At 36.9% G+C, this 137,866-nt stretch overlaps 4 protein-coding genes and 1 long non-coding RNA gene across 10 annotated transcripts; 1 reads left to right on the top strand and 4 right to left on the bottom strand.

The window, feature by feature from the left end:
* Positions 1–1,042: 1,042 nt before the first annotated feature.
* LOC127421118 (CUGBP Elav-like family member 3) lies at positions 1,043–96,820 on the bottom strand. Of its 6 annotated transcripts, XM_051663886.1 has the most exons (16): positions 52,466–52,848; positions 44,079–44,203; positions 37,455–37,732; positions 36,732–36,814; positions 20,667–20,715; positions 19,432–19,467; positions 17,555–17,680; positions 15,016–15,095; positions 14,339–14,482; positions 10,297–10,441; positions 10,057–10,206; positions 7,343–7,402; positions 6,821–6,925; positions 6,408–6,551; positions 4,241–4,377; positions 1,043–1,550 (listed from the first exon to the last, which is right to left on the bottom strand). In XM_051663886.1, the coding sequence occupies exons 3-15, from the start codon at positions 37,597–37,599 to the stop codon at positions 4,250–4,252; spliced, it is 1,395 nt and encodes a 464-aa protein (XP_051519846.1). In that variant the 5' UTR covers positions 37,600–37,732; positions 44,079–44,203; positions 52,466–52,848; the 3' UTR covers positions 1,043–1,550; positions 4,241–4,249. The 6 variants fall into 6 exon arrangements, 5 of the variants coding, with proteins under 5 accessions (XP_051519846.1, XP_051519847.1, XP_051519848.1 ...); XM_051663887.1 differs by lacking the exon at positions 19,432–19,467; XM_051663888.1 differs by lacking the exons at positions 19,432–19,467; positions 44,079–44,203; positions 52,466–52,848 and adding an exon at positions 40,737–40,857.
* A 1,512-nt stretch (positions 96,821–98,332) lies between these two features.
* LOC127421468 (circadian-associated transcriptional repressor-like) lies at positions 98,333–105,640 on the bottom strand. The gene is made up of 6 exons (XM_051664529.1): positions 104,950–105,640; positions 102,133–102,473; positions 101,852–101,927; positions 101,667–101,745; positions 101,388–101,547; positions 98,333–100,673 (listed from the first exon to the last, which is right to left on the bottom strand). Exons 2-6 carry the CDS (start codon positions 102,469–102,471, stop codon positions 100,230–100,232), a joined length of 1,098 nt encoding a protein of 365 aa, XP_051520489.1. The 5' UTR covers positions 102,472–102,473; positions 104,950–105,640; the 3' UTR covers positions 98,333–100,229.
* A 14,378-nt stretch (positions 105,641–120,018) lies between these two features.
* Positions 120,019–121,809, bottom strand: LOC127421252 (uncharacterized). Its single transcript, XR_007893969.1, has 3 exons — positions 121,515–121,809; positions 121,304–121,426; positions 120,019–120,430 (listed from the first exon to the last, which is right to left on the bottom strand). It is a non-coding gene; the product is annotated as an uncharacterized LOC127421252 (long non-coding RNA).
* Positions 121,810–124,003: 2,194 nt separating this feature from the next.
* On the bottom strand, positions 124,004–126,215 carry mrps21 (mitochondrial ribosomal protein S21). The gene is made up of 2 exons (XM_051664051.1): positions 126,084–126,215; positions 124,004–124,455 (listed from the first exon to the last, which is right to left on the bottom strand). The coding sequence occupies exons 1-2, from the start codon at positions 126,164–126,166 to the stop codon at positions 124,275–124,277; spliced, it is 264 nt and encodes an 87-aa protein (XP_051520011.1). The 5' UTR covers positions 126,167–126,215; the 3' UTR covers positions 124,004–124,274.
* Positions 126,216–129,922: 3,707 nt separating this feature from the next.
* On the top strand, positions 129,923–134,669 carry LOC127421209 (cellular retinoic acid-binding protein 2-like). The gene is made up of 4 exons (XM_051664055.1): positions 129,923–130,172; positions 131,059–131,237; positions 131,540–131,656; positions 134,266–134,669. The coding sequence occupies exons 1-4, from the start codon at positions 130,091–130,093 to the stop codon at positions 134,314–134,316; spliced, it is 429 nt and encodes a 142-aa protein (XP_051520015.1). The 5' UTR covers positions 129,923–130,090; the 3' UTR covers positions 134,317–134,669.
* Positions 134,670–137,866: the final 3,197 nt, after the last annotated feature.

Raw genomic sequence — 137,866 nt, forward strand, 5'->3', positions numbered from 1 at the left:
AATGTAAACCACAAAACAATGTTAAACTGAATTAAACCGTGATGTAAAACTGAATGTCATTCAAGCTGAATGTCATAATTAAAATGCACACAGCCGCACACAACTTTGTTGAAGCAAAGTGTATCAATACAAAAGTAACTCAGATTTGAATAAACACAGAGGATGTTATTAAGAATAAAGTTTGGTTTAAAATAACATTACAAAAGGTAATATAACAGTATCTCCATGACAATAGTATTTTTAATCTCAAATCTGAACTTTACTTCACACATATCTGATGACTTCACAAAGATGCACAGACACCTGCATAAATATTGTTTAAAATTTTATTAAATTTTTTTTTGTTTGTTTGTTTTTTGTAATTGACAGGTTGTGAAACAACAGTTAAAGAAAATAAATAGAATAATAATAATGATTGTTCAATAAGGATAATTCTGTAAATAAAATGTCTAAAAATACATGGATTCATCAGTGTTTGTGTGCCAATGATCCTCTATTTTCATAAATAATTTAAAAAATGTCCTCCATCAAGAAATTGATCAAATTAATTAATTGAAAAAAAGATAGAAATCAATTCTCCTAAATAATATCAACAACAACAATCATAGTAATAATAATAATAATAATATCCAAAATGTTTAAATCTTGACCTTCATTTTAAAAGCATGATATATATACAATGAAATACATTTTTAAACATTTTTAGCTTTTGTGAATCTTCTCGAATCATCAACAATAAAAACAAAAAACAAAGAAAAACTAACAAACATAAAAATAAAATAAAAACTCTAACTACAGCCTTTCTGTGGTAAACTATATTCAGTTATTTTAGAGATGTTTGCAATATAGGACCAGCAACCTATACCACAAGTCATTCATTTCCGTAAGTATTAAAATTGAATAACTATATATAACTGGACTCAGATTAGAGATAAAGAGCAATTTCTCCAAAATTCCCAAAGGACATTCTTTCTCTAGCTACCATACCCATGATTCCTTGCTCTGATCACATTGACCCAGTCCCACCCTCCCAACCCTTTCGATATGTCTACACATGGTCCCCTTGAATTTCTATATACACATTGTAGATTGCTGCAAAAAAGACCTCAATAGGCTGTGATTAGCGCACATCATTTTTACCCAGAAATGAAACTTCCCAGTACTGACATATTTGTGTTGGTCCCATTTGTGTGTGCATGGTGCTGATGTGTGGGCCAAGGGCAGAAAGGTTGCGACCCACAAGCACACGGCACAATAGCGTGTAAAGCAGAAGAGCGGGTGGCACTGCATCGCTAACGCGTTAACTGGCTGGCTGTGCCTATTTTCAACGAATGCAGAAAATTATTGGTCCTATATTGCATACTGTTAAGGTAGTATGTTTTTATATTCAGCCGGCACCTTGTGCGATAAGTCTCTAGTAAATGTATATTTTTGTTTAAATAATCTTGGTAGGCTTTTATACTGTAGTTTTGCGAAAGTTGTTGGTCCCACAATTTGCAGCGGCGGAAAAGTGACTCGCACATGACTCCATTAGTTCTCTCATTTCTTGCCTGTGAGAAAGACAGAGAAGGAAAAAGATAGTTTAGAGAAGGTCTTTTAGTTCATCAAAAACATTCCTACTTCCACAATGTTAAACTATTGTGTGTTTGGGGAGGCTAAAGGGATAGTTCACTGAAAAAGGAAAATTCTGTCATCATTTACTCACCCTCATGTTGTTCCAAACCTGTATGACTTTCTGTCTAAATGGCAAATAATACCACGGTTGTCCGCGTTGCTGACTGGAACGTGCGCAAATTTCGTCATCAACACAGTCTGTGTGGACTGTCCATGTGAGGCCCAGATTTTCTCGACACATAGACAGTCCTCATCCATGCGCATTAATGGCGCATGCACATACCGTTGGCTGTACTAAAAAAAAAAATAAAAACAGTCGTGCGCATGCGTCAAACAAATACATATTCGCTTGCGGTCAAAAGAGTATACTTTGAAAGGATGAGCGCTCAGCCATGTGCTAGACGATCTGGAACACGAAAAAAGAAAAATAGCCTTAAAGCCTTAAAGGGATAGTTCACCCAAAAATGAAAATTCTCTCATTGTTTACTCGCCCTCATGCCATCCCAGGTGTGTATGACTTTCTTTCTTCTACAGAACACAAACAAAGATTTTTAAAAGTATATTTCAGCTCCGTAGGTCCTCAAGTAAATGGTAACCAAAATTGTGAAGCTCTAAAATGCATATAAAGGCAGCATAAAGGTAATCTATAAGACTCTAGTGGTTTATTCCATGTTTTCAGAAGCTATATGTGGGTGAGAAACAGATCAATATTTAAGTCCTTTTTTACTATAAATGAATCCTTCCTGCCCAGTAGGTGGCGATATGCATGAAGAATGTGAATCGCCAAAAACAAAAGAAGAACGTGAAAGTGAAAGTGGAGATATAAAGTAAAAAAGGACATAAATATTGGATTAAACCACTGGAGTTGTATGGGTTACTTTTATGCTGTGCTTATGTGCTTTTGGAGCTTCAAAATTTTGGCCACCATTCACTTGCATTGTTAAGACCAACAGAACTGAGATGTTCTTCTAAAAATCTTTGTTTGTGTTCTGCAGAAGAAAGAACGTTATACACATCTGGGATGTAATGAGGCTGAGTAAATGATGAGAATTTTTATTTTTGGGTGAACTATCCCTTTAACATCTCCGTGGAAGAAATAAAGTCATACAGGTTTGGAGCAAGTAAATGATGACAGAACTGTAATTTTTGAGCAAACCATCTCTTTTAAAACTGTCATCTAATTACCATTCTATAGACTTCCATGCAACCTACACTGTGAGTCAGTGAGTGGGTTTTGGTACAAGTATGTGTTTCTACGTTAGTGATTTTTTAAAGTAGGGGAAACATTTCTGGCAGGCAAACAAGTTTCCAACATGCACCATAGGAATTCTGGGCTGTATTGTGAATTGATCATGAAATTACCTCTTGTTAAACATCTGTTTACATTTTTAAATCAATAGCTGAATATAAATAACCTGGAAATGAGAAAGTTTAACTCTAGCTTTTTCCTCAGTAACCCAGAATTCCTACAGAGGAATGCTGTTCTGTGGTCGGCACAATGCGTCACTTTTATCACCATAACAACCACAAACTTTCACCTCAAACCTCAGCGTGAGAGGTTTGAGAGATATAATGAATGAATTTCCCTACCTCTCTTTTTCTCTCACACTTTTTTCCCCCCTCAAACACACAAAATCATTCACGCAGGCACGTACACAAGCTCGCTCATTTGCACAAAACAGCATACCCACTAGCACAAACTCTCTTGGAATCAAATACAACCACAATGAAAACCGTCCCACCCCACATTCACAGTTAACTATAACAGCACCAGACTGCATATGGGAGTATTTTCAGAAGAAATAGAGTCATGACCAAACAAAACACAGAGGAGACTGATCAAAAACAAAATCCACCCAAAATGAGCACATTTAGCTTGTACATTAATGAATTTAGGTTTAGGTTTTAGTAACTCCGTGAGCTACGAGTTACATTAGAGTAAATCACAGATGTAATATCAGTTATTGATCAGTATTTGTAAAAACAAAAAGAGTCACAACGCACCAAACACAGTCCATAGTCACCACGGTAACCCGCCATGCACTCTCAGCATGGAGGATACATGACAAAGGGCCAAAAACAAAAAACTGCTAATGGCAACCAATCACAGGCAGGAATATCGCCACAGCAACCAACACAGGCCAATCAACTTACAAACCAACGCTGTGGGAGGAAGGGGGAGCTTTATTGGTTGCTAGGCCACCGTAGCCATAGCGTCGTGGTCTCCGCACAAGTATGATTGGACAGGGCAGCCTTGGGTGTGGATGAGGCTGTGTTTGTTTGTTTGATTGTTTTTTGTTTTCAGGAGAGTAAACAATGACACAGCACAAAAACAATAAATGAAAGTAAAAATTAATGAGTGTTTTTTACTACATTTTTTGAGTTAAGCGTCTCTTTAAGATACAGTATTTAATTTTAAAATATAAGGTTAAGTATTAGCTGATTACTCAAAACAGGAAATTCTGCACAGTTTAGATCTGGTCACAGATTAGCATTTTATTACTTTGCATACAAAGAGAAAGAGATTTAAAGAGGAACTTGAAATATGTCCTGCTACTGTAAAGACATTGTTCTGTTTTCACTGTTTTCTATTGACACCCCTCTCACACCAGGTTGTTTTACTGACCTGTAAGTTTCAGTATGGGCGGTTGGCATCTTTAGGCCTCTTCAACTGAACTTTAAGCCTCTTCATGCCAATTTGAAAGCCATTCATGGACTGGATGGCAGCCTGAGCACTCGCTGGGTTGTCAAAGCTTACAAAACCTACAAAGTGGAGCATGTGACCCAGAAGCAAGAAATCGAGGGTGAGCATTTACTTAATTTAGTAAATGATTCTTTCAAGATCTCATGGTCATATTTAAGGGACTGTTCACCCCAAAATTTTAATTCTGTAATTTGTATTCATTCTCGTGTTGTTCCAAACCTGTATGACTCTTTTTTTTTTTAGCCTTTATTTTAAAGGAACAGTTCTCCCAAAAATTAAAATTCTCTCATCATTTTTACTCACTGCTCATGTCAATCCCAGATGTTTATGACTTTCTTTCTTCTGCTAACACAAACAAAGATATTTAGAAGAATATCTCAGCTGTGTAGGTCCATACAATACAAGTGAATGGGTACCAAAACTTTGAAGCTCCAAAAAGGACATAAAGGCAACATAAAAGTAATCCATAAGACTCCAGTGGTTTAATCCATGTCTTCAGAAGCGATATGATATTACTATAAATCTAGTTTCAATATGCACGTTCACGAGAGTTCTTCTTTTTCTACTTTTTGTCGATTTGCATTCTTTATGCATATCGCCACTTACAGGGCTGCTGTGCAAATATGATTTATTTATTCTTTTCCTTTGCTTTATCCCTCACTTTTTTCTTTCTCCTCCCTGCCCAGAATGCAAATCACAAAAACACAGAACAACAACAACTCAGTTCTCGTGAATGCGCATAGAAGGGTTGGTGAAAGTGTAGATATACAGTACAGTAAATGATTGATCTGTTTCTCACTCACACCTATCATATCGCTTCTGAAGACATGGATTTAACCACTAGAGTTGTTTGGATTACTTTTATGCTGCCTTTATGTGATTTTTGGAGCTTCAAAGTTCTGGTCACCATTCACTTGCATTGTTTGGACCTACAAAGCTGAGATATTCTTCTAAAAATCTTCATTTGTGTTCTGCAGAAGACAGAAAGGCATACACAACTGGGAATTCATGAGGGTGAGTAAATAATGAGAGCATTTTCATTTTTGGGTGAACTATCCCTTTAAGCAAAGTGTTAGTTTCAGTCAACATTCACTTTCATTGTATGGAAAAGAGATGCAGCGAAAGTGAATGGTGACTGAGACTAACATACTGCCTAAGGGGTAATTCAAAACCAATACGTTTTTGTGTCCATTTGTGCTGTTTTTAAATAATTTGGCTATGTAAATATGCGCTAGTTGGAAGTCTTTGACCATCTAGTGAAGAAGCGCCACATTTTTTGATGCCGTGTCAAGTTAAAAGAACTTCTGAAATATGCATCTAGTGACATCTGCATTCTGTTCCAATTGTTGCGGCACATTTAGCTTTTTTAGCACAAGAACACTGTCTGAACGGCCCTTTCATCTCCTTTTGTGTTCCATGTAAAAAAAAGTCATATGGGTTTGAAACAACGTGAGGGTGAAAATGATGACGATTTCCTTTTTGGGTGAACTATCCCTTTAATAGTTTTTTTTTTTACTGAAAACATTCAGTACTGGGCAAAAGTTTTAGGCACTTGTGAAAAATGTTGCATAGTCAGGATGTCTTCAAAAAATAATGACATAAATAGTTTTCATTTATCACTTTATGTCATACAAAGTCCAGTAAACATAAAAAAAGCTAAATCGATATTTGGTGTGACCACCTTTGCCTTTAAAACAGCACCAATTCTCCTAGGTACACCTGGACACAGTATTTCTAGGCTGTTGGCAGATAGGATGTTCCAAGCTTCTTGGAGAATTTGCCACAGTTCTTCTATCTATTTAGTCTCAGTTGCTTCTGTCTCTTTATGTAATCCCAGACTGACACAATGTTCAGTGGGGGGCTTTGTAGGGGCCATGACATCTGTTGCAGGGCTCCCTGTTCTTCTATTCTAATCTTTTCTATTTGCAAAAGTAATGTTTGGGAGTCTAACATTTATATTTCCTATTAACACACTAAAGCTGGAGATATAAATAACCATCTTAAGACAAATGCGTTTGTGAAACATCTTATGTGCCTAAGACTTTTGCACAGTACTGTATCTCTCCATGTCTCTTTCTCTGTTACTCACCAAAGCATTTGCTCTGGTTGGTGGCACGGTCAACAAACACCTTGGCTGAAATGACGTTGCCGAAGGGCAGGAACATCTGCAGCATCTCCGAGTCAGTGAACTCCTGAGGCAGATGATAAATAAAGATATTGCAGCCTTCAGGACCTGGAGAGAGTCAGAGGAGAGAAGGTACAAGAACAGGAATGAGATATTTTGAGGGAGAGATGACAAAACCCAGGGAGGAAATACAAAACATCAGACCGCATCTTGATTCCTGAAAAAAACAAAAACATTTTGTTTTGGATCTTTGAACAGTGCAGCATGAGATATGGAGAACAATAATCGAGAACTATATCCAATAATAGGCTAGGGAATACAGAAAACAGGATGTGGTTGGTCATAGTAGCCAGTGGGACAGGAAATTACATCATTACCTTCTCGTTGTTGCAGCTGTTGTGGCTGCTGTGGTTGCTGGGCAACCAAAGTGGGCTGATGTGGAAACGGTTGACCGATCAATCCATACGCAGCAGGGTATGTAGCTGTGGGCAGAGTAATGAAGTTAAACATGAGCCCATTGTGAAGTAGCAGTTAAATATTTCTGAAATTACTGTGTTACAGTATTGTCAGACCTGATGAAAAAAAAACAACAGTTTAGACCAGCTAAGCTTGTTCAGAACAATGACCAGTTTAAATGACCAATTAAAACTTTGGGCAGTGTCATGCAGTTTTTTGCTGGTCACCCAGCATGTCTACACTGGTCGGCCTGCAATAATGACATAATATGCAACAATTATGTTCTTAACCAGCTTCTGCCAGTAGCAGATCAGCTTAGTCCATTCCAAACTGGTCTTATTGTTTGTTTGTTTTTTTTGTTTTTTTTTACAATTTGCACAAATGTATGCTTTCAATGCCGTTGACAAATGTCAAATTAAGTTTCAGGTGTTTAAAAGCCTCACCCGTGTAGTGTTGCATGCCTGTGTACGCCTGCTGTAGAGGATCCAATGCAGGACTCTGAGCTAAAGGGGAGACAGATAATAAAACTAAACAAAAAAAGTACAGTAATGAACGAATGCAGAGGGAAAATAGCAAAGCAGACATAAAATAATTTGTAGAATATTAATATTCACAGTATTAATAACTGTAGTTAAAGGAATAGTTCACCCAAAGATGAAAATTCAGCATTTACTTGTCCTCATCCCATCCCAGATGTGTGACATTTTTTCTTCTACAGAACACAAATGAAGATTTTTAAAAGAATATTTCAGCTCTGTAAGTCTATACAATGCAAGTGAATGGTGACCAACATTTTAAAGCTCCAAAAAAACAAAGGTAGCATAAAAGTTATCCGTACAACTCCAGTGGTTTAATCCATGTCTTCTGAAGAGATCTAATCAGTTTTAGGTGAGAACAGACCAAAATGTAACTCAATTTTCACTGTATCTTGTCTCTAGACACAATCATGATTTCAAACCCTATTGTACTTCCTAGTGCTTGACGCATGCACAGAGCGCTAGATGGATGATGTCACGATTTGTAGTGAAAAAGCAATAACATTTTGGTCTGTTCTCACCCATAAATGATTGGATCATTTCAGAACACATTAATTAAACCTCTGGATTGTAGTGAATGGTTTTTATGCTGCCTTTATGTGATTTTTGGAGCTTTAAAGTTCTGGCCACCATTCACCTGCACTGTATAGACCTACAGAGCTGAAATATTTTTCTAAAAATCTTTGTGTTCAGCAGAAGAAAGAAAGTCATACACATCTGGGATGGCATGAGGGTGAGTAAATGAGAGAATTTTCATTTTTGGGTGAACTATTGCTTTAATTCTTATTAATATTAATAAAGCAATCATATTAGTATTATATAATATTAATATCATAAAATAACATGAATAATATTAATAATATTAATTAATATATTATTTCATATTAATTAATTAGTGTTAATAATATTTTTGCAAAATTTTTTAAAATAGTATTTTTTTTCTCCCCAATTGTGAATGCCCAATGCGCTCTAATTCCTTGTGGTGGCGTAGTGACTCGCCTCAATCCGGGTGGTGGAGGACGAATCTCAGTTGCCTCCGCGTTTGAGACGTCAATTCATGCATCTCATCACGTGGCTTGTTGGGCACGTTACCGCGGAGACGTACCGCCTGTGGATGCCCGCGCTATTCTCCACGGCATCCACGCACAACTCACCACGCGCCCCACCGAGAGCGAGAACCACACATTATAGCGACCACGAGGAGGTTACCCCATGTGACTCTAACCTCCCTAACAACCGGGCCAATTTGGTTGCTTAGGAGACCTGGCTGGAGTCACTCAGCACACCCTGGATTTGAACTCATAACTCCAGGTGTGCTAGTCAGCATCAATACTCGCTGAGCTACCCAGGCCCCCTCAAAAATAGTATAATATTTAGTTAATTAGTAAAATATTATAAAAAAGAATAGAAAAATAAAACAGGATTGCTGCAAAGATTAGCAAATACATTTAAAGCTTTTTAAGACCTTTTGAGGACCTGAACAAATAAAATTAAAACCATATGTCTATAGCAGAACAAACCCACACAAAATACATCATGTATCACAGATTTTTTTACTCAGCAGATACTCAACAATATTTCACTAGGTCATATCGCAATTTTGATTTTATTTCGATTAGTTATGCAGTAAATTGTCTCCTGTCTTTCTGTCCCCAAATTTAAAGGGATAGTTCACCAAAAATGAAAATTCTCTCATGATTTACTCGCTCTTCTGGCATCCCAGATGTGTATGACTTGCTTTTTGCATCAGAACACAAATTAAGATTTGTTTAAGAATATTTTAGCTCTGTAGGTCCATACAATGCAAGTGAATGGGTGTCAAAATTTTAAAGCTCCAAAATTCACATAAAGGGAGCATAAAAGTAATCCATACGACGCCTGTGGTTAAATCCATGTGTTCAGAAACAATATGATAGGTGTGGGTGAGAAACAGATCAATATTTAAGTCATTTTTTATCATAAATTCTCCTCCCTGCCCAGTAGGGGGCGACATGCACGGAGAATGTGAATCACAAAAAACAGAAGAAGAAGAATGTGAAAGTGAAAATGGAGATTGACTGAGCAGGCAGGAGAATTCATCATAAAAAGACTTAAATATTGATCTGTTTCTCACTCGCACCTATCATATCACTTCAGAAGATATAGATTTAACCATCAGAGTCTTCTGGAGTACTTTTATTTTGCCCTATGTGGATTTTGGAGCTTCAAAATTTTAGTCACCATTCAGTTGCATTGTGAGGACCCACAGATCTGAGAAATTCTTCTAAAAATCTTCGTTTGTGTTCAGCAGAAGATAGAAACTCATATGGGATGGCATGAGGGTGAGTAAATGATGAGAGAATTTTCATTTTTGGGTGAACTATCCCTTTAAGACCTCTGCAAACAATAAATAAGGCCTTTCATACTATTTAAGTTACCCATTTAAGATACAATTTAAGACTTTTTAAAGCTTTACATTTTGAAATGTGAATTTAAGGCATATTTATACTTTTTAAGGACCTGTGGGAAGCCTGTTAAAACATAGACTGAATATAATATTAGAATGTATTATTATTTACTACATAGTGTTACATAGTCCTATAGGCTAAACTATTTGTTTTCAGGACTGGAGGGGTCCTTACCCTGATATGGGTGGACACCATTGGTGTAGAGGGTTTCAGAGGCAGACTGGCCATTGGGTGGTCCAGGAACTGGGGTGTAACTGTTGACTGCGATTGGTGGTGGCAGAGCAGACACAGGCGTGGCAGCAATGGCTGGAGGAGTGTTCGTACCTAGGGCAGAAACACCATTCATGAATAAACTAATGGAAGAAATGGGAAAGCTACACAAACTTCTCTTTTGTGTGGTAGACTTTTATGTACCTGAGGAGGGAGTGATTGAGGCGATGGGCGTGGCTATGATGCTATTGGGATTAAGAGCAGCCAACTGCTGCATCTGCACCGCAGCAACCGTCGCCACGGGAGACAAATATGCAGACTGAGCTACCAAGGCCTGCTGCTGGACAAGCTGGAAAGGACAAAAAAAAAAAAAGAAAAATCCTAGGCTATAGGCTTTGTACAACAGAACTACTACTACACAAACCTTTGGCATGGTTGGACTAAATACAAGTCCTGTGCTGGGGTTATTAGGTCAATGCTATTTCAAACTTTTGAAAATAGCAGAAAGTAGCACTTCAGCCACACTCTAAAATGTATTCATGTCATTGCATTAGATTACGAACTTTCAAATAGAGTGGCATTTATTTTAAAGACAGCTCAAGCATACTTTTCAAGCAAAACATTTCACAAAAAATAAGTTAGTTAGGTTTTAAATTATACATTTTTGAACTTGAGGGAAAACTGACTTAAAGGGATAGTTCACCCAAAAATTTCAATTCTCTCATCATTTACTCACCCTCATGCCATCCCAGATGTGTGTGACTTTCTTTTTTTCAGCAGAACGCAAGTGAAGATTTTTAGATGAATGTTTCAGCTCTTTTGGTCCATACAGTGCAAGTGAATGGGTATCAATTTTGACACTCCAAAAAGCACATAAAAGTAATCCATACAACTCCAGTGGTTTAATCCATGTCTTCAGAAGTTATATGATAGGATTGGGTGAGAAACAGATCAATATTTTATTGATATTTATTTAGATCAAGTCCTTTTTTGCTAGAAATTCTCCTCCCTGCCCAGCAGGGGGCGATATGCATGAAGAATGTGAATCACCAAAAATACAAGAAGAAGAATGTGAAAGTTGAAGTGGAGATTGACTGCGCAGGGAGGAGAATTTATAGTAAAAAAAAAGTACTTAAATATTTTTGTTTCACACCCATACCTTTCATATTGCTTCTGAAGACATTGATTTAACCACTGGAGTCTTGTGGATTACTTTTATGCTGACTTTATGTGCTTTTTGAAGCTTCAAAATTTTGATACCCATTCACTTGCATTGTACGGACCAAAAGAGCTGAAATATTAATATAAAAATCCTCACTTGAGTTCTGCTGAAGAAAGAAAGTCATACACATCTGGGATGGCATGAGGATGAGTAAATGATGAGAGAATTTTCATTTTTGGGTAAACTAACCCTTTAAGACCTCTGCAAACAATAAATAAGGCCTTTCATACTATATAAGTTACCTATTTAATACATCCATTAAAATGACTTCCGGATTAGAAAATAGTGCTGGTTGAAACAGATTACATGAAATCTGGGTTATGTAATCAGATTGCGAAAAAATCAAGTACTTGTAATTAGATTAGACTGCATTTTCACACGTGAGTTTCTCCTGTAGAGACTGACCACCCAGCATGAGTTCTTTTTTTTTTATTTTCTCCACTTTTTCTCCCCAATTTGGAATGCCCAATTCCTAATGCGCTCTAAGTTCTCGTGGTGGTGTAGTGACTCGCCTCAATCCAGGTGGTGGAGGACGAATCTCAGTTGCCTCCGCATCTGAGACGTCAATCCACGCATCTTGTCACGTGGCTTGTTGGGCACATTACCGCGGAGATGTAGCGCGTGTGGAGGCTTCACGCTATTCTCCACGGCATCCACGCACAACTAACCACGCGCCCCACCGAGAGCGAGAACCACACATTATAGCGACCACGAGGAGGTTAACCCATGTGACTCTACCCACCCTAGCAACCGGGCCAATTTGGTTGCTTAGGAGACCTGGCTGGAGTCACTCAGCAAGCCCTGGATTTGAACTTGCGACTTCAAGGGTGTTAGTCAGCATCTTTACTCGCTGAGCTACCCAGGCCCCACCCAACATGAGTTCTTTAATGCGCACTGTAATTTAAAAAAAAAAATTATCCTACTTCACACTTCACAGCAGATGCCCTGGAGGACAGATTATATGTTATCAAACATTTAATGTGGTTTTTAGATGTTTATAATGATTGATTGTGATAGATAAGACGATCGCGAATGCTATTGCCAGCTGTGCATGCCCCTATATTGTTTACATGCAGTGATGCATGGGAATTTGGGATTGTCATAGAACCACAGAAGGCTCTAAAAATCGAAAAATTCCACTCAGCCCAGGAAGTGGTGAGAATGAGTGACGGAAAGAATTGAAGAAGGCACAAGTGGACTGACTAGTTTATAAATTCTTTGTTTGATGTCAGAAAACAAAACAGTCAGCTCCGACGACAATGGCTTTATACATTTATTTGTTGATTATTTTTATGTTTGTAACATAAAAAAAAATTAAGAAAATGTGATGTTGAAAGGACTATTTGAGCAGCTGTTTCATTATGACAACTGCTTCAGTCCCTCTCTGCTGGTAAACAGCAGCGTGAATCCAGATCACGGCAGTTTGACCGTACGCGTCTAAGCCCAGCCTAGTGTAATCACACCAGTCTGATCGTACATGCGAAAGGGTTAAAATACTCAATCAAATTAGAGTTACTTTTTATGGATTACATGATTACATAATCAGGCAACGGCAGTAAATTGTTCATCATTTTTGGATTCCCCTGATATTTCTTCTTTTTTAATCTTACATTTTTTTTTCTATAAATCAGCCTAATGCTGACATACACCGATCAGCCACAACATTAAAACCACCTGCCTAATATTGTGTAGTTCCCTCTCGTGCCGCCAAAACTGCACCAACCCACATCTCAAAATAGCATTCTGAGATGCTATTCTTCTCACCACAAGTTACCGTAGACTTTGTCAGTTCGAACCAGTCTGGCCATTCTCTGTTGACCTCTCTCATCAACAAGGCATTTCCATCCACAGAACTGCCACTCACTGGATGTTTTTTGTTTTTGGCACCATTCTGAGTAAATTCTAGAAAATTCTGAAAATCTCAGCAGATCAGCAGTTACAGAAATACTCAAACCAGCCCATCTGGCACCAACAATCATCCATGCGTTTATCTAATCAGCCAATCGTGTGGCAGCAGTGCAGTGCATAAAATCATGCAGATACTGGTCAGGAGTTTCAGTTAATGTTCACATCAACCATCAGATTGGGGAAAAATGTGATCTCCGTGATTCGGACCGTGGCATGATTGTTGTGGGGGATGGGGGAGGGAGGTAATCCCCCCCCAATAATCAAAACAAGCAAGTATAACCCCCCCCCCCCAATATTTATACCATGATCAATGGAAACATGTAAATGCTTCATGCTGCAACCCTCCCCAATGTTCAACCCAAATATACACCCTTGTACAGGACTATCCTACCTGAAGCCACGTCAAGTCAAGTTTAGACAAGTCATTTTTATTTGTATAGTGCTATTCACAACACAATCATTTCAAAGCAGCTTTACAGGAAATCATGCATTAACAAAAACAAAATTGAAACTGTAATATCTATAATGTCTTAGTGATCATTGTGTAGTTTGATTAAATATGATTGTAAAATGTGTATAGAAATTAAATAATTAAATAATAATTGTATTTAGAACCCCTGTGAGCAAGCTGTGCAAGATGTGACATCAAATAATCAAGAGTTAGGATAGAAGTAATCCAAAAGTAATAATATTAGATTACCTAAAACATGTAATCCAAGAGATTACGTTACCGATTAAAATTGTAGTCATGGAATTCGTAATCGTACCAGATTACAATTCAGAAGTAATCTAACAACACTGTCAGTAAAAAGTGGAGTTAGTTCTGAGAAAAGCTCTTTGTTTACAGATGCCACTTAGTTTCATATTTTGTTCTCTAATGTAATGACGTTCATACATTTTTAAGTGGCGCTTAAGTGTCCAAATACTTTTTGGGGCTAGTGTACAACAATTCGCACTTCCATGGATATTCAAGGCAGTTAGTATAACAATACAAAATTATAAAGCTTTATTGTAGCTTAAAAAATATATACCGTGTAGAGACTCTAATATTAGAGTAATTTAATTATATTAATGGGCCAGATTTTGCTATGTGTTTAGTGTGGTTTTAGCACTCACTGCCTGTGTGTAGGCATTGTATGCGCCCAGGTGTAGACTCATGGGACTAATGACACCCAGCTGAGAGGCCACCTGCTGCATACGCCTGATCCCTCTCTCCTTCTCTGTGTCGGCAAACTTCACCACCAGACTCGAGGACGCACCCTGCAGGGATTAAAAAATCCTCAAATTCTCAAAGATCATTAAAGGGATTATTCATCCAAAAATGAAAATTCTGTCATCATTTGTTCCAAATCCACTTACTTTCTTCCATGGAACATAAAAGGAGATTTTAGGCAGAATGTTCAGTCTCAGTCACATTCACATTCACTCTCATTGTATGAAAAAAAGATGCATTGAATGGAGACTGAGGCTGTCATTCTGCCTAACGTTTCCTTTTGTGTTCTGCATAAAAGAGAAATTCATGTGGATTTTGAATGACATAAGGTTGGGTAAACGATGGCAGAATTTTTATTTTGAGTGAACTATCCCTTTAAATAAGAGCCTAAGAATTATAATGATAAACTGCATTGTGGGTGTTGTTAAAACAAAGAACAAAGACATTGCATTCTTTCAGTGAGTGAGTAGCAACATAATGCACAATGTTACACTGTGTTGTATTATGTTTGTAGGTGTGACTGTGGGAGGAATCTTACATTCTCTGAGTTTGTAAGTCACCCATATAGAAATATACTAACCGGGAGTGTGCGGCTACTGTGTAGTGCACTGATGGCCGCTTGCGCTTCTGCATTACTCTGATATTTTACAAATGCACAACCTGCAACACAAATCACATTATTAGACAAGGCCAAAGCAGTGCAGCAAATGCATTAGAGAAACATTTTACAATCCAAAACAATGCATCAAGTGAGAGTATTTAAACGTCCAATTAAACTAAATAAAAATGAAAAACAAGCTCCATTTGGTCTAAATGGCCACATCATTTCCCATGGCCTACATATGTACATATGGTAGTGTAAAGAGAAGCACAGTTAATGATTTACTATGGAAGGTGCATCTGTTCCATTAACACTCACACATAATTACCCTCGGCACACACATCCATCACTTCGCAAATCACAGTCTGTGCCGAACGGACTATCATTCATAAGCTGAAATGCACATGCATGAATGAACACTCCTGCATCAAAGGATGCTACAATGTTGTACAGATGTGCTTCATTTTTCTGTAATCTTAGTGACAAAGCTGTGTTGCCTATCGTAACCAGCATTCCAAGTCAGAGACAACTGAGAACAAGCAGAACAACTTATTTGTAACAAACGTGCAGTTAATTTGCTGTAAATGTGCCGCAAATAGTTTGCCACAAAGCTCATTGCATTTGTAGTTGCAATTGGGTAAACTATTCATTTGTAGTTTGCAGAAAACTTGTGGCACTGGCAATGTTCTGCAAACGTTTGCCGCAAGGTTTTACATGAGCACAACTTTTTTTGCAAAGGAAAGGCAGTTCAACAGATATGGTGGAAATGAAAGGAACCTCGATTGTTGCTTTAAAAAAAAAAAGGAAAAAAAAGTGGGTTGAGTTGAATTATTTTTTTGTGGTAATTATCATTATGCCACAAATGCTGTCGATTGAGCTTAAATTGTATTGAACCTGGAATATTCCTTTAACATTCAGATTTTAAGATCCAATTAAATCACATTAATACTTATTCATAAATCATATTAATAAATATTTTTAAATGTATTAATTTAACATTTTTTTCTTATGAGTTGTGATTATGACTGTAAATGAAAATATTTAAAGAAAGAATATAAAACTAGAGAGGTAAAAAGTGTAGGCATAATAAGGTTTGGCTTCAGCCTATTCCTTTTTGGACATTTAAAAAAAAATGTTGGATGCATTGAACTGTCATGAATTGTATAAATGTCTAAATAAATAAATGAAAATGAAATAATACAGTATACTGTATTAAAACCATGGTTTCCGCCAAAAAAAAGTTGTTGCTTATCTTACTTTTCATAGTTAATATTACATTAGTAAAAGCACAGTTTCCGCCAAACAACAAAACATTGTTAGCCTACAACAGTTATGGTTCCTACAATATTACTATAGAAAAATGGTTTCTGCCAAAAAAACTATGATTACAGTCTACAATGTCATAGTTAAACTATGGTTTTTGTATAGTAAAACCATAATAACCACAATATTTAGTTAATTTCTCTGTATTATTACAATAGCTTTACTATGAATATCAAGGTTAAAATATAGTTACTGTAGTAAAACCATGGTAAATGTATCGCGAGGGCACGCAAACCTATCGCGAGGCACGCAAACCTATCGCGAGGGAACGCAATCTATTGCGAGAGAACGAAAAACTATTGCGAGGGCATGCAAAACTATTGCAAGGGAACAGAAAGCTATCGCGAGGGAACGGAAAACTATTGCGAGGGCACGCAAACTATTGCGAGGGAATGCAAAACTATCGCGAGGAAACGCAATCTATTGCGAGGGAACGAAAAACTATTGCGAGGGAACGAAAAGCTATTGCGAGGGCATGCAAAACTATTGCGAGGGAATGGAAAGCTATTCCGAGGGAACGGAAAACTATTGCGAGGGAACGGAAAGCTATTCCGAGGGAACGGAAAACTATTGCGAGGGAACGGAAAACTATTGCGAGGGAATGGAAAGCTATTGCGAGGGAATGGAAAGCTATTCCGAGGGAACGGAAAACTATTGCAAGGGCATGCAAAACTATTGGGAGGGAATGCAAAACTATTGCGAGGGAACGGAAAACTATTGCGAGGGCGCGGAAAACTATTGCGAGGGAACGGAAAACTATTTTATTTTTTGGTAATTAAATACAATTTTTACAAGTCACACAAACCTTAAATATCCATAACACAGTAATGGTTCTTGGTTCATATCAAGTAGTGACAGTAATGACAACTTGCGGTTAGGTCATTCAGTGAATGATTCATTAGATGATTCAAACGATAACGTATTTTTGAGTGATTCATTTAAAAGAACCGGCTTATAAGTTTGATTTGTTTGTGAATCGAACTACACTGGTCGCGCTAAGTTTGTGTTTTGCGTGCAGCCAGTGAAGACAACGGAACAGAAAGATGTCTCAGTAATATTTCTCTATACTCAGTATTTTATCTCATCACATTCAATTTTGAATGGAAGCTCATAAAGTGTTTTTAATACAATTTCTTTCGTCTTGGGGTTGTAGATTCATTGAAAAGCAGTGTGGATTTGAATGCATTTTACACACCTTTGCTGGCTCCGTCAGGTCCTCGGAGCACTGTGCACTCCTCTATACTACCAAAAGGCTCAAACATTTTTCTGACATCAGTGTCTGACAGCTGCTTCCCCAACATCCCTACAAACAACTTCCTGTCTACATACGAAAAGACAAATGGATAGTGATAAGTACACATAAGAGCAATGTGAGATCATATACTTTTCTAAAATGGTAATAATCTTCAATTCAATGTTAGTGTCATTTCCTTGGTTAATTTCTTCTGCAGTAATACAGATGGCCACTAGAGGGCGCTAGAGGACTGTCACTTCCTGACCAACACAATGACACTGACATTTGATACATGTGTATGTGTAAATACAGGATTATGGTGAAAGATCTTTCTTGCAGTATATAGGATAATTTCTTGATTTCTTCATCCAAAAATAGATTATAAATTTAATATTTTCGGTTTCCACTGCATTTTCAATAAGATGTGGACAATCAGATGTTAGTTTATTCATATTTATGATCTTTTAAAGGGTTAACATTTTTGTATTCTGGATACATTTTGCCATGTAGTATGAAAATACTTTGGCTGAACTGAAGGCACCTACAAATGTGCTAAAAATGTTTTTGGATGTATGAAGATGTATCCCAAAATGAACAGCCTGGTCTCATGAACATTAAGTGACCGTGGCATCGTTTTTGCAAAACAAAATTACGTGCCTTATTACACATTTTGCTGCAGTTTCCCAGTGAAATGTCCAGCGGGGGGCGCCAAAAGCCAGTGAAATGGTGTCGTAATCAGACGAGGTTTTAAGGTGAATATTAGATGGAGGTTAATGAGTAAATGATTAATGAGTAAAATGTACCTCCCTAACCTAAAACTTTAACATAAACCTAAACGATAGTGTCCTAAAAGAAAATGAGAGGTAAATAAACAGACATCCTTACCCTTAAACAACGACTAAACCTAACCGATAGTGTACTAAAAGCAAATGTGAAATGAAAAGTACATTTTCTGAAGCAACCACAGCACTTTGTGTTGCTTCTGTGACACTTTGGTCACACGTGTCAGCTTGCACAAAGTCTTTTTAGCAAGTCAGTCACTCGGCAGCCATCTCTGGAATGCTCCCGGGCAGCTATTTTTCTATGTAATCAAGCGGCATACAAGTGCAGCTCCTGTGCACTAAATGGGGAAAGACTGAAATCTCCAAAATGGTTGGTCAAGATTATGATCAAAGAACATATTTCAAATCAGCAGTAAAATCAGACAACACTGGGATCTTAAATTGTGCTTCTTTTCCTTTACACTAAAAAACAAAAACAACATTTTCCTGCCGTGTATGGCTAATGTGCATGCTCGTTCTCGAGTTGATTGACAGGCGATGTCTGTATCTAAAAGGTGATTGGCTCTATTACCTATAATTAGGGACTTCCTTTCTACATCCTTTCCAAATTCTCCCAATCATTTTAATAGAAGTGGCCCATCTATGCTAACTTGTCTCTGGCTTGCATGTTTGGCTGGTCTCGAACTGCGGTCTTCTGAGTCCAGACTCCAACACTCAATCAGGTGAGCTACCACGGAAGCTAATCATGTTGGAATAAGTGTGTTAATGTAGATCTGTAATACACACATTAAAATGTGTCACTTTTCAAATGATGCATTATAGAAAAAGTGTTTTGATATCATGTGTGAGTAATAGTGTGAACAATAAGTGTTTATAAAGTCATAATCAGCTGTTGTACTCATAATTTGCATGTAAGTAAATAAAACAGTTGTTGTAGTGCCTCAAGTGTTCATTTCACCAGGAAACTGCAACGAAAAGTCATTTCATTCGATGAGACTAGGTTGCAGCAGAAATATATAGACAATATCAAAGAGAACTATGGCTCCAGGAACTTACACTCCAGGAACTGATGAGTAACCAGGGCAGAGCAAACTGGAAAAAAATTGTGCAATTCAGAAGTGTCTCAACGGATGAAAGTCCAAGTTAAATGAATGATGATGTATGACTATTATAACATATAGTATGTTAGGTCCTGGAACAATGTATGCAAACTATACTATAATATCACGTTGCTATATGTGATATGTTTACTACTATACTAATGTATACTAGCTATAATATCAGCTATACTTAGGGGACCAACTGTCCATTGAAAATTAGCTAAATCTGTCAAATATTCCTATTGGGGACATCTGGGGACATCCTTAGTTTAAAAAAAAAAAAAAAAAAAAAAAAAGGAAAGATTATTCATAAAATTAAGCAAAACTTTTTTTTTTTTTTTTTTTATATGATTGAATATTTGAGTGTATATCTTTTACAATTTTCACCATTTTATCACCTTTTTGCTTTCACTAGTTCATTTTAAATGTAGTTTCTCAATTAATATGAGGTCACAAACTAGTGATTTAAATGTCAACTATTCATATTTTAAAAGAATATTCCGTGTTCTATACAAGTTAAGCTCAATCGACAGCATTTGTGGCATAATATTGATTACCACAAGAATTAATTTTGACTTGCCCCTCCTTTTCTTTAAAAAAAGGATAAATCTGGGTTTCAGTGAGGGACTTACAATAGAAGAGAATGGGGCCAATTTTTAAGCATTAAAATACTCACTTTTTCAAAAGTGCAGCTACAAGACACAAACAATATGCGTGTAAACATGACTTTAGTGTGCTAAATCGCTTACTAACTTTTTCTGTGTAAAATTATAGTAATTTCACAACTTCGTTGCCATGACGATGTCATGTCAACAAACCCTAAAATGACTGTAAAAATTACAATTTAAACAACTTTACAGCTCAATTAATACATGAGTTTTCATAGAATAATTAATGTAAGTGCTTTTATAAAATGATAAGCTTGAAATTTCGGCCTTTAAACCATCCAGAAATTGGCGCCATTCACTTCCATTGTAATTGCCTCACTGATTTTTGCTCTTTTTTTTTTTTTTTTTTAAAGAAAAGGAGGGACGAGTCGAAATTAATTGTTTTGTGGTAATCAACATTATGCAACAAATACTGTTGATTGAGCTTAACTTGTTTTGAACCCGGAACATTCCTTTAATATGACTATCAAAACTGTCCTAGTGCAGTGAATGCGCATGTGTATGTTTGTGTGTTAGGACATACCTCCTCGGCCCTCACTGTCTGCTGGCTTCACTTGAATGGGGCGGTTCATCTGAAACAGAGCACATCACATGACATGATCAACCACACTTCATAAAGCTCCAGCTCTCTCAGAACACCAGCTAAATATATGTACACTGGCAGCCAGATTTTGGAATAATGTACAGATTTTGCTCCTATGGAAAGAAATTGGTACTTTTATTCACCAAAGTGGCATTCGACTGATCACAATGTATAGTCAGGACATTATTAAATGTGACACATTGCTATTACAATTTGAAAAAATGTTCAGAACTTCTTAAACTACTTCAAAGAGTTCCCATCAAAAGAATCCTCCACATGCATCAATGACAGCTTTGCAGATCCTTGGCATTCTAGCTGTCAGTTTGTCCAGATACTCAGGTGGCATTTCACCCCACACTTCCTGTAGCACTTGCCATAGATGTGTCTTGTCTGTAACTTCTCATGCACCTTACAGTCTAGCTGATCCCACAAAAGCTCAATGGGGTTAAGATCCATAACACTCTTTTCCAATTATCTGTTGTCCAATGTCTGTGTTTCTTTGTCCACTCTAACCTTTTCTTTTTGTTTTTCTGTTTCAAAAGTGCCATTTCTTTGCAATTCTTCCCATAAGGCCTGCACCCCTGAGTCTTCTCTTTACTGTTGTACATGAAACTGGTGTTGAGCGGGTAGAATTCAATGAAGCTGTCAGCTGAGGTCATGTGAGGCGTCTACTTCTCAAACTAGAGACTCTGATGTACTTATCCTCTTGTTGAGTTGTACATCTGGCCTTCCACATCTCTTTCTGTCCTTGTTAGAGCCAGTTGTCCTTTGTCTTTGAAGACTGTAGTGTACAACTTTGTATGAAATCTTCAGTTTTTTGGCAATTTCAAGCATCGTATAGCCTTCATTCCTCAAAACTATTATTGACTGACGAGTTTCTAGAGAAAGCTGTTTCTTTTTTGCCATTTTTGACCTAATATTGACCTTAAGACATGCCAGTCTATTGCATACTGTGGCAACTCAAAAACAAACACAAAGCCAATGTTAAGCTTAATTTAATAAACCAAATAGCTATTTTATAGCTAATAATATTTTTTTCAAAAAGTGATGGTGTTTTTTTACATCAGTAATGTCCTGACTATACATTGTGATCAGTCGAATGCCACTTTGGTGAATTAAAGTACCAATTTCTTTCTGAAACAGCAAAATCTGTACATTATTCCAAACTTTTGGCTGCCAGTGTACATGCAGTAGACCTTCCCATCTGTCTCAATATTCCTGTTTTAAAAGTAAAATCTCCACACTGAAAATGCTCCTGTTCTATTTATCTCCCTTTATCTGTTCTCTCCTCTCCACATAGCTTGGTACTTGTTTGCCTCCATTTCAGGCCTAATCGCCATCTCTGACTCTCTCCCATTTTTATCTCTCATCTCGAATCAGTTTTATGCTCTTTCTCTCTCGATCACACCTAATCCTGCCCCTCTCTCTCTCTCTCTCGCTCTCTCTCTCTCTTTCACTCGGGCACCAGGAAAAGCACACACCCACACGGGATTGGGGAAGTGACGGGATTAAGCACGCTCGCCAGCTAATCTGGATTACAGACGCACAGCAGATTAAAATGTGAGAGATTCTGGGCTTGTGAAACAGAAGAGAGAAAGAGGCACCAGAGGAGAGAGGGATGGATGATGATGATAGGAGAGAAAAAAAGAAACACTAAAATAGAAAAAGAGAATGAAGCTAAAGAGAGAAATGATAAGAAAATATAAATACAGCAAAATGAGTGACAAATATAACCAGTGCAAAGAAGAAAGGGAGTCATTTGATAGTATTTATAGTGTTTAGATTTGGATACACTGCAAAAATCGTATTCATCATTAGTGTCTTTGGCTTGTTTTCCCAGTAAAAAGTCTAAACATCCTTTAAGCGAGATACATTTACCCGAAAAGCTAAATTAAACAAGATATTAAAACTTATTTTCAAGAAAGTATCTTATAAGTGTCTTGTCTTGTATTATTGGCTGATATTTTGACTTGTTTAAGCATCGCGTGCCAATTTAAAGGGATAGTTCGCCCACAATTTAAAATTCTCTAATCGTTTACTCACACTCATGCCATCACAGATGTGTATGACTTACATTCTTCAGCAGAACACAAACAAAGTTTATAGAACAATATCTCAGCTCTGTAGGTCCTCGCAATGCAAGTGAATGGTGATCAGACCTTTGTAGCTCCAAATATCACATAAAGGAAACATATAAAAATAATCCATAAGACTCCAGTGGTTAAATCCATGTCTTCTGAAGCGATTTAACAGGTGTGGGTGAGAAACAGACCAATATTTAAGTCCTTTTTTACTCTAAATCTCCACTTTCACTTTTACAGTTTAATTTCACGTTCACATCTGAAAGTGAAAGTTAACGGATAATAATGGGAAAGATATGCGTGTATAAGGAATATGAAGTAACGCATCCGAACGTTGTTCTTTTACTTTTACTACTGTTTCCAATGATAATTCTCTTTAACATAACACAGTAATTTTTTGGTGTATTGCAGTAAAAAAGACGCTGTTGTACAATATTTTTTTTTATTATAGACAGCGAAAATTTAAGGCAGTATGGAGTCCTATTATGATGTTAAAATACTACACAATTTAAATAATATAATTTTTCACATTGAATAAATGAGAATATCATAATGACCATATTTTTCATAATGAGATTTAGGGGGGTAAAATGTGCAAAATGAAAAAAATCTCAATGGCCTTAATAATAGGCTTTATTTTCTTTATGCAAAAGATAATTTCTTATTTGTTTCTTTTCATTTTGCAGTGAAATAGGACCAGGACTTTTTTCTTTAACGGTTTAGAAAAGAGAGCACATCTCTCCTCAAAAATCCACATGATTTGGGTAACATTCACTTCCATAGCACAAACAGCGTTTGATGATTAACATAAAATGAAAACATGTAATGGTTTTAGATGGTGGTTATAGGACTAAATTCTTTTATTTTACTGCAAATATTTTTTTTTTTTTTTTTTTTACATTTAACAAAAATAAACAGAATATGTCAAATGAACACAGATGGTAGATGTCGCAATATTGTAATTCAAATGACACCACATTGCCATATAGAACTATTAGTGCAACTCTAATTTAAATAAATGCAATTAGTAAAAGGAGGGGATGAAAAGCAGGGAGAGATGCTGTGAGCTAAATTGCCAAAAATCAACATAAAGGCGTTAATTATGCAAAAGGTGACATTTTGGCCCAATCCAGATAGCTTCGTTTTAACCGACCAGCCATGATCACTCATCTGGGGTCCGTATTGATCACACACTCACTTGCAATCACTCACAAACACAAATACACACACACACACACAGAGTGGTATAAAACGTACATAGACTTTCTAAACGACTTTCTCCATTTCGAAGCACGCAAAAACTACATATTACACGACTTGCAGAGGACACAAACAGAAGGGTATTTATTAGGATGACTAATGAAGCAGGTCTTCATAGATTTTTTCAGTAATGTAAAGCACTGTAAAGATCTACTACACCCACTATACGTCTGCTCCAGATCAGTTACTTTACTTCCCTAGTTTAACTCCCGCTGGTGATGACTAATCTGATCTCAGCTAAAAGAGCTTGTTTTGCAGCGCTTAAATCTGATTTTCCCAAATTGCTTTGTTTATCTTCCAAAAACACGCCAGCAATAAGTTCTGAAGATGTTTAATCATTGAACTGAGGGCAGCTGCTCTCAATTTGGTTCATACACTCTTATAAATAAGGGATCTTTAATGGTTTTTTGCAGCATCTTTAGGTTTAATAAAGCACCATCTTCTTATCAAGAAGCATTTTTCACAATATATGGGTCTTGAGTTGCTATATGGTTCTATGCAAACCAAAAAAAAAAGGTTCTTCAAATCAGTGTATTGGTTCTAGATGTTGGTGTTAACAGGAGAAAAGTAAAGCCTAGAAACAATACACCAATCAGAGTATCACGCCCAACGAAGCGTCCCAAAAGAGCTCTGCAGCGACCCTACACCCTTAAATTATTTCTATATTTGCACATATCTGAATGTTTTGCAATATAATATATTGCTTCCATGCTTATATACAAAAACTTAAAGTCAATGGTTTTATATAATTCCATTGTTTTTAACTGATTACGTCATTCGCAATTCTTCAAGGAATTATAGTACATACAGTCTTGTACCTTTGTCTTTTTGTCCAATTTTCGAATGCATTTCTGCATCAAATCAATGTTTGAAATGTTGTGATTCACCGCTGAGCTGGTTGGTTTGGTTCAAAGCTTAGAACTCTTTTATGAAGGATTTTATGAGATTTTAGAGAAAATAAATGGGGAAAATACTTTCGGAAACGTCTAAAAAAAAGTGGACGAGAAGCATTGCGCTCTAACAGCTATGACACGAAACACCTGTTCACATTACTGCACAGCATCCGCAGTGACCAACAATTAACCTCAGTTTACATGTAAGGGAAATTATCCTTGAGCAGAAGAATTGAACTTAATACATTTGTTTATGTTTTGCTTAACGTTTTTAATGAAAACTTGCTTAATTTTATTATGTACTACTAACTGTACCTTTAAATAGAACATACAAAGGTTCTCCTATGGCATCAGGGTGCAAAATTCTTTTTGGAACGTTTATTTTTAATAATGTTTCAAACACATCAGGCTCCTGGCCAACTGTTGACTTCAAGACCTAAATGGATCAGGACAATGATTGTGCCATTTTGGTTTAGTTCCATTTTCAGAAAGGAGCCAAATGACATCAAGGTTGAAACAAAGGAACAGCTCATGTACTCATTTAATATGCACATCTGTATCATCAGGGAGATGTGGCACACCAAACCTAAATGCAACTGGGCAGTACAAGCTACAAATACACCACAAGGCATGCCACAATCCCGGAGTCTGTGAGCAGCATTATTCACGCCTGTGATGAGTCACGTAGCTTCAAAGATTACAGAAAGGAGAAATAGAGATTGCGGCGGAGAACAAAAAGGAAAGGGCAAGGAAAAAGGGTACAAAGCAATGAGAGAAAGACATGAAGAGACTAGAAAGAGTGGGAGAGAGAGAAAGAGACAGACTTGTGGCACTGCCACTTCAGGTCGGCATGGCAACCAACCCCCTGTCACCATGACAACGGTGAGATGAGCTACCCAGCAGGTAAACAAGGTTGCCCTGGACGACGAAGGGAGGGGAAGGTAGTGATGGGAAAAGAGAACAAGAGGGACAGAGACACAGGAGAGAAAAAAGGGCACTGGAGGTGTCAAAAACAATGAAAAGTGAGTGGTTGAGAATATAAATATGTAAAGAAAAGGAAAGAGAGTGAGGGGGAAAGAGAGATGGGCAGATAAAAGTGGATGGTGTAACTGCTCTGGTTGCCAAAGCAACAGGCAGCAAAGATTCGTCCTCTGTCTAGGCAAAGAAACCTGTTGGCTTCTAATGAAAATTGAACGGACAACCTAACCTAGACAGGTCACTGTGGTGGCATTTTCAGTTGAATTATTTAAAAAAAAAATCATACATTATTATTGTTATTAGCACACATATTTTAAAGAAAATATTATTTCATTCAAGGTCAAGAATTTATGGATGGATGGATGGATGGTACATATAAATTCAAAAAGATCGATTTGGCGTTCACTGGCATGCTCTTTTTTCAGTGATGTTACTCCTAATGAAAGGTAATGGGAACCAGTTAAACTAATAAATTTCATGATTGAGTTTATTTTTAAAACAGGAAGGCATTACAAAAACAAAAATGCTAGCTTCAATTTTATATGACTTTTATCAATATTTTAAAAGCAACTTTTGATTAACAGTCTATCATAAATGCCATAACAGGGTAACACCACTGACGATTCAAAATGGCTCTTAAAAATTGTTTTTATTTTTCATGACATTTTTTTGGCCTATCGCCTCTTAATAGACTTGTTTTTAAACAAAGGAAACACGTATTTCCATAAAAGTCCTACTGGTGTTTTTATATTTACAGTAAAAACACTGACATTACAAATAGTGGTATTTGTTATGTAAATAATTAACTTACAGTATACTGTATTAATAAATGTTTTACTTATTTCCATTGTAGAATGACCCATACATTCAGGCCACGTCCACACTAATGCATTGATTTTGCTACATTTACGCCTTTAATCCACACTAGAATGGCGCTTTTTCCATCAAAACAGTTTCGAAAAACGCTTTTCATAACGCATACTTTATAAAACGAATGAAAACTGAAAACGGCTTTTTCAAACTTAAACGGATTAGCGTGGACAAGGCCTCAGAAACACCAAGAAACCAAGACATGCAGTCGTACTAAAATAAAAATGAAAAATGCAAACCATAAAACACATCCCTACACAAATAAGTATAATCCTTCAATCTCTATCTCAGATAGCAAATACAATCTTATGTTTACATAGATATAAAGTACAGCAGAAAGAATACACATATTAATGTAATATCTGTCCACACATGCAATCATATGTACAGGTCATCAAAGCTAACGCTTGGTTTGTTTTATTACACTCCAGCATTTCCACAGACATGATGAGCGCATACAGACTTAATCTCCACCTTGATCTGCAGCCAGGAATTTCAGTGGGATTATGGGATATTAAATCCATAGATTATTCAATCAACTGACATTTACTCTGCCGCTTCCCTCCATGTAGTGCTTTGAACATGTATACACACAAATTGTGATGTTTAACCTTTAAAACATCGACATTCTTCCGGGACACCCAAATATCCGGAACACGAGTCCACATCAGAATGAAGACACGCCCAGTTTGTCTTTCCAGTTCACACATATGCACATTGTACGAGGAATATTCAGAAAGGCATTGACTCACAATTCACATTCACCCATTCACACACTCTATACGCCCACAAGATGTTTGTTCATGCTGCACAAGTTCCTGTGTGCATGGAAAGAATGACTGTATGAGTGTGATTTGCACTCGAGCTAGCTCAAGAGGATTTCTCTTGCGACTTGACGGCGAGTGTGTGTAAGTGTGTGTGGTGGCAGATGTTAAATTAGGTGTGTATCTACACAAAGACTATTCTCAATCTTGCCTCTGCACCCATCATGCAATGCTGGCCAGTGCATTGAGCTGGTTCCCTAGCAACCCAGCATCCCTTGTCCCAGCCGTCTCCTGGCAACAGGACCCGCGACCGTAATCAACCTGCACACCACCCAACCCCCAGTATATTCCACTCTCTTTCTTTCCAATCTCTGTTTTTTCTCGCTGCTTCTTTCAGCTGCTCTATCAACCTCCCATTTTAAAACTAGCAGCACATTCAAAAGTGAATACCACTCTGAAATCTTTAGTTTCATGCACAATAAACATGTAAAATATGACAGAAACATAATAACCTACTTTCAACAGTGCAAATTCACAAAATACATTTTACATAAACACATTCAGTTGGATAGGATAAATTAGGTTTTGTTGACAAATAACCTGGGCATTAAATTTTATTAATTAAAAAAATACAGATTTAAGCTTAAAATGTATATGTACAAGGCAAAGTGTAAATTTTAGGTGCTAATCACTCTTTTGCACATTTTAAAATTAAACATATTCCATGTAGTATATCAATTAAATTAATCTGTGGTTATTATAAAAACAGCATGAATGTTAATTATATAAGGCTTAGAAATTATTTTTTTTGAATACTTTTAAATCAATTTAGTAAGTCAAACTGCTGTCATTGCTTGAAACATCATGTCAACTACCCTTAATCAAGACATCTTGGCTAGGCGATTAAATCTTCAGCTGAATTGAAATCTTCATTCTTATTTTTATTTTTTTATTTCTCCCCAATTTGGAATGCCCAATTCCCAATGCGCTCTAAGTCCTCGTGGTGGCGTAGTGACTCACCTCAATCCGGGTGGTGGAGGACGAATCTCAGTTGCCTCCGCGTCTGAGACCGTCAATCCGCGCATCTTATCACGTGGCTTGTTGAGCGCATTACCGTGGAGACGTAGCATGTGTGGAGGCTTCACACTATTCTCCGCGGCATCCACGCACAACTCACCACGTGCCCCACTGAGAGCGAGAACCACACATTATAGTGACCACAAGAGGTTACCCCATGTGACTCTACCCTCCCTAGCTACCGGGCCAATTTGGTTGCTGAGGACACTTGGCTGGAGTCACTCAGCACACCCTGGATTCGAACTCGCAGCTCCAGGGGTGGTAGTCAGTGTCAATACTTGCTGAGTATGTTCCTTCTGGCTCGAAGGAGCATGCTTTACTCCAGCCACCCAAGCCATGGGCTGCTCTCACTGCTACCATCAGGCAGACGGTATTGCAGCATCAGGACCCGCACCAGCTGACTTCATGACAACTTCTTCCCCCAAGCAATCAGACTTTTGAACTCTTGATCGCTCATGATACATATATCAGCACCGCACTTTATTAGCCTCAGACTGGACCCACATTTTATACTTCACTTAATAACACACTGGCAACTGACTATCAACCGACAGCTGAATGTCAACACAACACTTCATATTTATTTCCACCGATTACATGGGGGGGAGTACAGTGTATTTTTATTGTATACAGTCTTCTTATTTTGTGTATACCGTATATTGTATATTATTAGGTGTATATTGTATATTGTGTTGTGTAACAAGATGTGCAAATTGTGTTATGTGTAAATCAGATGTTTATTGTAATTGTCATACTGCTATGTTGCTTGGAACTGCACCCAAGACTTTCACCCACTGTTGCACTTGTGTATATGGTTGAGTGCCAATAAAGGGATTTGATTTGAAGGGATTTGATTTTGAGCTACCCAGGCCCCTGAAATCTTCATTCTTGAAATAATCAATAGGCTCTAATCAATCTTCCTGTTTCAATAGTGTCAGTCATAGACCTTAAAAACCATTACATTGGTTACACATAGACTTTAAACTGTCATTAGCATCTCCTTATTCAGGAGAATGATCGACATATTGTAAAAAGCATGTGCGAAGCTTAGAAAATAGCAATGTGCATCGTTTGGGCTTGCTCACAATCGATTTGCATATCAAATTTTAAATATAGCACATTCAAACAAACACATCCTTTCAGTTATTTCAGAGACACTATTTTTGACTTGTAGCTAAGTTTGTTAAAAGAAACAACAAAACAATTTTCATTGTATTATTCATAGTTCTGGCATAGGAAATATGGCAGAAATGCGCTGGTCATGGAAGTCTATTGGGCAACCATAAAACGGTTGCCCCATAGACTTCCAATGCAAATGCATTTCTGTTTTTTGTTTGAGTGCTTGTTTGTTTTTACAAATTGAGGTACAAGTTTAAATTATTTTCAGTGGCAATCCACAACATGCTTATATTTAACTTGTATGTACCCTGGAACATTCTGTGTGAAGAGTGAATAAGGAATGTCCTTGGTTAAAACAACTTTGTGGGCGAAAAGTCGGTAGCGAATATTTATGCTTAAAAAAATAATTATGGACAATCTAAATTTGAAATTCGATAAGTCCTTATTCCTCATAAGGAAATCTACAAATGCCATATTCATCATTTAGTGCTTTTATGGGTTTTCCTGAGCAACAATATTGATCTCAGAAACATTCACAAAGAAGACAGATTACTAGCAGCAAACAAGCTCTGATAACTTTGTGATTTGTTCCAGAGAACAAATGGGGCAAACCCAACCAATTAAGAGCGGAAGTAAAAAGGATCCATGAGGGGGGTTTGTTGTTTGTGGCTTTATCATAATCAGTTTCTGTCTTTGTATTCAACACTGAAAGAAAAATATATGCTGTATATTGCCAAAAGAACAACCTCATAATGGAGAAAGACAATCTTTTTACATTGAGTGTTTTCAACCCATTAGAAGCCATTATAAAGACACTGCTTAGTGTAAACTTTTGCACTTTGCGTTAATATTCTGGGCTCATGAGTATGTCAATACACAGTTTTTATTATCAATAAAATGAATACTAATAAGCATTTTCTTTACAATGGATTCCTATTGAAAAAAGCATAACATAAAACTGTACGATTTGCGTTCAGATTATGGGCCCATCAGTTTTAATGTAGACAGCATTCATGATATTAATGCTGCCTTCATGTGCTATCGGAATTATTGTACTTCCCGCTTCTGAAGGGGCAATTATGAGTACGTAGCTTTCAAGTGATTTGTTTTCGGATAGAACATGAAACATGGACGACGCCAGATTCATTCATACATATTTCTTGAGGAACTTTTATTTTGACGCTATTATCAGAATCAGAATGAGCTTTATTGCCAAGTGTGCTCACGTACGCAAGGAGTTTTTTTGGGGGACAGGAGAAACAAGCACGTGCACACAGAACATTACAGTAAGAAACAGAATATAAAACAAGGTAAGAGTATAATTAGACATACAAAAAAAATTAAAAAAAAGACATAGAATGGCGTATGTACATGTGCAAGTGGTAATATATGAGCAAGGTTGGAGTATGTACAGTTATTGAATTAAATATGAGTGAATTTGCATATGTACATGACATTTTTATACATTATTGCATTATGGGTACATACATTGCACTATTATACATATTACTGAGTTAGCTTTCTGACGATAATACAATTTTGGTCAAATACAAGCTATTTTCACAGTGTAAATACAACATGCATCATATACATAAATGAATATGACCGAAACGGTAAGCGCTAACAATATGCTGTATTTGGAAAAAATGAATAATGCCTTTTATTCACCGCAGAAACTGTTCTCTACTCTGCCACGTTGAAAGTTTCCACTCCTCCCAACTCAGAAACTCAGGGTCGTTCATATGCAACTTCCAAGTGGGATACTCATATTTATGATAATTCCGATAGCATGTGAATGTAGCATAAGGTGCTCAGAAATGGCCTTACAAAGCCACTCAGTCTCAGTGCAATGTTAAGCTGTTTCCATATAACAGTTTCTATGAGGAAAAAAGCGTTTAACGTAAAACGTATTGTCATTTGGTAGTTGATAGTGTTTATAACAAGGCATGTGTGAGCAATTTGGTTCTCCCTGCTAGTTGTAGTACATTAAGCCACTATAAGCGCTTTCCATATCAAGCGTTTTAGAAAGTCCCCGGATTTTGCCGCCAATTTTGATATTTTACCATTATTTTTAAAAACAGAAGAATAGCTGTTCTGTTTAAACAATACAAACTCAAATTTATTCAGTTTGATTTCTAAACGGTGTGAAAAAAATCCACTGTGCCTGGTGGATACGTCCATCAGATTAAGTTCTGCTCTCACGGAGTGTGCGTAATCATCAAAGGCCTCAAACACACGTGAGCACACACTCTTGCTAGCAGATGTCTGTCTTTAAACTCATGGACACCCCCCCCCCCCCAACAGTGACCCCTCCTTCTCCACCACCCGTGGCTCATTATGTCAAATTTTCTTTCATTCCCCCCTTCCCCCCATCTCCCCTCCTTTTCACATATCCGTCCAATTTCTTTTTAATTAGACCCACTTTCACTTCTCTCTCTATTTTGTGCTCTCGAACCCTGTAACCCTTCAATTCATTTCAACAATGCACTCATCCTGTCTGTATGTGAGAATAGTCACTGATACTAAATCAAATTTACCTAATCTCATAGTTCTGGAAAGAAAAAATACGAGTGTATCCACGTGTACACACACCTATATCATTTAAAGCGTCTGATCGGGTTAGTCTGATACGATTAGTTTATATCTTTTTGGAGGGTCAAAAGCACAGTAATATGAGTTTTACATTACATTTTTGGACGTGTACGGTGTCTGTCGGATTTCACACATTTAAGTGTAGTGCACCAGAAAATGGTCGATATTTAAAAGCGCCGTATTTGTTAAATACATGTACTGAACACAACATGACACATATTTTAAGTATACACCCATCAAATCTGAAATAACCTATTTATTCAGCTTTCCGGGTGCACTGTCGGATTCACATAGTACTACAGAAATAAAAATGAGTGCATTGTACCAAAACCACAAACAAACATCCAGACATTTGCTCTCACACACACACTCCATCCCCCTCTCTGAGTGATAACACCTGCCCTCCCCTCCCCCACAACAAAGGCACAACAGACGTTCTTTTAGACACATGCGTTCAGACGCACAACAACTCGTCTCAAAGACGTAAATGGAAAAATGTGCGCCCGCACACACACATCATAGACAGCCTAAGCAGACAATTAGCTGAACGTACAGCCATTGCAATATCGATAACCAACAGGAACTCATGTCCACAGAGCTTCAAATGTAAAAACTTCTACTACGATTTGCTTTATTGTCACGATTCCTGCGGCTGAGGCAATAGTACAGCTGTTCCTGAAACAGCAAATAAAACAACTTAAACCACAAAAAAAGCACAGAACTCACTAGGAAACACAACATAGCAGCTGATATTTATCTTAACTGAAGTCAGATAGTAGAGTCAAATTTTGCCATAAATCGCCAACACAACAACTGTTTTCAAAATTCATCCATTTTTCCCCCCGTAGCGCACAACCTGCTGTTTTTTGTAATACTCTAGTGAGGAGGAGGCCATACGGGAATAAGACTTGAGATGAGGCCAATGAGCGAAAAGGAAACTGACGAGAGGCTGAGAGCGTGCATGTGAATATAGCACGACTTAAGTGTCTTGGACGACGTCCGCCGCTTTGTTGTGCTTGTGCAAGTGGGGCCGTGTGATAAACAGAGCTAAGCAAACATGTTGGGATGGCAACGATAGGCAGAGAGTGAGAGATAGGAGAGATGAGGAGAGATAAGAGGCTAAGATAAGGACTCTGGGTCTCCATTCTCCTCCTCTGTCCACAATCACTGTGTGCCTCTCACCTGAAATTAAACATAAGGCCAGGTGCCACTCCAGCCATGCCATCTGTTCAACCCCTCCTCCCTGCCCTGTCTTTTCCTTTACCTCACCCTTCAATTCATTGCTCGCAGTTGATCTTTTATTCAATGTTTCTATATTAGCTAAATAAGATGCACTTCTTCGTTAAGTACAGAATACTAAAGCTTTTTAGTAAACAAGCAACCAACATCAGATTTTTTGGCGTATGAGACTCAAATTTGTTTAGTTGTTTGTAGTCTGAAACAGGGGCATTGCTTAAAAACACAGACCCTCTCACCCCCCAGGTCCAATTAATTTCTAAAATTATGAGGACATGAAGCTATACAAAAGGGTAATCCTCTCCAAAATTAAGAAAATACATGTAATTCCCATACAACTTTTTTTTAACTAAACTCCATAGAGGACCTTGTTAAAGGGACCGGGAAAACGTCGAAAATACATGAAATCCCAATCCAAAAATGCAAACTTGATTCAAACCATTCAAATGTGGTTTAAATTCTGACAAAAAAAGAATAATTTTGGAAATGTTTTTCAGTCTAAATGGTCAGATCGGATTTGATGTGGGGGGTTCATAGTTTGGGATGGATGGATGGACATTTCATAAACAATACGAAGAGGTGTCTATTCACTCCATATTCATTTATTTTCACTTTCTCTTTTCCCATACAGTTAACACTATGTGGTGTATAGTGAATAAGTGAGGGGTTGCAGATACAGCAGATGCATGAATGCTTCAAATACAGTAACACCTCTGATGCTTTTGTTGTTCCGTGCAATTAGTGAGTTCAACAACAAGGTGAGATGCCATAACAGACATGAACAAAGGCTAAAATTCCAGCCCTCTCTCTTTACACAATGACAGCTACTCTTAGTTGTTGCAGCAGAAAATCTTTTACCATCATGTTGACACTTAAGTCGCTACTCTGGACTTTCTTCCCAGTATGGTCAGTAGCATCTTTCATTTTTGATGTGAATGACAACGAGTCTGTGAGGGATAGACTTAAGGCCTGGGTATACTTAATTTTTCGGATCGCAGTTGCCGTTCAAAGTATACACTTTTGACCGCGAGTGAATACAAATACGTTCGACGCATGCGCACTATGACTGCTTTGTAATACTCTTTTAGTACAGTCAACGACAGGCGCATGTGCCGACAATGTGCACAGACGAGGAATGTCCCAGTGTGGAGAATAACTGGGCTGTGCACGGACAACCGAAATATAATTTGGCCTTTACAGTCTGTCTAATGGGTTGTACTGTTGTTGGATCGTTCCAATGGTGAAACATTGAAAAAAAAAAAAAACATCTTTCAAAAAAATTTCAGTTAACAAAAAACTCCAGAAAACATGATTTGATCCAGGAGCTTTATACAAATGTATACAGTGCATGCCATTGAAGAGACAGTATGGAGGGTATGGAGACAGTATGGACAGTAAGTCTACCCTTACAGCCTTGTTTATCTTCACATCAAAAATCAAATATGTCACTACTGTGAATACGATCTATTGCAACCAATGCAGATAAACCAAATATTTACTACACCATCTGAACAAACAAATCTGATTTCACCACTTGCAAAATACAGTCTTAAAGATCAGATTTGAAAATGAGTCCTGTGTAAACAAAGCTAAATAGAAAAGATGGGAAATGATGTTCCAAACCCAATTTCTCTCTTATCTTATCCGTTTCCCCCCCCCATCACGGTTACAATTCCTATCTCACCCATGTATACACTCTAAACACACATCACGAAGCATTGCCAGAGCGATTTGCTATGATTGACAGGCTGGGGGCAGGGTCCACTCTGAATGGCAGGTGCCATGAACTGGTAATAATGACACACAGCTGGGCTGTCTGTGTGTGTGTGTGTGTGTGTGTGTGTGTGTGAGAGAGAGAGAGAGAGAGAGAGAGAGAGAGAGGAAGAGAGATTTCTCTTGGGGGGGGGGCTTTTCGTCTTAACAACGTAGTTCCTGTTGTACCTCAGGGGGTGGTTTGAACACCATTTTACCAGGCTTAGGTAAGAGGGGTAGACTAATAGAAGGATGGAGGGATCGAAAAGGAGGAGAGAGGGGATTTAAAGCTGGGGAAACCCACTGATCTCTGCCTGGGGAGGTCGCAAAGGTCAGACTACTGTCATGCTAATAATGGGATTTGTTGTGGTTACTCTTTAACACACAAGCAAAATGTTAGTCAACATAAGGAAAAACCATCTAAACAGATGCTGCTCACAAACATTGATTTTCACAAATCCATGCCTGCACATTGTCACATTCACACTTCGATTTCATTTTTTTGGTTCCAATTACTGCTCAACCAGAACTGCAATGTTACGTGACATACGGTGCAATAAAGCCATATATCCCTTCATTAGCCTACGTCTGGTGGGACCACACTGGCCTTTCACAGTCTGTTCAGCTGCACCAGAAGGTCCTGTTCCTCTGCTCTGATTGGCCGCTCACTCTACATCATGTCCCTGCTTTTATGACATTTCTCTCATGCCGCTTCCTCTCGTGCAAATTAAACTCGCTTAACTACAATTTGAGGGGAAGCAAGGATTCCCTGCGGGTCTGCTTGATCCGAGTCTAATCAACAGAGAAATATTGCCAGTGGTTATAGGTGCAAGCGTTGAGAGTATCGCCTTATTAATTCCTCATTATAAATGGAGCACCTGTTCGACTATCTGCTGTGCTGCTCATATGATCCGGTTTGGGACAGAATATCAAAAATATGAAAAGATTTGGAGGTTTTTGAATGTACAGGTTGCCTGTCACAGCGCTGGCGTGGCAGATGGCCTAACAGCTAATCAACGACTTCAGAGAGAGAGAGAGAGAGAGAGAGAGAGAGAGAGAGAGAGAGAGAGAGAGAGAGAGAGCGACACTGTCACGGATGCCTTCAAGGATTGCGACCTCCTACATACCTAATTAAAGTCTGTTCAGTCAACACAGATTTCCACGGATCCCATTTCCTAAACCATATAAGATGTTGCTTCCATTTTTAGAATGACTTCATGGTCCTTAGCCATATTCTAATCCTTCATGATAAAAGCTTTATCCTGTACATAGTCAGCTATAGCCTCTCTATATATAGACAATTGGAAATGTTGTTCAGACTTAAAATAATCTATTTTTATACAGCATGTCACTGAGTTGATGTTATTAACAGCAACAACTCACCCCCGGTAAAGTCTTCTGCTCGTGCAATGCATTCTGGGCCTTCAAGGCTGATTCCCTGGCACAGTACGTCAAGAATGCACATCCTGACAAAAGAAGCAACATAAATACAACGTGGGATGTGAAAATAAAACTATAAGAGCAAACAGAAATGCCACATTGAATATAAAGCAATGTTTACAGCAGAACAAAAGGATATTGGACTATTGTGACTTAGAAATGGAAAAACTGATCAATTTATGCAATTACCGATCTCAGAAAGTTAAGCTGAAAACAGTGAATTCAAAATGCAAATGCAAAGGTGTGCATAAGAAACAAATGACATCAATGTAAGCAAAATTATGTATTAATGTTTTCATCATAGATGCCTATTGTATGAATAGATTCCCTTATCTTCATCTCAAAAATGCACTGTAAATGTATGTATAAAGGGGGAAAATTGCATAAAAGCCAAATTAATGAAACATCGGAAAAGATTTAAGATTGTTTTTTTTTTTAAAGACAGTATAATTATTTAATTATTAATAATAATTATTATTAATATTTGTAATATTTAAGTCCCAGTGTCAAGGAGATTAAGAAGACCTTAAATAAGCACTAAATGTCTTAAGAGAGACTCCCTGTTCTCTTAAGATATTAAGAGGAAAACTCATCTAGCACCATTAGTCTCCCATCTCCCCTTGAGACTGTCCGTTCAATAGAGCCGCGTCAATCTCGTTTAATTACCTTTGTGCATTCCTGTGTACTTGTCCTTGATCACCGTAAGCTCATAGATCTTTCCAAACTGCTCAAATATGGGCTTTAGGTCCTTCTCCTCCAGATTCCGTGGGATCTGGCCAATGAAGAGCTTGATGGCGTCGGCCTCCTTCATTAGGACAGCTTCCGAAAGAGAACGGAGCGACAGCTGCGCCCGGGATTTCAGCACTGGAGAGCGGCTCAGCGGAGGGGGAAGAGTCGCGATGTTAAACACGAGTCCCGGTGGGAAGATTTGAAATGTCACAGCTCTGAGTAAAGAAAAAATAAAGTGCTATGTAAAACTGCTTGGTTACCTGAGCACTCAAAATGATCGGTAACATGATATATTCTATATATGCTTATATATCGCTATATTAATTTTCATGAACAAGATTTCCCTTTCCAGAGGGAAATAACAGTGTATGAGGCAGCAAAAGAATAGTTTTAGGGAAGCTGAGGTTTAAGGGGCCGTTCAGACCAAACTAGACACACAAATAGAACAGAACAAAGGTGTCTCGAAGTTTAAGTTCTTTTTAACTTGACTAGAAAACGTGGTGCAACGGTTGAAGACGCCCGTCTAGCGCATGTTTACGTACACTGTAAAAAAAAGTCCGTAATTTTAGCGGAAAAGAAATGTAAAAACGCTACAGTAAAAAAACAAAAACAAATACAAAAAAATTAAATAAAAATAAAAAAATAAAAAAAAATAAACATTGGTTAACGGTTAGTTACCTTTAAATACACAGTAAAATAAATATATTTAAGAAGACAATACTTGTAATTTTACAGTAAAATATTGTAAAAATTTGGTTTAGATGTAAAAAGAATGATTTGACTGTATAATTAAAGGTAAAAATGTATATTATGTTTAATAAGAGAATACATGCATTTTTTTTTACAGTAAACTATTGTTAAAATGACGGTGAAAAACAATAATCGGGCATTCCCAGATGTTCCTGCGTGACCCGTCACATTTAATATTTTATACACTGTAAAATCTGTCTGTAATTTTAACAGTAAAAGACTGTAAAAATGCTACAGAAATAAAACATTATTTGATTAACGAGTATTAACTGTAAAATATACAGTAAAAAATGTCATATATTTTAAAAGACAATACAGTAGTTTTTACAATAAAATGTTGTAAAAAGTATGATTTTCCTGTATAATTAATGGTAAAAATTTACATTGTTTAACAAGAGAGTACATGTACTTTTTACAATAAATTATTGTTAAAATTACAGTTAAAAAAAAATAAAAAATAAAACAGTAATCGGGCGTTCCCACAATTCCCTGCATGACCCATTACATTTCATTATATTTTATGGGTATAGTTATGTTTCTTCTTATTTTTAATATCAGTTACGTACATTGGGGTATTCTGTTTTACATTTAATGTAGTTTAGTTAATGTTTACTGCATTATTTAAATTTCACGCGTTACCCTGATGGTGTTTAGTGTTTGTGCGAGTGACACTGAGTCTCTAAAGGTTTATTGGTCATTGCTCCAGGAAGAGCCACTATTGGTGACCTTCATGTCATCATGTGCTCTTCTGTAATTACTACAGTGAGTAACAATACCTTATAAAGTAAAAAGCAGACTTTTACAGTTTCAAAAGGCTAATATCAAGTTTATGACTTTTTTTTATTGTAAATTTAACAATGTTTTTTTCAGTGTCATCGTGGTCATGTAAATTACAATAGTTTTAAACTGTAAAATTTACAGGTTGTTAAAATGTTTACTATAATTTTTTACATAATTATTCTAGCAACCACAGCTGCCAGTTTGTTTGTTTTTTATTTATTTATTTATTTTTTTAAAACAACAGGATTTTTTTTTTACAGTGTAGGAATGGTTATGTTTCTTCTTATTTTTTTATATCAGTTATGTACATTGGGGTGTTCTGTGTTATATTTATGTATTTTAGATAATATTGCATTATTTTACTGTCAGGTGTTACCCTGCTTGTGTTCTGTTTTTGGGTGAGTGACACTGTGCACTGTTTCTAAATGTGTATTATGTATTGCTCCTGTCCATATTTTACTGTAAATTAAAAGGATTTTGTTTTTTTCTCCAAAGTGTAGATTTTTTTTTTTTTTTTTTTTGAAAAACACAGATGATGTACACAAAAACACATTCTCACCAATCGCTTTTCAGTGTGCAAATAATGCAAGAAAGAAGACCAATCCAATTTCAGTATAGCCTTAATCACGTCTTCACTGTCGATTTGATTCTACCACAGCTGGATATATTTAAACTTTTATCTTAAATTTCATGAGAAGTATACATGTTATAAACATTAACCAGTTCGAGTTGAATTAATTGCAGACAACTGTGAAGAGCAAAGTAATAGTGAGAGGAATTTCAATGGACTAATAACGAATTAACAAACATACAATCCTTAACATATCTGTAGTCTGTGTTCATTCAAACTGGCATGCATCTATAAGAAAATAAATGAATAACATCTTAATAACATCTCTATTTAATTGTACACTGAATAATGGTGTGCTAAGCATTCTATAATGCAATAATATTTATTAGTCTTATTAAAGTTATTATAAGGTGATAACACACAACTTAAGGTCGCTTCAAACAGCATATAGCCTAATATAACGCGAGCGTTCAGTCAATCTCTATATAGGAAATTTCAGATATTAAAATAGTACTGTAGACAAAGAAACTTGTGTTACAAGCTCTGGCGATCCAGCACATTAGAAGTGCATGCAATACAATTAAATGCATATAAATATTGATGTATATCTCCATTGCTTCTTTGTTTAATCCAGTGTGGAGGCTCAGGCGTATGTGGTTCTTTGTCACGACACCAACTGCACATACGCACATACATGATGAAGAACAAAAACATGCCACTATCCATGCAACTTCACGCTTTCAAATCAATAAAGACTGATAAAAGTGTGTTCAAATCTTACGAGCTCTCTGGTGTGTGCAAAGCCGAAATTTGATCTAGTTTCCCCCTCTCTCCCTCTCTCTCTCTCTCGTTAATCCCAATGGGATGTTTGTTTATTTGCTGTCTATCTGCCCGGTTGTAGAATATGGTCTGATAATCGACACACACAAATAAAGAGACCTTTCAGAGAAGGGATAGCTTGAAAGCAGAGCACTGTAGTCTACATTCAACTAAATCCGTGCATCTGTCACCCTTGGTTTTTGTATCTCTGTCTGTGCCCTCTCAAATATCTCCTGTTGACTAGAATACATGCATGAATCAATTGAAATATAAATGCAAATAAAATGTATTCCACTTACGATTTAATACAGAGGCAGTAACGAAGACGCACGGCAACGCAGTAGCCTATATTCACGGTGTTGACACACTGTATAACCCGTAGCTTTTGACGTCTAAAGCCGGTGTCCCCCTCCTGTCCATCTCCTGTCCTCCCTCGGGGTGTGGAAACCGTGATGCTTACTCGACTTAAGGGAGCGTCTATATTTTACTCCCACAAAGCCCAGACGCAAAATTGTTGGGTGCTGTCAATGAATAGCAGCTGTTCATTTCCTTTCCAACGTCAGTAATTTAGTTTGTACATTTTTACACACTTTATTTTATAACATACAGTATATAACGCTGACCAATAGCTAAATAATAATAAAAGCCTAATAATAATAATATTTTATTTATATATAGCGCCTTTAAAGGTAGCTTCTCAATGTGTTTTACTTAGAAACAGAACAGGAATATAACACAAAGCATAAAAACAAATAGAGTCAATAAACATGCATATCAAAACAGAGTTAATAAAAAAAGCCCTAAACACATTTCTTATAGTCTGACGTGCTACATCACGTGTCATACATCACTTAACCATTAAGAACTATGAGCGACATAAAATGTAGCGAAAAAATAACAATTAAAAAATTATGTTTTGCTTTGGGAAAATAAAATAAAATAAAAATAGCGTTACGGTTTGCTGTACTTGTTCATTTGATTGTTCGTTTTTCAGCTGGATTGTAAATTGTGGACGGTCCCTGATATCAAGGACGCTAATCCGCCTTTTGTTCTCGTCTAGCTCTGGCCACGGTGCTGAAACTACATCGAGCCAAATCAAGTTTTCTCGCAAATTATCGCCTACAACAACTACGTGATTTTATCGCTATGTGTTAGAGCAATTTCGCTATCTTAGTACGCAATCAAGCAGGGAATGCATAATATATATTTTTTATTCATTCTAGGTTATTGAAGAAAAAAACAAATCAGCTATAAGAGATAACACTGATCACATAATACACCGTGTGAGCTACTTATATCTCCCAAAAAATATCAAGTGCATCTGTGATTGTGTAGTGATAGGTACATCAGCCTAACAGAGTCTTGCTCAGAGGGTAAACTAAAGTTAAAGACTCGTGAATAGGCTACTACTTCTGTGTTCATTTGCAGGGAATGTCAACCATCTGCTACGAGCCCCTAAATCCTCTGTTGGTTTTCCAGTAACCCAAATCCATACGTCTTAAACACTCACCTTCCTACCAGCCTCATTTTAGGACAGAAAACCCACATATTCTCAACTGTGCCCCAAAGCAATAGCAACCCATTCACGTACACAAGAGTACACACTTTCAAGAACACATGATTTAACTGGTTAGACCAGGCAGTAGTATTTACGACGACACCTACTGGTTATTGAAGAACTGGCTATTTAAGAAAGCATTGAAAACTTGTTAATGGTCTGTCAGCCAATTTGTAAGACTTATGATCAAAGTCTGCATCAATGAACACTTAAAACAAATGTAAGGCCCAGGTGCTTAATTTATAACTAAAAACTTGTATATTTCATATGCTTCTTCAAAAAGAGCATCCCAACCGTGAACTACAAGACCATGCTGAGTAATACAGGTAATAAAACAACTGTTTCTGTCATTTGAGGCCTTCATCAAACTTTATAAGAGGTTAGTAATTATTATAATAAATGGCCAATCAAGCTGGTCAGTGCTTGTATACATTTGATACCACTGAGCCTGAGATAGCAAACTTAATATAGACAGTACAGCTGTATCCACTCGCTTTAAGTAAATTTGCAAAAAGGTCACCTACCTATATACCCTGTCCCTGACCTTTAGTTTGTGCATTCTTTTAAGCAATAACCCGATTTGTCAGTTCTGGGATAGGGACGGCAAGGAGAGCTGTTATAGGTAGTCATTTGCGCTCCACATTATACGTTTACTCAAACTTACTCAATAGTTATTATTACTCAAAACTATTTCAGTCATATGGTCAATAATTAGTCATTATTATTATTATTATTATTATTATTATTATTATTTTAATTTACCAGTTAATGGAAGTCATTGCATTCCATCTTCATGTTTGTTCAAGTTAACCCAAAAATTAAAATTCTCTCATCATTTGCTCATCCTCGTGGCATCCCAGGTGTGTGTGACTTTCTTTTTTCTGCAGAACACAAAACAAAATATTTTTGAAGAATATTTCAGCTCTTTAGTGAGTGGTGAACAAAACTTCAAAAAGCATAAAAAAGGCAACATAAAAGTAACACATATGACTACAGTGGTTGAATCCATGTCTTCAGAAGCTATATAATAGTTGTGGGTGAGAAAAAGATGAATATTTACTATAAATCTCCACTTTCACTTCCACATTCTTCTTCTTTTGTTTTCTGGCGATTCACATTCTTTGCACATATCGCCACCTACTGGTCAGAGGCTAGTAAAAGGTGGGGATTTATTGTAATCTCACCCGCACCTATCATATCACTCCAGAAGACATGGATTTAACCACTGGAGTCTTATGGATTACTTTTGTGCTGCCTTTTGTGCTTTTTGGAGCTTCAAAGTTCTGTCCACCATTCACTTGCATTGAATGGACCAACAAAGAATCTTAAAAATAAAATGATGATTAAAATCTAAAAATCTTCATTTGAGTTCTGCAGAAGAAAGAAAGTCATACACATCTAGGATGGTCTTAGGGTGAGTAAATGACAAGGGAATTTTCATTTTTGGGTGAACTATTCCTTTAACTTGGCTGTCTATTCACCTGACATTTGAACCATCTCATAAACATACTTGAGATTCTACCCACTGCTGAACTGTAATTCATTTTCCTTAAAAGAATAACAGAAAAGAAAACGAGGCCTAAATAAATACCTCCATCCAGAGAGCAAGCTCACCCAGAAGACCTATGATAACTTTGCCTGCAGCATTAAAGCACTCATCCCTTTAAGATCACTCTTTACCAGTAGAGGGGGTTAGAGTTCTAACTTGTTACTGTGTTTGTTGCATTTCTGAAGGCCTGAGTGGAGGCACAGCCATTGCACAATACTTATTTATGTGCTTTGACCATTTCTTTCTTACGATTTGACATGTGCATTGACAACTTATGAGCCCAAATAACTTACATTACAATGCAAGTTTAAAAGACTGTAAAATTATTTCCCCTGTCAAAATCAAACAAACAAAAAAGTCAATGATTTCTACATTTTACCATGGCACTAAAATGCATCAATAGCTGATCAATGATTTCAGATGCTATGCTTTGTTATGGACGTACAGCCCTGAGTCGATTTAGAGTTCTTTCAGATATATATAGAGGTAAATAACATGCACTGAGTGTTCTTTGTGCAACAGTGTCTGGTTTACCTTGATTTGCAAGCAGATGGGATACAAGGGCATTGAATGTGCCCTTAACTACTGTTGCTGGGCAGACAGAGTCCTTCGAATCCTTAGGCATACACTGGGGATAGAAGAATGAGACAAAGGGGTGTCTGGAATAAAAAAAATAAAAAAAGAAAGGGACAGAAATCAGAGGGGTGGGAGAATATAGTAAATGTTAAAAACATATGCGTGTGTGTGTGTGTGTGTGTGTGTGTGTGTGTGTGTGTGATATATATATATATATATATATATATATATATATATATATATATAAACAAGTTAACCATTATATACAATATTAAACATCATTTATACAGTCTAAACACCTACATTTTCTTAGATCAAGGGAGAAAGTCCTTTTAAAATTGTAGCTATTTGTTCTATTTGGCAATGCATGATTATGCAAGAGAGAAAACATAAATGTAGTTTCACAAAATGCATGTTACTTGATTGCACAGTTTGAAATATTTTGCTCAGGCATGTTAATTTTGATTAATTTTGGCTTGCAGACAAGGGCGGTTCATTTCATGGATCGCATCCCACGCAGAACGTGTTGTTCCATGTAAAACGTGCTGCATGACGCGGTCGGTAAATATTCTACTGTTGCTTCATTCGCACTGTTCTTTTAATTTGACTAGTGCACACGAGCTCATAGCGTTTGGGGGCGTGGCCCACAAATCTGGTCTGTGACGTAAACTGATGACCAGCTGTTGAATTTCTGAATTAACAGATCACTCTAAACCTCTGCATCACTGTTATTAAACATACTTTTTCGGACGTTAAAAATGTAATTCACTTGGTGGCAATTGTTATTTCATTCAAAATTACATGAAAACTAGAACTATATTACTTTTATGTCTATGTAAATCAAATAAATAGGCTAAGGACAAAAATACAATTTTGTTGGTACATTATCTCTTTCATAGGTATTAGGCTATAATTAAAAAAATATATATATATTATATATATAAATATATATATATATATATATATATTAAATATATTTTTTGTTACTATCAGGCAAATTATTTTGATTGATTTACTTATTATATAGGCATCCATTATTGCCTATGCAACTATTAGGCCTGAATTTGTTTCCTAGCTCAACAGTAAGTCTACATATGATATATAAAATCAAATAATAGACCTACACTCAAAAAAAATAAAATAAAAAAGAAAATATTAGGATTTATGCATTTCAATTTCATAACAAAATGCTATCATATTGAACTGAGAAATCTTTACAAAAATAAGAGAAAAAAAAAATATTAAGTTTTATTAATATTATTTTCAATTTCAATTCAATTAGATTTTTTAAAATTGAAATGTGTTAATCTTAAAAACAGGCTGAAATATTTTTTAGCCTGATTACAATAAAAATGTAGTAATATACTAATTAATATATACATATATAAATTAGTATATATATACACATACACTTAGGTTGAAGTCATTAAAACTCATTTTTTAACCACTCCACAGATTTTATATTAGCAAACTATAGTTTTGGCAAGTCGTTTAGGACATGTACTTTGTGAATGACACAAGTAATTTTTCCAGCAATTGTTTACAGGCCGACTGTTTCACTTTTTATTGACTATATCACAATTTCAACGGGTCAGAAGTTTACATACACCAAGTTAACTGTGCCTTTAAGCAGCTTGGAAAATTCAAGAAAATTATGTCAAGCCTTTAGGCAATTAGCTTCTGATAGGCTAATTGGAGTACCTGTGGATGTGTTTTAAGGTCTACCTTCAAACTCAGTGCTTCTTTGCTTGACATCATGGGAAAATCAGAGGAAATCAGCCAAGACCTCAGAAAAAAAAAATGTGGACCTCCACAAGTCTGGTTCATCCTTGGGAGCAATTTCCAAATGCCTGATGGTACCACGTTCATCTGTACAAACAACAGTATGCAAGTATAAACACCATGGGGCCACGCAGGCATCATACCGCTCAGGAAGGAGACGCATTCTGTCTCCTAGAGATGAACGTAGTTTGGTGTGAAAAGTGCAAATCAATCACAGAACAACAGCAAAGGACCTTGTGAAGATGCTGGAGGAAACAGGTAGACAAGTATCTATATCCACAGTAAAACGAGTCCTATATCGACATAACCTGAAAGGCTGCTCAGCAAGGAAGAAGCCACTGCTTCAAAACCGCCATAAAAAAGCCAGACTACAGTTTGCAAGTGCACATGGGGATATTTCTTTTTGGAGAAATGTCCTCTGGTCTGATGAAACAAAAATTAAACTGTCTGGCCATAATGACCATCGTTATGTTTGGAGGAAAAAGGGTGAGGCTTGCAAGCTGAAGAACACCATCCCAACCATGAAGCATGGGGGTGGCAGCATCATGTTGTGGGGGTGCTTTGATGCAGGAGAGACTGGTGCACTTCACAAAATAGATGGCATCATGAGGAAGGAAAATTATGTGGAAATATTGAAGCAAATTCTCAAGACATCAGCCAGGAAGTTAAAGCTCGGTCGCAAATGGGTTTTCCAAATGGACAATGACCCCAAGCATACCTCCAAAGTTGTAGCAAAATGCCTTAAGCACAACAAAGTCAAGGTATTGGAGTGGCCATCAAAAAGCCTTGACCTCAATCCGATAGAAAATTTGTGGGCAGAACTGTGTGCGAGCAAGGAGGCTACAAACTTGACTCAGTTGCACCAGTTCTGTCTGGAGGAATGGGCCAAAATTCCTGCAACTTATTGTGAGAAGCTTGTGGAAGGCTACACAAAACTTTTGGCCCAAGTTAAACAATTTAAAGACAATGCTACCAAATACTAACAAAGTGTATGTAAACTTCTGACCCACTGGGAATGTGATGAAAGAAATAAAAGCTGAAATAAATAATTCTCTCCACTATTATTCTGACATTTCACATTCTTCAAATAAATTAGTGATCCTAACTGACCTAAGACAGTGAATGTTTTCTACGATTAAATGTCAGGAATTGTGAAAACTGAGTTTAAATGTATTTGGCTAAAGTGTATGTAAACTTCTGACTTCAACTGTATATAATATAATGATCAAATTATTTTTCATGATTTATTTGTTATGTTGATTTAGGGATCTTTTATATGCCCTATTGTATGGAGAATATATTTTACTGTTCAGCTGGACAAAAATATCCAAGTGCATTTCACTTCGCAAGCAGAGACATTTAATAACTTTAATTTTTCCCTGCTCAACGCCCGCTTTCTGATCCCGAGAATAGCCCTAATCTGTCATAATCCTGTAGAGCATAAATGACCTGGCGCATCTGTGACTGACATTCTCGACTTGACTTTCTAACATGTAACTTTATCCCTAACGAATCACAAACTCTGACGCCTTATTAAGAGTTACTCCACAGCTTTGCATTTGTTCATACAAGAGAACAGCAACAAAAAGAGAGACCATGCTTTTGGTTTTGTTATGCAAATAAAAACTCAGTAACATCCATTGAATGACCTTTACATGTCTTGTGCATCTTTTGTTGCAAACGATTTCGTTTCAGCTAAAAGCCTATATAAACCTCAATATTAACCTAATTTCATCTGATAAAGGGTGCTTTGAAAGGTGTGATATTTAATCCCATCATAAAGAGCTTTAAGCTCTTCCCACCAAATCACAAACGCAAATCTCATATAATGAACTAACAGTTTCTCTGGAATTATCTCTTGATCTCAAAGTTGTTTAGAGATTTAGGTAATGCTTCACTGACAGCAGCTTGTGGAGGCATTTTAAATCTGCTCGTCCATGACAGACAGAGAGAGGGTCAAACGTATGACACTCCTGAAGCAGGTGCCTCTAGGTGTCTTGCTGCAAATTGACCCTCAGATGTAAAAAGAAATGCCCAGAACACAAGATAAATGCTGGTCTTGAAAGCATGGTGTCAAACTTTAAGCTTATTCAATTTGCAAATTTTTCCCTAATGAGGCTGTATTCCAGTTTAAAGGAAATATCCATTTAGGCAATAGATTTGATTAGGATTTTGTTCAAGGTGAAATGTTTATTTATAAATGTTTATTAGCCTATTTATTGTTTTGCAAACTTTATCATTGTTGCCTACAGTTATTTTTGCCCCCTTGTGTTCTACATAATTGTCTTACACGCAAATTGTCAGTCACAGCAGCAAAAATAAAAATAAATTTGCAAATATATAATAAATACACATGTAAATGTCTTATTATTGTGCAACTTAAACCATCATACCTTACTTCTACATCTATTTTGACAGACATGATGGTGCAAGACATTGAGTTTACTGTTTTGCTGTTAACTGGCCAAAAGCTGAAGTGTGTAATTTGTGTGCCACTGAATAGAATGCAAAAAATAAACACTGTTTTCAAACATTTTTCCAAATACACCCACCCGTCTGCTGTTGACAGAACAAACGGATAGTCCTGCCCCCAACTGACACCATTTGTTAAGTCAATGTTGTTGTGTTGGGATGGATGGGTCGCTCATAACAGAGGATTTCTTATAGCGTAAAAGAAACAGTATTTACAGTTTTTATGAAAATTAACCTACAAACCCACATCTCTGCATAATAACAAGGAATATGAGAAAGTACAACCCCAATTCCAAAAAAGCGAACAAAAACAAAAGGTGTGATTTGTAAATTCTATTCATCCTGTGCAATAATGAAAGCACTAAATCAACACATCATTTGCTGTTTTACCTTGTGAATTTCATGACTGCCACACTCCAAATAAGTTGGGACAGTTGTGCGTTTACCACTGTGTAACATCACCATTTCCTCTAGTAACACTTATTAAGTGTCAGGGCACCATATTTTGCCCACATTACAAGTGCACGTCTGTGTAAACAGAGAGTACTGACTTGTCTCCAACTGAGAAAGTGTGGTGCATTATGAAGCACAGAAAAATGACATTGTACCCCCATACAATTGTACAGCTGAAGACCTGTATAATGGATGAGTGGTGGTAAATTCAGCTTGCTGAACTTAAACTTAATAAACCTGTCTCTTCAGGGCCCAAATGCTTAAAGGTGTATTCTGGGTTCGATACATGTTAAGCTCAATCGAGAGCAGTTGTGGTGTAATGTTGATAACCACAAAAATTAATTTTTACTCGTCCCTCCTTTTCTTTTAAAATAAATAAATAAATAAATAAAAGCAAAAATCAAGGTTACAGTGAGGCACTTAGAATGGAAGTCAATGGGACCAATTTTTGGAAGGTTTAAAGGCAGAAATGTGAAGCTTATAATTTTATAAAAGCACTTAAATTAATTGATGTGTTAAAACTTGTGTATTATTTGAGCTGTAAAGTTGTTTAAATTGACATTTTTACAGCCATTTTAGGGTTTGTTGACATTACATCATCATGGCAACAGTTGTAAAATTGGCTATAACTTTACGCAGAAAAGGTTAGTACGTGATTTTATCACACTAAACTCATATTGTGTCTTGTGGCTACACTTTTTGAAAAAGTGAGTATTTTAATGTTCAAAAATTGCCCCCCATTCACTTCCATTGAAAGTGCCTTACTGTCACCCAGAAAAGGACAGGCAGTCAAATTAAATTTTTGTGGTAATCAACATTTTGCCACAAATGCTGTCAATTGAGCTTAAGTTGTACTGAACCCAGAATATTCCTTTAATAAGTGTTATTAGAAGAAATTATGTTACACAGTGGTAAACATTTGACTGTCCCAACTTTTTTGGAGCGTGTTGCAATCCTCTGATTGCAAAAACAATTAAAATCACAAGGTAAAACATAAATAAAATGTATTGTTGTTGCAGTGCTTTCAATATAGCACAGGGTAAATAGAATTTACAAATCACTCCTTTTTTGATTAGCATTTTCCATACTATCACAACTTTTTCGGAATTAGGGTTGTATTTAACACCGAAAAAGTTACAAACTTCAGCTTTAATCCTGGTTTTATTTTTTTATATATAAAATTTAAACGGTTCACTATTATACATGCTCATGATGTCTGAGCAATGATTTCACTAAATGAAAAATAACGGTTGACTTTATTTCCAGATGCATTTGAGAGGACGGCCTGTGTTTCAATATTTGACAATATAAAACAAGAACACTTTTTAAAATGCTTTGACATCTTAACATGAATTTGGTTATTTAGCAAACTTTTCCTATTACTTCAAACATTTTGAATAAATTAGCCATCAACCAATATACGTATCCTTTGCCTACTCATTCCTCTCTGATAGTTTCAGCATTTAACATATGATATTATGTGATTCCTGGGAAATCACTTAAAAAAAATCTGTTAAGTCATGCAATGTTTTATTTTTGTTCTCCACAACGTTATAAAGATTTTTGAAAAAGAATAGTTACATTAATAATCTCTAGCTTCGGATTCAGCTAAATTTGAATTAAACTGGCTCTGATCAATATTTAAATCTTGGCTCCCAATGCAGGCAGGAAAGATTTGGCTGTAAGTGATTTGCTGGCTGAAGGATGAGGCGAAGTTTATATGAAAGTAACCACAGCATTGAGTTCCGGGATGGTTGAGCGTGTTGTTCACCCTCATGTTGTTTCAAACCCATATGACTTTCCTTTCTTCCATGGAACACAAAAGGAGAAGATAGGAAGAATGACAGCCTTGTCACCACTGACTTTCATTGCATCTTTTTCTATACAATGAAAGTGAATGGTGACTGAGCCTGTCATTCTCCCTAACATCTCCACAAAAGAAGAATGTCACATGGGTTTGGAACATGAGGGTGATTAAATGACAGAATGTAAGTGAACTATCACTTTAAATTAAGTGGAAAACAACGCTTTTGCTGGGCTTCGTCTTAGAGGCAGGAGTTCTAATGTAAAATCCTTGTCTCTTAAGCTAATTTTATTTCAGAAAAAGACGGTTATGCCATGATGCAACATCTCCTACTGTCACAAGTGAAGTGTGACAAGAGTGGTCTCTTTAGAAAGTCCTTATTCGATCTGACAGACCAAACTCTGGTACGTCTTAATTTAACTGTTTGATCATTTGACAACTGACATCAACACAGTTAAAACGCTGCAAATGAAAACCTATTTAAGGAATTACGGTCTGTTGAGATTAAAAAGCGGATAACTACGAGACAGACATTCCTGCCACGCTTCAACAGAAAGTCATTTTCAGTAGCTAATAACACTCGACAGATACAAAGGAGATGTTGCTTTAACTGTAATTTCTTAATAGCAAATGTTAAATGTATCAAGTCTTACAATACAACTAAAATCACAGATAAATTATATGTATTATTACTCATTTAAGTGTTATACACTTAGATCCTGATAACTATGTGTTATATGTATCTTTTCTACACCCTGCATTGTTATATTTCGTGGCAACGGAGTGCAACGAATTGATGTAATGTCTATTGATGTAATATGAATAAACCTGATATAAAAATCTACAATGGACCTGTACCATGCTTATTGCAAACTTGCATGCCATAAGAACATCCTACATTAACCCGTTCAGTCCGTTCAAATGTAACTGTAGTATTTTAGTGTAATTGTCAATTTCAAGAGTCCAAATATCATTTGAGTAGGTATGTTTACAATAGTCCTGATAAGTATTTATATTTTCAGGTAAAACGTAAGATTTTGGATCTGGATTCTAAACATAACTTGGTGCTTGGTGTAGGACAAACCTTGTCATGTAGTCATGCAACTACAATAAGATATCTGCATAAGTGTTAATCATATTTTATTGATCGTGTTTTATTGATGTGAATATGTACTGTATTTGCGATACTGAGAAAAGCAAAAGAAATCAGTCACTGATGCAACGGAGATGAAAAGAATCAAAGACAGGATGGTTGAGACCGTACTCCCCCACTGTGGTTTTTTTCCAAACACATCTTTATTTAATTCAGTACAGTAAAAGCCTCAGGGAACTGAAGGAGGCCACGATGATTCTTCACGATAATAAATCAGCTTCTTGTCTTCTGCATCTTCTGCCATTTTAGGCAAAAACGGCTTGCCTCTTTACACCTCAGTGTCTTACCTCAACTGTAAAGTTAACTTTTTCTCTACATTGTTGTTTCTCCACGACAGACGATAATGAAGCTTAACTACCTGTTAGAGGTACATTTAATTACATGTACAAAACAACATGTGGTGAATCAAAACTACCAGCTCTGCATTACAACATAGCTTGATAAGTAGAACTGAACTGTATAGTAAAAAAATATTACATTCAGCCTTAATTAAATGTTGAACCAAAAAAACAAAAAAAACATTTGTATTTTTTCCAAAAATATATACGCGAGACATGAGCACGAGCAATCCAAGCAAGGGAAAGGACAATTTGTGTTAAACTTTGATTTTAACTTTACATAGAACTGGAATCAAAAACTATAGGAAAATAAACAATTAATGAAGTGAAATAGAATAACCACCTCTTGTTTTGTCTTTGTCTTCAGATTCCATGTCATTCCACCAGCAAGCATTCCTCGCCAGAGATACTTTCCATTTCTCAGCTCCAGTACTGCTTGACTTCATCTTGCCACTCTTAATACCTTCATTTTTCCTCAGATCTTGACAGTCACTTGTACACCAAGGTGTTATCTGCTTGCATATCCAGTTGCTTGAATAAATTATCTCTTATCTCTATTGTGATCTTGTGAAGCTATTAAGCATCATCCCTTTTGTGCTGTTGCCCAACCTTTTGTCTTGCTGATAATCCAATGTAACAGCACATGGACTTCTTCATGTTCAGCTCAACTGCTCATTGCGACATGCAATCAACACTACACTTGAGCTTAAGAACCACAATAAGCAACATTTCAGTAACGTGGAGGCAGGTAAGGCCTTTTAGGAGGATAAAAAGGACCAGCACCTCTAGGAGGTCCTCCAAAAGGTGGACCAGGATGCTTGCCTCTAGGGAAGGGTGGTACATGGTCATATGGAACTGGTGGTGGTCGACGGAGGGGCCGAGGTGGTGGATAGTGCCCAGGGTGAGGCGCACGGACATGATGGGGTGGCCAAGGCCTCTGCTCTAGGTGAGGGCGAACCCTGTGTTCTGGATAGTGAGGTGGTATCTCTTTAGGGAAATACTCATGTGCACGAGGGGAAACAGAGTGCATGTCATAGTGAGGTGGAGAGGGGCTACGAGGTGGATGATCATAGTATGGGTCAAAGTACGGATCGTCAGCCAAGGGTTGTGGAGGGCTTCGGTCTTCATGGTAGCCCCTTACAGGAGGAGACTCAATGTGGTGGCGTGGCATACTTGGAGGGTGCTGCAGAGGCACTCTTGTTAGATGTTGATGGTTGTAATCTACAGTCTCATTGGGTGGGATTTTGGGGACGTGGTTTGGTGGAATAGCAGAATAAGATGCCCCATCCCCATGTGGATGGAAAGGCTCCCTGTTTGGAACCTCATGAGATAAATGCTCATCATAGTTAGAGTTTGGGCCATACGAGCCATCAACACCTGCTTCAGCTTCACTGTAAGGTTCTTCCAAATTCATGTGAATGTGAGAACTGCCTGGCCTCAAGGAAGAAGCTGGAGGCAAGAAGTCTTGAGGTGGAGGTGGAGGCGGAAGGTTTGGGATAGGTGGTAGAGGTGAGGTGAAGAAGGTAGGCTCGGCAAGATTCTGTCTTGTATCTTGGGTGTGGTACAAATTTGCTCCATATGCGTCCGAGCTGGCCATCATTTGCTGCTCTTGACCATCTCGATACGCCTCACCATACAAGTTACCTTCTCGTCCTGCATCACTGATTGAGGTATTTTGCCTCGGCTCCTGATGTATGGCACCAGGTTTGTCGCTTGAAGGTTGCTGGTTGCTGGGCACAGAAGTAGAACCCATTACTTCGATAAGTTGATGCCGTTTGGCTTCTGCCTCTGTGAGAGAGGGCACTGAGATTTGGGAGGCCTTTTCTGCTTGTCCAATGTTCTGGTGAATTTCTGTACCAGCTTGTGATCTTGGATCAGAATGAAAATTTTGTTCTGGTCGAGATGGAAGTGAGAGTGTAGATTTAGCATCTAAAGCTGTGGCTGTAGACGCTGTTTGTCCCTGTTGATACAGAAAGGGCTCTGATCTTGGGACATCCATAATCTCATCTTGAGTTGGTGTGGAACCAGCCTCGTCCCTTACGGGGGTTCCACCAAGGTTCTCTGCACTTGCTAAGGGGCTATCAACAGTTCCCTTTGGCCATGGCAGAACAGATGGGAAGCCCAAATTAAATCCTTTTAGACATGAGTGCCCTTGGAGGAGGTTGTCGATCTTGGAGTCCAGGGTGGAGTTGACGGAGGAGCTGGGATTTACTTTCTCATTCATCATATCTGATTGAGTAGACATGGGAACCACACATACTTGAGGAGTAGGATCTCTGGCCAATGGGTCACCAGATGAAGTTGGTATGACTTTAGGAGGTGGTTGAGCATGTGCTGTTAATGGAGGGGTGAGGGATGGTTTTTCAGGATTTGAAGCTGAAGTTGAGGTGGTCTTTGCAGACTGGTTGTTTAGTAAAGACGAAAGACCTGGGGCAAAAATTACAGAAAGAGAAAAGTAGGGGGTAGGGACGCAAGGGTCAGCAGATGGATTTAAAAAAAATAAATTTACTAACTCACTCATACAAGCCTTTTCTAATATTATCATGTGCTTGGTGTTATTTTCTTGCCAGAAGTAGGCAAAGGCCTTTAAAAGGTACACTATGGAATTCTGGGCTCTTTAACAACATCTGTGATTGAAACAAAATTTCAAGTTACTTGCGGAGGAACATGGTTCTAATTTTTTTTATGACAGTTATTCTTAAGCACTGCTCTTCTACGTGGATGAATCTGATGGTCTGAGGTATACACATGGTTGCTTGTGATCTCCATATCCGAGCGGATCTGACTAGCTAGACCAAGAGTCACTGACAGTAAAAGAAAGTCCTACAAGATGCATATCTGAACAATGTGTCTGAGCAACTAAGTAGCATTTCTGCTACTGGACATAAAAAAAAAAAAAAAGTGAACGACTGACATTTTCCGCCAAATTGAACTGAATAACTCACTTGTAAATCCTGATTGTAGGCTTACACTAGTGTCTCAGCGTAAAGCAATGCGATTTTGTTTTGTTTTTTTATGTAACAGGCTCAACAATGGTGTTTTGTTTATTTAAAAAAATAAAATAAACAAGAAAATCCTCCACAGTGTACCTTTAAACAGCTTGACCATACAACAATCTTTAAAGTCAACATGACTTGCAATTATTTGCAATCAATTTTACTTTTATAATGTAATGTTATTCCAAGTGAAAATGCATGGTAGGACTGGATTTTATCCATCAGCAATGGATCAATGGATCATGAAAAGTGGTAATTACATGCCAGAATGTACTAGTGGGCATAGACTCTGTATGACAGGTGGTTAAAGGGAAGGGTCTAAAAAAATTTTTGAAAAAAGGCATGGAGTTGCCAGTCAAAAAAATAAAAAAAAAAAAAAAAATAAATCATATATCACTTGCGGAGCAAATGATGACATATTTTGATGAAAGATTATGACGATAAAAATATTTTTCTTTGGAATTACATGCATCAAAGAAATCATGCACAATAGGACCAGGAACATATCTTAAGAAAGTAAATAATTTTGATTTCATGTTGACTTTATCTAAATTTAGCAAATCTTGATTCTTTCATTTCTCAAAACACTTTGCTTTCCCATTTCTCACCCTGAAGACCACCTTGGGTTTGTGTTTTGGATAGGACACTGAGTAGGGTGTTGGTGTTGATGTCCACCCTAGAGAGAAAGCTGGCCAGTGGGTTGGCAGAAGGAGAAGCAGTAGGGGGCGTCTTCAGAGTTGAGGTTGGAGTGGAGGGTACGCTTGGGGAAGACAGAGACACGGGACTAACTCCTACAGCTGCAAAGGAAAAACAAAATAATCTTTGAATGCAAGATTCTACATACAAACTAGGGATGGGCATTTTGGTCATTTTGTCTATGTAATAGACAAAATGAGTACTCGAGTACTCGACGAGTAATTATTTCGAGTACTCGAGTACTCATTTTGAGAGGCAATGATATGTACATAACTGTACATATAATGACATGTCTGACAAACGTCTTTGGCTGCTGCATTGCATCTTGTTTCAGTGTACTGTCTTTTTATTATTACAGGCTGTTATAAAATAATCTGTTACAAAATGTACAAAAGATTGCATAATCAAAATATAATGCATTATATTTTGTCATTATGTGAAGATCCGCTGCCCAACTTAATGAAAGAATGTGCACAACGCGCATCTGTCTGTTCTTTCTTCAGGTTACTGTAGTAACCCTAGTAAGCACGCACCAGTTTTTTTATTGACTGTCTGAACCAAATCGCAGTTGGCTTAACAGGAGACTCCATAACCATTGCGTTTTAATATGCATGTTAAGTTGAAGTTCAGTTTTGAAGACGCTGCATTCTGTTCCATTTAGCTGCACTCTGTCTAGCTGTTTGAAACACTTGTCTGCTGTATGTGCTGCTTCAACACGTTGAGTCCACTGCCACACGCCTGGTGTGTGTGTGTCTCCTCAAGTGTTTGCTCCCGTGGGGAAAGCTGCAATGCTCCATATTGTTGTTGCTGTGATGATTCATGAAGTGTTCCTTTCAACTCAGAGAGTCAGAATTTCCACTTTTCAACTGGGGAAAGTGCAACGGAATAACACATTTTGTCGAACTTCTAATTTGAAAACTCGTGTGGAAACCTTCAACTCCGATTTCGTCGAGATGCAGGTGTGTTAAGTCACGCAAACATTTCGGCACCCAGGGCAGGGAGGTTTACAGTCAGTGACAAACATTCACTTTTATTAAATAATATCCATTAACGAGTCAAAGTTCTTGCATTAAATGATAATAAAACGTGTTTAGCAAATGTTTTGCAGAGACCGGTGTTCAATTCACGGTTAATTACACTCTCTTTTGATTATCGTAATGATAGCATTGCAGTGTCGTAAAACAGTTTTGTTGCTATGAGACGTCTCTGACAATCAATGTACCCCTCAAAATCACAATGTAATCAATCTCAAAATTAAAAATAAGCTCCCTCTTTGACAAGTTTGTGTTTAGTTGTCAGGTAATTGTCACCGAATTTAGAATTAAGTGAAATGCCACATCATGCATGATCACCATCGTTCACTGCTGCCACGTCAGAGCATCCGAGTACTCATTCCCATCCCTAAAACAAACGTAAACCTGTTTCCGATCTTTGCACGCTGTCATGCAGTATGGATTGTTTTTTTGCTTTGCCATCCACCTCACGATACAGTATACACTGTGATTCATATGGCACGATTTATCACAATATTTTTACAATGATTGATAAGGGTTTGATATTGATGAATTATTTGTTAAGAAGCACACTGATAAACAGAGCACGGGATCATGAGTGAAAACAGAAAGCGGTGCCTTGTATTCCTGCTGGTTTCTTTAACAGTATAAGTCTGTTAAAGTTGAGCAGTTTTCAACAGGTTGTTATTTTTAATGCTGATATTAGACAGAGTCCTAAGCTTGCAGTCAGGTTAGCAATGTTTGCTTTTTGCATTGTGCCACCTATTGCACAAGCATGAATTTGCAGACAACAAATATTTGCATCGCTTTTGGTGTGAAAGGGCCATTTGTCAGCAATATTAGTTACGGTTACTACTGTAAAATCATGATCAATTTTATTAAGAGTGATGATGTGTAATTTGAAAAACATTTATTTGGCGCATGGAACAGTGTTGTCTCTTTTCCTCCTCAGTGCTGTTTAGCATGTCCGTGGTGTCCACTGTCTGAAATGTTTGACTTCCTCTAGAACACTTTAAACTTGAAAATTCTTATTAGAGTTCAAATGGGTTGCATCAGTTTTGTGGCCTGCACTACAATATCAAGGGAAGCCCATTTGGCAGGCAGGCACTCTAGAGATACAGTAGAATAGAGCAGAGCAGATCACTGGTCACGATTGCTTCAGTGAAGGCACACTCACGCGACGCGCCAAAACCAGGCTTCAAACGCACTGCGATGCACACTAAAATGCTTCTCATCTGAAATGCACATGAATGATTAGGGTGACTGCTGAAAAAAGTAAATGAAGGAAGAACCCTGCCATTATTCTTTCACTGCTGTCCGCGACCCTATTCAAACACACCTGCAACCCATATTTGGGTCGCAACCCACCAGTTGAGAAGCACTGCATTAAAATGTACACACTATATATATCGATAATATATGATTTTAACCCTACTTTTTATTGACAGACAGTACAGAGGGGATAGAATTAGTGTGGAGACAGTAGAGGAATTGGATTGGGACACAACACAGGCCATTTCAAACCTGCATGTTCCATATAAGCACCATGGCTTACCACAGGGCCACAGCTATGACCAGTTTGCACCTCCACAACCCTGTTTTTAAAGTGCTGTACAAATCTATACTAACTACATAGTCTCACCTGAATTCTTCATAACGTTTGTGATTGTGCTCAGGATGGAGCTGATCTTGCCTAGATCAACGCCAGCAAGGTTCACTGGCAGTGACTGTGTTGTTGAGGGACCCGTCACCGATGGGGCTGTGGTCTTTTTTGTTGGAGTGCCTTCCTTAGTTTGTAAGGATTCTGTGACATTCTCAGTAACAGAAGATGGCTTGGACTCAACAGCAGGAACCACACGTTCCTCTACTGGTGGAAGGAAACAAAAATTAAAGAAAAAAAAAAGATTCTCTCATTCTGTCTATTCAATCATCAGACTTCATATACTTCAAAACCAAATGTTAACTTTTCAAACTTAATATAGCCAAAAATAATCAGAAGTACTACCTATGAAAACCATACTATGTGTGAAATATAACTTAGTGTGACAAGGAAGAGGGCATGGCTGGGCCGTGAGGATGTACGTCCGGCACTGAATCAGCTGATCAACGGGAGAGCAAGATAAAGGGGAGCTGGAGGTGCCAGTTCGAGAGAGAGAGAGAGACAGAGACGCACTCGTCCACTTGCATGTGTGTCTGTGTTAGTTTTATGTTGAATTTCTTATTAAACTTTGTTTACTGTTCAGCCGGTTCCAAGTGACCCTATTTACTTTAATACACACCCCTGTTCTAATTGTCAAAAATTCATTGGTGCTCGTAAATTAAAAGAAAAATGATTGTCTTTGCAATTTTTCATCAAAATGTAAACTTAAGAGGTGTTCACCAACTGTTTTTGTGTTGGTTTTCCATGTAAGAACGCGGTAGATGGACGTCTGTGACTGCTGTGCTACTTCTCGCTGTTTTTCCAGCATCTCGCACAGACGCACCACGTTTTTAAGACCCTATGTCAAGTTAAAGGGATAGTTCACAAAATGGGGGACCCCATTTTGAAAATCTGCTTAGGGCCCCCAAAATGTTAGGGCTGGCCCTGAAGATGTGCCACGAGACACGGCATTATATTTTATTCACTACACGGCTAGCTTTTTTTGCGCAATAATGCATTTGGTCTGAACGGCCCCTTCCACCATTTCTGAAACAAGCACTTTTATTTTTCAACCCCTCCTCAGTAATATAGAGATAACTGTTCCAACTTTCACAATCCAATCAAATTCCCCGATGAATAAAATCAAGTCACACCCGACATTGCCCGTCCTTAACTGTAACAGTTAAGGACGAGCAAAGAGGCGGCGGGAACCGGCTGAACAGTAAACAAAGTTTAATAAGAAACTCAACATAAAACAAACATAAACACAGAAACACATGCAACGCGGCCGTGTGCGTCTCTCTCTCTCGAACTGGCACCTCCGGCTCCCCTTTATCTCGCTCTCCGGCTGATCAGCTGATTCAGCGCCGGCTGTGCATCGTCACGGCCCGGCCCTCCTCCTTGTCACACTTAGTAAAGGTCATTTTGTACCTATGATGGCAGGTGTTTCAGTCTCCTCTACATCTGAGAGCTCCATGTCCTCTACGTCACGATTGTCTTTATCTCCCAACGGGTCACCAGGTTTTGGGGAACCCCCGACAGAGGAGAGAGGGCTGGGAGCATCACCCAGAGCAATCAGGTCTTCCTCCATTGCCTGTCCATCCAGCTCTGGGTCTGGGATACCAATCTTACCCAGGGAATGGAAGGGCGACTCTGAGCCCGTGGGCGAAGGGGCATCTTCAATGGGGGAGGGAATGGGCGAGTCATTTGGATCAGGAAGCATAGCCTTCAGTGCATCGAGCTTGCACTTTAGGTGTGAAACTCGGTTTGCAAATGTCTCATAGGCCTGGAAAGGAATGATTTTAAGAGAGGTTGCACTATTAGTTTAGATAACTAAATAACTAAACTTTGACATTCACAAAATTGCCAAATATTTGTCCAAAATTTGTCAAAATTATTACATTCTTTTTAATCTTAAAGGGGTCATGACATGCCTTTTTTTTATTATTTCAAAATGTTCCTTGAGGTTCACTTATAATATTATTAAAGTTTTTTGCACAAAAAAAAAAAAAAAAAAAAAAAAAAAAAAACACGTGTAAAATATGGTAAGTTTGACCCTCTGTCAGAAACTATCACTTTTAGTGCTGCTTCTCCTTTAAAATTTGACAGTAAACGCCCACTGTTATGATCGGATCTCTGCTGTTGACTAACCTGTCATCTAACTGCTCACCACTACTGGGCAGGCTACAGAAGTGATAAGGTAAAGTAGTGGTTGATGTGTTGTTTTGGAGGTGGTCAGTTGCAAATATCTATTCCATCCAAATTGAAAATGTTATTTTTGCTGTGAGGAAGTTTTGAGTTCTGAAATTTACAGTATGCTTTTATTGTACAATGAACTACATGTGACAAGATCAGGAAAAATTTAATTCCTCATGTCCCCTTTAATAAAAGCATATTTAATGTAAACATGAAATCAAAAGTGACCCTATTTACTTTAATACACACCCCTGTTCTAACTGTCAAAAATTCATTGGTGCTTGTAATTTAAAAGAAAAATGCTTGTCTTTGCAATTTTTCATCAAAATGTAAACTTAAGAGGCGTTCACACAACTGTGTTTTTGTGTCTGTCTGCACTGTTTTAAGCAGTTTTTCCATGTAAGAACACGGTAGATGCACGTCTGTGACCGCTGCACCACTTCTCGCTGTTTTTTCAGCATCTCGCACAGGCGCACCGCATTTTTAAGACACTACGTCAAGTTAAAGGGATAGTTCACCCAAAACTGAAAATTCTTTATTCATTTACTCACCCTCATGCCATCCCATATGTGAACAACTTTCTTTCTTCTGCAGAACACAAATTAAGATTTTTAGAAGAATATCTCAGCTCTGTAGGTCCATACAATGCAAGTGAATGGTGACCAGGACTCAGAAGGTCCAAAAATGACATGGAGGCATAAAAGTAATCCATATGACTCCAGTGGTTAAATCCATATTTTCAGAAGCAATATGATTGGTGTGGGTGAGAAACAAAAAAATATTTAAGTCCTTTTTTACTATCAATCTCCATCTTTGACCAGACCAAACCAGTGGGTGGCTGAATGTGAAAATGAAAGTCAATTCCACACCAGAATGTGAAAATGAAAGTGTAGATTTACAGTTAAAAAAGCACTTAATATTGATCTGTTTCTCACCTACACCTATCACATCACTTCAGAAGATATGGATTTAACCACTGGAGTCTTATGGATTACTTTTATACTGCCTTTTGGGCCTTCAAATTCTGGTCACCATTGCATTGCATTGTGAGGACCAACAGAGCTGAAATATTCTTCTAAAAATCATTGTTTGTGTTCTGCAGAAGAAAGCCATCCACATCTGGGATGGCATGAGGGGTGAGTAAATGAAGAGAGAATTTTCATTTTGGGGTGAAATAGCCTTTTTAAAAAACGTCAAATTTTAAGATGTGCAGAGCCGGCCTTGCTGAATAAGTGACATTTGCGGCTGCGGCCCCCGCTGCCACAGCCCTACCGCTGGTTCAGTAGGCTATAGTCATATAATACTTTGCAATAAGTGAAAATAGCACTGGGCACACAAACCAGCTATATGCATGCCAATAGTCCGATGGAACCTGTCAAAGCTATTAAAAATAAATGTGTGTTCATATATATGAATTTGACCTCCTTCAGCTTAAGATCTGATGTGGCGACGTTAGTAAGATAGCTGGTTATTTGTGTGGGTGATCCAAGTTCGAGTCCATCTTTTGCTTATTTCAGTATTTTCACCTAATCGATCTAGGTTAGCCAAGACATACAGTACATGCCATCTGAAAATTTTTATTTAAAATAAGTGACACACAAAAGGTCTAAATAAAATGTCTAAGGGGACTGTGATATCACTGATAATAAACACAGCATTTTCGACATGATCACTAAACGTTAGGCAGTGCAGAGAAGTGGGTGGATGGGCACATGAACATATGAAATGCAGCTTATTCTAGTGGCTCGGCATCTCACAGGCCAGCGGAACGAGGGTCGCGGTAACACGTTTTCTGGACCTGAAGAAACCGCTCTCTCTAATGCCACTCTCGGCATTTGAAGACAACAGTGACGAGGTACCCTTATGTGACACATCAGGTGCGTTTCTTCCCGCTGCCAGCGATGTAGTTAATTTCCGTCTCAATAGCCTACTTATTAGATTATATACTGTTTTATTATACACTAGGGTGCAAACACCATATTGTGTCACTATTTACAGTAAGTGTTCAGTACCATACCTTAATTTGGTCAATTAATTCTTTATTAATTTGCACAGAATTTCATGAAATATATTTATTAATTTGTGCATGTGATGTATGTTTGGTTAGTTTAAAAAATCGTGTTCTTTCTTTTTTGTATTTATCAAGTAGTTATAGCCTACCTGTTCTGATAAATTACAGTTGACCGTTTTGCATTTTTAAGCATTATGCTTTTAAATAAATAGACTTGATAAAATCAAGTCACACCCGACATTTTGTCCTCATTAAATAGCTTTACATTTCACTTGGAAAAACATCACATTATGAAGTCGAACGCCGCTTTATGTTTACTTTTACTTTGCGAAACAAACAACAAATTAATGTTTAAATTACTTATCCCAAAAAATTCAACAGTGGTTTGTAGAGAGATAAATTATGAACTGAGTCAATACAAGACCCTGCACATCCGGTTGTTTCAAAGGAAATTACCAAATATGGCCCGAACACAGACAGTGTAATTTAAAGGTGGAGTAAGTGATTTCTGAGAAAGACTTTTGATATTTGAACTCAACAGCCAAACAAACACCCCTCCATTCAATGCTCCTTCATAAGCTCTGCCCCCCAAATTCATGCACGCGCAATAGTGTTGTTGTGTGCACAGAATGGACAGCTAGCGGACCGTGAAGAAATATTCACGGAATTTGACAAAAAGTGTTTTGGATTAAAATAACTTTCTCCACCTTTAACTGTGTTCTATTCAAAACAGACAAGGACAATACAAACTGGTCTGGACTTCAGTTTAGTACAAATCCAATTAAGACACAGGGCTGCTGAAACAACTAAAAGCATTAAATTAGCATTTGGTCATTATTTCTGAAAGGGCTATTTCATGCAGGTTTCAAATATAAAGCTATTTTTTGTCATGAGCAACAAATTAATGAGTCTGGTGGAAGGCCTCAGGCTGCTATGAGCAAGGAGAGATTAGGACTCTTGTAGAACCAAATGGAGATAATTTGATTTCATGAAGTGCTTTTTGGAAATATAACATTTTACTTATTTCCTACTAGCCCATTTCATTTGAAATGACCTGATTGTTCTCCATACTCATTCTAATCTCCCAGAGAGGGAATTTCCAATGGCTAATGTGTAAACAACAAAATCTGTACTTACCACTTGCAAATACTGCAAATTGCACACTATTTTAAGAAGTGTTCGTAACCTGTTTAGCTTATGTTGTTAAGAATCGTGTTCAATGACTGCAGCTAAGCATATCCTTTCAAAGCTGTTGTACTGAATACATTTTTTTTTGCATTCGGCAGACGATTTTATTCAAAGCAACTTGCGGTGCGTTCAAGGTATACATTTTTATCAGTATGTATGTTCTCTGGGAATCAAACCATGAGCAACATGAACCATTCATTGGGAGGCACCCAAAAAATTATCCCCACTTAAAAACCAAACGAGTTCCCAGCACTCACTTTAGCGACAATCTTGACCTCTTTATATTGCATCTCGTAGAATATGTCTGCGTTCTCTAGAGCCTCCATTAAGGGAGGTCCTTTTTTGACCTCACCATCCAGAAAAGAGACAAACTCCTGAAGCTTTGCGCTCCCATCTTCAAAATCTCTGGAGAACCTCTTACCTCCTGCCTTGTCTGAGAAGTGAAATGCAAAAGGAATGAAAACATGAACATTTTGGGAAAAAAATAAAAGAGATATAATCATGCATATCCACTGAACACAAATTCTAAGAACAAACACAAGGCTTCTTGGTTTAGTGACCTTTCAATTTCTTCAGAGCCTCTGTACTGCATACATCCACTCGCATGGCTGCTAACTGTTTCTCTTTTTGCTCAATGTCATCCATGGAGTTTCTGTACTTGGACAGATGCTCGATAAACGCTGAGGGCTTGATGGGTAAAAATTAAAAAAAATGCATGTTAGGAGTAATACAAAAGGGAATTTACATTTAAAATGGGCCCAAGGGGCCCAAACATTTGTTCCAATGTAAACTTTAAATATAGACTATTTATTTACCACAAACTCAGCCACAATCTTGGATTTCAGGGCGGCTTTGGAGCTGGCGGGAGCTGAAACTGGAAAAAAGCAATGTCAGTGAAATTTTAATTACATCTCACAAATTTCAAAAGTATATGTAAATCTGTCTTTTCTGGTTTTTAAATGCACAAGACTTCAAAACATTGTAGCAAGCCTTTAATTATACTTCTAAAAGGCAATATTAAATTCACAAATCATGTTTTGTTTACTGTAATTTCCTTTTCTGATAAGTAACTGATTTTAGTTGTTGGCTTGGTATGCAAGTCTGACCTTTTGGTGGTTCTTCTGTCTGAACTAGGCCGTTCCTCAGCTGACCGATGAACTCCTCTGAATACACGTTTCTCTCTTCCCAAATGGACAGGATCCTTCCCACAGACTTGATCATTTTAGAATCCTTCATGGCACTGGAAGGAAATACAATAGGTTTCATAAAAACAAAGATCTTTTCAGACATTCATAAGCAGCCAAACTGAGTCCTTTGACAATGTTTTAGACTATTTTAGTGACAGTAAAATGTAGGCCATAAATTATAAACTGGGCCTAACTGCACACTAAGGCTTTGCAGAAAATAAGACTTTAGCATAGTGAAAATTTTCTCTCACAGGACTTTCTCAACGATCACCCTGGTTTCCTCTTTGTCTTGTGTTAGAAAGTTCAGTGCTTTAAAGAAATAGTTCACCCAAAAATGAAACGTCTCTCATCATTTACTCACCCTCATGCCATCCCAGTATGTGTATGACTTTCTTTATTCTGCAGAACACAAGATATTTAGAAGAAAATCTCAACTCTGTAGGTCCATACAGTGCAAGTGTTACCAGTCCTGCTCAACCCGCGCCGAGCGGGGGATTTGAACCGGCGTCAGCCGGTATGGGAGGCGGGTGCGCTAACTAAGCTAAAGGCTACAGCTTCTAGCGTCAGTCACTAGTGCGCCTCTTGAGGCCAGGGGAGTGATGTTTACACACACTGCACAGCTATCACGTACCAGCTGACTCCCGTTGCACAAGTGAATGGTGAACAAAACACTGAAGCTCCAAAAAGCACGTAAAGGAATTATGTACAGATGGCGCTAGGATGTGTAATCGAGCTTGAAATCATGATTGTGTCTAGAACCTGCAATGGCAAGATGTATAGCGAAACAGGATTTATATTTGGTCTGTTCTCACCCAGAACAGATTGGATTGTTTCAGAAGTCATCGATTAAACCACTGGAGTGGTAAGGATTACTTTTATGCTGCCTTTATGTGCTTTTTGAAGCTTCAAAATTTTGGTCACCATTCACTTGCATTGTACGGACCTACAGAGCTGAGATATTCTTCTAAAAATCTTTGTGTTTTTCTGAAGAAAGAAAGTCATACACATCTGGGATGGCATGACGGTAAGTAAACAAGAGAATTTTCATTTTTGGGTGCACTATTATAGTTTAGTACTGTAAAAAGAAAGTAAACTAGTTACCTCATCGCCAGTTATCACAGTAATTATGATAAATTACCCAATGTTTTGGAAAATATTTCCAAAAATTATAATTATTGAATTTAAAAAAAACTAGACAAGAGCCTTGTGGGACCCCATATTAGGGATGCACCGATCCGATACCTGGATCGGCATCGGCTCCAATACTGATGTTTTTAAACGGACCAGGTATCGGTCTGACGAGCCCGATCCAAATCCGATACTGTGTGTTAGTCATGATCATTACTGTCAAGCTCAAAAAATGACAAAAGAACCATTAAAACACAATTTAAGAAGTTCATTTGACTCGTGCATTTTATTCAAAGCCACTTGAAGACGTGCAATAGCTCTGTGAATCACAAAAGGCTGTGTTTAATAAGTAAATACATAAAATGCAAGCACAGCTCCAGCGTGTTATTGAATGGCGCTGCTCTGTTGACACACACACACACGGCTATTTTTAGAGCGCTACTCAGGTCACAAACAACATCTCAGATGTAGATGCTCAATAGTTCGGTTCACTTATAATATGCATTTAAAATGGCACTGGAGGTGCTTTTTTACCAGAATTTGAATAAGAAGTGAATTAAACTACTGTGAACTTGCCTACAAACAGACACATACAGGACTTCCTGGAGAGTTCAGAATGTCAAAATAAAAGCGTGAGGGTTTAAAAGTTAAAGGTGTCATGGAGAGACTCACGGAGGCAGAGATATGATCTCAGTAGCAGGGTTTATTGAACAGATGATTGAAACAGTGATGTAAACATTGTGAGTAAATCCAGCTGAGCAGAGTGTCAAACAGCAGGTGAGAAATATCCAGACAGGGTATAGACACGATGAACAGATAACTCACAACAGTCTTATGATACTTGCAGGCAGTAATAATGAAGACACAGGTATGTTTGACACAGTAGAAAGGTCTAGAGTCTCAGAGATACTATCGAGAACAGACAAATTGTGTGTCTGAAAGCGGGGTATATATACAGTCCTTGATTAGCCACTAATGATATGCAGGTGTGTGTAATCAGAACTCAGGGGAGAGTGAGCCCTGTGACAGCAGTGAGGAAGAAAGAGAGAGAGAGACCGGTGGATCCGTGACAAAAGGTGCACGATTGAGATATATTACTATATATTATTATTATACTATATTATTATTATTATTATTATTAGTTTACAAATTATAATGATATTTAAGTTGAATGGGTTCCAAAAAATAACTTTGTGAATGTAAAGTGAGCTGATATTTTACAAATAAATTGAACAAAAAAAGAGATCTGATTCCTTTAAAGTCAAGATACAAGTTGAGAAAATTTTGCAAAAAAGAAAACGGCTTCTTTTCTACTGATGACTTATACTGGAATTACTGTTAATTTTGCTGCTAAATTATCCAGTATCCTAGTTAACAATAAAGTGTTTCTTAATAAGCTATACATTTATATTGAAATAATGTGTAGTTAAGAGTGGTTGTCTTTATATATTAAAGAGTACTCTCAATTAATTCCATACAATAATGTAAAGACATTCTAAACTTATTATGCAAAAAAACAACACTGGTATCTGATGGGGATCGGTATCGGCCGATACCGAGATTTCCAATATCGGAATCGGATCGGAAGAGAAAAAGTGGTATCGGTGCATCCCTAACCCATATCACATCAAATTTAAACTGATCACTGTTTACATATGGAAATAAATAATTTTCTACTGAATAAGACGCTAACTTTACTACACTAACCCAATTTAGCACTGCACGAAAGGTACCAAAGCACTTAGCAAATAGAACATTATGATCAACATGTCCAGATCTGCATTATATGAAGTCATTTTAACCAAGATTTCAAAGAGATTTTACTTTGAGACTGAACTAATATATATATATATATATATATATATATATATATATATATATATATATATATATATATCATCACACATACACACACACACACACACACACACACAACCATTCAAAAGTTTAGGGTCACTTATTCATTCTTTATTTTTTATTAATTTTTTCACATTTTAGAATAATAGTAAAGTCATCACAACAATGGAATAATAGAAATTAAAATATAGGAATTATGTTGTGACTATAAAAATCCAAAATAAATAAAAACTAGCATCTTCAAAGAGGCCACACTTTGCTTAGAATTTTCAGAAATGTACTCTTGCCATTTTCTCAAACAACTTCTTGAGGTATCACCCTGGGATGCTTTTTAAACATTATTGAAGGAGTTCCCATCTATGTTGGGCACTTATTGGCTACTTTAATTATTCGGTCCAAGTCATCCATTTAAAAAACCTTTTTTTTTTTTTTTTTTTTTTATAAAATTTTGTAATTAAATAAATTAATATGTTGGTACAATTATATTTTTGTCTACAAAACTAATTTCAAACATTAAAGCATACACCTTCAGATCAAAAGGTTTTTAAGATCATGAGAAACATTTCAGGCAAGCGACCCCAAACTTTTGAACGGTAGTGTGTGTGTGTGTGTGTATGTGTGTGTATATATATATATATATATATACACACACACACACACACACACACACACACACACACACACACACACACACACTTGAAGTCAGAAGTTTACATACACTTAGGCTGAAGTCATTAAACCTAATTTTTTAACCACTCCACAGATTTCATATTAGCAAACTATAGTTTTGGCAAGTAATTTAGGACATCTACTTTGTGCATGACACAAATAATTTTTACAACAATTGTTTACAGACAGATTGTTTCACTTTTAATTGACTAGATCACAACTCGAGTGGGTCAGAAGTTTACATACACTAAGTTAACGGTGCCTTTAAGCAGCTTGGAAAATTCCATAAAATGATGTCAAGCACATTGTTGTTAATATTTCTGTTGGAATTTCTTAAATTTCAGGCCTCAAGCTTTTATATTGACTTGAACTTTTATTTTGGCATGTGTTATTGATGGAAGCTTTACTCCTCCGGATAAGCAGTTCGCTACATGGCCCAGTGTGGTCATTAAAGCACAAATCCTGTGATTTACTTATATAAATACTGATTATAGTCTACATGTGCTGCGCGCTTCACAGTGGATGAGTGCTCTGCTCTGTCATATCATTCAAGACAGTCTGCATGATTCTCAATGTCTGTGGAGTTTCCAGTGTAAGAATTTTCTTTTTTGAGATAAACTATTAATTTAATAAGAGGCAGACAAAGAAAACAGCCACACATAAATAATTCAGACAATAAGTGAGCTGTCCACTCCAGGGACTGAATTTCGAAGAAGGAACTGAGTTCCAGTTCAAACTAGTTCAATTTTTTAGGGGAATGACATGGATTTCTATTATTTATTCACTAAAAAGGCTATGAAAGCTATTCGAGTTCCGCACAGAAATTTTGATACGGATCAAGCTCCATGTAAGAACATGAAATAATCCAGGAATAACTGTTGATTTTCAGAGCACCCCATATGCAGATTCCTTCATATTGTATCTTTAATTTTGGCAGAATAACACAGGCAATTCACTCTAAGCAGAGATTCTGTTGGCTTGGACATGGTGGCTTCAAGAGTCTGAGTCCAATTCATCTATTTAGCATTTATCTAATCTAATTTATTACGGTTTATTTTCATTGCAAATGAACAAGTAACAACAATGGTGACATTTTGAGGGAGAAGTTTAAATGAAAAAGAAACATGAATTTTAGAGTTTCCTAGTAATTTGGTATGCCTTCCAATTACTGTTTGAGTTAGTGTGTTGGGAATGTTGATTTATTGATGGAAATGCTACAGTGCATTCAGAAAAATTCTGAATTTTGGAGTGCTCGTGATAATATTGTGCGTGTTAATTATCATGGTATACCTTATTATTGAATATCGGCAAATGTCTAATCCACATTCACGACAACACTGCTTCTTTACTTATTTTGTGTTTTTGTATAATTCCCTCATACTTTGCAGTCTACATCACTTTTTAGGCTGTTTGGAAAGTTTAAAAGTCTGTCTGGACCACGAGCTGTGTTTCCTTCCTCTCCTTAATCAGGCGCAAGCTGAAGTGCTCCTCTCACGCATCATCATTAGAGCTTCATATGATCTCATGTTACGTTAAATAAGATCAAACAACTATTCGACGACTAAATTTGTTTGTCAATTTTTTTTTATTGCCAACATTTCGATAACGTCGACTATTTCAGCCCTAATCCACAAATTGTTTATTGACACATGGTTGTTAAAAAATTTATTAAAATGCTTTTATCCAATAACAGCAGAAAACATGAGTCACATATCCTAAACCATAATAATAATCTCATAAACCACTGTTGTACCTTTTAAGGTTTAGGTGTTGTTTATTAGGCTAAAGACCAGTCCCACAAAGATTTCACGGCACTTTTTCCAGATTTTTACTGCCCAAAATGACTAAATTTGCAGCATTATTTTGGGCGTTGTTTTGCAGTGGAAATAAATTACACACAAAAATACCATATATTTAGGTGAAAGGTACTGTAAAGGATTTAGGTACTGGAAGACCCTTAATTCTTTTTGTTTCAAAATGTTCTGCCTCAGACAATGCAAGAAAACTTCTCTAAGGTTAAAATAGACATACAATAAATCTGTAAACTAAAAACACAAATGAGGACTCAATAATTAGGCCTGTTCCAATTATTACATTGTCTGATATTGAAATCTGATATATGGCCATATCCGAACAAATACAATCAGAGTTCATATATTTGAGCATTTATGTACAAATTTTAATTCCACAAGTGTTTCGAAAAAATGTTACATATATGAAAATGGCAATTTGTCATATTTTGAAATATACAGTGCATTCATAAAGTATTCAGACCCCTTCATTTTTCACATTTTATGTTGCAGCCTCATGCTAAAATGCTTTAAATTATTTTATTTTCACATCAATATACACTCCATACCCAATAATGACAAAGCAAAAAATTTTGATAACATTGCAAATTTAAAAAATATAAAATTGTATATCACATTGACAAAAGTATTCAGACCCTTCACTCACTACTTAGTTGAAGCACCTTTGGCAGCGATTACAGCCTCAAGTCTTTTTGGGTATGATGCGACAAGCTTTTCACTAAGGATATCTCTGTATTTTGTTGCGTTCAGCTTTCCTTCAACCCTGACCAGTCCCCGTCGCTGAAAAACACCCCCACAGCATGATGCTACCACCACCATGCTTCACCATTGGGATGGTATTGCGCAGATGATGAGCACTGCCCGGCTTCCTCCAGACATGACACTTCGAATTGAAGCCAAACAGTTCAATCTTCTTTTCATCAGACCAGAGAATCTTGTTTCTCACAGTCTGAGAGTCCTTTAGGTGCTTTTTTGCAAATTCCAAGCAGGCTTTAATGTCTTGCACTGAGGAGAGGCTTCCGTCTGGCCACTCTGGCATAAAGCCCAGATCGGTGGAGTGTCGCAGTGATGGCTGTCCTTCTGCAAGTTTCTTGATCTATGGAACTCAACCAGAGTGACCATAGGATTCTTGGTCTTATCTATTACCAAGGCCCTTCTCCCCTGATTGCTCAGTTTGGCCAGGAGGCCAGCTCTAGGAAGAGTCCTGGATGTTCCAAACTTCTTCCATTTTATAATTATGGAGGCCACTGTGCTCTTGGGAACCTTCAATGCTGCCCAAAATTGTTTTGCCTTCCCCAGATCTGTGCCTCGACACAATCCTGTCTCTGAGCTCGGCAGGCAGTTCCTTTGACCTCATGGCTTGGTTTTTGCTCTGATATGCATTTTCAGCTGTGAGACCTTATATAGACAGATGTGTGCCTTTCCAAAACATCTCCAATCAATTGAATTTGCCACAGGTGAACTCCAATCAAAGCGTAGAAACATCTCAAAGATGAAACAGAGAAATGGGATGCACCTGAGCTAAATTTCAAGTGTCAATGCAAAGGGTCTAAATACTTACATCAATGTGATATTTCAGTTTTTTCTTCTTAATAAATTTGTAGTACCCGTTCAGTTGTTACCAAGAATAGTTTCAAAGTAAGATAACTTCAAAAAACCAGGGATGGGTATTTTGGTCATTTTGTACACACAAGTACTCGAAGTAATTACTCAAGTATTCGGCCGGGGGGGGGCACATAGACATGTACATACAGTATATAGTATGTATATACACTGGCGGCCAAAAGTTTTGAATAATGTACAGATTTTGCTGTTTTGGAAGGAAATTGGTACTTTAATTCACCAAAGTGGCATTCAACTGATCACAAAGTATAGTCAGGACATTTCTGATGTAAAAACAGCACCACCACTATTTGAAAAAAATATTTTTATATCAAATCTAGACAGGCCCCTTTTCCAGCAGCCATCACTCCAACACCTTATCCTTGAGTAATCATGCTAAATTGCTAATTTGGTACTAGAAAATCACTTGCCATTATATCAAACAGAGTTGAAAACTATTTGGTGCTTTAAATGAAGCTTAACATTGTCTTTGTGTTTGTTTTTGAGTTGCCACAGTATGCAACAGACTGGCATGTCTTAAGGTCAATATTAGGTCAAAAATGGCAAAAAATGAAATGCTCTAGAAACTCATCAGTCAATCATTGTTTTGAGGAATGAAGGCTATACAATGCTTGAAATTGCCAAAAAACTGAAGATTTCATACAAAGTTGTACACTATAGTCTTCAAAGACAAAGGACAACTGGCTCTAACAAGGTCAGGAAGAGATGTGGAAGGCCAGATGTACAACTAAACAAGAGGATAAGTACATCAGAGTCTCTAGTTTGAGAAATAGACGCCTCACATGTCCTCAGCTGACAGCTTCATTGAATTCTACCCGCTCAACACCAGTTTCATGTACAACAGTAAAGAGAAGACTCAGGGGTGCAGGCCTTATGGGAAGAATTGCAAAGAAAAAGCCACTTTTGAAACAGAAAAACAAAAAGAAAAGGTTAGACTGGGCAAAGAAACACAGACATTGGACATCAGATTATTGGAAAAGAGTGTTATGGATCTTAACACCATTGAGCTTTTGTGGGATCAGCTAGACTGTAAGATGCGTGAGAAGTGCCCGACAAGACAGCCACATCTATGGCAAGTGCTACAGGAAGCGTGGGGTGAAATGTCACCTGAGTATCTGGACAAACTGACAGCTAGAATGCCAAGGATCTGCAAAGCTCTCATTGCTGCACGTGGAGGAATTTTTGATGAGAACTCTTTGAAGTAGTTTAAGAAGTTCTGAACATTTTTTTAAAATTGTAATAGTAATTTTTTGACTATACATTGTGATCAGTTGAATGCCACTTTGGTGAATAAAATTACCAATTTCTTTGCATGAGAGCAAAATCTGTACATTATTCCAAACTTTTGGTGATTATAATTTAATCAGTGGGGGCAGTGGTGGCTCAGCGGTTAAGGCTCTGGGTTACTGATCAGAAGGTCGGGGGTTCAAGCCCCAGCACTGCCAAGATGCCACTGTTGGGCCCTTGAGCAAGGCCCTTGACCCTATCCGCTCCAGGGGTGCCGTATCATGGCTGACCCTGCACTCTGACCCCAGCTTAGCTTAGCTGGAATATGTGAAAAATAAAGAATTTCACTGTATATGTGCAAATGTATGTGTGATAAATAAATATAATAAAAAAAATAAATTAAAAAAAATTAATCATAATAAATATAAATTGAATTGTATAAATATATTATTTACATGGGCTTCCCACTTCACAGTGGATAAGTGCTCTGCTCTGTCCTCTCTCTTAAAGGGATAGTACACCAGAACACATTTGAAGAAAAATAGAAAAATAACTTAGCTCAGTAGGTCCTTAAAGTTACACTATGTAACTTTTGGCCCTCTAGCAGTTTAAGCATAGAACTGCAAGTTACTTGCGGAGTAACATTGTTATGGTAATTACGTCAGACGGGCTTCAGCTTTACTCTTCTGCGCAGATGAATCTGATAGTTTGAAGAGTACCAGTGTAACCAGTGTAGCAAATGTCACTAACGACAACAAAACTTGCCCCCTCCCATCAAAAAATAAAATAGCGAAGGGAAGAAAAATATGGATATCCGAAAAATATGTCTTATTAGCAGGTAAGTAGCATATCGTCCGCTGTTGTTTTGACTTATTGAAAACAACTGTTTCAAAATAAATAACTTTACAAAAGTTAGGCAACAATGACATTAGACATAAATATTGCTAGTCATATCAGATAAAGTCAAACAGTGTAAACTATTATAACTTAGCAAACAGGCAAAGGCAAAGAGACTAACTGGTTTAGAGTCATTGTTACCAGCATAAAGTCCCCAACCCCCCCCCCCCTTGTGCTTCCTCGAAAATGAAATCAAACACTGCAGTACCACAATCCATAATATAAAGCCCCATTAGAGTGGCTAACGCTATCAAATGAACTACCACGCTAATTGAGTTACCTGGCTAACTATCGGTCCAATAAAATATCTTACCTGTCGAGCAAGAAAAAGCTATCTCTGGGTTGGTTTTAAATCCTTTCATATCTCGGAGTTGTCGCCACCTCTGAAAAAGCAAAGCCGATGTTGTGCGTTTTATTATTACAGGCTCTGTCTTTTTCCCTTTTTGCTTGCAGACTCTTCTCAGTTTGAGGTTTCTTTATTTTGAAAACGGGTAATTTCCCGTACTTTTATTTCATTTTTGAATGAAACACACGAGAACTGATGCACGTGCGTCACAGCCGGAAGAGCAGCGCTGTTCACAAGTGAGGAGGAACGCTGTACAGCAGCTTAGTTGATTTTGGTTTAATTATGTATTTATCCGATTCTTTACTCACAATGTTGCATTTCTGTGCTCATCCTGGATGTCTCAACTGAGTGGAGAACGTGAGATTACATTTGTATCCATGGCAACGCGAATACATCTCACGAGAGACCGCTTGGACTCCACCCTCTCGTGAAGCATTGGATTATAGTTAAAAAGTACTAAAGTATTTAACTTTTTGCACCAAAAGTGATCGTGTCACTTTAGAAGACATTCATTTAACAGCTGGTGTCATATGGATGAAGTTTATGCAGACTGTCTGCGATTTTTGGAGCATCAAAAGAGAAATCTCCATTCACTTGCATTTTAAAGACCTACTGAGCTAAGTTTTTTTTCTATTTTTCTTCAAATGTGTTCTGGTGAAGAAAGAAAGTCATACACACCTGGGATATCATGAGGATGAGTAAATAATGAGAGAATTTTCATTTTTGGGTGACCTTTAAAACACAAATTATTCTCAATGTCTGTGGATTTTCATCTGTATGAGCGGTCAGCTTTATACATTCAATTTAAAGCATGCAGTTCATACAGACTAAGACTGCTGCCTTTCGTGGTTTAATAATCACACTAGGAAATATCACGATTTTAATTTTTTTATTTGTGCATTTCAGTGTAAAGGGAGTAACAGAGCACACTCAGATTTGTGTGCGAGCATTTGAATGCGGTCGTGTGACAGTGTGCGAGTACCTGACTGAGACGGTGCTCGGTACTACAGGTACTGCAGAAACACTGGTATCTGTTTTTATTTTAGTATCAACTTGCTACTGAAGTACCGGTACTTTTGACAACACTACACATCATTAGGGATGTTCTGATACAATTTTTTTGAGAATGAGTACCTGTACCAATAAAAAAAATTTTAGTACTCGCCGATACAGAGTCCGATACTGTTTTTTTTTTTTTCTGAACTCAATATCAGCAGTTTATTTCAATTTTATCATCAAAATTGTTTAAATTAAAACTTTAATCAAATGAAAGAATAACAATTAATTTACAACATGAAATTGTATTATTTTTATCAAATGAAGTGATATTATACAGATCCTCACAGCACAAACCTAAATACAACATTGAAGTTATTTTTGTCAAATAAAGTGCTGCATAACAGAGCATCACAGATTTGAGATATTGCTTAAATATAATACAGTTACTATTGATTTATTATTATTATTAGTAGTAGTAGTAGTAGTAGTATAACAGTGAATATTCCATAACTATACAGTAGTGATCTATTTCTGTCATAATTTTTTCATTTAAATTGAGCTTTTATTTTGGTGGAGCTTTTATTTTGAAGTGTTTCTGTGTTGTTAGACCAAGGAGCTCTGACGTAATGACGGCAGATTCCCAATCTGGAAAAGCCAGTCGCTATGTGAATCACAGTAATAATTAAACCACAAAAGGCTGCTATATAAATATGTAGTCTCTATATGACTTGTGCTAAAAAGTGAATTAGCGCTCTGCCTGCTGTCATCTGCTACAAACAGAGCATGCGTTGCTCATAATAGTGTTTTCCGTGTATGATCCAAGGATCTCAAAACATATGGGCAGTTTGTGTCTCAATGCCTGCACATCACCGCTTCACACATTCAAAAGCACTCACATTTAAAATGCTGCACATGTGAACAATCTATTTAGCTCATCAAATCGCAGCTTTTGCTGATAAATAATCTCACTAGGACATGACGTGATTTTAATCTGTGCGTTGAATGGTTACATAATGACATTCGTACGTCAGATGGTATTGGTTTTTGGTACCGAAGCATTTTTACGAGTACATGAGTGCGGAATCGGACCCGATTCCGATACCAGTATCGGTGCATCCCTACCCATCACTATTGATCCCCATCATCATGGGGATGATAAAATAATATGCAGAAATATGCAATATAACAATTACAACAATAAACGTGTAATAATTTCTTTGGAAGTAGGCTAAAGTTATAATGGAGAGATGGGTACACGCTAAAATTATTATTACTGTGCTATGAAATTGATACATCATAAACAATTAGAGATGATTATACATTCATGGGGATCTACCTTGTACCTACAGTGACGTTTAGATGCAATTTTAAATTGTCCACTCTGTTTATATAGACTGCTAAAAGATCAAATGGAAAGTAACCAACAACTTTGCATTTCTGTGACTAGAGCAAAAGAAATTAGAAAAACAGCGGCACACACACTTAGGGAATCTCGAAACTACAGCAATGTTATAAATTACTCAGAATTAATGGTGTAAACAAGTTATAGTAACTTCACCAAAAAAAAACAAAAAAATTATTAAACACAAGACACACATATTGGTACACATGAATAATGTTTGATTCATCAAAGCATGACAACCAATATACTGTAAGCCTCAACAACACAGAAAACATATCCAAGCACCAAACAGTTAAAAATCCATTAGGAGAGTGATTTCATGCTGCTGCTGTCCAGAAACCAGACTGAATGAACAGATGTTGCTTCCCCGACACTCATCCAACAGACCCTCTTTCTGAGCTTACAGACATGACGTAAACACGCAAGGATTCATGACATCTGTCACATGACAGATCAAATTAATCTGTCACATCTGCCACATTCTGTCACATGACAACAAAATGCCTACCTACATGTTGGTTTAAGCACTTGACTTTGATATGGTTGAAAAACATTTTTCAAATATTAATCATATTTTAAAACAAACTCAAGCCAACATTTCTTTTTTCAAGAATTTCAGCTTTTAATGAGACTTCTGACGGTTACACCACATGACATTTCTGACATTAAGCCAGAACAAAAATATCAAAATGACTTTGAAATCAGTAATTGAAAACATGTTAATCATAGAAGAGATATATTCAAGCAATTGTTTTGTATGAATTGCATTTTTTATGTATTTTTCAATAATTAAATAAATCTGGACAACAACAAAAAATGAGCGTCACGTCACTGACCCAACTATAACAAGTAGAGATGCACCGATATGAACATTTTTGGCCGGTACCGATTTTAACAAATACCTATTGGCCGATACCGATATTTTGCCACTTACCTTATTTTGTCATCAGAACACTGTTTTGCTCAGGAATTGTGTTATAAAAATGTACAAAGTGGTACAAAAGCTTTTGTTCTAACAATAAGACATTTCCATTGAGCATGGATTGGATATGTTGAACACACAAATTTTAAAGAGAGCCAGAATTAAAGATAAATAGAAGACAAAAAGATAATAAATATTGAAAAATAACTAAATATCATAGCATGATGCTTGATGTAAAATGACTTCTAAAACATTATTGCACTTTTGTTTTCGTAGTTCAGAACAACATAACTCACATTTTACATGTTTGTACTGTAAATGATATAACATCACAAATTCATTTTATGCAAACATATTATGTTCCACAAATCCATGGAAATGTTAACCACATCAATTAAAAATAAAAAGTTACCAAAGGAACAAAATGCCCTTTTAAATTCTATAGTGATGTAATTAGTGCCTGATCGATTTATCGGTCGGCCGATATTATCGGCCGATATTAGCCTTTCACTGATATATCGGTATCAGCGTATATGTTTACCGATATGCACAGATATGAAAAGCATCCCTAATAACAAGCAACATAATTAGTTTCAGTCATTGCAACTATTCTGATGTGAAAAGCTATTCTCACTGTGACCATGCAAGATTGTAATTAATGCTGTACTACACTGCAATAACATTTTAGCAAAGACAGCAAGACAAAATACGTAACGACAAACAGCAGACCACTACCCAGAGATAAACATATTGTTCCCTGCGCAAGCAAGTTCATATTTATGAGAGCATAAACTTACCTGACAAGCTTGATAGCTTCTGGCAGCACATCAGTAAAGGTGGTACGGTAGACTATGGCGTTTTTCCTTTTACAGTTCTGAATGACATCATTAGCCAAATAGAAGAGATTAAGCCTGTGAGATGCTTCCGCTGGGAATAAAGAATAAAGAGAGGAATTAAAAGGCAATCTAACTCACAACTTTATTATAAAACATTATCTGTTTATTATTTTTACATTTTATAAATGTATTGTTTATAAATGTATTATCTGCTCAACAATCTATTAAAAGAGACACAACTTTGACTGATTAGGGGTTGGGAAAAAAACGATTCACTGGTGCAGCATTGCGATTCTTTGCACAATTCATAATCAGATTTTTAAGTGAATCATTAAAAAATTCTGTTTATTTAAAAAGCATCAGCAGGACAAAACATTACAGAGACAGACTAGATAGGAACATTTCCTGAAGAAAATGTGAGTGGTGCTTGCTGTGGCAAAATTTCTCAACACAATGTCCCACCAACTGCCCCAAGTCAAAAGAGGCCACTCCCATTACAGTAGGATGTTCTGGTGCAAAGATATTGGTGTTGTTTCATGGTTGCTAGGGTAACCCCATCTGGTTGATAGGCAGTTACCAGGGTGATACTTATCAAGGCTATTTGCTGTCCTGAGTGAAATAAGTCAACACGGAAGTCTCCACGATATTCTGGTGCAGATATATGTGATTTGTTACTTGGTTGCTAGGGTAAGCCCATGTGGTTGCTAGGCAGTTACCAGAGTGATACTTAACAAGGCTCCTTGCTATCCTGAGTAAAATAAGTCAACCCGGAAGTCTCTACGATGTTGTGGTGCAGAGATAAATGCCATGTGGTGTGCAACGCTGCACAAACAGCATGGAGAGGGCATCTGCAGCGGAATTTATAACAAACTGAAGGGTTCGTTTAATGTGCAAAAATGTACCGGAGCATTCAGGTAAGTTTAATAGCCAAGGACAAAAAGACTGAATAGGTTTACTTTACAACATCTTGAAGAAAACAACCAAGCAATGCTCTGCATCCCGAACTTTATACTTAAAGGGAATACATTCACGAAGACGGGAATCACAATTTAACAATAAAATTTGATCATTCTTGTGCACAGCCACAGTAAAAAAAAAAAAGACGCACATTGACTGACAACAACAAAGCATTTTCTTTATATAGAACGAAAGCTGCAGAGTCGTCTCTGATAACAGTTAATAATACCCACTTATACTTCTATTAGAGATGTTAATGAATAATCGATTTTTATCAACTGTCGATTAATCAATTTCAGCACAAATGCGTTCTATACAGTCCATACAGTCATCTGCAGCTAGAGGGCGCACTGCTACTTGCGCACCGCATATATCAAGTCCTGTCAGCAGCACAGAATAAGACACACAGCTTGTAAAGATAAAGCGGGGGTCACTGTAATCATAGAGCGTTTTCCTCTAGATGAACATTACGTTTACTGCATAAACCGTGACAGTGTGTTTCAGTACAACATGACAACAAGCATTTTTTTTTTGGAGGCTTTTCACTTAATGAGGCAGACAGAGAGACAAGCGGGTGATGAACTTACAGTATGAAAACTGACTATACTAAACATTGGGCTACGTAGATAAAGAACAAAACTTTTATGTTAGTATCTAACATATTTAGCAAGTTTTAAGTTAATTAAAAACTTGTCTTAAAAATAAGGTGCTTATTATGACAAACTACAGTATGTTTCTTAAACGAGACACACCTGTGTACAAAGCATAGCGGCACAGAAATGACACGGTAGGCTTGCAAAAGAAATGGAAACTTAATATGCTTTAAAGTTCCTGCTTTGCATGTTGATTCTCTAGTTTAAAGTATTTTTATTAATTCTCTGTAATGAATAGAAGATTGCGACCAAAAATAACTGATTGGGACAATTATTTAAAATCTAGGCGCCATTGGCGACAGTCGGGTTGTGTGCGTTCATATGCGGTTTCGTCAGATATCATCTTGTGAGTTACTGAATACATCTTTAGAGCACGCACCACCAATGTGTCTCGAGACGCTTTTCACCAGTTCTGCTGTGATGAGCTCGCTGCACCGCACCCAACAACAAATCCAGTGTGAGAGAGTCCTGACCAAATGACTCTTTTGAACCGGGTCTTTTTCATGAATCACCCAAAAAGAATTGAAGGTGTGAAATCAGGAGCTCAGGTTAGCAGTTTGAATCGGAGTAATTTTCTCAGCGAATCATCCATCAGTGTGTTCAAAACTGGGAGCAAAGACATTTCAAAATAGGAGTCCCATGTCTAGTTTGGGCATCTTTGTAATTAAAAGTCCCTAAAATGTACACATAATGGTGCCAAAAACAAAACAAAAAATCATCCAATGAGGGGCAGTTCTGTGGATGGAAATGTCTGGTTGATGAGAGAGGTCAACAGAGAATGGCCAGACTGGTTCAAACTGACAAAGTCTATGGTAACTCAGATAACCACTCTGTACAATTGTGATGAGAAGAACAGCATCTCGGGATGCTATTCTGATGGTTGGCACTGTTTTGGCGGCACGAGGGGGACCTACACAATATCTGGCAGGTAGTTTTAATGTTGTGGCTGTTCGGTGTATATATGATTATCCAACTTTTGACACTTAGGACAACTGCTCATACACAACTATTACACAAGTTACAAACATTCACTGATGCTCAAGAACACGACTATATGCATACTATGCTTTATGTAAATATCTGCTTATGTAGTTTCAAAGAAACAAAAAAAACATTTTAACCTAATGCATCAGTTTTGACTTCACCCTTTGTCCCTCACATTCCCGCTGTGCATGTGCCCTGTTTATTCCTTGGTATTAATATGCATATTGGGTGCATATTAACTGGCAACATCATCATTTACACCTGGTATTGTGCGTCTCTTTTATGTCTGGATGTTGAGTAGAGGGTATTATGATTTCATGACTGCATAATCATTACTTCAGTGTGTTAATGCATGATAATAAAGCGCAAACTGCATAATAACAAAAAGAAAACACAAATAAAAGCAGCACATCATTTCAGCCAATTAAGAATGCATTTAATAAGTGCAAACAACATGTTTATAGCAGAATTGTCCATTATTTTAGTGGAGTAACTGTGTTAACTGAGCTTCACGTTACACTTTATGTTCACGTCAGGGACTATGAAGTTCTGTGAACTTGTGCATGTGCGTATGCGCTTTAACCAGCAAAGTTTAAAAACCTCGTTTTAGCACAGCGGTTAATTGACAGGTAGAAGTTACACACTAGAACTCATTGGTTTCACCAGACTCAAACAAGGGGAGTCAAAAAATCTATCATAAAAGCGTATCTACTGTCACATATGTGCCATTATAATGGATTCTACACCCCTCAATGCCCTGGTACTTATAAAATAAAAACAAGTATGACTGATAAATATATACCATGAATGAAATTTTACAGAGAGTGACGAATAAAGAAATTTTTTGGGACAACCTCTGAACATGATGCCACACAAACATCCCTAATGATTTAATCTCAGCACAAAACAAAACTAAGACATGCACATTCATGTCAAAAAGCTCAAGTGACCATGAAACCACAAATAAGCAAATCGTCAAAGGGTGTTCATATTATCTCACTAACAGCATAACAAAACTAATCAAAATGACGGACTCCCAATATTTAGCAGTCATTGATATCTAATACAAACCAATGCATCAACAACACAACACCTCAGCACAATGGCATGCAAATTCAATGAAATGATGAACGGTGCTTAACTAATCCAACCAACAGCACATTAGAAAAAAATTAGCTTTTACAACTTACCAAATGAAGTTCAACACACAGGTCTGCAGTCAAGAGCAGTACCTTTCGATGCTCATGTCAACAGTTTAAAACACGCGTTGCACATGCACATGAAAATCAAAAGAAATCAGCCAAGACCTCAGGAAAAACAATTGTGGACCTCCACAAGTCTGGTTCATCCTTGGGAGCAATTTCCATATGCCTGAAGGTACCACAATCATCTGTACAAACAAAAGTACCCAAATATAAACACCCTGGGACCATGCAGCCATCATACCACTCAGGAAGTAGACGCATTCTGTCTCCTAGAGATGAACGTAGTTTGGTGCGAAAAGTACAAATCAATCCCAGAACAATAGCAAAGGAACTTGTGAAGATGCTGGAGGAAACAGGTAGACAAGTATCTATATCCACAGTAAAACGAGTCCTATATCGACATAACCTGAAAGGCTGCTCGACAAGGAAGAAGACACTGCTCCAAAACCGCCATAAAAAAGCCAGACTACAGTTTGCAAGTGCACATGGGGACAAGGATTTAACTTTTTGGAAAAATGTCCTCTGGTCTGATGAAACAGAAATCGAACTGTTTGGCCATAATGACCATCGTTATATTTGGAGGAAAAAGGGTGAGGCTTGCAAGCCAAAGAACACCATTCCAACTGTGAAGCATGGAGGTGGCAGCATCATGTAGTGGGGGTGCTTTGCTGCAGGAGGGACTGGTGCACTTCACAAAATAGATGGCATCATGAGGAAGGAAAATTATGTGGATACAGTTGTGCTCAAAAGTTTGCATACCCTTGGAGAATTGGTAATATATGTACCATTTTTAAAGAAAACATGAGTGAGCAAGCAAAACACATTTCTTTTTATTTCTTAGGGGTTTCATATTTAACTGTAGGTTATAACAGAATGGCACAATCATAAAACAAAACATGGCAACAAAGAAAAAAATGAAATTACCCCTGTTCAAAAGTCTGCATACCCTTAGTTCTTAATACTGTGTATTGTCCCCTGTATTCCCTGTGCCTTTAGAGCTCACACACCCCCAAAACATCAGTGAGCCACCACCATGCTTCACAGTGGGGATGGTATTCTTTTCACTATAGGACTTGTTGACCCCTCTCCATCAATAAGCACAGTGCTTATGGTTGTGACCATAAAGCTCAATTTTGGTCTCATCACTCAAAATTACAGTGTGCCAGAAGCTGTGAGGCGTGTCAAGGTGTTGTCGGGCATACTGTAACCGGGCTTTTTTGTGGCATTGGCGCAGAAAAGGCTTCTTTCTGGCAACTCGACCATGCAGCTCATATTTGTTTGAGTATCGTATTGTGCTCCTTGAAACAACCACACCGTCTTTTTCCAGAGCAGCCTGTATTTCTCCTGAGGTTACCTGAGGGTTTTTCTTTGTATCCCGAACAATTCTTCTGGCAGTTGTGGCTGAAATCTTTCTTGGTCTACCTGACCTTGGGTTGGTATCAAGGCTTCGGATATCTTTTTATATCCTTTTCCATCTTTATAAAGTTCCATTACCTTGTTACGCAGGTCTTTTGACAGTTCTTTTCTGCTCCCCATGGCTCAGTATCTAGCCTGCTCAGTGCATCCACGTGAGAGCTAACAAACTCATTGACTATTTATACACAAACACTAATTGCAATTTAAAAAGCCACAGGTGTGGGAAATTAACCTTTAATTGTCATTTAAACCTATGTGTGTCACCTTGTGTGTCTGTAACAAGGCCAAACATTCAAGGGTATGTAAACTTTTGATCAGGGCCATTTGGGTGATTTCTGTTATCATTATTATTTAAAAAGGAGCCAAACAACTATGTGATAATAAATGGCTTCATCTGATCACTATCCTTAAATAAAAGACAGTTTTTTTGCATGATCAGTCATATTTTCAAAATCAATGCCAAAATTTCACAATTTCTGCCAGGGTATGCAAACTTTTGAGCACAACTGTATATTGAAGCAACATCTCAAGACATCAGCCAGGAAGTTAAAGATCGGTCGCAAATGGGTCTTCCAAATGGACAATGACCCCAAGCATACCTCCAAAGTTGTGGCAAAATGGCTTAAGGACAACAAAGTCAAGGTACTGGAGTGGCCATTGCAAAGCCCTGACCTCAAGAAAATTTAGAAAGATAGAAAAGGAGGCCTACAAACCTGACTCAGTTACACCAGTTCTGTCTGGAGGAATGGGCCAAAATTCCTGCAACTTATTGTGAGAAGCTTGTGGAAGGCTACCCAAAACGTTTTACCCAAGTTAAACAATTTAATGGCAATGCTACCAAATACTACCAAATGTAAACTTTTGACCCACTGGGAATGTGATGAAAGAAATAAAAGCTGAAATAAATAATTCTCTCTACTATTATTCTGACATTTCACATTCTTTTTTTTCTTCTTTTTTTTCTCCCCTTTTCTCCCCAATTTGGAATGCCCAATTCCCAATGTTGTCTAAGTCCTCGTGGTGGTGTAGTGACTCGCCTCAATCCGGGTGGCGGAGGACGAATCTCAGTTGCCTCAGTTCAACTGTATATACAAATGTCTATAATACACATCTTCATGTATATGTGCCAACATATAGGACAATGTTGACAAGTATTACCAGTCTCATTGTGACTACAAGATCCTGACATCAGGGCAAATTCCTTCGACGTATTTCATACCGATATCAGTTCTGCTGGTATAAGTGTGATCTATGCCAATGGTGGCAAAGAGCCACACAATGCATCTCACATCTAAATTTAAAGGCAAATGTGTAATTTCTGCCACACTAGCCTCACCAAATAGATTTGCAAAAATAATGACTGTTTTCAAACAGGTATTCCCAAACATTTCCCTTATCTGCCATTGCACAGAACAGAAAACAGAACAGTGTTTTGAAAACACCACTGAGTCACAGCATTTATAGACTACAATTCTCAGGGAAGGAACCTATGATTGGCTTACGTTTTGCACATTAAGCTGGGATAAAAGAAAGCGTTTTAGCATACAACTTTTTTTTTTACCACCTTTAATAATAACAAATACTAAGCCTAAATACACTCAAAGATTAATTTGCCTATTTTAAGATTTACGCATTTCAATTTCATCAAATTAAATTACATTTATTTGAAGTAAATGAATAAAACAAATTATTTAGGGTATTTTATGCTATTTGTTAAAGACTATTTAATTGAATTTGATGGAATTTTGTTATGGAACTGAAATGTGTAAGTCCTAAAATAATTTTTTTGAGTGTAGCCTACAAGTTTGAATAAAATTTATTTTTTGTACAAATTCGCAAAAATACTCAGCAACACACTATTAAGAGTTGTTGCTCCGTTTTTAACGCACAAGATCATCTCACTAATTGTCATTAAGACGTGAAGACTTTGCACTGCTAATGGCATGTTAGTGTCATTCTTGTCTTATTAGAACATGATTGTATAAAATTGACCAAGTTTGACTACAAAAGCGTTACGTATAAAAGCCACTGACATGTAGCGCAGTTATTCTATGTAAACTCTAACTAAACAAAAATAGCTCTACATTTATCAATGCTTAAAGGTTTAGTTCACCCAAAAATGAAAATTCTCTTTTGATTTACTCATAAAGGCAGCATAAAAGCAATCAATACAACTTCAGTGGTTAATCTTCAAATCATATCGCTTTTGAAGATATGGATTTAACAACTGGAGTCATATGGATTACTTTTATGCTGCCTTTATGTGCTTCTTGGACCTTCAAAGTTTTGGTCACTATTCACTTGCATTGTATGGACCAACAGAGCTGACATATTCTTCTAAAAATCTTTGTGTTCTGTAGAAAAAAGAAAGTCATACACATCTGGGATGGCATGAGGGTAAGTAAATGATGAGAATGTTTTTTTTGTTTTTTTGAGCAAACTATCCCTTTAGAGCCGAACATTTCATTTTCCATTACATTATATGGCCAATGCATAAACCGCATCATACAGTAAAAATCTTTTTACAACGCAATGGCATAAAAGCTCAATATAACATAACACAGAATATACCCAAAATGTTTCAACTATGAATCAAGGACTACAGTCTAAATCAGTGGTTCCCAACCTTTTTTCCAGGGGACCCCTATTTTAACATTCAAAATACCGAACGACCCCCTCTCCTACGAACAGCCCCCCCTCCCCACCCCCAATTAAATTACTGACATAAGCAACATATTCAATTGTTATTTTTTAATGAAATTAACACAGGCTCAATGAAAACAACTAGAAAAAACTGGGTTTACCCACCACCTGAGGGTGTTTGGTGCTCTGATTGATCTTCAGCACGACATAAATGAGCAAAGCTATATGCGTTAATTTGTTGGGCGGGGGGGTTGGGAACGATATACCAAGCAATAATTCTATGATTATATCATCAGAGTGTGTGGAACATCGAAACCCCCACCGCCAAATATACTGAATTTTGTTGGGGGGCACGGTCTATTCCAGAGAACACAAACATAGTTGTCTTTGTTCCAAATTGCATATAGACTGCGTATGAGATATGGTTTTCCCATTAGCTACATATCCACAAATGTGACACACTCCATTATTTTAACCAGAAGTGCTTTGGAGAAACTCTATGTTAGTCTTAGTCTTCAAATTATGTCAATTTTATCACATAATCCAAACAATAAATATTGTTTTAATGCTCTGTAATGCTTTGTGTGACAGATCACGGCAGCTGCGCATTCAAACAGAGCGGCACAACGCTCTCTCGCCAACATAACATAAAAAAACACGAATGGATATCAGAGGTTATATTGAAGGGGTACAGTACAACTTAGTGAAATGTGTGTCATCTCTTGTAATCGGCCAATCTGTTAATGTTGAAAAGACATGGAAAATGTCTTGTGCTTTGCCGTTAGCACTCAAGCCCTGGAGCACTCAATCGTGCGCTCAGTCTATTCATTCATGTTCCATTTGCAAGTCTTTCACCACAAATCACAAGCTCGATTCTCACTTTGTCCATTCCCTCTATGAAACCAAATTCAATACAAATAAATCATAATAAATCCAAATAAATAATAATAAATTAATATATAAAACCAAATAAATCCTCATTTTCTTTTTACCACTTATGCTTTTCTCCCTGATGCTTTGCCATAGTCGTTGCTTTCGTTTGGCTAGCTAGCCTGTTCTGATCGTTGCTCATTACTGTACATAGATCAAGCAATTTTGCAGCATCTAAAAAATCCTGCATCTTTACCTACTCTTGTGAGATGCGCGCCTTAAAAACAGCCAATGTTAGATATACAGAATATCTTGTCTTTTCATATATCTCATTAACAAGTAAACATTATTTAAATCCTCAAAAATGGCCCTATTTGATTGTGCTTTACTTTGAAAATAATTGTAACTTTTTCACACATTCAATTATTTTCTTCTTGTAACCCTCAAAATAGAGAGAGCTTGGCGACCCCGGTAAAGCTCTGGCAACCCCCAGGTTGGGAACCACTGGTCTAAATCGTAGTGGTATAAAATTTGATAAAGAACTGCTTTTCCAAAACATGCAATAACTTAAATATAAAAAAGCAATTTAGACAACTTTATAAATACGAAACACATACAAAGGGGGTAGCATGTAACAAGTCAAAGCAGATAGTAAATACCTGGATAGCACTTTGTACTAGGCCAACTTTTTTTTTTTTAAACAGTTTATGAAGCCTATTAAACTGCAAGGTTAAAACTGTGAGGTTCCCTCAACAGTAATGCAGTCTGTCTAAGGAGCATGTTGACAGTTAAAGTATTGTTTTATATGGCCGTGTGTAAAACTGAAACACACAAAAGTCATATAAAGCCATGCTTGCAGCCTGCCATAAACGTCTATGTTTATGCTCTTCTCTTTATCACAACAGCAATAATATTTGCTTTTCAAAAAACAATGCATGACCAAAAGAAGTCAGAGATGCAGTAAGGTGCACTGAACTAATAATTGAACCCATTTAAAAATGCACAACTATAACAACCCCGTAAACAGCGTATGAGAACAGCATAAACCACCTGCACCAGATAACACAGCAGCTCATCATGCCTGCCATGCAGTATTACAAAATGGAGCTAAAATTATATGACATTTATGTTCTTTGACTTATATTTTTATCCCAAAGCATCTTATATGAAAATCAAAATATTATTTAATATAATTGGCAATATAAGCAGTCACAGATACAAGGTAAATGCTAAGGCTAAACAAAGTGTCAGAATATACCTGGCTATGCAACAAAACAGACTTGGAACAAAAGATGTAGCTTGATGGTCAAATCTCAGTAATTTTTCCTCATTTAAAAAGTTTTACGCAGATCCAGAACGAGCAGCAATCTCCTGACAGTTTAAACGGCCTGAATCGCCTGCTTGGATTGTCACGGAGTGACCGTCATGATTTGTGAATCAGAGGAACTTTTGATCCTGGTCCTTAAGTTTTGATTTTGGCTGATAGAATGCGCTTCAGATGAAGATATTAGATATTAGCGCTCAAAGGGGAGAAAGGGAAGAAAACACTGGATTTTCGTGAGGTTGTGTAGGGCTGGGCGGTATATAGACTTTGTAAGGTATATCGATATGTTTTCAAACGAGATTTAGGATGAGAAAATACCATTTATATTGATATAGTTTGATGTTGCATTACATAACCCATTTCTTCTATAAAGCCGTGCCAGTGTTTGCACCTCTCCACTCTCCGCATAATCCCGCCCCCACTCTCCCTCTGTGTCTGCGTGCAAACTCGGCGCCACTCGCTCACAAGTTCTCCTGCAACATGAAGGGAGACACAACGCCAGTTCACACTGCCGAAAAACACGTAATACACTTTTAATAAAAAGAAAAACGTAATTATTTTATAATTAACAAATTAGTTAGTGTTAGGCTATTATTTGTTGTGTTATTGAAGCTGGTATAAAAAAATCATCACATTTCACTAAAGACTACTGAAATTTTGGTATTGTGATAAATGTATATATTGTGTATGGCAGATCTTGCTGCAATAACATGATGAAAAAGTTTATCTCATTCCATAGATGTGTGAGCACCCCTGCTGTAAATGATGGTTATGGATGCTTTCCTTTATTTGACTACCGTGCGTACATGTAACATAAAATAACCTCCCCTACCCAGTGCAGTTTACATTTCTGTTCCAGAGAATCTAGTTGATTGCACAGGTATAATACTATTAGGTTGGCCATGTCGTAATTTTAGAAAACATACAACAGAAACTCTGACATGTTACTTGAGCATATAACCAATACATGTCCTTTTTCTCTCTGGACAAAAAACGTTTTTACTCGGACAAGTAAATGACCAATTTACTTGTCCGAAGGACAAGCATATCACAATGCTTAATGTCGAGCCATAAAAAGGTTGCATCAAAAAGTGGAAGCACTTCAAATCTCTTCCACCATTTACAACAGCGCCATAAACTACAGTATGTGTTAAATTTCGTGCTGCTGCTGCACCCGAAAAGTCTTCTACCCGAAACAATGTGCGTTGCAAGCTTAATTTACCATCTCACATGTGGCTTTGAATTACAACTGAACATTTAGCCCACTTCGTAGAAAATACAGAGATATATATTGTGTATCGCCATTCAGCCTAAAAATACCGAGATATGATTTTTGGTCCATACCGCCCAGCCCTAGGTTCGTGAATTGCATCCGCTTAAACAAGATATCTGCATATTTGCAGATGGTATATAATAGAAGTTTTATTGATATTTGCCTTTTATCATTAGAATAGAGTTAAAAGTGACAGGGAACTGTTGAAGAGACTGATAGAATATGTGCTTTAGAGGAAAATAAATGAGCGCTCCACGGGATGCTGGATCTGCTTAAGTTGTGTGAGGTTGGTTTATTACATCTATTTAAATGAGATATGTGCATATTTGCAGATGGTATATGATATTAGTTTTATTGATATTTGCCTTTTTATCATTAGACAAGACAGTTAAAAGTTACAGGGAACTGTTGAGGAGAGACAGGGTTAATGAAACAGGCAGGCACTTTAACATTGAGCTCAAACGCGTCTGCCGCAGCTCTGATATGTGGACCGTTAAAATGAGACTGTGTTGCAAACCGGTCTGTTATTGTAGTAACACAATGGCACGTAACAACAAAACGTGACTGGTCATTCATATGTCTCAGTCGCTTCACATGCAAGCAGCCGATTCTCAGAGCCCTCATGAAACAAATCGGCCAAACGGGAAAATGTATTGGCCGATGCGATAATTAAAGAAATTCAGAATATCAGCCGATTTATCACCATGGCGATATATCGGTCGACCACTGATTGTAATATTGAAACATATCATATATAAAAATCATGAGCACTCACATGAGATGAAGACTCCGATCATATCAGTAACCTTATAAAAGCTGTTCTACATGCTGAGGATCCTCTCATGGGGACAGTCGTGTTATCACAAGACCAGCTGAATACTACTCACTTAATCTCAGTAACTGCCCTTTTATTGGACAATTTCACTCATGGATTAAATTAATCATGACTGACTGTGAATAGTGAATTTCTACAATGGCAACAGTAACTGAAAACTATGGACCCTTTTCACAGACGTGTTATGACACGTTTCTAAGTAAATTGAGAGCTTGTAGATTTGAATTTGAGAACTTGTACAATAAATAGTTGTATTTGTAAGTTGAAATTTACACTCACAGCAACGATGTGATTACTTGTAAAATAAAAATCTGAAGTTGAATGTTGCAATCTGCACTCACAGGCAATAATCCAAAACCTGTGTTTTGAATTCAAAGTTGTAGACAAATAGTCACAAAATATTCCCGCCTTGACTTTTGCAATAAACCTGTAGCAAAACTCACTTGTGCACTTGTAAACCCAGATGCGAGACGAGAGAGCAGGCTACCGGTGCTGGGTGGGGCCAACGAAGTTGTGACCACTCACAAGAGCTGGAACAACTGATGCCGGACCAATCAAAACTGATCATAATACTTACATGATAGCTGAATCTATTCTCCCGCTGCATCTGAACTAAAGATATAGAAATGTGCATTTTCCGGTGTTTTTAGTATTCGATCATTTCCATTATTTAGATGTCAACATGCGATTTAAATTAAAAGTGCACAACCACGGTAATCTCAAATAATTATGATTAAAGCAAGTCACCGTAAATCAGGCAATTATGTATTTTAATAAGTTCTAAATTATATATCTTATTCTTAAGGCGTCAAGATGTACTTTCTTAGTGCTTGATTTTAAGGATTGATCAGCATGGACGGTTGATAAAACAGTTTAAACAGACTTTTAATTAGAACTAAGAGATGAATTTCTGTCATGTAAGACATTTAGAAATTACATTCGTTTTATTCTGAATGGATAACTATATGAACAGAGTCTCATTTCAAACAAGGATGCGCAATGTGTACAATATTATCTTTATTTCACAAGTGGGTTTCTTACAATAATTACAGTATCATTGCAATTCATCTAAGCAAGTACTGTATGACTTCTTTAGATTTAACATTTGCTTGCTAATTTGCAACAATGCAATATTACAGTATTGAAGTAGAAAAACATAAGGGAAATTACTAACTGAAATAATAATAATGAAATAATAAAAGGCATGATTTTTAATCTTCTATAGATAGCCAGCAAGTGTGATTAATATAGTTATCCATTCATATGAAAATGAGGAGAATTTTTCAGAAAGAACAACACTCAAGTTGTTGTGTTTTACACTTCAAAACAATCAAAAATGTTTCTGTCCAAGCACTTAAGCAACAACATGATGCCAGACTTTGTTCAGTTTAAAAGTTTTAATACAAATTTTAATAATACCGAATATGAATAAGTCTGTAATATAGCAGAATGCTGCAATCTGATAATTTAAGGATTTGTCAGCTGTCTCTGTTGTCATCAATAATTCATCAAATTTTATCTGGAAAAGATAAAAAATGTTGGAACAGTTCTCTGGTGATAACTGAGATTCTTTCTTCACTCGTATACCTATTGGTACCTAACCGCTATTTAATATTTTCACGGAAATATGGAACTCGTGGCATATGACAGCTGGCTGGATTGACGCATCCCATGTAGTTTTACCGAATACAAACATCCCGCAGAAACATTTTTCAGAGAATTTCTCATTGCCATCCTTAGACATAACATGTGGTCAGTCGGCGCCAAATTCTGCATTAATCAACTTGATCAAATAGTCTCATTTGATTTGTTACATAATAAACTCACTCTAAATCATTTAATAGTCAAGTTACTTAACTTATCCTGCCACTGCATCAAACAGCCATTGGACTTGTTTTGCTACAAAAAACGGTGTTGGCGCAGATGCATGACGTAATCGCGTTTTAAGATGATCAGTTTTGATTGGTCCAGCAGCAGTTGTTCCAGCTGTTGTGATTGGTCACAACTTCATTGGCCCGGCCCAGCACCAGTAGCCTTCTCTCTCATTTCGCATTAGGGTTTACAATTGCACAACTGAGTTTTGCTACAGGTTTATCGCAAAAGTAGTTGCAAAAGTCAAGATGCGAAGATTTGAAGTTGCAGTGGCAGATTTGAGAGATTTTTATTTTACAAGAATTCACATTGTTACTGCGTGTAAATTTCAACTTACAAATAAAAATATTTATTGTACAAGTTCTCAAATTAAAATCTACAAGCTCTCGTGTTTTGCAACTGATTTACCTTCATACGTTTCCGCTCTATATTTGTATCTTTCTTTGAAAAGCCGTGAAAGCATTATCGTTGATCATTTATTTTGCTGTTGGAGCAAACGGGTGAGCAAAAATTACATTTGTTGTTGTCTCCCATTCACCGCAATTCAAGCTAACCCAACTATGATTCTACTACCGCTCCGCAAACCCAGATATGTGAAAAGGGTCCACTGCATTGAAATAAAGGTGCATTCACGCCCCTAGATGAACAGATGAATGAATGAATGAACGTTACATTTATATTGCGCCTTTCTGACGCTACACTCAAAGCGCTTTACACAGTGAATATGGGACTCTCCTCAACCACCACCAGTGTGCAGCATCCACCTGGATGATGTGATGGCAGCCATAGTGCGCCAGTACGCTCACCACACACCAGCTATTGGTGGAGAGGAGAGAATAGAGTTATAGAGCCAATTAATGGATGGGGATTATTAGGAGGCCATGGGGAGAATTTGGCCAGGACACCGAGGTTACACCCCCTACTCTTTTCGAGAAGTGTCCTGGGATTTTTAATATCCACAGAGAGTCAGGACCTCGGTTTAACGTCTCATCCGAACAGATGTCAGAGTAAGTCAGACACAACATATTAAACATATTAAAATGACTGAGTGCACCTTTAAAGTGAAGTATAAGAAAACAACATTTGCACTGCATTTGGCCAGAATATTGCAAATCATAATATTATCAGCATGAGGTATACCTCACTAAAACACACCCTGAAGCTTGCTGTCTGAATATATGCACCAAAATGCCAAAAGTAATCAAATAAAAGCAGCAGAAAAATTACAGAAATGTATACCCTTTTATATAAAATCACTTTCATGAATCTTTATAACTTAATAAGTCTAAGTTAAGTTAATAAGTTAAGATTTTAAAATTAAGTTTTAAACCTAAAGAAAGCCTCATAAGTAGCAAGTGTCTGGATATACCTGTAATCAAGAAACCACTGCAAACAGTGTTGGCATCATAGTGAAAGACATCAAGTTAAAACAGTACATTTAATTCTCCACAGCACACGTGCCACACAATTGCACATAAACTTTCAAAACTTAAAGCATGTGACAAGCTTTCATGTGAATAAAATCAATAGGATCGACTCTGTTCATGTGTATTTTATTTCTAATCCAATGATCATCACAAGTATTTTGAAAAGTAGACTGTGAGCTGCATATGTACAAACATGCAAAGATTCCTGACTTCCTTCTCTTAACCCATCACACTTTTAAAGGTGCAATATGTAACAATTTTCATGTAATATTCGCCTTTTTTGCCAAAGTGTGAACGGCTTGTAATGCAACTTAAAAAATGAGTCCTTCCCAGACTTCCTAGGTTGCCTATTAAAGCCTGTAGACTGATTTTCATGCGAAGGGAGCGGGTCGCTTTTGCCGGGAAAATCCAAAGGATGTGATGTTTATTGCCTCAGTACTTCTTTTCTGCTATTCAACAGTGACAATAAACTGCAACACTAGGTAACGTTATCTTAGAGATGGAATCCAGCTAAAGGCCGGCTCCCAGCACAACACCGACTCCTACACAAACTCAGAATAACACAAAAAAACAACAAAACAAAAAAAACAACATTTATCTACTGAATTCTGTCTGGCTAAGCGGGAACGTGATCGTGGTCGAGCGACAACTAGAGTGAACATCGGCAGGGCATTTGATTCCTGGAGGGACCTTCGTTCGGTTTTGGGGATCAAAACTGACCCTGAATTGCCATTCTTCTTATTGGACAGGTCAGCTTACATAACTGCAAAGCATGTGAAATATAGTGCCATAAGGATTGATCTGTGTAATTTTAGCTAACTTGATCTTGCCTGCACAGTAACTGTCATAAACAATGTTAATCTGTAATTATTCAGCAGGGAAAACTACAATAACACATGAAATTAATGCTAGACAATGTTCAAGATAATGCAAAATGACCCATTCATTAGTGTAACGTAACTTGGTTATACAGAAAATATATACATTCTATTATTATAAAACAATAGCGCATCGATATATCAAAATGACAGTTGTGATGGAATCACATCAATACTGAATTGTGTCAACATATTTATAATGTACAGTCTATTTTATAAACAGCTACTGTCATCATCCACCAAATTTAGCTAACAGCTATTGATAAAGCTAGCTAGCTAGCTAACGCCGACATAGGCTATCGTATAAATGCAGTCAATGTATCATGCAAAGAAAAGTGATTACTTCAAACTACAGTCTCGCATAGTCAGACCTATATCCACACTTTGTTTTAGCCCTGTTCCAGCACTGGAGAGTCAAATATAATATACAGTCTCAAAGTTTGTAGTAAAACAATCATAACTGTGTAATTTTAATTATGCTACCTCATCTGTCAGCATTATGCCGGTGAATCACATTCAGTCTCTTTGTACGTTACGTCATTGTTTGGGCCGATGCTCGCTCGCTCGCGTCCCTATGGAGTGTGTGCACGAGCAACAGGTAACTGGCTGCAGTTCACTTAACGGCCGCAGGTGTCATTAATAACAAAGGTTTCTGAATCTTACATACTGCACCTTTAATAAAACAAATAGGTAACTTCACCAAACAGTGCAAATATCTTTGGCATTGAAGATGTCAAAGCTGAAATGTGCATGATTTTCGGTGTTAAAATACTTTCTCAAATACCAGCTTATTGTGGCAGCAAATATAAGTTAGCCATTCATAGTTTAATTTTCTTGAAAACTGTAAATAATGTGTAGTTTTGGGACTATAAAATATGCTCTGTTTTGAGGGACCAGTCAAGCCCGACACAGCAACACTGATTCAACCAATGGCGTGAGATTGGGGCGGGACTATCTGGGGTTTTTACCAACCAACAGTAGCGGAGGGCGTATTCGGAAAAACAACTGTTTATTTTAGCAATTCCGTTCGGTGGCGCTAGCGCACAAATTACACATTTCAGCTTTAATACAGTGACCAGATTGATTTACTGTCCACTTAATACTGTGTTTCAAAACACTGTCAGCTGCCTAACTAGACAACATGTATGCTGCACGCAACAATGACAAGCAAAAATGCTGCCAACTTCAAACGTCCCCTTTGATGCCCAAAAATGTTGTCTAGGTAGGCAGCTCACTAGGTTTTGAGACGCAGCCTTCGTCCTGACCTGACGGGGACATGTTAACAACTTGCTAACAACCCTCTACGGCTGTCTAGAAAGCTAAACAAGAGAAACTACCAAACTATGACAACTTTTATGGCACTTTATCACACAAACATCACACACAGCCGATTTGGAGCCCCATGTGACGCAGATCTGAGCACATAAACAGGTGTCTTCGTCACACCTGAGCTCAGATTAGCCGGCTAACGTGCTAGATACTCACATTTGCGCATCCACTTCATCCAGTACCGCACGATCACGCTGTGATATTTTTTGTTCTCGATGCACCAGAGGGATAGTCCCTGAATGGATTCCATTGTGTTGGTTACAGTCTGAAAGCGACGGTCTAAAGTGGACTCCAGAGCAGGCGACGAGCCACTGTTGTGGCCGCCTGCGCCTGCACTTCCAGCCGCCATTTTTCCAGTCCTGTAGTTCGCGGTGCTGCCGCCTACAGGTTCATGTGTGGATACTGCAACATCATGAGGCTTTCTGGATCCTCCACTGTCCACACAACTACTCAAATACAAACAGTCTCTGGACCAATACAATGACGTTCAGTACGATATTTCTTTCTTCTTTTTCTTTCTTTCTTTGGCTCATTTGTTCTTTCTTTTTTCTTTCTTTTGCTCATTCTTTCTTTCTTTTTTCTTTCTTTCTTTTGCATATTCGTTCTTTGTTCATTCTTTTTCTTTATTTATTTCTTTCCTCCCTCTCTTTCTTTCTTTCTTTCTTTTTCTTTCTTTGTCTGTCTTTCTGTTTTTCTTTCTTTTTCTCTTTTCTTTCTTTCTTTCTTTGTTGTTCTTCCCTCCCTCCATCCCTTCCTCTCTTTCTTTCTTTCTTTCCCTCCCTTTTCTTTCCTTTTTCTTTCTTTATTTCTTTCTTTCTTCCCTCCCTCCCTTTCTTTCTTTCCCTCCCTTTCTTTCTTTCTTTCTTTCCCTCTCTTTTCTTTCTTTTTTTTGTTTCTTTCTTTCTTTCTTTCTTTCTTGTCTTTTTCTCTTCTTCCCTCCCTTTCTTTCTTTCTTTCTTTCCCTCTCTTTTCTTTCTTTTTTTGTTTCTTTCTTTCTTTCTTGTCTTTTTCTCTTCTTCCCTCCCTTTTTTCTTTCTTTCTTCTTCCCTCCCTTCCTCTTTCTTTCTTTCTTTTTTCTTTCTTTTGCTCTTTCTTTCTTTTTTCTTTCTCCCTTTATTTTGCTCATTCGTTCTTTCTTTATTCTTTTTCTTTCTTTCCTCCCTGTCTTTCTTTTTCTTTCTTCCCTTCTTTCGTCTCTTTCTTCCCTCCATCTCTTTCTTTCTTTCTTTTCTCTTATTCCCTCCCTCCATTTCTTTCTTTCTTTCCTTCCTCCCTCTCTCTTTTTCTTTCTTTTTCTTTCTTTCTGTCTGTCTGTCTTTCTTTTTCTCTTCTTCCCTCCCTCCATTTCTGTCTTTCTTTCTTTCTTCCTCTTTCATTTTTTCTTTCTTCTGCTCAATCGTTCTTTCCTTTTTCTTTCTTTTGCATCATTCGTTCATTCTTTCTTCTCTTTTTCTTTCTTTCTCACTCCCTGTCTTTCCTTCTTTTTCTTTCTTTCTTCTTCTTCCCTCCCTCCCATCCTTCCTTATTTCCTTCCTTTCTTTTTCTTTTTTCTTCCTTCCTTCCTTTAACTGTTAAATACCACTGAATAAACTTCCATCTTTCCTGACAAAAGCACAGGTTAAAAAAATCAAATAAGCACCAGGTTATAACAATTAAATTTGGTTCCATGGAAATGGTGTGTTTTCTTTGGTATTAATGAGTACCGTACTATGGCACATGAACATCATTAAAGACCATGGTATTAACATCTGATTAATACCTTGACTGTACCAAGGTGCCGCCACACACCTTATAGGGTTATTTTTCTTTCAGAATTTTTGATGTATTACCACTCAACTTGTGGAGGCTCTAAAGGGTACCATATGTACCATGGTAAATCTCCCAGACTAACTTTAAATTTGATCAAATACAGGGCTTGATAGAGACTTTCAGCTGGGGATGCTCATGCATAGGTGGTGGATTTAGGTGGTGCAAGTTTGTTTTGATTATATCATACTGAAGTTGTGTTAAAGAACCTTTACTACACTTGTTAGGATTTATTTATTTATTTTTATTTTTTTGCTAAACTCTTGGTAAAGTTATAAACTAATACTGACACCCTATATTTGAGGTCCAAACAGTCAGAGAAAGAGAGGTCTATGTATAACTTAAGAAACTTGGAAACATTTAATATCAAAAAGTAGAACACGTTGAAAAACATTTCAGTAACCATGACAACAACTTTGATACAATAAGAGGATAAAAGCTAGACTGGCTTACTTTTCTGAAGAAAAAAAAAAAAAAAAGGTGCAAACTATATCCTGCAAAATACTACCTTCACGTGAAGCTTTCTTAAGTGTAATTTAAGGATACGTCTTCTAAAGAACTTTTCCCTCATATGACAATCTCTTTTATGAGATTCCAACAATATACTCTTATATGTAGGCCTTTATTCTTATATGATACTCAATACAGCTACACCATGACTTCCACTACATGTCTCAGTCTTCTCATTCGTGCAGAAACTTCCTCTACTAAATACTGTTTCTTTAATGTTAGAATATGTTCTACATATGAAAACAGAAGTCAACAAATAGCTTAATAAAATAAAAAGTATTTTCTTCCTTACAGTGCGATCTTTACAGTGAGCAACATTGGTCACAATGCTTAAATTCACAAAAGGTCAAATACCTCAGGGTGAGTAAAAGGGACAAATTGTGCAATCTCCTATAATAAAAACTATAAAAAGTTAGCCATCATAACATGTTAGCAATGCAATATAAATGTGCAAACTGTTTTTGGCAAGAACATTTTCAATAATCGTTCTCTGTATCATATAACACTTCACAATACATCCACTTATCACAACTTTTGATGTTACTGAGATAACTCTTTCAGTCCCTTAATAATTACACAACATTGAGCGATGATAATGAACCACATTCAATTATCCTCTACTGACTCTCTGAAGGGTCATTTTAAGGCTGCTTAAGTGAACTCTGTCTTCAAGTAATGACCCAATAAATAAAACTGTCTCGAAAATATAATCCTCATATATATATATATATATATATATATATATATATATATATATATATATATACACACACACACACACGTGTGTGTCCCATTCATTCTGTGTTCAGAGCGTTTTTACTTCAAGTCAAAGGACATCAAGTTAGGTTATGGTAACAGCACTGTTCATAATATATTTGATATTGTTGCAGCTTCTGTTAAAGAAAGGCAGTGCAGTAGAGTGTTTGATACATGCACAAGCACGTTTCTAGATCTGGCTTTACAGCTCAGACTGTAGACACAAAACTTTAAGACACATTTGTGGCCTTTTAAGATTTAAAGGGACAGTCCACCCAAAAAAGTAAATTCTGGCATCATTTACTTACCCTCATGTTATTCCAAACCCATATGACATTCTTTCTATTAGGCAACCGCTTCAGTCATGGCAAAAGTTGCAATTAAAATGAATAATAAATAAAGCTAACATTCCTCAACATCTCCTTTCGTGTTCCATCGAAATGGAAACAAGTTTAAAACAACATGAAGGTGAGTAAATGACAGAAATTAAATTTTTGGGTGAACAATTCCTTTTAGAAATGTATAATCTGGAACTATTTTAACAGACAAATCTTACTTTTCAACATGTGCTATACTGAACATATAACTTCTGTGCTGTACATATCGTTTGGCAGAATGGAAAGTCTGATCACTAATAGAGACATTAATTATTCAGTTTATGCATAAAAATTCCCAATATCAATGCTTCAATAAATGTTTTGGACAAGAGAAACTAATGCTATGTGTTTAACATCTCTGTGGAACATAATTTAGTGTGCACTTGTTTTTTGGCCCGTCTCTGTCCACAGAATCCTTTGCAATGGGCCACACAACATCTTTCCCACCCATCCCTAAGTCTGCTGGTGGGTTGGAAATAGGAGTTGTGGAGGACACAGAAGAGTCCTGCGTGCCCAAGGTGCTGCCATCTGTGGCTGAGGGTGGTATTACAAGTGGAGGCGGCCTTCTCGTCTTCTCCTTTAAAAGAAGACTGCTGTTTTCTATGAGTTCAGATGTCATTTCTTTTTGATTTGTACAGACTGCACTGTCATCTTCAAGTTCACTATATGTGGTTTCTGAGCTACTGAGCCATGTGCTGGTATCACTGAAGCTCTGTCCTTGATCCTCGTCTTGAACACGTTTGCAACTTGGGGCACTTTGCGAGTCTGAGTCCGACCAGCTTAATCTGCGTTTCTGCAAGAAAAAGATCAGATGATCAAGTTTAGAGCATAAATTAAATGATCAAAGTTTTTGATTTTCATAAAGACAAACCCTAAACTGAAGGGGATGTTGCCAAACAAACACTTTGGTGATTTTGGTAAAGGTGAAGTGTGTCATTTCTGCATCATACGTGAGAACTCGCATTGTTTAGCACTAAAAACAGCACAAGGTCTTGGCTGTGCATGAGTGCCTCTGTCTCATGCACTCAAAAATGCACAATGGACACCAATATCTTCAATGAAAAATGACTTCAGATTCAGTTTCTTTTTTACCAAAACCTACTGTATGTCTTCAGAAGACTTGGAATACAACGGACGGGCCGCATGGACTACTTTTTTTTTTTTTTCGCTTTAAAAGTGAGGCACTATCCACTGCCATTGTATTGAAAAGATGGTCGGCAATATTCAGTAAAACATTTAATTTCGTGTTCTGCATAAGAAAGAAAAGTCATACTGGCTTGGAATGACATGAGGTTGTGTAAATTATGACAGAATTGTAATTTTTGAGTCAACTGTTCCTTTAACATAAAAAAAAAAAAAAAGCATACATCAACTTTAAAGACAACCCCAAGTCTTTGAAAGTAAAATACAAAGAAAGCTGGAAAGACAGCTAGTAAGCTAAAGTGCACACTCAAAAGAAACATTTTGCTTGTCTTGAATGTTTTCCCTTTTGGAAAGTGTCTTTTACCTTCACAGGGATATGCAACTGGTCTTGATTCCAGCGTGGTGGCATACTAGCGATAGGACTGTGAAGTGAAGGGGTGGTATTGCGATGCTGAGGCATTATATGAGGGAACCAAACCTTTAACATAATCTCCAGCTGTAAAAGAGTGCCCATATACTTCTCCCTAAAGCGGTAGAGTAGAAAATGAGATTTCATGAGAAATATAATTTACTAAAGACATGATATGTATTGGACACAACAGAAGTATTAATCTTGAAAATTCAACAGAATAAGATGAAATACCCAAGTTCAGGTTTTTGTAAAACACCCAGAATCTTTCGCAGTCTTTCCATGGCAACACTCTGCTGGAATGTACTCAAACCTGCCCATAAGAAGAAAATGAAGGAATAAAACACACCCAAAATACAACAAATGACATGTAATGTGTAAAAAAATAATTTATAATCCTATTTATACCCACACCTCACCTTTGTCATATCGACCCATTTTCAATCCATTCAACAGCTCCATTAGAGGCCTGATATACCGCTGCAGTTCTGAACACTGTAAGAGGTGCTCATTAATGTCCATTTACCAACATCATGGTCACATAAAAAGTTTAAAAAGCCACATAAAATCACAATAGGCTGATTGCACACTTTTTAACTTGGTTCCAGAAGTGCGTTTTAAATAGAAAAATATCTTTGGACAGGATAATACTATAATGCAAAATTTTGAGAGGCAGAATGCATTTTGAAACTAGACTCACTTTGCGTGCAAACTTCAAGTCTCCCTCTGTAGGAGTCCTTTGAGCTGACTCTGATGACTGACCGGTGTAGACTAGAGATGTTAAGGAACACCAGGTTTGACCATTCTTAACAGTCATGCTCCGTTGGTTCAGAAAGGTTAGAGGCGATTTTGAACTTTGGTTGCTCCCATCGGCCAAGAAACATGGCTTTGGATCAGGCACACTGCTTGAAGCCTCTCCCTCAGATGAGAAGACCTCAGATTCATCCTCTGTCTGGTCACTCTCACTGTATAGAAGGCTGGGAGAGGAGGAGAGAGAATTTTGCACTTGCCATTTGGAAGGGCTCCCTGCAGACAGCATTCCTGGGATAGACCAAAAAGAGAGAGAAGGTGAGATGGGTGAGGGGATGGATTGTTCACAACTAAATGGCAGAAATGAATTGATTGTAGCTAGTGATTTATATTAAGGGAAAAACAAAACAGCTGATAAGTATGAATATTTTCCCCTAATCACTACAAAAGTAGTCCCTTTCACCTACTAAACAAACAAACAGACCGACAAGAATCAAAACATTCAATAAATGATCCAGAACAATGAACAAAGTAAAATATATAACTGACAGAACATATCTGCTGAGAATCTGCTTTGAAACTTCAATTTTCTATAAGTAACAGAGCAGGCTAATGCAGGCTAAATAATGGATACTCGCCTACTTTACGTAAGGGACCATCAGAAAATTTCACCCACTGCGCTAAAACGCCAGTAGCATCCAAGCATTCTTTAAATAGGCTTTCAATGAATGGCATAAACACTGTTATTTAAAAAAAATTCACATTCTAAAGGTTGTAGTAGGCTACCAGTGTGATGGCTGATGTACTACATAAGAAATTTGGCAAGCATGTCTAATTATGTGTATACTGTATTCTATACAAAATAAAAAGTCATTAAAATTGATAAAAATTGTATTTTCACATAGTGCTGCTCCTGGTGGGATGACTGGCTTACTACAGGTGAGATTTTGCCAATAACTACCCATACAGGGTTACAGAAATCAAAATTGAAAAAACAATTCTCTAAAATTCACTAAAATTATATTTTCAGAATTCCAAATGTTGTAGTAGGCTCATGGTGGGATGACTAACTTACTACAGGTGAAATTTTAAAATATTGTGTAAATATTATTTAGGTGATATTTCGTGATTTAAAAAACAATTTGAATACTGTATACATGTAATTAGACATACATGATGAAAATATGACCAATAGAAAGTCAGTCAGAGCCTACTACAACATTTGGAATAAGAAAATAATACACTGGTGAATTTCAGTGATATTGTTTTAAAATAATGTAATACTGTATTTGTATAATAAAACATACTGGGGAAAAAAAAAATATCACTTGTTGTAAGTCAGTCTAACCACTGGCAGCCTAATACACAACCTATGGGATGTGAAAGAACATTTTGGTAAATTTTAGCAATTACTTTTTTATAATATAACATATATTGTGAGAAGGTTGCAAGAGCTCACCTGTGGCAAGTCACCCCAAGAGGGGCCTACTACAACTTTTAAAATCTGAAAATGTATTTATACTTCTCTTGTGTGTGAGAGAAGGTGGATGAAAAGTGTAGTGCAAGATGGAGAAAAACACAGGGTACATGTCAAAACATCCAAAGACACGATTTAGCACAATAATTATCCCGTTTAAAACAAGAACAATGAAGAACGTAACACGTTGTCCCGTACACTAGGTGAAAGGCAACATTACAACAGAGCCAGAAAAACAAATTTACCATATTATTTACCAGAGACGGGCCACTTCTATTAAAATGAATGGGAGAAATTGGAACGCCCAAACAAGACGCTCTAGAGCCCAACGGTCAACGGATGTAGAAAGGAAGTCCCGCCTTATAAGTAAAATATGAGCCAATCACCTTTTAGATACAGACATCGCCTGTCAATCAACTCGCTAATGCGCATGCGCCTTAGCTATACAAGCCGAGAAAATTGCGCGTTTTAGCGTAATATGAGGTAAAGAATCACAATTTATGGTTCCAACATTATTAAATTGTATTGCTGATTTGAAATATGTTCTTGGATCGTAATCTTGACCAACCGTTTTTGAGATTGTGGTCTTTCTCCATTCAAGTAGATGGGAGCTGCACTGGCATGACTGGAAATAGCCTCCCGAGAGCGTTCCGAAGATGGCCAACAATGGACTTGCTAGAAAGAATTTGGCACTGCGCTAGACAAACAATGCAGTCTAGGTAGGCAGCTGGGTTTTAAGTAGTATTTACCAAAAATTGGACATTCACAAGATGGAGTGCTCGTTGTTCAAAAGGGTTGTTATAAAAGACGCAAGACATATTAAACATTGAAGGACTGTTTTTGCTGTGTTGTTGACTAAGCTCGTTGACCATATGCGCATCATCATCCTTAAACGTGATCATGTCAGCTGTTAATCCAATTGACAGTTGAAAATATTCTTGGAATTAAAATTAAAATAGAAAATAAATGGCAATAACAGCTGACAAACATAAACAAGAACGTTTTGGTTACTATCAAATGTCATTTTTGTAGTCAAAACTTATTTTCCGCTTTTTTCTAATTAATTTTGTATTGTAAATCATGATGTCGTGATGAGGTTTTTAACAGCTGTTTTTTTTTTTTTTTTTATACTTGACACGGCGTCTAAAAACGCGGCGCTCCTGTGCGAGACGCAGCGTAACTGTCCGTCTAGCGCGTGTTTACACAGACAGGAAAAACACTTTAAAAACAGCGGACGCGAAAAACGCGTTCGGTGTGAACGACCCTTAAGAATTCCAAAATGTCCCTTACCTTGATGTTCGATACCACAACAAATGGACTGGTGTTCAACAACACGGACAGGACCTGATGTGCTGTTAGTACTCCCAAAAGTAGTTGGATATAATTTATTGCTAAATAAGATTGTGTACCGGCGACGTCTAGATGGAAAGGACTAATATCCTGAGAGAATTGTCGCACTCTTCCTTTCTTCGCTTACGTCACTTGACAGCGAGGGACGACATGTGAATTGCTACACGTGCTGAACAAAAGCCTTACCAGGCTGGGCTCTCATTACCTAAAAGATCAGGGCCAACTCGCCGATTGGTCGAGAAATGGGACAAAGCCCAAACCGTCTGCGCCGTGATTGGCTAGTAACGTCTGTTTGCATGCCCCCCTCTTCGCACGTGGCACTCGTGTGGATAGGCTGCTATTACGGTCGTCTGAACGAGAATGGAACACATTTTGCACACGGTTCTTATTGTTGTTTCTCACTAGGAGGAGTTTGTATGTAATACGGGACAGTTTGTTTTAGGACATTATTGTCTTACTATGAACGTGACTGCAGTTCGTTTAAACAAACAGATGAAACAAAAGTTTAACTCAAAGTGTACAAATGACTCAAGGAGGTCATGTGAGGTTTAGCTCTTTAAACCTTATAAGTAGTTAAAGGGATAGTTCACCCAAAACTGAAAATTCTTCTTCTGCAGAACACAAAGACTTTTAGAAGAATATCTCAGCTCTGTAGGTCCAAACAATGCAAGTCAGTGGTGGCCAGAACTTTGAAGCTCCAAAAAGCACATAATGGCAGCATAAAAGTAATCCATACGACTCCAGTGGTTTAAACCATGTCTTCTGAAGGAATCCAGTATGTTTTGGGTGAGAACAGACCCAAATATAACTCTTTAAAGGGCCATGAAACACTACAACACATTTTTTGAGATGTTAACAGGTATATATGTGTTTCACACAAGGGAAGAGAATGTTAACATTCGTTATTTTTTATTTCAAGAGAAAAGGGATTAATTTAGAGATTTTTTGTGGGCTATTTTCGGTTTGAAATGAACATCGAGTCAACGTCATAGGTCGTGATGTACGTGGTTTAGGCTTTCCATTAAATTTCAGCAAATCTATGTCACGGGTGTTCTCGATATTATTCATGAGAAGGCGTGGCCTTTACTCTTTGACAAGCGAGTCGTTGCCATGCACGTGGCCATCACTTCGAACTCTCAAGCGCCATCAGTCAGTTGAGAGAGATGATATCGCTGCTGACAGAGGGACATGACAGGCTTTCATTCAAAGGCAACACCTTTTAAATGCTCACCCAGTATGCATTTATTAACGTGAGTGTTTTGAGATATGCGGTGATGTGCGGTGTCTTTGAGAAGGACTCGTTTGAGATGCGGTTTACATGGTTCCAGACACAAACGCTAGCCATCCATCCATCCAGGGGTGTAGATTCCAGGGGGGGATGGGGGGGAGGTAACCACCATGGTAATACCATGATCAGTGGAAACATGTAAATGCTTCACGCTAAACGGATCATTTAGTCACTCAGTACGTTTATATGCGCAGTTATAACTGAGCCACAGCCTGTTTTTAGTCGAGCTACTGTCTTCATCTCTCTGTTCAAGTATAAATGACACAATGTGCAATCAAATATGAATGAAGTACATCAAATACATCTAACACATACACAAAAAAAAATACATCACATGTCCCCTGTCTTACGGAGCATGTATGCGCACAACGCTGAGACCAGTTATGGTCCAATCGATATACTGTACATGCTGACGAAGCCAAGCTACAATCACATTCGTCTGACTTCGCAAAAATCAGACCGGTACGATTTCATTCAGACTACAGCATGTACATGACATTTTTAAAAGACAAATGACTGTTTTAGTCTAACTGAAATCTAACTTCTAAAGTGTAAACGTAATGAGTAAGAACCGGATTAGTCCCGTTTGCAAACCAATCATTCATTTCTATTTTTGAAACGATCAACAGGTTAATTGAAAATAACCAGAACAATCTGTTCATAATTCTAGATTTATATTAAAATTTCAAGGTTTTTAAAACATTTCCTAGACTTCTAATTATGGCTTTGTCAAGCCAACATCACTCACAAAAGGAGAAGGTCAACTCAGGACAACAAGAGCTATTGGCTGAGTTTCACTCAAAATAAATGAATTTATGGCTCTGCTCCCTGCGGTCAGCAAAATTACCGGGCAATATTGGCCAAATGATACATGTGCTCTGTTCTTGGCTTGTTACATGGTTATTATAATCAAAAGGACACTTTCATGAAAAATAATGAGAAGCCTTATAGGGCAGATTAATTAATAATCAGTGTTGGATGTAATCTAAATACAAAGTATATTGTACACTGTAAATTATTTTTTGTTGTTTTGATTTGATATATGTTCTATGTTTTGATATATGTTTTTCAGCTGTTATTGCCATTTATTTTCTATTTTAATTTTAATTCTAATAGTTTCTACTGTCAATTTGAGTAACAGCTGACATGATCACATTTAAGGATGATGATGTGCATATGGTCAACGATGCTTAGTTGACAACACAGAAAAACAGTCCTCCTTAAATGTTTAATATGTCTTATTGCTGTATTTCCAACTGCGACTTACTGTAGAAACTGTTTACAGTATGTTACTGTCAAACTGAGCTGTATTCTTTAAGAAAAAATGAGTGGGAAAATAATTACAGTAATTTACTGTTAAATTGTATGAGAACTGGCCCAGTCTCAAACCTAAAAATATTGTGTGGTGAAGTAAAAATAGCAGAACATATTAAGTACTTTCTACATTGAATGAATTAGTTTAAGTGTGAACTTGAAAATATTAAGTAAATTCAACATTTGTACTCAATTTAAACATGCAAAAATGTTATTTGTTTTTGAATTATTTGATTGTTCGTTATCTTTAGAATGCGTCATCATGTATGAAACCTAAAGTAGAAAAACTTGTCATATTTATTGTCTAATTTGAGTAAATTTCACAGGTAAATAATGTACATTTTAAATAACTTTTCGAAGCTGGTATTCCCACCATGCACCGGGCTTGAATAATTAATGATCTTGTATAGTTTCACCATTTGTAAGTTGATTTACACCAATTTTATTGTTGATTTTGTTGTTACGTTTGGAAACTTTGGTTCTTTGGTTTTGTGAAGTCAGAAGTTAATTTTCTACTCAAAATTACCTGTTCATGATCAAAATAATTATCTTTTTATTGTTACTGTCATCGTGTTTTATGCACCAAGTGTTGAGGTCTGTGTGCGCAGTTCTGGATCTGGTTTCTATCATCATTAAAGCTAGGTGATGATGTCTAATAGGCTACAAAGCATACATTAAGCTTCCCTGTGAAAGGCTTCCGTGTGTCATGTGGTACATGATTAAGTACATTAAAAAAGCATTGAAATGCCAGAAAACTTTAAAAGCATGGCTTAATTCAATGCTACATTGCTTGAGTAAAATTGAAAAAAAAAATTCTTTGCTTAAAACAGACTACTGCAAAGTAAATCTATTTGAGAAGTTCTCATTAAAGCCAACAAGAATTGTGTGTAGCCTTTACTTGAAAATATGGTCAAAAAGACGAAAACCTGGAGATGTCTTCTCTGCATTGGACTTATTCATACAATCGTATATAAAAGTAGAACTGTTACTGAATGGGAATACACCTCGTCACTTCAGTCTTGAGAGGAGCAGAAGCAAAGTGATCTCTTTACAACAGAACCAGGTGAGAACCAAAATTCGCACAAAACATCTTTTAGCAGTGTATAATCATTTTTTCAAACATTCATCGTTTGACAGTGAAGATCTGCTGGCCACTTTATTTGACTCGTCCATCTAACATACAGTTAGATGTACAAATATAACATGTGTTAATGTTTTGCTCTGAATTTTATTCGAAACATATGTAAGTTACTCATGACCATTATCTCAGTCCTTTCTGAATGAGGCACAACCTTAGTTGAGAAGACTGTATTCTCTCCCTTGTAGCTTAAATGTCATGTTGATATAAAAACAAGACTGAAGTAACATGACATGAATTGATTTTTTGTATTTCTGTTCTCTAGGTCTAGACAAGCAAAGAATTAGAGAGTGTTCTTTCAGTCATTTGGACATCTGGTGAACTTAATATTGAAGTTTTTGAATGGACTTTTATGTGTGTTGTCATAATTTACATTTATGAGTAACATTTATGTGATATTTGAGTTGTCATTGTGTAATAAATGTTGTGTTTGCAAAAAGGCCTCAATTGTTTCATTCTTTTTTAACTTGTAATAGATAGAAGTTAGTTACTTTAACTCTGTAAGCTAAAACTGTGCTTACTGTGGTTAGTTCTACGGTATGGACACTGCAATTTAATATACAACAATTACCGTAATTCATTTTACTGTACAGCTAATATACTGTATTTTAATATACATCATACAAACAACTACCGTAATTCATTTTACAGTACAGCACATACTGTAAATCATTATACAGCTTACTGTAAACTACTGTAGATAGTTTTACAGTAATTTTACTGTGGTATGGTGTGGTATTTCAACTCCTCCCTCCTTTTCATTAAAAAAAAGCAAAAATCTGGGTTACAGTGAGTCACTTACAATTGAAGTCAACGGGGCCAATCCAAAAACGTTAAAATACTCACTGTTTCAAAAGTATAGCCACAAGACGTAAACAATATGTGTGTTAATCTGATTTTTGTGTGATAAAATCACTTACTAACCTTTTCTGTGCAAAGTTATATCCAATTTTACAACTTTGTTGCCATGATGACGTAAGGCCATAAACACCAAAACCCCAAAACAACCATAAAAATGACCATTTAAACAACTGTACAGTTTAAATAACATTCAAGTTTGAACAGAAGAATTAATGTAAGTGCTTTTATAAAATTATAAGCTTCACATTTCTGCCATTAAACACTCCAAAAATTAGCCACATTCACTTCCACTATAGGTGCCTCACTGTGATCTCGATTTTTGCATTTTTTAAAGAAAAGGAGAGATGATTAGAATTAAATTTTTTGTGGTAATCAACATTATACCACAAATGCTGTCGATTGAGCTTAACTTGTTTTGAACCTGGAATGTTCCTTTAATAATATTATTGATGTAGAATACTTAAAACATAAGTTATGTTTATATGTACATCTGTTTGCGTTTCTGTGACGACTGAAAATGTGTACAGACATAAAGACATTATTTTAAAGTTGCTGATAGGAGAAACAAAATTTTCGATGAAATGTGTTTTAGAAAGTAAATTAAAAATGAAGTAATTAGTAATGTGATTACTTTTTTGATGAATTAATCAGTAAAACAATCTAATTACAATTTTAGAGAAGTAATTAGAAATCAGTAATGGATTACATTTTTGAGTAACTTTTTTGAGTAACCCAACACTGTAAACAATGAGCCAACACAAATGTCCAGTGTGAGCACCCCTGGAGACCTACTGTGTGAAATGAAAAAGGATTAGTTTGGTCATGTATTCATTTTGCACTCAAATAAGATCATATCAGCACTACATTTAGAGTCAAGAGAGAATATTTATTCCAATAGTATAGAATAACAGAATTACTGTAGATAAAATCTAACTCATAATTAAATCTTTATTCAGTCCACTGCCAGTTTGTCTATTATAAAACGTTTGAGTCTGCAAGACTGTTTCACAGGGGTAACCTTTCTGTTATATTTGGGGTAAAGAATGTTGCAGCATCCACAGCAGATCCGTGGCAAGAAATTCTGGGCCCTCTGACTGTATATTGCTTTGGGCCCCCTTCATATGAATAATTTCAATTTAAAATTTGTTGTGGGCCGCCCTGGACCTGTGGGCCATTAGAATCGTTACCACCTTTCAGCCCATTAGCTACAGCCCCAATTCACAGACTAGAAATGTATTTCGAAATGGCATACTACCATGTAAACCATTCCAAACTCAGCCTTGGGTAAACTTTAAACTGTGTCAGCCATTCTTTGACTTGTAGAATAGCGTTCAGTCAATGTCAACTATAGGTCATGCGTTTAACTATGCCGTACAAACTCGAGACCACCCAGCCCCCATACACATCAAGAGCATCAACATTCATTGCTGCTAAATCCAAGGACAACAGGATATCAACCTGATATCACAACTTCCGCAGGAGGTTGTGTAATTGCAGTGCTATTGCACATTAACGCTGACTTGCCCAGTCCGCCGCTTGAGGTACAATATCATCCATATCTGATAAATTCGCTTGCATTGGTTGGGTTAAGCAATCATGGGGTGGGTTTATTGCTGACATTTACTTAATACTAAACCCTGCAGCTCTACTACTGAAGACTTGCACCATCCATGATTATGGTGTGAACCCAATAACCCCTGAAGAGAGCAGATCACCATTCCCCATGCATATATTATTAAAGAAGCCAGAAGAACAGCAACAGAATACCATTAAAGTACTCACTCTCAGTTAGCATGTAAAGTGATTTTAAACTTTCACCAATCAATGATTTTCTTTAAAACAATATTATTGTTTACCTTTAAAAAGCAATTTATGTAACAAAGAATGCGGTCATGAAAGCATTTTATGGCAGATTAACATAAATATTAGCATATACGTTATATCTTGCAGAGGCTATATTGCTTTTAGGCTATTAAGAAATTGTGTGCATGAACATTTATGACAAATAATGTGTAGCCTACATATTATATAAAAATACTTTAAGGTATTTTAAGGTACTTTAAGGTAAAAAAAAAAAAAAAAGGATTTTAATAAAAAAAATCTTTCACACTCTATTGCACAAATACAATTTGTCTTTGTCGTCCACAGTAAAATAACATGAACTTGTAAATGGTAATTTTTTTTTCCTACTGACTTCACAGTAATTTCACAAGAAAGATAGACTCCATCCTTAACTATACAGTAAACTCAATAACCCCTCAGAGAACAGCCCATCCCCCTGGTTTACATATAAGGCTGTGAACTTGGGATTTTTCCAGTGCATATTTTAACATGCACAGTGTTTTTTTTTGAAACAATGAAACAAACTGAGCTTTTGAGTTTAAAAACGTTTTAAAATAGGAACTGATTCCATTGCTTACTCTAAATAAAGGATTCAATGGAGTGAATAAATGGCTTCACTAAGCTTCAGCGAATAACATTGTTAGCCCCAAAGCTATTCATCAAGAAACCAAACTTCGTATTATCAATATGATGGACATGTCATATATTTTTTTTACCAGCTTGATTTAATTGCAAGCATGACTTTATCGAACATACTGCAGATTTGCTGCATAGCCTATATGGCAGAAACACCATCCATAGCTATACACTGAACCTAATAACTTCTTGATGGAGAGCCGCCCATCCCCCATGTCCCATATATCATACAGAAACCTTGAGTGCAGTGAAAGAATGTTACAAATGCTCACATAGTTTTACACAAGTTAAGAAATATTGTGCAGAGTAGTTCAAATGTAAATGTATATACATTTCCTCACAGATATAAGAATTGTCTGACACAGGACTTTCAGAAAGGCAAGGGTAGCTTAAAAGTAAGTATAAGTGATCCTAAATTTAGTTTCATTTTATGAATAAGAATATAATTTTTATGGGGATAAAATGATCAAACTTAATAGCTAAAACTACATCTGAACAGGTAATTGGCTGTTTCCTTTTAAACGTGGAGATGGAGATGCCTGACAACCACTTATAGTGCAGTTGCTATGGTAATTTACATGGCAGTAGAAGGTGTAATTATCAAATGTAGAGGAAGTGACCTTTCCTTTATATTTAATTTTCCCCCCGAAAATTTACCATGAAAAGCTTTAATGAAAAAGGAACCTTTTAACACTTCTTAAACTTAACCTTGCATGTCTTTATTTCTCTCTTTCTTTCTTTCATTCTTTCTCTATCTATCATTTATCTATCTATCTATCTATATATCATCTAACTATCTATATATATATATATCTCATTTATCTATCTATCTATCATCTATCTATCTATCTATCATTTATCTATCTATCTATCATTTATCTATCTATCTATCTGTCTATCATTTATCTATCTGTCTGTCTACCTATCTATCTATCTATATATCATCTAACTATCTATATATATCTCTCATTTATCTATCTATCATCTATCTATCTATCTATCTATCATTTATCTATCTATAATTTATCTATCTATCTATCTATCATTTATCTATCTGTCTATCTATCTGTCTATCATTTATCTATCTGTCTGTCTACCTATCTATCTATCTATATATCATCTAACTATCTATATATATCTCTCATTTATCTATCTATCTATCATCTATCTATCTATCTATCATTTATCTATCTATCTATCATCTATCATCTATCTATCTATCTATCTATCATTTATCTATCTGTCTATCTATCTGTCTATCATTTATCTATCTGTCTGTCTACCTATCTATCTATCTATATATCATCTATCTATATATATCTCTCATTTATCTATCTATCTATCATCTGTCTATCTATCTATCATTTATCTATCTATCTATCTATCATTTATCTATCTGTCTGTCTACCTATCTATCTATATATCATCTAACTATCTATATATATATAAAATATATATCATTTATCTATCTATCTATCATCTATCTATCTATCTATAATTTATCTATTTATCTATCATTTATCTATCTGTCTGTCTACCTATCTATATATCATCTAACTATCTCTATATATATATCATTTATCTATCTATCTATATATCATCTAACTATATATATATATATACAGGTGCATCTCAATAAATTAGAATGTCGTGGAAAAGTTCATTTATTTCAGTAATTCAACTCAAATTGTGAAACTCGTGTATTAAATAAATTCAATGCACACAGACTGAAGTAGTTTAAGTCTTTGGTTCTTTTAATTGTGATGATTTTGGCTCACATTTAACAAAAACCCACAATTCACTATCTCAAAAAATTAGAATACATCATAAGACCAATAAAAAAAACATTTTTAGTGAATTGTTGGCCTTCTGGAAAGTATGTTCATTTACTGTATATGTACTCAATACTTGGTAGGGGCTCCTTTTGCTTTAATTACTGCCTCAATTCGGCGTGGCATGGAGGTGATCAGTTTGTGGCACTGCTGAGGTGGTATGGAAGCCCAGGTTTCTTTGACAGTGGCCTTCAGCTCATCTGCATTTTTTGGTCTCTTGTTTCTCATTTTCCTTCTTGACAATACCCCATAGATTCTCTATGGGGTTCAGGTCTGGTGAGTTTGCTGGCCAGTCAAGCACACCAACACCATGGTCATTTAACCAACTTTTGGTGCTTTTGGCAGTGTGGGCAGGTGCCAAATCCTGCTGGAAAATGAAATCAGCATCTTTAAAAAGCTGGTCAGCAGAAGGAAGCACGAAGTGCTCCAAAATTTCTTGGTAAACGGGTGCAGTGACTTTGGTTTTCAAAAAACACAATGGACCAACACCAGCAGATGACATTGCACCTCAAATCATCACAGACTGTGGAAACTTAACACTGGACTTCAAGCAACTTGGGCTATGAGCTTCTCCACCCTTCCTCCAGACTCTAGGACCTTGGTTTCCAAATGAAATACAAAACTTGCTCTCATCTGAAAAGAGGACTTTGGACCACTGGGCAACAGTCCAGTTCTTCTTCTCCTTAGCCCAGGTAAGACGCCTCTGACGTTGTCTGTGGTTCAGGAGTGGCTTGACAAGAGGAATACGACAACTGTAGCCAAATTCCTTGACATGTCTGTGTGTGGTGGCTCTTGATGCCTTGACCCCAGCCTCAGTCCATTTCTTGTGAAGTTCACCCAAATTCTTGAATCGATTTTGCTTGACAATCATCTCTCGGTTGGTTGTGCATCTTTTTCTTCCACACTTTTTCCTTCCACTCAACTTTCTGTTAACATGCTTGGATACAGCACTCTGTGAACAGCCAGCTTCTTTGGCAATGAATGTTTGTGGCTTACCCTCCTTGTGAAGGGTGTCAATGATTTAGTCTTCTGGACAACTGTCAGATCAGCAGTCTTCCCCATGATTGTGTAGCCTAGTGAACCAAACTGAGAGACCGTTTTGAAGGCTCAGGAAACCTTTGCAGGTGTTTTGAGTTGATTAGCTGATTGGCATGTCACCATATTCTAATTTTTTGAGATAGTGAATTGGTGGGTTTTTGTTAAATGAGCCACAATCATCACAATTAAAAGAACCAAAGACTTAAACTACTTCAGTCTGTGTGCACTGAATTTATTTAATACACGAGTTTCACAATTTGAGTTGAATTACTGAAATAAATGAACTTTTCCACGACATTCTAATTTATTGAGATGCACCTGTATATATTATCTATCTATCTATCATCTATCATTTATCTATCTATCTATCATTTATCTATCTATCTATCTATCATTTATCTATCTGTCTATCTATCTATCATTTATCTATCTATCATTTATCTATATATCATCTATCTATCTATCTCTCATTCTTTTCTAACATCTATCTATCTATAAACATTTAAATGTAGTTTTAAAAACAAGGCTTTGTCAAGCCAACATCAAAGTTTGTCTCTACAAACTTTACTATCTAGTTCAAGATTAGTATTTTTGCAAAAATTCTTAATAAAAAGCTTTAAATAAAAGGAACACTTCTTCCACTACCCATTTAACCTTTAACCATGAAGGATATGTCTCATCATGTGTTTGCACAAAGGCCACCTGCTTAATTATTCAAATGTGAAAACACTTCAGCTTCAGTGTGTAGCCAGTCAGAGCAAGCTTACATTTATCTCATGTCTGCCAAACACGGAGGCTGACACTTACGTGTCACAAATGTGCCGTTATTTCAAAAGAAATAGTCTGGTAAACTCTCTGCGTCTTCTGCTTTACCACAATATTTCAAACTGAAGTATGTAATTCCTGCGACACTAGCGCCACCGAATGGAACTGCAAAAATAAACAATGTTTTCAAAACAACTTTCCGAATTCGCCCTTCTGGCCTGTACCATGAAGCCGGTTTCGGTGGCTAGCAAAGTAAGTTTTAGTTTAGTTTGCCTCAATCCCAGGTTTTAGGTACCATGAAAGTTGGTCGGCTTTTAGCCGTGTTCATCGCCATAGCAACTTACGCGACCTGCTCCGTAGCAGGTTTCATTCTGGATTACAGATGCTGAACCAATCAGCTGCGAGTAAAATGACATCTCTGACGCAATCAAGTCACTCCCTATGTCTCTTAAAGCACACGTTACAAATAAAATCTGAGAAATCCACAACATTGACTCTTCATGATAAATTATTTATTTGAGAATCTAAATGTAGATTTTCATCAGATAGTGTTGTATTTTATTTAAAATGTAATTGCTTTTCATTTACCCTCTTTAGCCACAGCAAAAACATTTTTGAAAATATAAACATAATATATTATGCTATCTATAAAACAGCCAGTAAAATGGATTAATATAATACCTGCAAAAAATAATCGTTTTTGAAATATTAAAAGCTCAATATTGCTATGGAAAGGGGTGAATGCCACCCAAAGCCCTTCTTTCTTTCATGGACGCGAGATGAACATACAGTATTTTACTTTAAGTTATAATAATATAAGCAGTACACAAAATACGTCTTATTATTGCATACCAGTTATTTGCATACAGTATTCCAAGTGCTCACTTTTTAATTAGTCAATAGTAGCCTTTTTCTATGCTTTTTATTTTTTGCATTGTACATCAAGAAAGAGAAAAAAAACACGATGTTATTATTAATAACCATATCAAATAACAATTCACAACATATTCTAATAACATGTATAATTCATTAATTTACATGTTATATTTTATTTCAAATAAACTGGAAAGAAAGTTAAGGCATCACCTCTTTTTTTAAATATTAAATGAGACAGGACATCATACCTCGTATTTGAACTCATTTTGTTCAAAAATCAAGAATCTGAAGGAAACAATCTATCTAAATTCATTTATAATATTTTTAAGCAAATCCCATTTATGTTCCCATTCTAGACTTTTATTATTAATCATAAATGTTACTTTCTCCATTTGGTATATTTCCTAAATCGTTTCTCTCCATCTTTGAAATTGTGGGGGTTCTTGTTTAAACCAATTTTCTGTTTCAAAGCTACTATTGTGATTACCCTAAATATATTTTGTTCAGTTTTATTTCTTAAGGACAATGGCATTTTACCCAAAATAAGGTTTTTTGGATGTATTTCTATTGTGCAGTTAAATATTAAATTAACTATTAAATATTAATCACTTCCAATGATTTGTCAATTTAGAGCACTCATATAGAATTTGAAAGTAATGAGCATTTTGTTCTCCACAATTTATCCAACAATCCCCTTTTACCATGCTATTGTATTTACTTTGAATAGCAGGTGCTATAAAAAATCTCATTTGTATCTTTCAAGCAGTTTCCCTCCAAACACTGGATTGAGTAGTATGGAATATATTACATGATATTTCTTCCCAGTCTTGCTGACTCATTTTTATTTTTAATTCATCCTCCCACCAACATATAATTTTATTCAGAGCGTCCTGTATATCTCTTTCAAGTGCACTCTTTAAAATTCCTAACATTTTTATTGAATTAGTTGTATTGTATGTATCGATTGTATCATTTATTAATGGATGCATTTCCTTTTTTTCTTTCTTTTACTTTAACTTCTGTTAAATCTTACCTGTAAATAATTAAAAAATTGTGAATTTGGAAGCTCATATTTTTTGCTAGGTTTGAAAAGGTATCCATTCCTTTATCAGTGAACAGTTGGTGGTATCTTTTCAGACCTCTATCTGCCCAAAACTTAAATGTATGATCTAATATATTTGGCATGAAATCAGGATCTTTAGCAATTTCTTGTAAATTAACTACACACTAAAAAATGTTGGGTTGAAAATAACCCAATTTGGGTTGTTTTGCAACCCACAGCTGTGTCAAATATGGACAAACCCAACCGTGGGTTATTTTGACCCAGCATGTTAGGTTGTAAAACCAACCCAAATCTATGGGTTGATTGTCTAACCCATCTTATGGGTAGTGATAATCTTTTGCTGGGTTGCAACAACCCAATGTGTAGGTAATGTGTTTCAAGCTGTGTATGAAGGATTTGAAAGGACAATATCAGTATTCTGCAGTTTTTGTGAATTTATTGCATTACTGCAGAGTGTCATAGTTTCATATTTTACTACCTTCCATTATTGTAACTATATACAGACAAAAAATAAAGCGTATTTCTTAGAGAAAGCATATAATTATATTTTCATTCTCAATGAACAATAAACCATATAAACCATCTCAATTCATCAAATTTCTGTTCACAAATCTTTAACAAAATTACATTAATAGCTTTGTTTCAAAAGTACATTAACATTACTACAATAAGGTAAACAAAGTTGCACAAGAACACAGTGGCACAAATATAAAAATGCATTATCAGCTTGGTTAAATTTAAGTCTGCAACCAGCTGGTGAAGATATTGGAGCATCAGACAGCTAAAAAGACTAAGATATACAGGTGCATCTCAATAAATTAGAATGTCGTGGAAAAGTTCATTTATTTCAGTAATTCAACTCAAATTGTGAAACTCGTGTATTAAATAAATTCAATGCACACAGACTGAAGTAGTTTAAGTCTTTGGTTCTTTTAATTGTGATGATTTTGGCTCACATTTAACAAAAACCCACCAATTCACTATCTCAAAAAATTAGAATACATCATAAGACCAATAAAAAAAAAATTTTTTAGTGAATTGTTGGCCTTCTGGAAAGTATGTTCATTTACTGTATATGTACTCAATACTTGGTAGGGGCTCCTTTTGCTTTAATTACTGCCTCAATTCGGCGTGGCATGGAGGTGATCAGTTTGTGGCACTGCTGAGGTGATATGGAAGCCCAGGTTTCTTTGACAGTGGCCTTCAGCTCATCTGCATTTTTTGGTCTCTTGTTTCTCATTTTCCTCTTGACAATACCCCATAGATTCTCTATGGGGTTCAGGTCTGGTGAGTTTGCTGGCCAGTCAAGCACACCAACACCATGGTCATTTAACCAACTTTTGGTGCTTTTGGCAGTGTGGGCAGGTGCCAAATCCTGCTGGAAAATGAAATCAGCATCTTTAAAAAGCTGGTCAGCAGAAGGAAGCATGAAGTGCTCCAAAATTTCTTGGTAAACGGGTGCAGTGACTTTGGTTTTCAAAGAACACAATGGACCAACACCAGCAGATGACATTGCACCCCAAATCATCACAGACTGTGGAAACTTAACACTGGACTTCAAGCAACTTGGGCTATGAGCTTCTCCACCCTTCCTCCAGACTCTAGGACCTTGGTTTCCAAATGAAATACAAAACTTGCTCTCATCTGAAAAGAGGACTTTGGACCACTGGGCAACAGTCCAGTTCTTCTTCTCCTTAGCCCAGGTAAGGCGCCTCTGACATTGTCTGTGGTTCAGGAGTGGCTTAACAAGAGGAATACGACAACTGTAGCCAAATTCCTTGACATGTCTGTGTGTGGTGGCTCTTGATGCCTTGACCCCAGCCTCAGTCCATTCCTTGTGAAGTTCACCCAAATTCTTGAATCGATTTTGCTTGACAATCATAAGGTTGCGGTTCTCTTGGTTGGTTGTGCATCTTTTTCTTCCACACTTTTTCCTTCCACTCAACTTTCTGTTAACATGCTTGGATACAGCACTCTGTGAACAGCCAGCTTCTTTGGCAATGAATGTTTGTGGCTTACCCTCCTTGTGAAGGGTGTCAGTGATTGTCTTCTGGACAACTGTCAGATCAGCAGTCTTCCCCATGATTGTGTAGCCTAGTGAACCAAACTGAGAGACCATTTTGAAGGCTCAGGAAACCTTTGCAGGTGTTTTGAGATGATTAGCTGATTGGCATGTCACCATATTCTAATTTTTTGAGATAGTGAATTGGTGGGTTTTTGTTAAATGTGAGCCAAAATCATCACAATTAAAAGAACCAAAGACTTAAACTACTTCAGTCTGTGTGCATTAAATTTATTTAATACACGAGTTTCACAATTTGAGTTGAATTACTGAAATAAATGAACTTTTCCACGACATTCTAATTTATTGAGATGCACCTGTATATAAAAAATTATTAAGGTAGGTTTGACAACTTTCTTCTTCATACAAACTCACATAACAAATGTTGTGGTTCCAGTACAGCTTAGCATGAAAAATAACCATGCAGCAGTCTTATTGAAGGGGATTTTGTTCCTGGGAGTTTGTAGACAACGGTCTGCAGAAACTCCCACACTGGTGCACACTGCTTTGGGAAATGAATGTCCAAAATATAAAAAAGTTTAAAGCATGTGTCCACAGCACCAAGGAGATTGTTTTGCTGTAGTGCCTGTCTGCCAACAACAACAAAGGCTTGATGGCACTGACTGTTGTCTCTGAGGCCAAGGACAAAGGGGATGGGTTTAGCGATCTCAGCCTCCCATAAGTATTCAGCCATGTTGGTCCCAACCTGTTAAGAACAGATAAAAACTTACAAGAATGCATGAGAAGAACATACAACACAATATACATGCATCATACAGCATTATTTTACAATATCAATCATCATCATTATTTTATATATCACACAGCTGACTCAAATGACCTTCTACTTTAATTTGCATAAGCATAGTCTTTTAAGTCATGAAATTAGTAATGTCACGATGTCCAGGACCAGATAGTCATTTCATCACCTTGTCCATCATTCCATATACCCCGTCTCTGTCATTTCAGATCACTCTCCCCTACCATGCAATAACCCAAGTTTTCCTGCTCCCTCCATCACCTGATCTCACCACCTACCTGCACACCTGTCCCTCACTTCCTAATCACCATCCCTTATATATATATATATATATATATATATATATATATATATATATACATACACACACATACACACACACACATACACACACACACACACACACACACATACACACATGCCCGCCCGCCCGCCCGCCCATTCCTTTTGTTCTCTGTCAGATCGTCAAATAAACTACTCAGTCTTTGCGTTCCAGTGTTCCACCTTTGTTCCTGTTTTCCTGGTTTTGACCTTGCCTGTTCCTGATTCCTGTCTGCCTGTTCCTTGCCTGATTTGCCTGCTTTGTTCGCCTTCACTGACTGAACACCTGTTGACGATCTATAGTAATGTACTTTCTTTGATCCTACCTGCCTGTCTCCAAGTATTGCTTTTGAGTCCTGTTCTGATTCTGAGCTGTGACAAGTAAAGCATTTGACACTTTGCACAAGGTAGTTTGAGGTGAGTATTGATGTATTTAGCCATTTTAGGTTGCTGTTAGTATGGTTTGCAAAGTGATGTGTGCAGTACTACATTACTTACATGCTTGAATTCAATGAAAGACTTTTTTCTTCCAAACTTGTTTTGAACATTTTCTTCCCACTTTTGTAGACAGGGTTGGCAAGATCACACAAAGCAGTCTGAGTGCAACATCAGCTTGGGCTTCTGTGCGGAGTAATATTTTGTATCATTTAGTAATTTTATTGTCATTATACTAAGCAACAACTATCAACTCTTGTATTCCCAACTGTACCTGGAGACAAATTGTCTATGTTGGAGAGAAGCTCCTGAGCCTTTCTCTCCTGGCTGGTGAAGTGCAGGATTTTGTCTTCTGCAAATAGCCTCTCTGCATGGTCGGGGATCAACACGAGAAGTCTTGTGAAATCTGAAAATGACAAAGCAGTAGTGCATTAACATCCAGTAAAAATTTCAAAGGCAATCCCCTGTCTTCAGCCTTTATTTAAAGAGTGTTTAACCCAGTAGCTGTGCAGCTACACAATTACAAGAGGCAGGTTTCTATTGCTGTAGCCCTTCACTTATGATGATGTCATAATTTGCACTGTGCGATGATGTCATGGGTGTGTTTACATTCCGTGGATTGCACATATTATTATTTTTTATTTATTTATTTTTTTCCCAGAGGATGGGCTATACAAAAAACAAAAATAAAAAATAAAAGAATTCAGGCAAAGGTCACACATCATTACAATACAGATTTGCGACGATAGCACGGATGCTTTCAGTGGCGGCAGGCAGCAGCTTCACTGATACATATAACGTGTTTGTTTTTGACGTGATGCGACGCTCGCGTCAGGTGTTTATTGACTTTGAACTAAATGACTCACATAAGTCACATATTTCAGACTAAAACTTTGAATTTTGACCAAAGGAAACGTTTGAATCATTCAAAAAGCAGAAAGAAAAAAACTGAATATCAAACTTAATCACGATCCAGTGTGTATTACAGATTAGCAAACCAAAGCTGACGAAGTTAATGTCATGTGAACTGTCCTATTTTGCATTTTCTAGTGTACAGTAATGGTTTTATAGATGAAAAACATTGCTACAAACCGCTCCCTCCTGAGGCGATTCAAAAAGCCCGCGTCAGGTAACTAAAGCGTTGAGTTGATTTGAGACAGGTGTTGGGCTGATGCGTCCGGGTGGTGGGAGGGGTACACTGTTACAACTGTCAGTCAAAATGACCCAACGACTGGGTTACACATAAAACTACCCAACACTGAGAAAATAACCCAATAAAATGACCCAAACGGCTCAACCCAGCGTTTGGGTAGAAAAAAATAACCCAATATTTTTTAGAGTGTACATCTTTCTTAATTTTACTATTTTTCTTTTTTCTAACCAAATTCTAAAAGTACTATTAATACAAACATTATCTATTAATTTAAATGTGTTGCTTTAACAGGGATATATCTGATTAATTTCCATCTTCCTCCATTTCACTTTGGATTCTTCGTACATCCCAGTCAATATAGGTTTAATTTGGGCAGCTTCATAATCATTTATTAAATTTGGGAATTCTAGTCCTCCAAGCCCTTTTGACAACTTAAGAATTTTAAGACTTTTTAAGGTTTCCTATTATCCCGTATATATTTACAAAGTAGTTTATTCCATTGTCTAAAAACACATTTTGATATACTAACTGGTAGATTTTTAAAAAGTAAAATAAACTTAGGGAGAGTATTCATCTTTACTCTCTATTCGTTTAGTAATCAATAGTAGCCTATATGTATTTGTAATAGTTTTTAATGATATATACATTTTCAGTTAAAATAAATATACAAGCTTTTATATTTTAAATAAATTTAAGATTTTAAAATTAATAAGCCTGTGTGTTCTTGTTGTTGACATGAATTCACTTACGCATTGATATACCAGCTGTTATATATATATGTATATATATATATATAACATTAAGAATTTGTTTGCAGCAGTCCTCTTGAGCTCTCGTAGCAGCCGCTGTTTCTTCTTGTTGTGTAAATGTCTTTAATTGCTTCATTATTTTAAAGTTATCCCTTGTCCTGTGTAAATCATGTGTTTTAAGTCTTCATGATTTCATGCAGAACTCCTGAGCAGTGTAAATGCATTTTAATTTTTTTTAATTATTTTTTAAAACAATGTCTTGTGCACAGTTTAAATGAATTTAAATTCTTATTTTCATAATCATCAGCTTTCAGCAGAGACGTAAATCCCGCTGAGTCTCTCGCGAGAAGTGAATCGCGTTCTCTCACATGATTGGTTGTACGCTGCAAACGTCACTCATTCATGTGCACGAGCGCGTAATCTAATCTTAAAGTCAGAATCGAAGCCTGAGTTGACAGAGAAAGTAGATGAGCTGCATCATGGTACCAATTAAACCTGATTGGATTGGTTTAAATTTGTCAATGTGAAACCAGTCCTGAAACCCAGAGTTGGTTCAGTGACCTTCACGGTACAGGCCTCTCGTTTGCTGTTGTTCAGTTAGTTAGTCCCGCCCCCAACTAACGCCATTGGTTGAGCGAAGTTGTTGGGGCGGGTCTAAGCTAAAAAGTTAAGGCGTGATTAAACAATTTATACGGATTCAGTGTTGATGAATCACTGATGCAGTACCAGTCATTATAGATCAAAAAGCAAAAGTTTTCGTGTTTCCAAAACTTTAACATCTACAATTACGGTTTTTGTAAATGTGATTTACAATGCGCCTATTAAAAATGATGTCACAGGCAATAATGCAAATAATAAGCCTTATGATTTGAAAGCTTTTTATTATCAAGATCATACAGGTTCATAGCCAAAATGTTAAGTCAACAATATCACAACATAGCACAGGAAAGACCTTCTGATGGTGAATGCGTAAATGCATTTGCAGAATGTTCCCAGGTTTGTGAATCTTCACCTTTGCAAATAAATAAACACTTCTGACCCGAAGGTGTTTCTGAAGCTGATAATGGAGTATGATTCCAAGTCACATCTGAGGGTCTACATAAACAGTCGGTTCAAGTCATGTATGGTTTTCTTAACATCCAAGCCATGGATCTTGCCTTTGAGCCCTTGATACGAATGATATCTTCCGGGCCATCTCAGCGTGGTAGATTCTCTTACAGTTCTCAAAGTTTTCTCTCTCCCGCTTACGACAGGGCTTCTCGTAGTATCTTTTACGTTTCACAGATTCAATTACACCGTCTGAAGACAGCATTCTGCAGAGGAAAAGAGCGCATGTATCAACTACAATATCTGTAAATATGAAACAGCTCACAGTATTATTTGGTTATATAAATGGTGAGAGCAAGGAAACCTTTCAAACCTAATCCAAGCAAAAGGTTTAATGACAAGACTGTACGGCCATGGCTTTGTAATTTCATTGAGTAATAATATTAATGACAAATAACTTTTTTTTTTTTTGGCATAGTTGAATATAAAATATTAAATATTAAATGTTTCTGGAGACAAAACATGTTTTACATAATCACCAAGCAAGTTTTTTTTCTTTCTTTCCTTTTTTTTTTTTTTACTTCTTTGGGTGGGAAAGTAACATGCAGTAAATTTTTTTGCAAAGTCAACTGCGCCCTCTATGGTAACTTGTGTCATGACGCAAGGAACTGACGTTGCAAACCAAAACTTAAACTTGTGTTTAAAGGGATAGTTAACCAAAACATGAAAATTCTCTCATCATTTACTCATGCCATCCCAGATGTGTATGGCTTTCTTTCTTCTGCAGAACACAAATAAAGATTTTTATTTTAGAAGAATATCTCAGCTCTGTAGGTCCATACAATGCAAGTGAATGGTGGCCAAAATTTATAGCTCCAAAAAGCACATTAAAGCAGCATAAAAGTAATACATAAGACTCCAGTGGTTAATACATGTCTTCAGAAGCGATCTGATCAGTGTGTGTGAAAAACAGATCAATATGTAAGTCATTTTGTACTGTAAATCTCCACCTTTGACCAGCTCCAAACATGTAGGTCATGATATGCACAAAGAATACAAATCGCCAAAAAACAAAAGAATGTGAAAGTCAACATTTATAGTTAAAAAAAGACTTAAATATTGATCTGTTTCTCACCCACACCTATCATGTCACTTCTGAAGACATAGATTAAACAACTGGAGTCATATGGATTACTTTTATGCTGCCTTTATGTGCTTTTTGGAGCTTCACATTTCTGGACACCATTCACTTGCATTGTATGGACCAAAAGAGCTGAAATATTCTTCTAAAAAACTTGTGTTCTGCAGAAGAAAGTAAGTCACCCACATCTGGGATGGAATGAGGTTGAGTAAATGAGAGAATTAAAATGTTCGTGTGAATTATTCCTTTAAAGCATAAACAGCTTGTTTTGGTGGGTTCTGGCTATACCAACGGTTTTTGTGGACTTTAGCAAGACAGGTATGGAGTAACAGCTCTAAAAACAAAATAAAGTCAAAGAACAGTAGCTACTTTTTTTGTACTGGTTGTATGGACTGATTGATGTACTAGTACAGCATGACAACATATTTGATATTAATATTGAATTACTATATTGTTCTGCAGTGGAGATCAGTGCACCCCTATTTGATATCTCATTGAACATGACGCGAATGAACATGATGAACATAAAATGTCAGCAATATATACTAGTATAAAATTTACTAGTAAAAAAAATGGCCACAGAAATGACTGAATTTCTTCGGTTGTTTATTTTCAGACAGGCACAACACGATTGCTGTATCACGTCATTGCACGGTTACATTGCTGCCACTCATGAATAAACATATTAACGGCTCACGAGAAAATCGTTTCGCTATAGAAAGGTAACAGACGAGGATGGTGATCAGGCGTTACCTGCTGAGAGCGCCGTATGCGGCTTCAACATTGCCGTTCTGAACCATGACAGTCCGAGCGACGAAACGAAGGTGGTTCGCCATGTTTCCTCCGTGTTGCTCCTGAATGTGCTCGGGTAGAAACGTAATCTGTTGAAAGGTTAACTGACAGTTCCTGTACACTAGCGCGCGTACGCAAGGTGGCGCCAAATAGATGTTTTTAAAAAACGACTGTTGGGCTGAACCGTTTATTTCAACGGTCATTTGGTTCAAACTGACAAGATGATTATGTCAAAAGATTTGGAAGTGGCACGTTGGTTTAGTGAAATGTCCCATAACGCATTTGTAAAGCTAATACACAGCATATTCTTTTACATTTAGGAAGAGAGTTTTAGTGTCTTTTCGGTGCTTTACATAATAGTCGAGAGTATCTGTAGAAGTGCTTAGATGAAAGACAACAAGCATGTGTTTGAATATTTTTAAACATGTTTGGGGCCAGTTTAATTCCCCATTACATTTAGAAAAGTGTCCCCTCTGTCTTTCTCTGGGTTCAGTAGGTGAGTATGGGTGCAGGATTGTTTTCTCATTCAAATTCAAGCAGCTGTATTGACTCGACCACTTCAAAGCTAATGTGCTTTTAGGGAACGCATTCAAAGACAGCAAGAAAACAGCTTGAACTTTTGCCACTGTCTCCATTCTGACTGAAAATACACAGTTTCTCTCTCTCTTCTCCTCTTTATTTTCCTCTGTTCCAATTCCAGGGATGTCATTTGTGATCCAGCCTTGTTGAAATGCTCTTGGTAGGGGGGTGAGATCAGGGGGAGAAGGGAGAGAAAGAGACGGGTGGGGAGCAACTCAGGAATCGGTTGGTAATTACCTCCGAGCATTTGGAGAAGAGGATGTGGTTTCGGTTTACACGGCCTCATTCTTTCTCTCCTCCCTTGCTCCCTTTTGGCCACTCAAACACTCCATTTGCTTTTTGTCTCCCCACTGCTGCTTTCACCCCATTTGTATGAGGAATGTGGAGACATGCACAAAAGGAACAAAGCGAAATGAAGCAGATTACAGAGCGAGAGAAGGAGAAAGTGAATGAGTGGGTTACAGAAGGTTTGAAGAGAATTAATGAAACTGGTTAAAGACAATTAATGACAATACATAATCATTTACAAAAAGGCATATTAAGCCTGTGGCTAAAAATGCAGATAAGCATGAATAAGCAAGAATAGCTCAACCAACAATTTTTGGTCTTGCTTTGTTTGCATTGTCTGCAACATATCAATGAGATTAGATTCCTAATATGTCTGAAAAGCAATTTTGTCACAAAGTATTTTAAATTAAAGCATTCTATAATTTTGTAACATTAATTTCAGTAGGTAACCGTGCACTTATATGGCATCATATGCTAACTCAGCTGTATAAATTTCCTTCTGCCCAACTTTTTGTCAAAAAAGGCAAGCTGATGAAATCACACCGAAATGTTAGGCCTACCCTTTCAACATTAGCAGTGTTTGTGGCCCCACTTGCTATTAAGTTCTAGCTCAGTTCACATTGGAATGAGGACTGAATTCTCTTAAGTTTAGCTCATTAGTACACATTTCTTTGTTATAGCCACAGTGTGGTTTAATGACCATAAAATCAAATGGCAACAAGCAGGAAACAAGGCAATTACTCTTCCAGAAAATTAGGAAACTACTGCTCCCAAAACTATGAGCATGCATTAAAAACATATGCTATTGTCTGAAGCTGTGGTTAACTGAAATTGAAATTGAACCATAAAATCCCTCAAAAATGTCAGTGGCTCTAAATGCAAAGCTAAAGCCTGGGTCTTCTTAGGACACTGAGTCTACAGCGGGACACTCAGCAAGAGAGAGAAGAAAGCAGAGATTCGAAGCTGTGATATGATTGACTGACAATGGCTGACTGTTGTGGTTTGAAAACTAACAAGGCTCAACATGAAATGCCTTTGTTAGCATGTTTGTATGAGAGAAAGGGGTCCGAATAACATGGGGGTTTCCTTGTATTTTTCATTTGCTTCATTTCAATTTTGCACAAAACATCTTAGTTTGACAAAATCTCCAAAGCATAATGGAATGTTTTTTCTTCAGTATGACCGCAACCAAATAATGTCACGTAGACACTATTAAGCAAATCGACTTGCATTTAAAGGAATATCCTGGGTTGGGGCCTGGGTAGCTCAGTGAGTATTGACACTGACTACCACCCCTGGAGTCACGAGTTTGAATCTAGGGCATGCTGAGTGACTCTAGCCAGGTCTCCTAAGCAACCAAGTTGGGCCGGTTGCTAGGGAGGGTAGAGTCACATGGGGTAACCTCCTCGTGGTTGTGATTAGTGGTTCTCGCTCTCAATGGGGCACGTGGTAAGTTGTGCGTGGATCGCGGAGGGTAGCATGAGCCTCTACATGCTTTGAGTCTCCGCGGTGTCATGCACAACGAGCCACGTGATAAGATGCGCAGATTGACTGTCTCAGAAGCGGAGGCAACTGAGACTTGTCCTCCGCCACCCGGATTGAGGTGAGTAACTGCGCCACCATGAGGACCTACTAAGTAGTGGGAATTGGGCATTCCAAATTGGGAGAAAAGGGGATTAAAAAAAAAAGGAATATACTGGGTAAAATACAAAGTATGCTCATTAACAGCATTTGTGGCATAATGCTAATTACCACCCAAAAAAATTTGGGTTCGCCCCTTGTTTATTAACGTTTAATAAATGGTTACATTTAGGCACAAAAATATTGTCACAAGATGTAAATATTTTACACATTATAATGATTTTATTGTGATAAAATTTACGCCTTCTTGCGTTATCTGTTTAAAGTTTTATCCAAAACTGTGATTACAGGATTTCATTGTCATGGCATCAAAGTTTTAACTTTACACAGATAGTTAGTAGATGATTTTATCACATTAAAATAATGTTAAAATGTATAATGTTTATATCTTTTGGCTATACTTTTGTGTATATTTTAGTGTTTTTGGATTGGCCCCGTTCACTGCCATTGTAAGTGTAAATAACTGCGATTCTATCTTCTTCTTTTTATAAAGGAGGGACAAATCGAAAAAAAATTTTTTTGTGGAAATCTACATTATGCCACAAATGCTATTAGTGGAACTTAACTTGTATTGAACCTGGAAGATTCCTTTAAGTGAAAGTGCATTTAAGGGATAAATTTTATCAGTATGTGTGTTCCGGGAATCAAACATTTATGACTTTGACATATAGTGCTACTCAACCATTGAGCTCCAGGAAAACAATGTGAAATCAACATTTCATTAAACACAACATAAAATCAATATTTTTAGTTACTTAGATTGCAGGTTGAGATTACTGGCACCATTTGTCACTGACCTACGAATTACAAGATGGCCATGGTTATTTGCTTTTTTATTATTATTCTTTAAACAGACTATGAAAACAGATATGGAAAAACTGTTCACTTTAACATAGCTATACCCCAGAGGACTACCACGTGGTACTTGATCGTCAGGGCTGATAAACCCAAAGTCCCAGGTGAGAACCCCTGAAGGTGTGATCCATGATTTAGGTCAGTGATATCTCCAATCACTATTGTGCTCTTGAGTAAAGTACTTGAGCAAGGAGTCTGATCTTGCAGTGAGCGTGCTTTGGGTAAAATTTACATAAATAACATGCATTAGTTGCATTGATGGGAATGACCAGTATGACCCGATAGCAAATGGTTGGGCAGAGTCTTCATGTTTGTGGATAGCGGTCTTGTTCAGCCAAATTGTTTGATCTTTACTGGAACCACATGTGGTGCGCTCACACTTGCCACCCAATGAAACCGCACAGGCGCAAACGCACAGGATTGGAGGAGAACTCCGAGCGCTTATTTACAGGCTCATCTGAAGAGAGAAAGAGAGCACTGAAAGCCGGCGGAGGAGAGGAGATCTCTCGAAGACAATTATCTGAAAGAAAAGATACGACAAACTGCAGAAACTCCAGAAACTAAAATCAAAAATCAAAACAAACTCGTGAGCATCGACGTGAGTCATGGAGCAACAATTTGCCGACTTTTCCGGATCTTGGAAAATGAAAAGTTCAGAAAATTTCGAGGAGCTTTTGAAAGCACTAGGTACGTTTTTACTTTTCTTGATAATTGCTTTTGTGTGCATGCATTTTTATTTTCACAATGGACACAAAAGCCTATAGCTAAACATTGATGCAGAAACTTCAATAATTTGCTAATAGTTTAATTTTCACCAAAATCCCACCATTTGCTTGTACGAATATCGTTTGTTTGCGCTTCAATAATCGCATTCGCTTTTCGCGTTAATTAACGATATACTTGAGCCGGTTCAACTATCGTTATTCGTATTTCGAGTTTAATTAAGCTTATCTGCTTTGCAAACCTAATTAGGGCTTCTGATAAAGTGTTTAGTCTACATAATAAAAACAGCAAACAAAGGTTAGGCTAATTGCTTTTTCTTTTCTCATTTGAACGTAATTCAGTACATGATCTATCAATTCCATTCAACACGCACGGGTCAGAGACTCAATTTGACCATGAGCACACTGTATGGAAAGCTGCATGGAAAAATGTTCTGCCTCACTTCCTCATGGGATTGTGATTAGGCTCACAAACCTTGATACGGGCCCCTCGGCCAGCCATTTGGCTCTGTAGACACACCGTTCCTCGACCCCCAATTATTTGCCCCAGGGGGAGTTCACTTAGACCAAGTATGCTGTTGCCCCTAAATGAAATAAACGGGACAATGAGTTCACTGTCTTGACTAAATATTTACCAAGAGATATAGATTTCCTTGACTGGGGTAAACATGAAGTCTGGGGTCCCTAATTCTGATTACATAAATATGTGAACGCTGTTAATTAAGCATTCCAATGCAGATTAGACATGCTCATTAAGGACAGGAAATTGACCATAGGAAAACTGGAAAACTGGCTTTGATCCCTGGTGTAATAACCTCTCATCTAGTACTTTGTGTGTATGTGGTCTGTAGGCGTAAATGTCTTTCTGAGGAAAATTGCAGTTGCAGCTGCCTCCAAACCGGCTGTTGAGATTGCACAGCAGGGAGAAAGCCTCTCGATTCAGACGTCCACTAGTGTGCGGACTACTCACGTGTCCTTTACGGTGGGCCAGTCTTTCAACGAGACTACAGTGGATGGACGACCATGCACAGTAATTACTCCTTTTTTCATCTATGCATCCATCCATCCATAATCCAGCAAGTCACATTTTATGTAAATTGCAACAAAAGCACACTAGACAAGGCTGAAATGTTAAATAGTCTAATAACTTAATCTATTATTTAACATTTTAAATATAACTTTCTGTGTATTTAATGCTGAAAGTTCATCAATCCAAAAAAAAAACACACACACAAATACAATTGTTTTCAGCAAGCAATCTTCTTTATGAGACACTCAGAGACTCATATTCCCACTCTTAGCCCTTTTCTGACCCTTTCAATTTCTCCTCAGAGTTTTCCGAAATGGGAGACAGACAGTAAAATCACTTGTGAGCAGACATTGCAGAAGGGGGAGGGACCTGAGACATCATGGACACGTGAGCTGACCAATGATGGCCAAATGATTCTGGTAAGAGCACGACTTACTTGGAAATGCCACTAATATTTTCAGCTTTTAATTAAGAATGTGACCAAATAATGGGGACTAAATGTAAAAGTCTAAGAATCTGTTATTGAAAAATTGTCATTGTATTGACAAAAAGTTTTGAAACACTTACTCATTCTTTATTATAATTTTTTTTCACATTTTAGAATAATAGTAAAGTCATCAAAACTATGGAATAACATAAATGGAACTATGGGAATTAAGTTGTGACTAAACAAAATCCAAAATAAATCAAAACTGTGTTATATTTTAGCATCTTCATAGTAGTCACCCTTTGCCTAGAATTTGCAGACATGTACCAACTTCTTGAAGTATCACCCTGGGATGATTTTTAAACATTATTGAAGGAGTTCCCATCTATGTTGGGCACTTATTGGCTGCTTTTATTATTATTTGGTCCAAGTCATCAATTTCAAAACCTTTTTTAAAATTTTTTATAAAATTTTAGTTTTATAATTAAATAAATCAATATGGTGGCACAATTATATTTTTGTCTAGAAAACTAATTTCAAACATTTAAGCATACACCTTCAGATCAAAAGATTTTTAAGATCATGAGAAACATTTCAGTCAAGTGTTTCAAAACTTTTGACCGGTAGTGTAAGTCATTATCATAAAATACAGACAACCAGTGTTGGGTAAGTTACTCTAAAAAGCAATTCACTACAAATAATTAATAACTTTTCTAAAATTGCAATGTTTATTTTACTGATTAATAGAGAAAGTAATCAAATTACTAATTACGTTTTAAGTTACTTCTTGAAAAACAATTTTCACAGAAAAGTTTTAGTTTTTCAGCTCAATGAATTCATAATAATGTCTGTTTCCTACTTGTTCATTATCACACACAAGTCATACACTCACCACACACATCTTACGATGACTTGTTAGTGACTCTTCAGCTTTCACAGAAATGCAAACAGATATATATATAATATAAACATAATTAATGTTTTTAATGTATTATTTTAGAAATATGTGTAACCCAAGTAATGCACTGAATATACTTCATTAATGTACTTCATTAAACCCCAGAAAAGCAATTAACTTAACTGAAAGTCAGTAACTGCAATCTGATTTCAAGAATTTAAAAATGTAATGGGTTACACCTATTTTTTTACTTAAAAGTAATTACAGAACAGTTACTAGTTACTTTGTAATCAGATTACACCTAACACTACAGACAACTATTAGTCCTAAAATACTCCTTACACTAATATTTTGGTTATCACATTTCAAGTGATAGATGTTATATGGATATCATAATGTATGTTGTACAATCTTCCAAATTATGCTCCAAACAGTTAAGAAATCTTTTTTGTGTTTAAATGGAGAGTTCACCCAAAAATGAAAATTCTCTCATCATTTATTCAACCTCATGCCATCCCAGATGTGGATGACTTTCTTTCTTCTGCAGAACACAAATAAAGATTTTTAGAAGAATATTTCCGCTCTTTTTTTCCCATTCAATTCAAGTGAATGGTGACCGTAAAGTTTGAAGCTCCAAAAAGGACATAAAGGGAACAGAAAAGTTATCCATACGACTCCAGTGGTTTAATCCATGTCTTCAGAAGAGATAGAATAGGTGTGTGAGAAAAAGATCAATATTTAAGTCAATTTTTGATAGAAATTATTTTTCCTGCCCAGTAGGAAGTATGCATAAAGAATGTGAATCACCAAAAACACAAGAAGAAGAATGTAAAAATGAAAATTAAAGTGGAGGCTGACTGAGCAGGGAGGAGAATATATAGTAAAATTGGACATAAATGTTGAGCTGTTTCTCACCCACACCTATCATATAACTTCAGAAGACATTTATTTAACCACTGGAGTCTTGTGGATTACTTTTATGCTGACTTGTGTGATTTTTGGAGCATACAATTGTTGGCACCCATTCACTTATATTGTATGGACCAAAAGAGTTGAGAACTTCTTCTAAAAATCTTCATTTGTGTTCTGCTGATGAAAGAATGTCACACACATCTGGGATGTCATAAGGGTGAGTAAATGATGAGAGAAATGGCATTTTTGGGTGAACTATTCCTTTAAGATTATGTCCCAAGGGCACAAGCATTTTTAGCTCATGATCTCAATACATATCCAGTTTAGACTGAACATTCAGCCTCTCATCCTTAGATATTACAGTCTATCAACTCCTTTGATGTTATGTTTGAATGTCATTAACATTAAAGGATGTGTTTATTCAAATGTCTCATACCTTCATTTTCTTACATCCTTAGTAGGCAAGAAGAAGGTGGCAGAAAATAACTTATATACATGATGAATGAAAGGCCTCTCTTTAACATTATTATGGAAGTTACACCATTTATGCAATTTACAGTAAACAGTCCCTCGAGGTCTGGGTTAATTGTTCCTAGTTGTTATTAAACTTGTAGTTAGACCACTGGGGCATGCTAGAAAATTAAAAAGAGAATGTATTGCCAGTGCTTTGATTCAGAGAACTGGTCTGATTCGATATGTGAATATAAAAATATGTTTATGTTTAAACACACAAGAGGTTAAAAAACTTTCATCAGATATTAATTTAAGCATCTCTGATGTTTATTTTCCAGACCATGAGAGCTGGGGATGTCGTCTGCACCCGTGTGTATGAACGAGACTGAAGAATCTTTACACATCAGTTCATTCCACATCTCAACAATAACTACAGAGCTCATAAATGCTAAATGTTTTTCATTGTTTAATATAGTCTGTTTCTTTCCATTTTGAGAGTAGCTTTTGTTGTATGTTTGACATATGCTGATCTGTGTATGACAGAGAAGGGGTGTTTGGAGGGTTAAATAGGGGACTGATGATAGTAGCAAGCTGCAGTCTGTGTTTTTCTTACCAATGCATCTATCAGAAAAACTGTATTTATTGCTATTGTGTATTTTACCCTTCACTTTTATGTACCTGCCACAATGTGGTTTATCAATTAAATATGTTAATAAACCAGTATAAATATATACACAAAAGAGTGTCAGGATGTTTTTGCTGAAAAATGTGTTCTTACGATAAAGTTATACACCAAATACAAAATACATAACCAAAAATCACATGACTACTTTCATTCTGTCCACAATCCTTTTTTACTCTTATCATTTTGGCTGGACATGTGATAATCTGGACAGATTATCATCTTTGACACTGACCTCGGTTGCACTTTTCCACTCATTTTCTGTCTCATTCCCTTTCATCAAAGTTTCCTTTGTATTTATTCTCATCTTTTCTTTTTTGAACCAACCTCTCTTAGGTTTGAACAACCCTATATACATTTATATCACATTAATGTACCACAATTTTCAAAAAAAGAATTCCTGGCAAGGAGTAAGGGTGAAAAAGGGAGAGGTATGGAAAGAGTGAGTAAGAAAGTTAGAAAGAAAAATAATTTCATATTTTGAAGGAGTTATATTCCCTCTGCTCTCTCTCCCATCTGCAACTAGTTACCATATGAGGTCAGAGAGAATGGCTGTCATTTTCTTTCTCTCTCTCTCTCTCTCTCTCTCTCTCTCTCTCTCTCTCGCTCTCTCTCGCTCTCTCTCTTTCTCTCTCTCTCTCGCTCTCTCTCTTTCTCTCTCTCTCTCTCGCTCTCTCTCTCTCTCTCTCTCTCTTTGTCAAATCCTAATTCAGTATTTTTGTCATGTTTTACAGTAAAAATATACATGCTTAAAATTTATTTTTTATTAAATTTAAAATTTAAAATTAATTATTTATTAAATTTACTTGAGAAGCAAAATTGTGTAAAGTAATAAGACTTGTTTTCATAGAAAATATCTTGAATTAAGTTTATTTTCCTGCTCCACTGGCAAATGTTTTTCTTGTTGTAAGGCAAGCATAAACCTCACTAAATGTTGTTAGATTTATGCTTACAACAAGATTAGATTAACTTTAATAGGATAACTTAATCTAAAATTAAAATTCTGTCATCATTTACTCACCCTCCTGTTGTTCCAAACCAATATAACTTCCTTTTTCTGTAGAACACAAAGGAATACTGTGGCAGGCCCTCTGCCTTTCTATGGAAGGAGGAAGAGGGGATCGGGTGAACACTCCAACAAACTTTAATTGTAGCACTTTTCAGTGTATATCAACATGAATAACCGTGCTTTTCAGCACACCAACTAAATCACATTCCATATACAGCCTTGCTTTTCAGCAGACACATTAACACAGACACATACAGCTTCATGAGTCTCTCTCTCTCCCTGTCTGCCGCTGTCTCCTCTCCTTAAGTACTCCCCCTGCTCCTCACTGGAATGCGAGACCGGTGTGGCGCACAGGTGGAACTCATTCACCACTTATCTCCCCGGCCTCGCTCTGCCCAGACGCTGATTGGCCACGCCCTACTCGCCACAAAGACATTAGACAGAATGTTAGGCACACAGAAAGTCGACATGCTGTTTCCAAAAGTTCTGGTACCTTATGATCGGCGACAATACAGCCCAAATAACGCAAGTCTTTCAAAGTATACTACATATGACTGTGCAAGCATACACAGGCATTTGGCTCATGCGCGCTACGACTACTATGAGACACTGTATTTCTCTTCAGGAGTTTAGACCCATAAAGATGTCTTTATAGTCCTTCAGATTGGAGTTATACAAGTGCTGGTATCTCCTGACATCCTCACATGCATGTTCTTGACGTGCACATCCACTGTTGTTGTTTCAACCTTCGTCTCCTGTTGTTTACCGGGATGAAGGTTGAAACAACACTGTTGTTTAGTGCTTCTTCATGACAGCATTGGCTAAATTGTGAGTGTTGCCACCTTGTGGGCCTACTAATTAGTGCAAATAATTCCAGGTGCATGTGCATTCTGAGCGTTCAGAGATGCACATTAGAAAAATTGGGCTGCATGCGTTCAGTGCTCGAGCACTCTGCTGATGACGAGATTTGCGTCACGTGTCCTGTCTGACCGAAGTATACTTTGGGCTTATGCCCACTCACTGACATTCGGCAATTCCCATCAGATATTTTTGCATCGTTTTCAGGGTATTTACCCTCCTACATGGCTTGACAGCGTCGGCAGTGTGAGAGACCTGGGACCCACATTGAAACTAGGAAGTAATCGCGTTCGCTTAATCAGTGACGAGCGTGATTGAGGTTGCACTTTTCCCCTTAACATTTAATTTGTACTCCACTAATGGTTAGGTTGGGGTTGGGGGGTAGAGTTCATAAAATATGCATTCCTCTTTACTGTATTACATCCTGTACAGCTGAAAGGAACTCGCTTCACAACTTACTTTTGGCGACCTCTCCTGGACATAAATGCCTATACGCCCTACAACACTTACCGGTTTGGCTACTGGGGGCAGTGTTTTAAATTTCGGTAAGTAGTGGTGGGCCGTGCATTAAAAGTCCAGGCCTTCATTGTGATTCATGCCATTAAGAAAACACAGTTTCACAATGAATAAGACACCCTATGCCTTTGGGCATCATACATTATGTCACAGCTAACTAATAATACCAATTCACATTTTAAAAACATGTCCACACACGAAAGCCAGAACTTGAAACAACACTTAATGCTCAAGCAAGCCTAATTTTAACTGTTTGTGAAATGAACGTCTCCCGAACAGACATTAAAAAATCATAATTTTTCATATGAATCTACCAAGGAGGTTTATATACCTGGAAAAATCTATCTAATAATATTTGTGATTTAAATATTGCTTGCAATAAATCTCGTTTTAAATGCGCTAGCATTTGTGCTTCAGGTGTACGATTATCAAAAGAGATTATAATGTTTTATACACCTTTTTCTGCAGGTGTTTGTTAAACAAGCTTTAATATCATGTAATGTGGAAACAAACTTATTTATCGATATTACTTAATAAAGTGAATGTTTATCACTTACTTTGTACATCTCCCTGAGTGTTGACATGTTTGTGTGACATCATGCCCCTGCATCTCAGCGAAATCGGAGTTGAGAATTTGTGCACGAGCCTACAAGTTGTAATTCTGACTTCAAGATGCATCCCATTGCACTTTTCCTAGTAGGAAGTTGTAAAATCCGACTTTCCGAGTTGAATGGAACGCAGCACTACTTTTCAAAACTGACACTGAATGCTCAAGCAGCCTAATTTACACTTAGAAAACTCCTGATGTTGCTATAACAATGCAAAAAGCACTTACCAATTTACTTGAAGTGAAAATCAGTCCTCCTTTCCTGTT

The sequence above is a fragment of the Myxocyprinus asiaticus genome, chromosome 30 (genome assembly GCF_019703515.2).
Source record: "Myxocyprinus asiaticus isolate MX2 ecotype Aquarium Trade chromosome 30, UBuf_Myxa_2, whole genome shotgun sequence".
NCBI classification, from domain to species: Eukaryota; Metazoa; Chordata; class Actinopteri; order Cypriniformes; family Catostomidae; genus Myxocyprinus; species Myxocyprinus asiaticus.

Coding starts and splice junctions, on each gene's coding strand:
- LOC127421118 (XM_051663884.1), bottom strand. CDS start 96,780: ATGGCGGCTGGAAGTGCAGGCGCAGGCGGCCACAACAGTGGCTCGTCG. Junction 65,102..78,726: donor GAAGCTATCAAGCTTGTCAG/GTAAGTTTATGC, acceptor ATTTCCTTCCAG/TGCCATGAAGGATTCTAAAA. Junction 58,692..59,897: donor TGAAACACCTGCCATCATAG/GTACAAAATGAC, acceptor TTCCACCAGTAG/AGGAACGTGTGGTTCCTGCT.
- LOC127421468 (XM_051664529.1), bottom strand. CDS start 102,471: ATGCTGTCTGCAGGGAGCCCTTCCAAATGGCAAGTGCAAAATTCTCTC. Junction 101,928..102,132: donor ACTTGAAGTTTGCACGCAAA/GTGAGTCTAGTT, acceptor CACCTCTTACAG/TGTTCAGAACTGCAGCGGTA. Junction 100,674..101,387: donor AGTTGCATATCCCTGTGAAG/GTAAAAGACACT, acceptor TTTTTCTTGCAG/AAACGCAGATTAAGCTGGTC.
- mrps21 (XM_051664051.1), bottom strand. CDS start 126,166: ATGGCGAACCACCTTCGTTTCGTCGCTCGGACTGTCATGGTTCAGAAC. Junction 124,456..126,083: donor GCATACGGCGCTCTCAGCAG/GTAACGCCTGAT, acceptor TTTCCTCTGCAG/AATGCTGTCTTCAGACGGTG.
- LOC127421209 (XM_051664055.1), top strand. CDS start 130,091: ATGGAGCAACAATTTGCCGACTTTTCCGGATCTTGGAAAATGAAAAGT. Junction 131,238..131,539: donor TGGATGGACGACCATGCACA/GTAATTACTCCT, acceptor ATTTCTCCTCAG/AGTTTTCCGAAATGGGAGAC. Junction 131,657..134,265: donor ATGATGGCCAAATGATTCTG/GTAAGAGCACGA, acceptor TTTATTTTCCAG/ACCATGAGAGCTGGGGATGT.